The sequence below is a fragment of the Typopeltis vanoorti genome, chromosome 7, assembly GCF_054136105.1.
Source record: "Typopeltis vanoorti isolate ZY-2024b chromosome 7, IOZ_Tvanoo_1.0, whole genome shotgun sequence".
Classification (NCBI taxonomy): domain Eukaryota; kingdom Metazoa; phylum Arthropoda; class Arachnida; order Uropygi; family Thelyphonidae; genus Typopeltis; species Typopeltis vanoorti.
The window spans coordinates 43747043-43868938 of record NC_143555.1 but is presented as its reverse complement, the minus strand read 5'-3'; the positions used below and the strand labels follow the sequence as shown (position 1 = coordinate 43868938).

Genomic DNA, 121896 nt, shown 5'->3' with positions numbered 1-121896 from the left:
TCAAATATCTTTTACATTACTAAGGGCAAACAACAGCATAGACCAAGTGGACATTTGCCACAGGTGACAAATTTTAAATAGCACAGATCTGTTAAAATTTAACTATATGAAACAATAACTACTATTTTTTTAAATGAAAAATGACGCTAATTTAATTTAATTTAAAAAGCACTGAATTTATTTTTTGTTTTAGACGAAGAATGAATAGTACCGATCTCGGTTCCCAGCCGGTGATATGCGTGCCCCAAGGGGTACGTGCTGGGCCGTTCAGGGGTACACGTCAAATAATCAGTAATGGCGGAAAACAAGTAAAGTATGCTATTTTACATTAAGATAGGCACTGAACAAAAGTGTCAGCATTTAAAAGCAGCTATTTTAAAAACAAGGGGTACAAATTTATAGAAATGGGTTTAAAAGGAGTATGCAAGTGGAAAAAGGTTGGGAACTAAGAGTGCTCGCTTATTATTTGGGAGAGTTGATGGATAAAAATATGACCACAAGTAGTCGTTGTCATACAGTTAAATTTGTTATTGTATCACCACTACAGTTAAATTTAAAAGTAGTTTAATTTGAAATTTGTAATTTGAAATTAATGATTAAATGGGTAGTGTAATTCTTAGTTATCTACGCGTATATTATTTAGCTTGCAGATATTCTAAATAACATCAGGTGCACTTTTACCAGGACCCAAAAACAATTTTGATAAATTCTAGGATTTTTATCAGTACACAATCGGACAACATATGTCCATAAACTTCATTTCCCAGATGAATGATAACGACTTTCTGATTAATTCGTTACAGCCTTCTCTTGTTGCCGAAGAAATAAAGATTCGTTTAATCTTATCCACCACTGACTTCCACCTACATTTATACCATCTTTAAAAAAAAAGGTAAAATTTCTCTTACTTTTTATTATAATTAATATATATTTATATTTTAAACAATGTATAAAATCAAAAAGGCACTAATTTGCAATGCTAGCTGGGCCGAAACAAAAATCATGAAGAATTAACATTCGCTTAAAGCAAAGCCTATCCTTTAGTTAATATTGCATTTTTAATTCGAAAGAAAGGAAGGAAGATATGGAAATATCATTCTCTTTACACAGCATTTTCTGTAGCTAAATAATTTTCAAAATTTTGTAAAGTTTTATATGTAAAAGTAAATTTATTGCGCCTTGGACTACTTGCACAATGCGGACAAAGATTAGTCTGTTCACAGTTAAATTATTAAGTGTAGCTCATCCATAAGTTTAAATAGTTACTAATTAAGACTTGAAAAAAACGTATATTATGATAATCGTTTCGGTTCTCTTCATTCTTTCAAATATTTGAAGACTGTTTCTGTTTTTTTTATTTTTATTAAGGTTTAATTTCAATTGATGACCTATCTAACTAACAGCAACCTTCTACTACAAGGAGCAATATTCCCTATTCAAACCAACTTTAGCTTATATCGATCCAAAACAAAGAAAATCTACTCTTTTTTTGGGGGGGGGGGGTATCGTTAGATAGGGTTTAAGATGTTATCGTTGTAAATTTAAAATATATTTATCTAAATTTAATTCTTTTCAACATTACTGTATTTACATTAGTGTAAATACAGAAGTGATATTATCGGACAGAATGCACTGTAATTCTACAGTTGCTCACTGGTGATGTATACATAATAATTTTAAAACAATTAAATCATGAATCAGTTTGAATCATTCATCATTTCACTGCCTTTACATTTTAATTAAATTATGGAATTAAAATAAGCGAAGTAGTTATTTGAAACTGTTAAAATTGACAATTACAAGCGCTCTCTCTCACACACACACACACAAAACCCAGGCTCATAACCCCTACAACTAGTTTCCTCGGTACATATTAAATTCGAAATCACACAGGGGACAAAGAAACTACTGTCGGCACAAGCTGGGATAGGGTTAGGGACGTAGTAATTGATGATTATTTAAATCACAGTACTGTTGTTCAGTTTCTCGTGAATACTGATTATTTTAGGGTATCCTACTGTCTTAGCGTTAACATTTAAATTATTGCAATATCAAATAAAAAGTAGTATCAGTTCACGCACACAAAACAGATTTACTACATTACGTTGAATTCTGTACAAATTATTATTATTATTTGTTTTGTTTCATATAGAACATATGAGAAGATGGCGGAAATGATGCTATATATTCTTCCGCTTATACTGGGGAGAACATTTGACCTCGCAACACAAAAAGTTGGAGTGGATATTTTTCCTCAAACAGTATTAAATTCTTTTCAAGTTAGTGTTTCTTTACTTTTTGATTTAAATCTATAATATAGTATTAATTCACAGTTAAAATGTATTTTATGAGTTCATATATATCATTTATTTAGGGGAAAGAATTTTTCAGTTAAACCCAAACATTTGTGGCCGAGTACCCGTTATTGAACTATAGTGCAACGCTGTTACTATTGAATGAAACACAAGAGCAATAATGATTAAAAAATTATGAATGTATCTCAAAATTAGCTCATCGCCATATAAAAATCGATAATAAAGATCGATTTGCTGAATGAAACGAGGGAGGGAAATGTTTCTTGATATCGCCACCCGACATGTCATAATGTCGGTTGCGATATTATTCCCGAAAACAGGATTTTTTTTCCCCTAAACACTGGAATTAAACCCTATGGTTTTTCGACCACAGGGTTCAATCTTTCAATTGCTAATAATGCATAAGTTCGTCTGCTGGTTTTTCTCTGAAATATCTGCTGAGAAAGAGTTTATTTACACCAGGGATAGCCAACTTTAGGTAATCCGAGGGCCGCATCGAAAAAAACATTATTCGAGGGCCGCATCACAATGCGTACCAAGTAATTTGGTGAGCAGCAGCGATACAACCTCAAAAGCTGAACAAACAAACAACACTAATTGCGCACTAATCGCGTGCTCACGTTCCTCGTGAGCCCCCGGAGCATGCGTGTTGGAACAAAACAGTGTAAGAAGGCTTCTTTGACACATCTAATATTTGAAAAACACGTGAGTATATAGTGATGTAAAAACACCAAATAAAATTATCAATTAGTGATAGAATTAAAATATCTAATACGCATTCGATTCAAATTGTTATTTTATTTTTTCGCTCGTGAAAATCAAAATCCACAGGCGGGCCACACAAAATCGCACAGCGGGCAGTGCTTTGGACATCCCTGATTTACACTTACATTCTGTTTGATCATAGTATAGAAATTGTAAGGAGGTATTTATCATAACAGTTTTATGTATACAAGTGACAGTTCATCATCAGTCATGACCACTGGGTTAATTCGTTACATGCTTTTCTTATGACTGGTTCTCTAGATTGGTTAAATATATATTTTCCATTTATGAAATATATTTTTATTATAGGTATTATTTCTAGGAAAATTATTTTTATTATTTTATTTTACAAGTTAAATTTAAGCTCACAATATACGTGCTTATTCATTAAAACGCTCGAGAGATTTCTAAAATATCAGCTAAAGAAGCGCATGAAATTGATAGCCAAAACCATATCATATGCTAAGTTTAGAAAAAGAAAGAGCAGAATGGGGTGTGGGGAGGATGAAGTGCAGGGGCGAATGCTTGTCTTGAAATTCATGCTTGCTCTTGTTATCATTCAGGGAATGAGAGGTATGATTGAAGTTTGGTTAGCAGAATAATGAATTACTGACCCTTTAAAACTAAGTACTGTATTTAGAAATTTATGTACATTTACTCATACAAATGCAACATTTATTTTACAAATGATATTCTATATTTTTCAATTTAGCTACTTGAATACAAATTCTACCCTACAGTTCTTTATGAACTGGTCAATAACATCGTCATAAAAAGTTGGTTGTAACTTAATTTTCCCAAGCAACATGCACACTTGTAAAGGCTGGCTGAAGCTCACTGGCTAGAGCTACGTTGACTGCGTATGGCCCGTGTTTAAGCAACAGGGTGAGATGACGTGGAGGGAGCGGAAATGGCTATGCGCGGGCATGAAATTACAGTGCTGAAGCGAGGACCTGGATGCTTCCACACCGAGCAAGCCAAGGTAGCTTGACTAGCGTCGGCCTTCGATACACAACGCAAAGCTCAATTATTACCGCGCAAGCTTAAAACGTCCTCTGTCTACAAAAATAAAAGCCTAAATATCATTATTAACAAATAAATATTACCTCTTTCTCAATTAATGAGCTTGCGCAGCAAGCATAGCAAGCATGGAGAATTCGCCACTGATGAAGTGAATCTCGTGCTTTGTCTTCTGCTGTTCCACACAGAAAGGTATAATAGTAAATGATCACACAAAAAAAAATAAATAAAAATAAATGAAATAAATCCTCTATACTTTTTCATTCCTCCACAGAGTAGAGCGGCACTTCGCACTTAAACTTTCGGAAATTGGTTGTAAGCTGATCTCCATTGTCGACATCTCTAGAAGATTAGTGTTTAAAAAGAATATGCAGGAATACAGCAGGAGAAAATGTCAATTTCGCATTCCTAAACCTAGCTAATATTATTCTGTAGATATTGTATAAGTTCTATCGATTTTTAAAGTTGCTGAAAGTTTCTCGACAAATATCATTTAACTCCGAAATTGACTGAAGAAAAGCTGCCATTTGTCAGTAACTAGAAGTGAGCATATAAGCTCTTCCTTCCTTCTATGGAAAAGCTTTCCAAAGCTACATGGCCCATACCAAAGCCTTGAGTATGATGTTTAGACACAGTTTTGCGTGTGTAATGTTTAGACACTATGACCATACATCACACTCAAAAGTATTCAAGTTTATATTTTATTAAATAATTAATAATTCATTACTAACTTCCCACAGAAATAGTTTTCGTAATAACAATGTGTAACTAAAATCTTCATGTTTTAAGCAAGTTTTTTTTTTACGTTTGATTATATCGAATTTGATACTGATGACAACTTAACTGTACTTCAAAGCAATGCTGTTTAAAGGTTTTTTTTATAAGAACTGATAATGTTCTGCAGGTTATTGAAAAAAGAGTCAGTGAAACTCATTATCGAGTAATAAGTAGGACTCAAGAAGCCCGAGATTTTCTTGATGTCGGAGGATCCTTTTCACTTCAAGTAAAGGGTGGAATGTTTAAAGGTGGAGCATCTGGCGCATATCTTTCTGATACGTTTAATAGGGAGAATACTGTCGAAGTGCTCATAAAAGCTCAGTACGAAACGGTAGGAATTATTTAAAATTTTTTTTTACATTTTTGTACTCGAATGTGACTATCGAAAAATCTAGTGAAAAATAAGCGATATGACAATATTGCTATCTTCGAGTAATCATTATATAATGTGAATCTAAGCAAAGTTTTGTAATTTAACATTGCCAACATATTTCCCAACAGGTAACAGAGACTCTACCACAGACGGTAACTCCTTTGCCATTCTGGTACAATCGAAAGCCCCTGGGAAGTCACTATGTGAGAAGTATTACCTATGGAGGAGAATTGATAGTTTCTATGCGAATGAGTTGTAAAGGAACGAAAGAGAAAGAACAAGTGAAAGCTGCTCTAGAGTTGGGAGGGTCAATCAGTGGCATTAATTTAGAGGTTGAAGGTATGTACATTAGAACTGAGTAAGTATATCATAGAAACCCAGTTGTAAATTTGCCGTTTGTAAAAAAAAGACTTCGTTTCGAATTCGTCCAGGATTCGAGTAACCTTCGTAAATACTTTCAAATATACCGACCTAGTTGAGCTAAGACAGGTGAGCTAATACTTAGCTCTTTTTAATCAGAGGACACCATTACTACAAATTATACGAGTTACAGTCTGCGGTCACTTGCTTCTAATTTATATCAAGTAGTAGGGAAAGAGCATAGTAAACCACACTCAAAATATAGGTACACCTCGATTAACGAAGATGATGCTTTCCACGAAATTACTTTGTTAAGCGAAACTTCGTTCAAAGAGGTAAAAATACTATGGCCATAATAGGGATACGTTCATACGTAAAGAAAATGAAAGGCTTTTTTTTTTTTAAAAAAAGAAAAGCTTTGTTAAATAAAAAGTCAATATTACATTCCAAACAAACATGAAATCACGACATTTTAAAATGCGAATCTAAAGTTGATTGTTTATGCTGTTTTTCTCCTTCATTTAACAATTGCCTGTACAGATTTATTGCATTTAACACTGATCATTTAACAATAACACTTCTTCTAAATCAGGATCATTTTCACCGAAAAAAATTAAAACGTTTTCGATGGTTCAAGCACCTTTTTAAATCTTTGGTTGCTAACAGTTTTTCAGTAGGAACTTCTTTAATTTCGTCTTCATTTTTTTTTTTTTTTTGGATTCATTGCTAACAAGTTTTTCGAAATCTTCCACTGAAAAACCATCATCTTCCGCATTTAATAAATTTCTTACATTCTCTTCGTCGACATTTTTGAAATCTATTGATTGAGCCATCTGGATAACTTCATTTCTAATCTCTTGAATGTTACTTTTTTCTTCTAGTACAATTTCTGGCCATAATTTTCGCCAAACTCCATTTAAGCATTTCTGAGTGACTTCTTTCCAAGAAAACTATTAATATTTTCATTCGCGTCTTTAATGGTGTAGTTTTTCCAAAAAAAAAAAAAAAAACGTTTTAATTGACATTTGCTCTTTATCTTCTAGTTCAATTAAATTGCTTAATGTACTACGAAGATAATAAGCTTTAAATGTTGCTATTACTCCCTGATCTATCGGAAGAAAGACTACTTGGACAGGAAATGAATATATCTAACGTAATAAGATCAGTAGGATGTCCCGGAGCTTTGTCCAACAACAACAAAGGAGCTTTTTCTTCAAAATTATTTCTTCGGCAATACCGTTTCACTTCTGGACAGAAAGCTAACATACCAATCAGCAAATAACTCCTTGGTAATTTACGCTTTTCTATTAGCTTTTCATATTACAGGTAAATTCATTTTTATGTTACCTTTTAACGCCCTCGGATTTTCCAAATCTTAAGCTGATAACAATTTTAATTTAAAATCGCCAGAGGCATTTGATCCAAAGAATAATGTTAAGCGGTCTTTGGCTGCTTTGAACCCAGCTGCTGATTTTTCTTCAATAGAAATGAAGCTTTTTGATGGTAGCCTTTCCAGAACAAACTGCTTTCGTCAACATTGAACACCAAATTTGGTGAACATTTTTCATGTTCAATTATTTCCTTTAGCTTTTCTGGAAACTCATTCGCAGCTTCAACATCGGTACTTGCAGCTTCTCCTGATAATTTTACACTATGATTTTTGGCCCGTTTTTTTAAATATCTCAAACCAACCACGAGAAGCCACAAAATGTTCCGCAATATCTTCAGTTTGTTTAGATTCAGGTGATTAAACAAAAATAATGCTTTTTCTTGACTCACCATTTGAGTTAAAGGCATATGACGTTGTGACATATCATCTATCCACAAACTTAATATTTTCTCTATTTTTTTCTAAAATTGGACTCCTTAAGCGAGTTAATTTTGCTGCTGTAACATCTGTACAATTCTGAGCAGACTGTTTTATTTTTTCTAATTGACTAAGTATGGTTGTTAAAGTTGACTGGGCTAATCCTAAAGAATGTGCCAAATCGGATTTTCTTTCACCCCTTTCAACACATTGTGCGATATTTAATTTAGTTTCTAAAGAAATCGCTTTTCTTTTCCTTGATCTGACATTTTAACTAAATATTAATATTTACAAAATCTACAATAATGCTATCAGAGAACATACGTCATTGATTGCAAAGCACCACACTGAAACACACCCTATGAAGTGTAAGCAACGATTAAATTAACGCGGATGACACACCCACAGCTTTGGAGTACGTGACGAGTCGCCGTCGTTCGCCAATCCGGACGTTGACTTTAAAATTTTAATATTTTTACGTAAAATGGGGCTTGAAATTGCGGACTTCGTTATAGTGAGGCTTCGTTACCAGAGCTAACCGAGCTAACGTTAACCGAGGTATACCTGTGTTGCTTTTTTGTTTATTTATCTCATTATTTATCTAAATATTTAGAATTATATGTGAGTTAAATATTCAACATGTGTACTCAGACCAAGCAACCGCAAGTATTTGCAAAAATAAAAAAGAAGAGTAAAAACAAAGAAAAACTACCCATAAAGTAAGCCTCTTTGGAATATGAATAGAATACATAATTCCAAATTCTCAATGCGTACTTTCGCAAAAGTAACGAGTTTTATAAATTCGAATTTTAATTTAAATAAAATTACAATTCATGTATAATTCTGTGATAACTGATAAAATAAATACCTAAATATTATCAACAAGTTATGAATTTAAATTTTATACTTAGATATATTTTGGAACAATCTGTAATAACATTTTAACCTTTTTCGTATCTCCAAATGAATTAAATTAGTTTAAAATAAAATAAATCCTCTAACTCCTTTTGTTCTCAAAAGGAAGCAGAAGAAACTATTTCAGACCAAACTTTCCAAATCGGTACGCAATCGGCGTCCATCCTGAGTCATCACCAATAGTCAAGTTCATAGCTATCGATGATTTTGAAGACCTCTGGGAGAGTGAGGTTGTGGCAGACAGCTGCTACGGCTTTCACTATCTGGAGTTGGTATTATGGTCTGAAATAGTGTGAGTTCTACTGATGTTGAGTTTTTCTTGTTTATGGGGATTATAAACACGTGATTTCGAGAGAAAGATTTCCCATATCACATTCGGAATAAGAATCGAAATATTAAAATGTACCAATTAAAAAAAAAAGAAAAGAAGGAACACGATTTCAAAGAAACTTTTATGATAGTGAAAGGTTTTATTACATGAACTGTTACTGCAGGTTATTAACAAAAGCCAGAGAAGTTCATTCTTCTTCTTCTTCTAAAGTATTCTGCAAATGAGCAGGTTCTTCTCTTAGTATCAAAACAAAAACTTTCCTTCCACTCTCTTCTGCTCTGAGCCTTCTTTTTCAAGGTTGTGTACCTGGCTCCATTCAGCATGTTATCTAACATTGTTTTCCTTACTCTTCCTCTGGGTCTTTTTCCTTCGATGGCATCTCTGATGATTCCATTTCTTCTCAGAATATGTCTGATCCAGTTTCCCTTTCTTCTTTTTATCCCCTTTAACAGACTTCTTTCTTCTTCTACTCTTTATCGAGTTAATTAAATTGAATCATAATATGCATAGGTAATCTATCTTCCACAAAAAAGATATGGAAATATGTTTTTCAGAGTAAAATATTCTAATTAGCATTTCAGAATGCACATTTATTAAATTAGCTGAATTAGTTAATTTACTAGCAGCTTCATTTCTGAATCTAGAATGGTGGGAAATCGTAATTCGATATATACGAGTATATGTTTACCTTTTATAGCTGAAGGAGAATATATGAAGGACGTTGCCAAAAATGTAGATTCCACTGAGATCAAAGTGTTTAGTTCTGTGCCTGTAAGCTTCGTTCCCAATTCTCAGAAAGACTTAGTCAGGTTGTTGGAGCAATATATTAGTGACGTAGAGAAATACAATGATGGAAAAGGGGTGCCTCTGAAAGTGGAATTGTGGCCGCTTAGTTTTTTAAACGCTACATTAAATGTTCAGCCTCGCAATAGGTAAGTCTTCATTACATGCATGTATTTATTAATATTTAATGCATTCAGTTACTTTTGTGAGTAAGTATTATTATTATTATTATTATTATTATTACTGGCAGCTTCCAAGGAGTCCTTAGACTCATCGAGTGAGGCCCAACATCATGTCAAGAACAACTATTCAACATTCACACAGTATCTATCATACTTCTCCTTGAACTTATTTACAGTCATGGCACCCACAACAGACTCTGGCAGCTTATTCCACTCATTTACCACTCTCCAAGTAAAAAACCCAGCTCTAACACCCTTGCTAACCATACTCTTACCAAGCTTCCATGGATGGCCCCTAGTCTTCCCACTACCAGTCCTATTCTCAAAAATATCTTCTGAATTAATCTTATAGAAACCCTTCAGTAATTTGATTGTCTCAATCATATCACCCCTTTTCCGCCTATCAACCAATTTCTGCAGCCCACAAATCTTCAACCTGTTCTCATAAGATTTGCTCCATAGTCCTGCTATTATCTTGGTCACGCGTCTCTGGATCCTCTCCACCTCCTCACCATCGAGAAGAAACCCTGGAGCCCATATCTGGGCCCAGTAGCCTAGATATGGGATCTTATCAAGGCTCGATACAGAGGAACAATAACCTGTTTGTCTCTGCTCGTTAAAGTGTTTTTCAGCAACCAAGTGATTTGATGAGCTGATTTTGCCACTTTTGCGATGTGTCCCCAAAACTTCAACTCACTATCCACTAACACTCCCAAATCCATGGCCTCGTCAATCTCCTGGAGTACAGTTCCATCAATGTGATATACTGCTGCTAATCTTTTCAACCCAAAATGCAAAACCTTACATTTTTCCACATTAAATTGACATCCATTCTCCTTAGCAGTCCTCCAAAGTATACAAATCATCCTGCGAAATTTTGACATCCTGAGCATTCGCTCTACCTAACTTTGCATCATCCGCAAACAGATGCACCGTTCCTCTCAGATCCTTTCCTATATCATTAATGAACAAATTAAACACTAGCGGTCCAAGAACAGAACTCTGTGGCACACCGCTAGTCACAGGCCGTCTTTTGGACTCTACTCCTGAATAAACCACTCTCTGATATCTCTCCATCAACCACCCTCCTATCCATCTCACCAACCCTATATCCATCCCCATATGCTGCAGTATACTGATTAGAATTCCGTGTTGTATCCTGTCAAAGGCCTTAGCAAGATCCACTAGTATCACTGTAAACCCGTTCGTTACCCTTATCCAGTTCAGCCGTCACTGTGTTATAGAACGTGAGTAAGTTACTGAGGCATGATCTACCCTTCACCAAACCATGCTGTCCCTATAAAGTATCCCATTTTCATCTATCCAATCATGTATTTTCCTCTTGACTATTTTCTCCAAGACCTTGACAACAATTCCTGATATGCTGCTTGGCCGGTAATCTTCAACAGCAGTCTTGGAGCTTCCTTTATGTAGTGGAACTATTTTACCCTCTTTCCACCCCTTGGGACTAACACAGACCCGAGACTCAAATTAAACAAAATGGTCAAAGGCACTGACAATGCTTTAGCCGCTTCTTGTACGACACGAGTTGGTATACCATCCAATCCCGCAGATGAGTTGACATTGAGGTTTTGTAATAGACTATTCACCTTCACTTCATTCACCACAATTCCGGTATAAGCTGTTTGTTCTTCCATTTCTGCAATGTCACCACATGGATGATATACTCTTGCAAAGTGCTCACTCAGTAATTCTACTGTATCAACTGATTCGGTTACCACCCTACCATCGGCATTCTTTAAAATCAATCTGCCGTATACATTTTTTCTTTTATTAGCAACATATCGAAAAAACACTTGGGATTCTCTTTAGCATGCATGGCTAATGTTCTTTCATAATCCGCTTTTGCTTTTCTTACCACACTTGTTACCCTTCTGGCCTGGGCTTTATACCATTCATGTGCCTGCAGGTCACCTTTCTCCTTAAATTCCCTCCATAGTTGTTTCTTTTTTTTTTTTTCAGCTGAAGCTTTTATTCATCCATTTATTCCCTACTTGATTTATTATTCGGACTCTAGGAATAGAGTCAGCCATTGCCTCCTGCAAAAACTTCTTAACCGCCTCACATGCACTCTCAACATCCAGCCCTTGCAGTTTTACATACCATGGCACTGAACCAATCAAACTCCTAAGCTTGTCATACTTACCAGCCCGATAATTCCACATGTACCCTTTCTTAATTGTAAATTCCACACCTTTGATCACTGTCACCAATTGGTGGCAATGTGGTCATATTCGTTAGCCAAATCCTCAGATGCAATTACTAGGTCAAGCACACTCTGACCCCTAGTATTTTCCATTACATGCTGTCGCAGATAGTTATCCCTTAATAACCGCATAAAACCTAATTCCTTCCCCCCGCGTATCCCTCCCTCCCTCCAATCAGTGCTATCATAGTTGAAATCTCTCATAATAATTTCCCTCCTTCCACTCATTTCTTCTATTTGCTTATGCATACTATTTCCACCATCTTTTCCATCACCTGGTCTATAGCAGCACCCAATTGTATATTTTGTTTTGCTAGCCTCAATCTCACACCAAATGGCCTCAAATGAGCTCTTTTCTCTATCCTGCAATTCAACTTCTATTCTCTTTGGCTTCAGCTTATCAGCTATCATCAATAATAGTCTTCCCCCCATTTTATTCTACCTGTCATTCCTGAACACACTATACCCCTGACATTCAAACCCACTAGCTATATCATCTTTAGTCAGCCATGTTTCACTAATGCCAATAACCTGTGGTCTGGAAGTGCCAACCAAGGCCAAAAATTCTTCCTTCTTGTTCCTAATACTCCTAGCATTAGTATACATGAATTTCAGATCCCCGTTTGCCCCATCTCCCTTGATGCCTTATACTAACTATCCCATTCTGATTTGTTGTCCTTATTTGCTCGAGCATATTATACTCATTCATACACTCAACTGCCTCCCTAAGGTCTGCATATCTACTCCCCCCTCTTAATAAATCTAGTTTCCCTGATTCTGCACATCCACTTCATTCAACAACACTTTTTCAAGTCTCCTTACACCGAATCTATTCAAATGCAAACCATCCATCTTATATAGATCCTTTCGTCCATATAAGAATAATTACCACACATTCCCCGTGGGGAAAAGGTTACTTCTGAAATTCATGAATTCGTTCTGTAATGGCATCTCTAGTGTTATTAACAACTAGTTGTATTTTCTGGGATCTGAATAAATCCTCCATTTTCACAAATTTCATTTTACTGCGATGATTCTTCTTCACCCAGTTTTCTATATTGTCCATGTTCACTGCATTAGGGAAGTTGGTTTTAATACTACATAATAAGAAATGAGAATTTAACAAAGCAGATCATGAAGATATTACATTTTACGAGATATTACTTAGAAGCTATTATTAATAATAACCGCTTTGGTAATTATAACATCGAATGAGTGGAGAAGTTTACCTGTATTTCTGTTCATTTCTGACTGATTGCGCAGTGCAAATATTTCACGGATTGTCAATCTTCCACAGTTTTATCACTAAGTACGTAGTTCAACTAGTGACTTCTTGTTTCAAGTGCTGAAGGACCTCCGAGGCGTTGGTCAATTTTTAACATAGCGGAATAACTCACGAATTTCATGCAGTGCTCTGCATGAAAGTTCATTGTTCTGATTTTTGCAAAATTCGTCGCAGTCATTGTTCCTGAGTCTCGGACATAATGAAATGCGAGGCGTGGTAAAAATAAACACACTTGTCTGTTTGCTTACTTGGGAAATAGGATTAAAAAAAAAAAAGTTTATATATATATATAATTACTTGGTTTATATAAAATCTTGAATACATATATATAAATCCAAGTGGTTAACAATAATATAAAATCTGATTATTCATAACAAGACAATGTACATTTAAATGGAAACATATTTCTGGAAATATGTTTCTTTTTAAATACGGATAATAATTAATAATTCTTGTTTAAGTACAATTCTTCATATGAAGCTTTCCAGCTGTGCTAGGAGAGAGAAGGACCATTTTCAGGATTTACGTTGTGAAGTGTGGATTGGACTGTGAGCTATATATATATATATATATATATATATATATATATATATATATATATATATCGGCGTCGTGTGCCCATTTCGGTTGGGTGTGCTGTTGTGTGGGTTATGCAACCCGCGCTACAAATTTCACGTAAATTTGGCCATGTGCATGCGCATCCACAGAAAATTTGGAGACAAATAATTACATCAATCAATTTTTATAATTATTGATGTAATTAAATAATTACATCAATAAACGTCTTTTAGAATTTTTTTGATGTAATTATTTGTCGATGTAAACTATGAATACGTTATTTTCATTTTACATCGATTTTAATGATCTTTAATTCTTGGAAAAAAAAGAATTCGGAATTAATACAATTTTTAGCACAATTTCATATATAAAAAAATGACCGGCATATTTTATTAAAAATCAACTAATTAATTCCCAAATCCTAAATGAAATTATTTCAGTTTAAAAGCAAAAAAATCATAAAACTAACAAGTAAAATAATATTAATTACATAAACTTAACTTTAAAAATGTATTTTTCTGTTAAAATTTGTTTCACTATAAATTTACAATTCACACTTCACTCAGTGATTCACTAGACACAGAGGACAAACGAAAACTGGTCGCTGTTCACAACAGTTCACTTTTTTACCAAATCAGAAAAAGATGAACCAAAAACAGGAACACGTTCTTTATTGCTGCAATAAAACGTGTTCTATGGCTACCTGCCCGTGGGCCAAAACAGGACAACCTATAATAAAATTTTAAGACAGAAAAAAAGCGTCCCATGGTCGAGGGTGTAAGGTTATATATCTCAATCACTTTTACGATTATAATTTGTGGAATTTTTACTCGATCCCGGGGGAGTTCCCCGTTGTCATTCCCCCCTCTGCGGACCGACGCACATGACCGTATGATTGCACATCTATCGATGTATGAAAGTTTTAAGAGTTTATAGCACATCAGCGCTCATCTTAATTGATCCATTGCAATTAATTGAAGGATAACTTTGAATACTTCTGCATTGGGGGTACAATCGGTTTGTTTTAGGATTTATTAGAAAACAACAATAAAGGAGAATGCTATGTTTGGTTGGTATATTTGAAATACTCAAAGATGAAAATATGTGAATCATCATTTGTAAGACATGTGAGAATAGGAAATGAAAGAAAAGAATAAGTGTGAGTAGAAATACTTTCATTAATGGCAAACGAATGATTAATGATGAACATTATGCTATGTGTGTCCTATAAGTTTCTGGGTAGAGCGATTAGCACGATTCTATAAAGTATAGACATAAATAAGTGAATTTATGCAGGCATAATTTAAAAAAAAAATTACGAGGAGACAGAGAGAACAGCAGGAATAAATATGGTTTGATGGAGCAGCAAATCATCTCGTCAATTTGTTGCACATGTTATGTCTATTACTCTGGTTTGTGTATATTTCGCTCAGTTTTCCAAGAATTTAATTTTGTTTAATTTATTTTCCAAGAATTTAATTTAGTTATGTTACTCAGAGTACATAACATTTGATCATTATCAGAATTATCCACACTTTCGGGAATCCTACATTCATTAGTTTTTTTGTTTTTTTTTAGTATCAGCGGTTTGTCTGTCTTATCATTCTCACATCTGCTGGTATTTGTTTGTAGATCAACCTCTTATAATACACAGAATATTCATTTTTATTCAGGAAGAGATATTTTTTACTGTCTGTTGTTCCCGAAGACTACAATAAAAATGCCTGTATGCCGTTAAAAAACTTTGCAACCTCAACAGATGCTATACTGTATAGCAAGAGAAACATTTAGGTTTTTTCCCCTAACATTCACTTTCAAAGTTTCAGTTCCAGAAAACATGTGTAACAGCTGTTTGTAATACAGCCATCAATCATACAGAAAGCGCTCAACTCATGACAGGTGACAACGTTCAATTGGATTGGTTGACACAATAACCAATCACAGACGCTAGGTGCTGGGTGAACTCAAAATGTTAGCGCACCTAGCGCCGTCTTCTCAGCGGTTTAAAAATACTACCACGCTAAGAATTTGACCCACTGTGCCCTCTTTACATATTTTCAAAGGGCACAAAGGTGTATGCATTTTGAAAGCACACCTGGGCTATTAACCGGAATGCGAACCAATGTTTACGCGTCGAAAAGGGCCCTCTTCATGAAGCACTAATGCTTTATTATCTTCGTGAAGAGGGCAATGAAGCATTAGTATATTGTGTTTAATTTAAGTAAGCAAACAGACATGTTTGCTTACTTGGAAAATGGAGAGTGAAGAGGGCCACTACCCAAACCTGTTTCGACCTCTATTGAGGTCTCGTCAGTGGGAGCCAGGCTAAGAAGTACTAAGTTTTAAGTAATACATAGCTTATAAATATTTTACCAACACAAGTTACCATAAGGTGCTTTGATCTTATTAAATAAAAATCTCAGGATGAGAGATAGATGTAGAAAGTTTTTTACCTTGGGTATACTATATGTTAAAGATATCAAGTTATTTTAAATATAAACCTGGTTTTTTTTAGTCCATTTCCTAAGTAAGCAAATAGACAAGTCAGTCAAGTTTGCGCCTGCAAGTTTTGCAAGTCTAGCTGACCCTGCACGTAGTGCAAGACCAGGGCAACTCGTGGTAAAGGTAGTATAAGCTCTGATCACTATTCTTAATATTTACCCTTAATGCAAAGCACATCTCCGGAGGAGATGTATGATGCTATGTATTAAAGGCAAGGGGCCACTACCCAGACCGGTTTCGACCTTTTTTGAGGTCTCGTCAGTGGTAGCAGGCTAGAGCCTTCCTTGTCCTCTGTGGTAGTGATACTCGAAGAATAGTGTGCTGTGTAGGATTTTTTATAGGCCCCCACCTGAAATTTTCCTGCACTAAGGGAGTGATAGACGATTATATTATTTCTTAAATTTTTTTAGATGGAAACTGTAAATGATGGCTTTTACAGCAATGAACAGGGAGATCTACTGAAGTAGTAGTAGTTGCGGTAATGAAGAGTTAGTTTCTTGAGAACCGTGTGGAGTAGACAGTTGTTAAATTCTAAACGAATAAAGCTCGGGGGCCCTTCAAATAAGGATCATAAATGTGAGGCTATTGCTAGATTGTCGCAACATTTTATTTTATTTTATTTGTTTATTTATTTATTTATTCTGGTGGAATTCAAGCCATCAGGCCTTCTCTTCAATACCACCATAAACATTAAATACAGACACAGATCTTTCCTTTTGTTCAAAGTATTAATATTATCACATTGCAGCTGATGGGAATCCTGAGTTTCTGTGGATTCGTTACAGACTTCTTTCTCTTCAGAAACTACACACAAACTGTCATTACGAACTTGTTTCGTATTATCACTGTCATCCGAGCTATTTTTCTGTTTAAAGAAGGTATCAATATACTTATCCATAGTTGAAATAGTAGACCTACATAAACACAAAAATATTGCACGATTTTATTTGTGCTTCTCACAGTCACGAGCTCTGATTAACAACTGCTAATCTGCTGTTCTATTATTCGTTACTGACTGTGCTGACCGTGTTGCCAACCAAAAAAGACAAAATATCGCTATGAGTCTGTCAAAATTCCGCTACACCACGCTGCAATGATGTTTGATTGTCAATCGTTGCAAGATAACGCATTACAGGCCGATCCCTGGAGGGCTCCGCAGAATTTAACCACTGGGAGTAGAGTAGTACTCTTCCAAGCTGTGTGACTAATTGCAGATACTAGAAGCATTGTCTAGGGCATATGTACGGTAATAATCGACGTATTTACAAGACAAGTCATGCAAATGTAATAATAATAATAATAATAATAATAATGATATTTTCCCCCAAATAGTTAGTTGCTGTTATCTTAAATCAGTATCTAAAAGCAGCATTTGTGTCCAGTTTGGTTTTATCTGAAAGAATGAAATATTTTTTTGTGAAGTACAGTACTGTACTTCAATTTTCAATGTTTAAACAATGTTTAATAGATGTCTTGCAATTTCAAGGGTCTTAAACATGTACTTGGATTCCTTAGAAGAACAATTTGATGACCTTTTAAATACAATTAAAGGTATTGAAAATTGGATGAAATATATCGAGGGATCATTAGGTAAAGAAGCGGAAGAAAAGGTATGTCCAGTAAATTTTTCGGCAATTGGATTTAAAGATATACTCATAGCATAAATTAATTAAAGCTTCCTTCCAGTCGAATGGTGATGTTTAATGTTGAGGAGTGTTTTCTCCTCCTTCTGCTCCCAACAAGGTTTTACGGCTCCGGTTTTGAAATGTATCCAAGTGGTTCAGACGTAGGGATGTTTAATTTTTCAGGTTAAGAAAAATTCCTCCAGATAACTTGAATAACAATCCATGATATTTACTTGAATACTCCATTAATTATGACAATCTGTCTGAAAGTTGAACCCAATCTTCACTCTTACCCACCCTTCTAATTAAGTATCACGTGTACAGTTTGAGGGTTTTGGAAGTTTTTTCACTTGGTTAGACTATAAATTATATTTAGTTTAATCCTTTATCCAAGTATAAGCATGGGGAAGTTAGGAGGTATCCCTCAAACTAACAGTCACTTCTTTTCGTCATTCTAGACTTAATTCTGTTGATTTTTAGATTAAGCCCTGTTTTTGCAAGCTCTCTGAGGTCTGAGAAGTTGGGGATTACGTCATCCATTTTCTCGCAGAATCGTCTTGTTAATTCAGTTCAGTTTATTCTAAATCAGTATAAGAGTGCCGTGGGAATTTTCATAGCATTGCAGTGGCAGGGATTCTGATTGGTAGTAATCGTGAAATAAGACCGCTCTATGATGGCTCAGGAACGACTCACTGGTCTAGCAATAATATCTATAGAGCATGAAATTGCATCTACAATCAATATAGATGAATTAATTCAAAACTTTGCCAAAGCAAAAGCCCGAAAGATTATTGTTCATAATTTTTGTATTTAAGATGTAATAATTTTCTTGCTATACAGATATTAGGAGTAATCATATATGTATACAAATGTGTTGGTTTTGATTAATAATTTTTTTAATGTTCATAATGATATTATTTTTATAAATATCCACGTGTATAGATGTACGTGTGCTTGTGTGAGTATGGCAAAATATATATATACAGAGACAATGTATAGGGACGCCTAAAGTTTCTTTGCCTAGGGGTATCAGATACTCTCGGAACGGCCCTGCATATACTGCATTTTTTGGCTTTTGCAAAGGCATTTGAAAGGTACCACATGATAAGCTGATACTTAGTTGCAGCACTTCGGTTTAGATGTTGGATTAGTCAACTGGATTCAGGATTGGCTATCTGATAGGTATCAGAGAGGTGTATGGTGGGGCAATATCAAGGAGGCAGACGGTTACAAGTGGGGTTCCACAGGGCTCAACTGGGACCTGTATTGTTTAACCTTTATATCAGTGGTGTTCAACCCGTCAATCACGGAACGATTTTTGGTCATTCTCTTGTGTATTCCTGCTTACTTACAAATTTAATTAAAACCGAAAACGTAATATTTTATTTATCATTATTTTGTATTATTTTTAAATTCTCTTTGAGTGTATTGCTATTGTTTATTTATTTTTCGTTTAAAATTGTCAAATCAGTAATTTTCTTATAAGTCCGGGTAAATGAATTAATTTGGATCAGTGGAAGTCAAACAGCGAGCCGAGTGAATACGATTATAAGCAAAGCACATCGTATGCGTTTCGTTTATAATCGTGTTTACTCGTAACTACATCACACTTCCCACTACCCACTGTTAGAATTTCAGCTGAGTTTCGGTTGCTCTAAATTTATCGTTGGATTTACCATTATTTTGTCCGCTAATTGATAAGTTATAAACAATTTTTTATTTTATTATTATTTATGTATATATAAAAGTTTTTTTTTTAATTTGAGGATAATCATGAGTGTATCAAAGAAATCGGAGACGTATCATTTTCACAAGAAATAGGAAATGGATTATTTCTATACAATGGTAAATGGAAAGTGTTGTTGTTTGATTTGTAATTGATCTGTAGCAATTCCAAAAAAAGGTAATATTGAGAGACATTTTCGATCGCCACATGCATAATATGATGAAGATTTTCCCAAAAATTCCGAAATACGTGAATCAAAAATTATAAATTTAAAGGAAGGACTTTCTGGACAACACAATATGATTTCGGAAGTAATAAATAAACCAATATCAGTCACTATTGCATGTTTGAAAGTGTGTCATTTATTAGCAAAAGCAAAAAAGCCTTTTACTGATGGAGAGTTAATAAAAGAATCGTTTCTTGCAGCAGCAGAATCTTTATTTTCTGATTTTAAAAATAAAAATGAAATCATTTCGAATATCAAAGATTTACAACTTTCCAGAACAACGGTTATGAGAAGAGTTGAAATTTTAAGTGTCGATCTGAATTCTCAGTCAGACATTCACCAGTGTGTTGCGTTTTCATTACAATTGGATGAATCAAACGACTTCACTGATATTGCTCCGTTAATGGTATTTCAAGATTATTCAAGTAAAGAACTTTTAAAAATTGTACCATTATTGGGAAGGACTAGGGATGAAGACGTTTTTTCGGCATTTGATGAATTTGTGAAACAACACAAACTTCCACTTTTTAAACTTGTGTCTATTACTATTGATGGTTCTCCTGCAATGATAGGTAATAAATCAGGCTTCATTTCATTATGTAAAAACGATGACAAACATCCAGATATTTTAACGTACCACTGTATTATTCACCAACAAGTACTGTGTAGTAAAAGATTAAACACAAAAGATGTTTTGGATATTACATTTAAAATTGTAAATTCTGTTCAAGGAAAAGCCCTGCAACGGCAGTTATTTAAATTACAGGCAGATGATGATGATGATAGGGAACTTCTGTTGTACAATAATGTTCTCTGGCTCAGCAGAAGTAAATTTTTAGAAAGATTTCTTGTATTAATTAACGATATAAACATTTTTTTTCTTGGTGAAAAAGGAGATATTTATCCACAATTGAGTGATAAAAGATGGTTGTTACACTTATCATTTTTAGTAGATTTCTGTACAAAATTAAGCAATTTAAATTTAGAGTTACAAGGTAAAGATAAAAATTTAATTGACATGTTAAGTTCAATAAAAAGTTTCCAACAAATGACCACGAATTTAGACATCTCCCATATTTATTAAAATTTTTTGAACAAAATCAACGAAATGCTTCGCTGTAATTTAAAAGAATTTATTCGTGAAATAGAATTAGTTAAGGAAGAAATAAATTCAAGATTTAAAGATTTTAATAAAACTGAAATGATTGTATCTTTTATCAATAATCCATTTCAAGAAAAATTGAACATCACAGAAATTTCAAATAAAATTAGTGGCTGTTTGATATAAACCAAGCTGAAGTAGAACTTGAGATAATAAACATTCAGAATAGTTTACATTTAAAATCAATAAACAATGAAGTCATTTGGAAATATACACATGAAAAATTTCCAATATTAACTGATATTGCGCGAAAAATTCTGTCGTGTTTCGGATCGACATACTTGTCAACATCTGCTTTTTCAAATATGTACGTCATAAAAAATAAATTAAGAAACCAAATTACAAATGATCATTTGGATGATTGTCTGCGATTGGCCACTTCTTCATATCAACTTGACTATGAAAATATTGCGAGGTCCAAACAATGCTAAATTTCACATTAACTTTTTTTTTAATTAACCAGCATTTCCTGTAACTTGTGAGTTTCTAATCAATCTGTTGTTTTTTCTAACTTTGGTTTTTCAAAATAGAGAAATAAATATTTTATTCCAATATATATATATATTTTTTTTTGTATTAAAATAATTAAAAGTTATAAATAAATTTTTAAATACACAAATAAAGTTTTTTGTTTCTTTAAAGTTTTTAGTGCTGGGAGAATGGGTCCTCTGAAGTGAGTGAGCGCATTTAACTGCATAGTTATGTGTAATTAGGTTGGGGGAACGTGATCTATATAAGAGAGTAGATCGCCGAATAACTTAGTATATAAAAGTAACTTGCATAGTAAAAAAGGTTGAACACCACTGCTTTATATCAATGATATCGTCAATGAATTGCAAGGGAATATCCAGTTGTTTGCAGATGATGTGAAGCTGGGCAGGGTTAGTACATGTAATAGTGCAGATGTAGCAGCCTTTCAAGAGGATTCGAATAAACTGGACAAATGAATGGGGATATCGGTTTAATGCAGCAAAATGTAAAGTTTTGAAGTTTAGGATACACCGATGGGAGGCTGCATAATAAATTGGAGGATATGTACTGGAGGAACTAGGGGAGACAAGAGATCTGGGGGTGATGATTGATAGAAAACTGAAATTCAGGCAGCATATTGCAAAGGTGGTGAAGGTAACCTAGAGGATTGCTGCAATACTGAGAAGGACGCTGACCTGCAGGGATAAAAGAGTTATAATTCCATTGTATAAGACTCAAGTCAGAGTCTTATACAATGAGACTTAGACTATCGTTCTCAAATTTGGTCCCCAGGATTTGAAGTGGATAAATTAACTGTGGAAAGGGTACAGAGGCGGATAACGAAAATGGTTTCAGCACTGCATAATGTTAGTTATGAGGATCAGCTGAGGGAATGTGGACAGCAGCAGAGTTTGGTGGATAGAAGGAGAGGTGATATGATCGAGACTTTTGAACTGTTGAGAGGCAGTTACAGGGTTGACACTGTGGAGGTCTATCACTTGGCGGGAAGGAACGATAACAAGGGGGCCATCCATGGAAGTTACGAAAGGAAGCTGTGAACAAGAGGGTGAGGAGTGGTTTCTTTGCGTGGTGGGTAGTTGAACCGTGGAATGCATTACCTGATAGAGTGGTGAGAGCAAGAACGGACAATGAGTTCAAGGAGTGGTATGATAGACTTTGTGTTTCCTGGGAAAGTCCTCCCACGATGACTCCATGGAGGCCTGAATAATAATAATAACTTTTTGCATTGACTTTTCTATCTACAACAATTTCTTTTCCATGAAATACTTCCATGATAACACACACACACACACACACACACACACTCTGTAATCTCTTCAATCCAAAATGCATAACTATATCCACCATTAGATTACCATCCATTATCTTATATGGAGTTCCTGCTGGAGGATTTCAATAGGGTAGTGGTGTGATCATCATCATCGTTTATTTATAATATTACAATTATAAATGGGAAAAACCAAACCAAACAAATAAGTAGTCTCTGTATACTAGGATAGAACTTGGAGGTTCTTATGACTTGAAAGAAAACCAGGCTTCTTTGTCATATGTTAATTGATGGATCTCTGATGCGGAGAGTTTGGAGGAAACGGGGGGAATATTGCTGATGTATTTCCAATATTGAGTTCAGGGTCTGCCTCTTTTTCTTTTTCCATCTGTAGGGGCTTAAAGGACCAGAGCATCAAAAGGTGCAAAGGGTGGATGTATTAGTTGGTGGCCGAACCATTTTATTTGGTTTCTTTGAACAGTGCTGACTAGAGGATCTTGCTGTGATTCATCTAATCTAATATAGTAGAGTTGGGAATGTGATCTTCCCAGGAGTAATCCAGGATATTTCTTCAACAAGTAGTTCCAAAGCAATTTATAATATTGGTTGCTGCTTTTGTTGAGATGTTCCAGGTCTGGGAGCCATACAGAAAGATAGACTGGCTGGTACATTTGTAATGACGAATTTTCGTCTCCTTTGAGATGGGCTCGACTTCCATTCTTTATTAAGACTTCTGTGGAACTGGAATGCTTTCTATTTTCTTATCTTAATGTCTGTTAAGGAATTTGAGATGTGCGATCCTATACCTAGGATCGCACATATCAGAGGACTTGAAGAAGTCCTCTGCTTCATCAAGGTAATTGTTTGGATTTATATAGATGTATTCATCTATCTGATTTTTTAATATCTTTGTTTTTTGGAAGTTTATTTTTAGTTCAAATATTTCTGTGTTCTCCTAAGGGTGTTTAAATGGGTTTGGGCATCGGTAATGCTGGAGTGAGTGAGGACTATATCATTTGCAAAGCTCAGGTCTTCAAGGTGATCTGTATAGTGGTGTGATCACTGTTCTTTATTACCCTTTCAAACTCAGCCTTTATGCATTTAGTTATCACCTTCCACTCATTTGCCAATATTATTAATACAGGGTGTTTCAAAAAGAATGACCCGATGTATATAAATATATCCATGCTATCCCATTTTTCACCTTTATTCTTTTCAGCTCCTCACCTCTGTACACTGCTTTTGATAGGTTTTAAGACAACTATCTTCTGATCCATGTCACTAACTTATTTATCCATTTCCATCTGCTGCAGTTTTTGCAGTAACCTTTCATGGCAACTTACACCTTTTTCATGAAGTGCTTATTTTGTTGCTGGAAAAAAAGATAAAAAAGTCACAGGACACTGATAAGACTATATACATGATGTTTGAAGACTTCTCACTTGACTTTTCACAGTTCGCGCGCGTGTGTGTGTGTGTGTGTGTGTGTGTGTGTGTGTGTGTGTGTGTGTGTGTGTGTGTGTGTGTGTGTGTGTGTGTGTGTGCGCGCGCGTGTGTGTGTGCGTGCGTGCGTGCGTGCGCGCGCGCGCGCACGCACACACACACACACACACACACACACACACACACACACACACACACACACACACACACACACACACACACACACACACACACAGGATCATTTGATTCTGAATGGATTTGGTGTTCAGAATCTGGAAAAAGTGTTGCCAAATGAAGTGACAGAGAATGTGGTGAAAAATCAGGTGAAGTAGAGTATACCATTTTTTTTTGTGGGGGGAGGGGAGCTGTTGACTGAGTACACAGATATCAGTGAGGCAGTTGAGTATAAGAATGTGCATAAAATGTCTAAGGTTAGTACCACTAGTAACAAAAAAGAGTGAGATACTTAGTATAAAGTGTCAGAACAGCGGTGGACCTAAGGAGCGATTGCATTTTATGTATGCTAATGCTAGGAGCATTCGAAGAAGTTTTTGGCATTTGTGAAGACGATGTCTTTGGCATTGGTTAGTTCATTCTGGCCAAAAATTATTAGCATTAGTGAGATATGGCTGATTGAAAATTATATAGTTAGTGGAATAGAATGTGAAGAGTATAGTGTTATCGGTGAGGATAACACTATACAATAGAGAAAAAGAATAGTGGGGCGTTAGGAGTATTATTGAAGATAGTCAATTAACTGCAATCAAAGACAATAGGAGTTCAGCTGTAGGCCAGTGAAATAGAACATTTGAGGCTAGCAGAACAAAATATATATAGTTCGTTGCTTCTATAGAAAAGGGAATGTAAAGGATGATGGGGGATAATATGCATCAGCAAATAAACTCAATGAGTGGAGAGTGGGTAATTATTATGGAGGACTTCAACTATGGGAACAAAGATGGGAAAGAGGAAAGGACATGTGGAAGGCAGGAAATGGAATTTATGCAGTTACTAAGGAATAATTACTGAGGCAGCATGCGATGGAATGTACTGATGATTTGAGAGCATTAGATCTATAAGTGCATCAGAGAATTTGTTTGTAACCAATATGACTACATTGCTACCATTAGGTGGGAGTGGTCACATGGTCTTGACCTAGGAGGTGGCAATATATGTGAAATTTTCAATTCAGAGGGGGGTATATGTGGAATTACAGGGCTGGTAAGTATAACAAACTTAGGACATTGCTTGGATTAGTGCCATGGCTTGTGAAACTGCAATGGGCTGAGTGTTGATAGTTCATGGGAAGTGGTAAAGTAGTGTTAGAGGGAAGTAATGGCTGACTGCATGCCTACAGTCTGGAGAGTAAATCAAGTGGGAGTTAAATGGATTAATACAATCATTAAGCTGGGGTTACAAAAAAAGAGAAAAATTTGTGGAGAAAATTTAATTAGAGCAGCGACCAGCAGGTGCATTTGCAGGCCAAAAGGATTAACCAGTGTGGTAAGCAATGCAAAAGTAGAGTATGAAAGGAAATTAGCAGTGCAGTCCAAATATATTCTTACTAAATAGCTTAAGGAAATTACAACGTACAATACAATACACATTAAAATAAATTTTAATACACTTCCAATATTTCGGCAACGTCACGAACGGACGGTTTCGGACGTTGCCGAAATATTTGAAGTGTACTAAAATTTATTTTAAAGTATATTCTATTGTACACTATAATTTCCTTAAGCTATTTTGTAAGAATATGTAACCAACGTCTAAGCCTTTCCACGAGAAGTCCAAATATAATCCCAAATAGTTCTTTCCGTATGTTGCAAGTAAAAGAAAGAATGATTTTAATGAATGCTGATGGCAGCGGGTAATTGAATCAGTCAAAATAGTAGAATTACTAAGTTAACACTTTGCAAGATATTATCCAGGTATTGCAGTAATGAGAGAGACAAAGGGTTATATGGAAACTGAGATAAATGAACTGGAGGTGCATAACATATTACCGAACTTGATGTGAAGTCAGATGTGGGAGTAGATTAGCTGTGGTATACCATCTCGAGTTTTAGAAGAAGGTGCTAGGGAATTGGCAGTGCCTTTGACCACATTATTTAAGCTTAATCTCAATTCTGGGTTAGTTTCAAGGAGGTAAATAGAGGGGTAAATAGTTTTCATTGCATAAAGGAGGCTCCAATAATTATTTAGAAAATTTCTGACTTCAGCAGACTACAGGAATGGATAGACCAAAATGGGGTGTTATATGGGGATAACACTGGTTTTGTAAAGTATTTGTCGTGCCTCAGTAACTAGCTCATGATTTACAAGCTGAGTTGGATAGAGATAATGAGTATACAGATACTGTTAGACTTTGCAAAAGCTTTTGACAAGATGCTGCATGGGATTCTAATCAATAAATTGCAGCACATGGGGATGGATATAAAACTGGTGCAGCGATACGAGGATGGTTGATGGAGAAATATCAGAGGGTAGTTTATTCTGGAGTAGAGTCCGGCAGAAAGCCTATAACTATTGGCATGCTGTAGTGTGGCTCTGTTCTTGGGATGCCACTATTTAATTTGTACATTAAGAATATAGGAAAGTATCTGAGAGGAACTATTCAGTTGTTTATCATTGATGCAGAATTAGGTAGAGCCATATTAATACGGATAATGTTGAAATTTTGCAGGGTGATTTGGATAGACTGGTAGTCTATCCAAAGAGGAATTGATATCACTTTGCAGCAAAGTATAAAGCTATGGATTTTGGAGCAAAAAGATTACCAGCTGTCCGCATTAGCGCACACAGGATTTAATCTTCGGGGGGGGGGGGTGATTAGACTATTTGAAACATACTACGCATACGACCCATGACTGAGCATCTGCAATGATCGCTAATTCATAAGTAGTATAGAAATAGAAGACACAACATAACATAAATAAAAAAATGAATTTTAATTAGGAAAAGATTTTTGGAAATTTTTCAAGTGTTTTTTTTCCTTTTTCTTTGGGAGGGCTAGGGCCCCTTGGCCCCCTCTGGGTGTGCCACTGGCTGTGCACCACATTGATGGAACTATACTCCAGGAAATTGACGAAGCCAGGAATTTGGATGTATTAGTGGATAGGGAGTTAAACTATAAGAGCGCATATTGCATACGACTCATCTGATTACTTGCTTTTGAAGAATACTTTGACATGCAGGTTATTATTCTTCTTTACTGAGTCTTGGTAAGACCCCCCCCCACATCTTGACTACTGTACACAGTAGGCTGCAGTAGTGAAGACATGCATAGTGGTCATGTGGGTTTCTTGGTGGTGAGGAAGAGGTAGAGAGGATGCAGAGGCATGGGACTAAGATGGTAGCAGGTCTGTGGAATGAACCTTATGAGCACAGCTTGAAGATTTGTGGGTTACAGAAATTGGCTATCAGTGAGAAAAGGAGTGATGACTGAGATGCATACTGAAGGGTTTTACAAGATTAATACAAAGAAAAATTTTCAGTACAAGTCTGGTGGTGGGATAACTAGTAGCCATTGTTGGAAACTGAGGAAGAGTGTAGTTAGCAGAGGTAAGGACTAGATTTTTTGCTTGGAAAGTAGTAAATGAGTGGAATAGGTTGCCAGAGTCTGTTGTGGGTGCCATGATTGTGAATGAGTTCAAAGAAAACATAAATGCTGGATAGTGCTTGGCATGATGTTCAGGGCTTCCCTCGTTGAGTCTAAGGACTCCATGGAATAGCCAACAACAACAACAACAATAATAATAATAATAATAATAATAATAATAATAATAATAATAATAATCTGTGCAGATCAGTGTGTTCTTTGGTACACATCTGGTTCTTGAGCGTTTCCTTAGTTTCAGATGTCGGATAATTTCACTGCCCGCTATGACACTACCACCCTGCTTATTTGGAGACCTGGAGTAGCCTAAACAAGGACCTTGAAAAAAGGTCCTTGTTTAGGTCTTTAAAGCAGGGTTTGTTTCTGGATTATTAATGCGTAGCCCATTATACTACTAACTAATACTAATGTATTATTCATTTACCTTAGTAAATGAATAATACATTAGTATTAGTTAGTAGTTTTGATAAATTATTATCAAAAATCTTTCATGGCCATAAATCATAGGTTCCCAAACTTTTTCGGGCCACCGCCCACTTTGCAAGACATAAATTTTGTAACGTCCCCCCCATTTCCGCGTTCAAGCCTTTTGATATTTTTGACGTAGATAGCAACTAATGATACATTACTGCTTACGCCGTTAAATTTTTAAAAAGAAGTGACCAATATGTGCTTCATATTGAACACAGTTATTGCTATACCGATTTTGGTGAAACGTAGCCCATATGTAAAGATTGTAAAATGTATGCTCGAATAACATTATGCACAGTTTCATACAATGGTTTAAATATGAAAATGTGAAATATAATTAAGAGATTGCATTGCATTAGTAAGAATCTTATTGTAATAATTAAAACACCATTAAATATATTACAAAATTGTTTATTTCTAACTTATAAATTAAAAATACAAAGCAAAAATTACAAATTAATGTAAAGTTTCATACAATGGTTTAAATATGAAAATTCGGAATACATATTAAGAGACTGCACTACATTAGTTAGAATCTTATTGTAATAATTAAAACACCATCAAATATATTAGATGGTTTATTTCGAACTTAAAAAGTAAAAATACAAAGAAAAAATAACAAATTAATGTGAAGGATGAGCCTGGTGCATTTTTAAAAGTTTGTTAATATTGGGTTCAACTTTCGTTAAAAACAGTCGTAAATCGCCACGCTCAGTTATATGCAATCGGTTCATTTTCTTAGATAGTAAATTCACTACAGCACTAAACCCACGCTCAGCCAAATAAGAAGATGGAAATGCAATTAAAAATTTCTGCACTATTTCCCATAATCCAGGGTACAGTGTCGGTATTGATTTTTGAAGCCAGAACTCTTGGTATCCAGTTTTGAATTTTATTTTTAGTTCTTCATTTGTTGTGGATTCTATGAGTTCCACTTCTAAATTTGATGATCCTGCTGTGCTTACATGTGAGAAAGGATCTAGAACCCAATTTGGTATATTCATGTTTAGAATATCCTTGAATCGCTCATTGAAATCAGCATGGAGAACCTCCAAGTGTTGGCTGTATGTAAGTAAATCTTCCTTTTTGAGAGACGATGCTGATAAATTAGAAAAGTGGCTATATTCCCCTCGGCCCATATTCCGCTTGAACAGAAGAAGTTTCCCTACAAAAGCGTCAATAACGTTTTTTGTTTTAATTCAATTCAATTCATCACCTTGTAGTTGTAGATTGACTTCATTAAATATTTTATAGAGGTCTGTCAAATAAGCGATGTCATTTTTGGATGTAATCAGGTTGGCCGCAATCCGTGTCTGTTTTCTCGGAACTCTAGTACTGAATCAAACAAATTGCAAAATCGATTCAGACAAATACCTTTTGAAAGCCAGCGAACTTCTGTGTGAAGCAGCAAACGATTGAAATCTTCATCGTTTTCACTACAAAGTTGGCTAAACAATCTGTCACTCAATGAATTGCTTCTAATCTTGTTGACTACTCTAATAACGTAATGGAGCGACGTGTGCGGGCGTTCACTTAAATTTTTCTCAACCAAATGTTGACGATGAAGAACACAATGTATAGCGAGTACATTTGGTACTGCTTGTTTCAAATGCGCTATGAAACCCTTGTGGCGCCCTGTCATTGCTGGAGCACCATCAGTAGCAGCAGACAAAATATTACGAATAGGAATATCTTTCTCTTGAAAAAACGTATTCATGATATTAAACATAGATTTTCCCTTTGTATCCGCTTCCAAGTTTTTAGCAAATAATAATTCTTGAAAAACTTTTTCTTCTTTTATGAATCGTACGTATGATAAGAGTAGTGGTTCATTATTTGGGAGAGTTGATTCATCGAGTTGAATGGAAAATTGGCATGTCTTCAAATAATTGCACTATGATTTTTCAACGTCTTCAGCCATTTCATCGATTCTTCTTTGCACTGAATTATTGCTCAAAGGAATTTTCCTGATGATATCTGACGCTGGCTTATGAAGCACAGTGTTTATTACTTCTTTTACTGCCGGCAAGATTAATTGCTCACCGATTATGTGTGGTTTTCCCGCTTTTGCGATTAATAATGAAATATTATAAGAAGCTTGTAATCCGTCGTTATCTTGTTTAGTGGACGACGTAAAAAGTTTTGATATAGTTAGACGTTTAAAATATTTTTCTTCTAGTACTTGAAAATAGGACAAGTCTTTATCCTTTTTGTCAGCATGCATTTTAGTCAAATGCTCTTGTAGCCTAGAAGGCTTCATTACTTCATTTGAAAACACTTTTTGGCAAATCAAGCACATGGGTAATAATTGGTTCGTAGGAGACTGAATAAAACCATATTTCAAATACTCAGTACTGTACTGTACTGTTGACATTTCTTCTTATATTCAGACATAATGAAGTAATAAAATTTGAAGGAATAAAAATATTCACAAAATAAAAGATTTAATTTACACTTTGTATGACTCCACTTATCTATCACACTTGCGACTGATGATTGTTGGCAAAGCACACAAAAAATAATGAAACTTATTCCTAAACCACTGGTATTTATAGATTTGAAATCTAGCCTGAATGGACTTGCATGCATTGACTTGTTTGCGATATTATCGTACTCGTGCTTTGAACAAATCACTGCAAGCACCCATATTCCTGTCAAAGCATGCTGAATTGAGTGAATTACCTACGTAATAGTTGACCGACATATTACTAGTTAAGACTCGTCGGCTGCGTGGATAGACTAAAGCCTGTATGGCACGATCAATTTTTACAATAGCAAAAAATTAATAATTTTTTTAAGTATATAAAAAATAGAAGTTAAAATATCCTGTATGACACGTTCAATTTTTTATTTTGTACGCAAGCGCATTTTGTTCGTCCGGCCACGACATTGTACGAATAATTATAAATAATAATTAATAAATAAAATAATTACACAAGATATAAACAACAAACCTACAAAACATAACCACAGAAAACAGTATAATAAGTTTCGAATAATATTTGCTTTGTTTTTTCCCTCTAGTTAGCAATATAAGTTAGTACTAACTAGGCTAACTAAAATTTACGATTTTATTTCTTTCTTGCCATAATTATTTTTACTCGTAATATTAAATTATATAAAATAGGGTTTATTTTTGTACAAATCAATTAGAAAAGTGGTTTTATATATTTTATATATATTTTGAAATGAAATATAACGAATATATTTGCTACTGTAAACATAACTCTATTTTCATATTGACATAGAAAATTGACATCTATTTCTATCTGACATGGTAAATTTTCAAATGATTAAATAATTGAAATAGAAAATTGATAAAAAAATTGATCGTGTAAGACGGGCATAAGATTAATTAAAATGCAATATTTAAATTTTAAATGATTATCTAATCGCAAAATCACGAAAATAATTAATTTTTAAATATATATTATTAATTTCTTCTATAAAGAGCCATCGACCGCCTGAACGCCCCCAAATGCTTCTGATCCCACTAATGCCCCCCTAGAAGGCTTCAGCGCCCACTTTGGGAACCTATGCTATAAACAGTAAATCGTGATTTCTCAACATCCTATTTCAGTATCATAAGGATATTTTAGGAAGTCTTCCCAACATGCTAAGTATTCCCAAAATTGCATGCACTTTATGTATAATGTTTTCCCAAACTCTTGCTTAATCAAGTATGGGTTTATCAATATAGTAAATTGCGTTCCATTTCTTCTAGTTAAACTTCAGAACTTTACACTTGGCAATGTTGAGCTGATATCTTCATGTCTTTCTATTCAGTTCATGAAATAACTTCAAATTAATATTTTTTTACGCTCACCTAGTCTTACATCACTGCAAACAACTGAATATCCGCTTTCAAACCTCAGACTGTGTTACATAAATTCATTGCAATAGTGGATCAAGAAGATAATCATCATCATCGTCTTCTGGTGTATACTATCAAATGATGCATCAAACATTATGACAGTCTAACACAATTAAGATTTCATAACTAGTTTAATCTGTAATTTTCTTCAAAATTGATTTACTGTTTTTCAAGTCTCCAATTTGATCAGCTCTGTGGGTAATGTAGAGCTTGCATATTGTGGTCCTACCGTGGAAACTCAAGTGATGAGTATGGGTCCAGAATGTATTTGTGCAGATTCAAGTTCCAGTTGATGCTTGAAACTCTGCATACAATGTGTCCACCAACGAATAACAGCTTTTTCATATTATCCTTCATATCACCCTATGGTCACGTTCGATGAGTGTAGTGAGTCGTTCACTACAGGTAGCCCTTCCACCTCAGTATTGTATCACTGATTGTTGACTTGGGATGGCCCAATTTTTCAACAACATACTGAAAAGACGTTGAAAAGATAGACTTGCTGAAAAGATAGACTTGGAACATGGCATCCTATCACAATGCCTCTTTCAAATTCCATCAGTTCCCTTCACGCAGCCATATCAACTGGACACAGTTGCACTGACTTGGGAGCAGCATATTCTTCCAATTTATACCAGTAAAAACACCTCACTTGTTACATGGCACGAGTCACCTTGTGCATGGGGAGGTGTACATTGACTTCTTTCCAACCAGTGCTAGACTTCATAAAAAAAAGGATAACATGTGACTCCAAATTTCCATCTTGTTTTATCCACTCTAAAAGTGTGCTACAAATGCAATAAAAATAAATAAAAAGAAAACTGTGAGGCATGCTGAAAAGTAATATCCCTTTTTTTTTCAGTAATGAAGTAAATGTCAAAATTGCTGTAGAATCCTAACACTATATATATTTATTGGCAGCAGAGTTCCAGTTCATGTTGTGGGTTCTAGGCAGTGGCATAGCTAGAGCTTTCGCCGCCCGGGCGGTCCCTGAATTTGCCACCCTCAATACACATTAAAAATATACAAAAAGTCAAAATGACGTATAGGAAAATAAATGAAAACACTGTGTTTATTTTTGAAGTAAAACTTTATTTCCAACATTTTAAAATGTCATTTTTCTTGCTTTTCTGTTAGCAAAATCGTCGATTCCATTGGCGAAGTCCATTTCATAGTAATGTAGGTAATTCTTAATCAATTTTAGTTAGAAAAACTCCTCTCACAACTAGCAACACTTACAGCAATTATGAAGAAAATTCGCAGTATTATTACAATATTTGGAAATGAGTTCTCGAGACCATTTTTGAATTAACTGCAAAAGTTCAAAAAGGTTCAAAGTGTCGCGGGGAGGATCTCCCACCCCCCACACACACACCTCCGCCCTCCCCTAACTACGCCGCTGACAAAAGTGACATCTCGCGAAAAGAGTTCGTAGGCTTTCAGATCTAAATTTCATGTAGGATTAACAACTCCAAACTTAGTTGGTTACGAAGTCTATTGTTAGGCCATTCTAGCCATCGATTGTCTAGAATGACTAAATCCAAGACAAACAATAATTTAAGTACTTGTTAGTCGATTCATACTCCACAAAATATCCTTATATTGCACTACACTAAAAAAAAAACAAAAGGATATTCATAGTTGTATAACCAACTTATGAAATAAGAGGAGAAGATACAAACTTTCGCTTTGAAAATGAAAAACTTTTGTTAACCTTTAGTTCCTTAGTTGGATGAATTGGATTAGTTACTTAGTTGGATAAGGCAATAGCGTGTAACCTTTCAAGCCCACAGGATATGGGTTAGAATGGATGTTTATTAATGTTTTTACACGGCGGTTAATTTTCGTTGCCCAATGTAAGTTTTTAAGACTTGTATTTAACATCTTTGGTAAAAGTAAACGAAAACCTGATTTTTGGTTGTTTGGATCGTTTCAGGTAGGAGATTTTTATTCCAATGTGTTCTCAGTCCTGGAAACCTTCTATGAAGTTGTCTACAGTCTAAACTTGGAGAAGGATAGCAAGCAACTTTCTCCTGCATTCAATGCATATCGACAAGGTTTGCCATCAGCTAGTATTTCTTATTATAACGCATTTATAAGGATGAAAAATGAAGTGGTGAGTTATTTTATTTATGTTGTAAAATGAATTTATTATTTTTCAGAGAATTACCATTGCACCAACAGTGTTTTTTGACAAACGGTAATGCTAAGTATCGGTGTCTTACATACTTCTTTGTAGGTACTAATGCACAAATTATATTAGCATTTTATATTACCTACGGGCAAAGAAATGTTGTTTTTTTTTCTGAAAGAAAAAAAAAAGAAACTGAAAACGAAATAGTGGATAGCATGCGAAAAAAAGAAAATATTCAATTTTTCTTCTCCGTGTAGTTTTCATATAACATTCTCAGAGATGTTTTATTTTAATTTGTTTTATATTCTTTATTTAGGATGCTCTCTCGCAAAGAATACTCCCATCTGGCAGCCTAGATCAGTTGCACTAGTCCAATATAAAAGGTGCTAAACATCGCGAATAATAGGTTCTCACTTACAGTAGCGCACTCAGGATTTAATCTTGGAGGGGGCCGAGGACTCAAGATTTAATCTTTTTTTTGGGGGGGGGGAGCACTCATGAATTAATCTTGTGGAAGGGGCGAGTTGAGTAGACGATTTGAGAATGGACACTAATGAGAATGCATATGACCTATGACTGAGCATCTGCAGTGATTGCCAATACATGATACCCGTGATATCCTCTGGCACGGCTCGGGCAACGAAGTAGCGCTCAGTCCGCAAGAGCACTACTTCGTTCGCCTTGCTTTCACAGCAGCCGAGATTCCAGGGAGTTATAGGTATTCCCACCTTATGTGGCTGCTAATTCATAAGTGGTATAGAAATAGAAGACACGACACAACATAAATAAAAAAATGAATTTTAATTAGGAAAAGATTTTTGGAAATTTTTCTAGTGTTTTTTCCTTTTTCTTTTTTTTGGGGGGTGGGTGGGAGGGCAGGTCCCCTTGGCCCTCTCCCTGGGTGCGCCACTGCTCACTTAAATGCTAGACTTATTTCGCAACTGAGTAGATTTTATAACATTTCGATGAAAAGATGGTTTTTTAAATACAGAATGAGCTTTCCATGGAATAAACACTGTCTCATCGTATGAACGAACTTTGTTATGGAAGAATTTGAATCCAAATCCATAGTTTACTATATAAACCTGTACTTTGGATCCGCTATGTCGATATCACCCTAATAATTTGGGAATATAGTAGATAGGCATTTTTAGATTTTTACATTTTCTTAACTACTACTATTACCCACCTTTCTACAGAGTTTGATAGAAAAAAGAAGTACGTTTTCCTTCCTGAACGTCCTGGAAGCAATCTAATTCCAGGACTGCATTTCGTGAAGTAAGTTAACATAACGAAATACTCGACTTCTATTTCAAAGCATCCCTGGAGTAAAATGGCACTCACAGGGCCATAAGTGAAGATTATGATACTAAACATAATACTTGAATACAAATTCTACTCTACGGTTCTTCTTTATGAACTGGTCAATAACATCGTCATAAAAAGTTAGTTGCAACTTAAATTTCCCAAGCAACACGCACACTTGTAAGGGTTGCTAAACTGACTGGTTAGAGCTACGTTTAGTGCGTATGGCCTGTGTTTAAGACGACGTGAAGGGAGCGGAAATGGCTATGCGCGCGCATGAAATCACAGTGGTGATGCGAGGACCTGGAAACTCTTACAACCGAGCAAGCCAAGGTAGCTTTGATTAGACGAGCAAGCATCGCCTTCGATACACGACGCAAAGCTCAATTATTGCCGCGTAAGCTTAAGACGTCTTCTGTCTACAAAAAGCTTAAATGGAATGCTTATGAATGCATGCATTTATTAACAAATAAATATTACTTCTTTCTCAATTAATGAGAAAGAATTAATATTTGGTGAAGCACAACAGTGATGGAGAAGACAGGAGCAGATCTGAAGGGAGGACGATCATACTATTCTTTAAGAAATCACGCAATATAATATTGAGAACTTTAATTGCTGTAATCAAAAAGAAGAAGAAAGAAAGAAAGAAAGAAACATTCTGTTAAACATTTTCAAGTTATAATATTAACATGATGATATCAGTAATGTTCCCTCTAATCTTTGCCAGCCCCTGTGCGCGATATATAATAATAATAACAATACTTTTTTTCTTTTTTTTATTAGAGTCCGAATTGTTTACAAATAGAATTTTGAATAATAATAATAATGATAATGATTACAAAAGAATACTCATAATAATAGCAAGGAACAAATAAAAATAAATAAATGATTATAATAACAACAAAAACTGAAAAATAAAAATTAAATAATAATAATAATAAATAAAACAAATAGCGCTAAAATAACTTATATGTAACATTAATTTAGAAAAAAAAATAACCCAATAGACGAATTAAATCAGTGCGATTAAAATAAGAAGAACCAAAAAATTTTCAAAAGGCAAAACATAATAAAGAAAGCAAAAAATGAAGGAGAAAAGGAAATACAGGAATAACAATATGATTAATATAGAAATCAGGAGAAGGATAGGTTCATTAAAAAGTTCTATATTTGAACCATCCATATGCAGTTTACCATTCATTATTTTCCGATCATCAAGATCAACTTCTTTTCCATCCTCATCAGGAAGTTCTACGCCAGGGATATTAATATCACTCAATTCCAGCAAATCGCAGCCATCACATTCTATTTCTGGTATAAAAGCATCAATAGAAAGTCCCAAATTGTCTTCTTCACATGACTCCTTGCGACATGAGTCGCCAGTAGTTGATTCCATCTCATCGCCGCCTTGACCTTTGCTTGCTAGCAAAGGAGCATCAGGAAAATGTCCCAAATTGTCTTCTATACATGACTCCTCGCGACGTGAGTCGCCAGTAGTCAATTCCATCTCATCGCTGCCTTGATCTTTGCTTGCTCGCAAAGGAGCATCAGGAAAATGTCCCAAATTGTCTTCTTTACATAACTCCTTGCGAAGTGAGTCGCCAGTAGTCAATTCCATCTCATCGCCGCCTTGATCTTTGCTTGCTCGCAAAGGAGCATCAGGAAAATGTCCCAAATTGTCTTCTATACATGACTCCTTGCGACGTGAGTCGCCAGTAGTCAATTCCATCTCATCGCCGCCTTGATCTTTGCTTGCTCGCAAAGGAGCATCAGGAAAATGTCCCAAATTGTCTTCTTTACATAACTCCTTGCGAAGTGAGTCGCCAGTAGTCAATTCCATCTCATCGCCGCCTTGATCTTTGCTTGCTCGCAAAGGAGCATCAGGAAAATGTCCCAAATTGTCTTCTTTACATAACTCCTTGCGAAGTGAGTCGCCAGTAGTCAATTCCATCTCATCGCCGCCTTGATCTTTGCTTGCTCGCAAAGGAGCATCAGGAAAATGTCCCAAATTGTCTTCTTCATATGACTCCTTGCGAAGTGAGTCGCCAGAAGTCGATTCCATCTCATCGCCACCTTGATCTATGCTTGCTCGCAAAGGAGCATCAGGAAAATATTCCAATTTGTCTAATTCATATGACTCCTTGCGACGTGAGTCGCCAGTAGGTGATTCCATCTCATCGTCGCCTTGACCTTTGCTTGCTAACAAAAGAGCATCAGGAAAATATTCGAATTTATCTAATTCATATGACTCCTTGCGACGTGAGTCGTCAGTAGTCGATTCCATCTCATCGCCGCATTGATCTTTGCTTGCTAACAAAAGTGCATCAGGAAAATATTCCAACTTGTCTAATTCATATGACTCCTTGCGACGTGAGTCGCCAGTAGTTGATTCCATCTCATCGCTGCCTTGACCTTTGCTTGCTAGCAAAGGAGCATCAGGAAAATGTCCCAAATTGTCTTCTTCATATGACTCCTTGCGAAGTGAGTCGCCAGAAGTCGATTCCATCTCATCGCCACCTTGATCTTTGCTTGCTCGCAAAGGAGCATCAGGAAAATATTCCAATTTGTCTAATTCATATGACTCCTTGCGACGTGAGTCGTCAGTAGTCGATTACATCTCATCGCCGCATTGATCTTTGCTTGCTAAAAAAAGTGCATCAGGAAAATATTCCAACTTGTCTAATTCATATGACTCCTTGCGACATGAGTCGCCAGTAGTTGATTCCATCTCATCGCCGCCTTGACCTTTGCTTGCTAGCAAAGGAGCATCAGGAAAATGTCCCAAATTGTCTTCTTTATATGACTCCTTGCGAAGTGAGTCGCCAGTTGTCGATTCCATCTCATCGCCACCTTGACCTTTGCTTGCTAACAAAAGAGCATCAGGAAAATGTCCCAAATTGTCTTCTTCATATGACTCCTTGCGAAGTGAGTCGCCAGAAGTCGATTCCATCTCATCGCCACCTTGATCTTTGCTTGCTCGCAAAGGAGCATCAGGAAAATATTCCAATTTGTCTAATTCATATGACTCCTTGCGACGTGAGTCGCCAGTAGGTGATTCCATCTCATCGTCGCCTTGACCTTTGCTTGCTAACAAAAGAGCATCAGGAAAATATTCGAATTTATCTAATTCATATGACTCCTTGCGACGTGAGTCGCCAGTAGTTGATTCCATCTCATCGCCGCCTTGACCTTTGCTTGCTAGCAAAGGAGCATCAGGAAAATGTCCCAAATTGTCTTCTTTATATGACTCCTTGCGAAGTGAGTCGCCAGAAGTCGATTCCATCTCATCGCCACCTTGATCTTTGCTTGCTCGCAAAGGAGCATCAGGAAAATATTCCAATTTGTCTAATTCATATGACTCCTTGCGACGTGAGTCGCCAGTAGGTGATTCCATCTCATCGTCGCCTTGACCTTTGCTTGCTAACAAAAGAGCATCAGGAAAATATTCCAATTTGTCTAATTCATATGACTCCTTTCGACGTGAGACGTCAGTAGTCGATTCCATCTCATTGCCGCATTGATCTTTGCTTGCTAACAAAAGTGCATCAGGAAAATATTCCAACTTGTCTAATTCATATGACTCCTTGCGACGTGAGTCGCCAGTAGTTGATTCCATCTCATCGCCGCCTTGATCTTTGCTTGCTAGCAAAGGAGCATCAGGAAAATATCCGAAATTGTCTTCTTCATATGACTCCTTGCAACGTGAGTCGCCAGTAGTTGATTCCATCTCATCGTCGCCTTGACCTTTGCTTGCTAACAAAAGAGCATCAGGAAAATATTCCAATTTGTCTAATTCATATGACTCCTTGCGACGTGAGTCGTCAGTAGTCGATTCCATCTCATCGCCGCATTGATCTTTGCTTGCTAACAAAAGTGCATCAGGAAAATATTCCAACTTGTCTAATTCATATGACTCCTTGCGACGTGAGTCGCCAGTAGTTGATTCCATCTCATCGCCGCCTTGACCTTTGCTTGCTAGCAAAGGAGCATCAGGAAAATATCCGAAATTGTCTTCTTCATATGACTCCTTGCGACGTGAGTCGCCAGTAGGTGATTCCATCTCATCGCCGCCTTGATCTTTGCTTGCTCGCAAAGGAGCATCAGGAAAATATCCGAAATTGTCTTCTTCATATGACTCCTTGCGACGTGAGTCGCCAGTAGGTGATTCCATCTCATCGCCGCCTTGACCTTTGCTTGCTAGCAAAGGAGCATCAGTAAAACATCCGAAATTGTCTTCTTCATATGACTCCTTGCGACGTGAGTCGCCAGTAGTTGATTCCATCTCATCGCCGCCTTGATCTTTGCTTGCTCGCAAAGGAGCATCAGGAAAATATCCGAAATTGTCTTCTTCATATGACTCCTTGCGACGTGAGTCGACAGTAGTCGATTCCATCTCATCGCTGCCTTGACCTTTGCTTGCTAGCAAAGGAGCATCAGGAAAATGTCCCAAATTGTCTTCTTTATATGACTCCTTGCGAAGTGAGTCGCCAGAAGTCGATTCCATCTCATCGCCACCTTGATCTTTGCTTGCTCGCAAAGGAGCATCAGGAAAATATTCCAATTTGTCTAATTCATATGACTCCTTGCGACGTGAGTCGCCAGTAGGTGATTCCATCTCATCGTCGCCTTGACCTTTGCTTGCTAGCAAAGGAGCATCAGGAAAATATCCGAAATTGTCTTCTTCATATGACTCCTTGCGACGTGAGTCGCCAGTAGGTGATTCCATCTCATCGCCGCCTTGATCTTTGCTTGCTCGCAAAGGAGCATCAGGAAAATATCCGAAATTGTCTTCTTCATATGACTCCTTGCGACGTGAGTCGCCAGTAGGTGATTCCATCTCATCGCCGCCTTGACCTTTGCTTGCTAGCAAAGGAGCATCAGGAAAACATCCGAAATTGTCTTCTTCATATGACTCCTTGCGACGTGAGTCGCCAGTAGTTGATTCCATCTCATCGCCGCCTTGATCTTTGCTTGCTCGCAAAGGAGCATCAGGAAAATATCCGAAATTGTCTTCTTCATATGACTCCTTGCGACGTGAGTCGACAGTAGTCGATTCCATCTCATCGCTGCCTTGACCTTTGCTTGCTAGCAAAGGAGCATCAGGAAAATGTCCCAAATTGTCTTCTTTATATGACTCCTTGCGAAGTGAGTCGCCAGAAGTCGATTCCATCTCATCGCCACCTTGATCTTTGCTTGCTCGCAAAGGAGCATCAGGAAAATATTCCAATTTGTCTAATTCATATGACTCCTTGCGACGTGAGTCGCCAGTAGGTGATTCCATCTCATCGTCGCCTTGACCTTTGCTTGCTAACAAAAGAGCATCAGGAAAATATTCCAATTTGTCTAATTCATATGACTCCTTTCGACGTGAGTCGTCAGTAGTCGATTCCATCTCATTGCCGCATTGATCTTTGCTTGCTAACAAAAGTGCATCAGGAAAATATTCCAACTTGTCTAATTCATATGACTCCTTGCGACGTGAGTCGCCAGTAGTTGATTCCATCTCATCGCCGCCTTGACCTTTGCTTGCTAGCAAAGGAGCATCAGGAAAATATCCGAAATTGTCTTCTTCATATGACTCCTTGCAACGTGAGTCGCCAGTAGTTGATTCCATCTCATCGTCGCCTTGACCTTTGCTTGCTAACAAAAGAGCATCAGGAAAATATTCCAATTTGTCTAATTCATATGACTCCTTGCGACGTGAGTCGTCAGTAGTCGATTCCATCTCATCGCCGCATTGATCTTTGCTTGCTAACAAAAGTGCATCAGGAAAATATTCCAACTTGTCTAATTCATATGACTCCTTGCGACGTGAGTCGCCAGTAGTTGATTCCATCTCATCGCCGCCTTGACCTTTGCTTGCTAGCAAAGGAGCATCAGGAAAATATCCGAAATTGTCTTCTTCATATGACTCCTTGCGACGTGAGTCGTCAGTAGTCGATTCCATCTCATCGCCGCATTGATCTTTGCTTGCTAACAAAAGTGCATCAGGAAAATATTCCAACTTGTCTAATTCATATGACTCCTTGCGACGTGAGTCGCCAGTAGTTGATTCCATCTCATCGCCGCCTTGACCTTTGCTTGCTAGCAAAGGAGCATCAGGAAAATATCCGAAATTGTCTTCTTCATATGACTCCTTGCGACGTGAGTCGCCAGTAGGTGATTCCATCTCATCGCCGCCTTGATCTTTGCTTGCTCGCAAAGGAGCATCAGGAAAATATCCGAAATTGTCTTCTTCATATGACTCCTTGCGACGTGAGTCGCCAGTAGGTGATTCCATCTCATCGCCGCCTTGACCTTTGCTTGCTAGCAAAGGAGCATCAGGAAAACATCCGAAATTGTCTTCTTCATATGACTCCTTGCGACGTGAGTCGCCAGTAGTTGATTCCATCTCATCGCCGCCTTGATCTTTGCTTGCTCGCAAAGGAGCATCAGGAAAATATCCGAAATTGTCTTCTTCATATGACTCCTTGCGACGTGAGTCGACAGTAGTCGATTCCATCTCATCGCTGCCTTGACCTTTGCTTGCTAGCAAAGGAGCATCAATAAAATGTCCCAAATTGTCTTTTTCATATGACTCCTTGCGACGTGAGTCGACAGTAGTCGATTCCATCTCATCGCTGCCTTGACCTATGCTTTCTATCAAAAAAACATAAGGAAAGTATCCCAAATTGTCTTCTTCTTCTTCACATGAATCCTTGTCACCTGACTCGAGTTTAGTCGATTCCATGAAATCCTGCACTTCCGATTCGTCTTTAAAGGGGTCCCCATTTTGTACTTTCAAGGTGTGAGAAGAATGTTCCTTTGTACTTTCGTCCGAGTTTTCAATTTCTGATGGTGACTCACATCTTGAGCAAATGCCTGCATGAAAAATGAAAAGCCTTTATATTATCTCCGTGTAATAACATCAGTCGCATTTTTTACAAGTAATTTTTTCAGAATGAGAGATTATTACACTGAGCTAAAGAGTAGAAAGTGATTAAGAGATGCTGCGTGTATTTTGAAACTTGATATGAAATGATGGAGAAATCCGGAGATGGTAATTTGTCTGCAATATGTAAACGATTAAACAGAAAGGAGAAGTTTTTATGTGGAAATGACGAATGTGAGTCATTGTAAGAAAAAGTCCTGCGAGGAATGCAAAATGAGAGCCATTTTAGTGTGCATCATATTGTAAATTTTAAATATCGTATAATGTGACCTCTTTACTTTCCAGTTTGTGTGTGTGTGTGTGTGTGTGTGTGTGTGTGTGTGTGTGTGTGTGTGTGTGTGTGTGATGAGGGGCGAGGGTAATTTGCAGTTATCCAATGCACAGTCAACTGTGCCATTGGAGGAAACAAAAGAAGTGGAGGAAGCAATGCGGAACTGCTCATTTGCATAGCCGATAACGCATTTATATTAATCAAACAGTTAACTTTAGTTGGTTCTCTCAGAGGTAAAACAAATCAAAGTTTAACCTTGATTTGTTAAGTTTAAAGGTTTGTTAGGGTAGATCAATAAAGAATAATTTTCAGGCGTGGGTTAAATAAATTCACACAATACTCTTGAACCATGTTTCATGGCTAAGATTGCACATGAGAAAAAAATAAATATTTCGTTACTAAATACAGCACTTAAAATCCATCAAGTAGTCTGTCAAATACTTACGTCTTAAAAATGTCAACACGGCCCCCATATTACATGATTCTGGGAGCAAATGGCACTGTCTTCATATAAAGTCTTCGAAATAATCTCTTGAAATCGTACGCTTTAGTATAGCTGAAAAAAACACTTCTGTTGCGCATAGAAGTAGTCAAGGAAATGACACTGTGGCATTGTTACAAATGATAAAGTAAACTACAGACTGACAATAAACATTTGTTTAAACAAACATCGCAACCATTCATTCATTCTATTGTTGCCCCACTGGATTCGAAATCTGTTTGAATATCTTTGTTAGAATAAATTCAGAAATTTGTGTTTTTATCTGAAAAGTATACAGAAATTAATATGGACCTGATAGCAATCTAATGATATTTTGATGTTGCTTTTTATTTATGGAAAAAACATAGAGATTTTGATTTGAATTTGTCCATGAAGTTTCAGTCATATTTTAACGAAATAAAATATAATTAATTATACCTGTATAAAATTGAATTTTAAATCCTATTTCCGTTTGGCTTGTATCCATTGTGCATCGTTGTGTGTGTGTGTGTGTGTGTGTGTGTGTGTGTGTGTGTGTGTGTGTGTGTGTGTGTCAGCATCTCACCGCACATTGCAGGACATCCCACGGCAGCGAATAGGTTGATATCCGCCGAATTCACCTGCCATTCAAGTTCGGTGATATCCTACCGAAGTGTCTCCTTCATTTTCCTCAATTTTCACATCAGAAGGCTGTTCGTGCGTGTGTCTATGTGCAGGTATCTACTTTGAGCTGCGTACTACTACTCTGTACGGAAAACAGCAATACCTTGCATCGTGGTTTTGAACAACGCAGGTTTCGCTATAGCACGATTTATAACTTTTAACCATTTGAAAATTGATTTTGATTTTTTTTTATAATTAAAAAATTTGGAGAGTAGTTCGGTACTGTACTGAATTAACATTCCGACTCCACGAACACAACACCGTAGTGATTAAACACCGCACGGTTAGCCTAGTGGCTGTGCACTTCGCAACCATATGACTTTGGAAGGAGTGTCCCAGGTTCGATTCCCGTCGAAGACGTGAGGAATTTGAGGATCTTCCTCAGCCATAGCCAAGTTACTGGTCTTGGGAGAGTGCAGTAGGGTTTTTTCCGCCAGTTTATCTGGCGTTTTTCTTCCCGCAAGCAGGCAAACCGGCCCCATGAACATACACGGATCTACAGCCATAAATATTTAGCCCCCCCCATGAGTGGGGGCTCAACGCGCCCCATTAGGGACGGGGGAGGAAAAGGGAGGAAACTCCATACGAATAAATAAAGTGATTTAACATATCGCAGTAACGCCCTTAGCATTATTTCAGCTTTGTTGCAGCAAAATGGCGGTCGCTCGAAGAAATATTTATTTTTTATTCCATACTTTCTTGACGCACTTATGAGGGAAGAGGAATTGGAACTAACAAATGTAAATGGCTGACACTAGAACTAAATATGAAGTAGGTGAAGATAAATTAGACGAAGCTTTCGCTGAAGCGTCCCAAAAGAATTCTCAATGAGCTTTTTGACACGAGCAAATAAAAGCTCGTGTTCAGCTGACAATAAAAAAATCTTTGCTATTTCATCGTTTCATTTTAACTCTTTTTAAATTTTCTGTGCACGTTAATTAATATTTCTAATGAGCTTGCAGTAAACAAATGATGCTAATTATTATCCTCTCCCACCACCAATTGTAATTGCACAGAAAGTATCACACTAATATATTATAATATATTATAATAAAATATATAATATAATATATTATAATTATGTTTTAAACAGTGCAGTTTTTAACACCGAACGTTTTCGTCACCTATTAACCGCCCTCCAATACCTATTACTGTAAGAGGTATTGCAAACATATTACTGTAAAACGAATAATAATTATGGAACGAGATGTTTTCCAGGTCTTTCTTGCAATAGTAAATAATTATGTCTATAGATATATGTCTATGTGTTCACGAGGCTGGTTTGTCTATTTGCATGATGAAAAATCCTTCCACGTCTCATCATGCTCGCTTTCAAATGAAGAGCCCGGATAAAAGTTGATCGCTTCCTAGACAAGAACAACCGGTTGAAAGGTAGGGTCAGTTTTTTTTTCTTTCTGACCTCACCTTTCATCTCATAAAACACCGCCGTTTCAGGGTTAAACTTCACCTTGACGAATTTCAAGATACGTTCATAAAAATAACGTGCGTGTTCCAAAAAAAAATTCATTTTAATTCTTTTTTTAAACCCAACTCAGTGTAAAATTATATTTTTAGTGGTTAAATTGATTAGTTCTGTGCCTGAATGAGTATGCTAAATTTAAGTAAGGGAAATCTATTTTGTTGGACCTTCAATACTGATCCTCTTCAATTCCCTGCGCATAATTTGGTGAGATATGGGTCGGGAACAGCCTTCTTTAAATACTTCGGTCAAGTGCTGCGCGCAGAAAATTCTGTTAGTCCGTAAACGAGTATTCAGAAGCCGGCGATCTCGCTCTTGAAGACTGTCTTAGGACCACAGTTAGGCAAGCAAAGTGGGTTATTTTTCCACTGATTAAACCTTTTGAGAAACCAGCAGGGGCAAATGCTGGTCATGAAATGCACGCTTGCTCTTGTTATCATTCAGGGAATGAGTGATTTAAGTCTGATTAGCGGAATAATGAATTACTGATCATTATTGACCACTGATGTTATTGACCAGTTCATAAAGAAGAACTCTTCGGTTCTTCTTTATGAACTGGTCAATAACATCGTCATAAAAAGTAACTTAATTTTCCCAAGCAACACGCACACTTGTAAAGGCTGGCTGAAGCTCATTGGCTAGAGCTACATTGACTGCGTATGGCCTGTGTTTAAGCAACAGAGTGAGACGACGTGAAATGGCTATGCGCGCGCATGAAATCACAGTGCTGCTGCGAGGACTTGGAAGCTCCAACAACAGAGCAAGCCAAGGTAGCTTTGACTAGGCGAGCAGGATCGGCCTTCGATACACAACGCAAAGCACAATTATTACCGCGCAAGCTTAAGACGTCTTCTGTCTACAAAAATAAAAGTCTAAATGGAATGCTTATAAATGCACGCATTTATTACATATTACTTCTTTCTCAATTAATGAGCTTGCAAAGCAAGCATAGCAAGCATGGAGAATTCGCCCCTGCTGTGTGTGTGTGTGTGTGTGTGTGTGTGTGTGTGGTGTTCTACTGTTCCACTAATTTCATTCGGAGTACAAACGTAAAGCGGAATAATTTACATAATTACACAGAATAGTTATTAGCCGTCTGACCTCTGTTTCGAGATTTCATAAAGAGTGTTTCACTTGGCATTCTCGGTATGCAACGAATAGATCAGATTGGCTTTATGTGGTGCATAAAAATATTTGTTACAATGTGATGGCTAATATGACACTACTTTATTACCTTGTTACTATGGCTGCTCTCTATTGTTTAAATATATTTTTATATGGATAAACCAATAATCATATTTTGCAATGCCAGCTAATTTAGTTAAAATTAAGTTGTATTACTAAGTTGGTTTACGTATCATGCATATCCTTCTAGTACCGAAATGTACATTTGAGTACCATAATGATACCTATATTGGCTATCAGTTATATCACGGCTGCTTTATGAGGTATGTGAGAACGAATAAGATGGCTGTGTGCTCATTTGGAATTCTCCTCAGCAATAATTGGAAAAACCTATAATGATAACCTATTACGAACTCATGATAATGACCTACGAAAAATCTGTGATGATGATTATAAAGATGATAATCCTGTCTTTTTTTTGATAATTCTGCTCCCTTCTCGCATACATTATAAATCAGCTTTTATACGACTATTAAAGAATCGTCTGTAGCGGTTAAAACTATTTGAATACTTGGTTTAGACATACAAGTCTGTTCATATCTAGATTTAGCGACTGTTAGAAGCTGAAAGCACACACACACACACACACACAAAGTGACACAAAAGCCAGCCTAATTTACCAGGGAGATGCAAATTGCATAACTTTTTTTTCTGCTTGATGTAAAAATGTAAACTATTACGTTAATTATTTTTGTCTGCGTCTCAAACTATTGTTATTAATTAGGATTTCTTATACATTTTTAGAATCAAAGCACATCATGACTATCCTTTCTACAAACCGTATTAAGGGTTGTTAATCTATATTTGAAGTCGTTTTTCAACGAATCTGCACAACACGTTTGAAGCCTAATTATCTTCATTCATATGAACAAATTTGCGCATCTGCACTTAAATTATTTGCCGTTTTCATCGCTTTTGTTTTAATGGATTGATATTGAAGTTTCACATCAGTAATTTCAAATGACATTTAAATAACGTGTGTATTATAATGAATTGTTATTCAAAGCTTATTATAATATACAGTACATTATTGCCATGTACTTAATTAATAATTTTCCCTTTCAATCATACTGTTGATAACATATTTGTCTTTATGCGATATTTTGAATCAATTGTATAAATCGTTGTCATTACATGTCGTGTAATATGAAATCTATTCTATAAAACTATTCTTTAGCTGAGGATTAAAACTGAGATTTGTTTTTATTTATATAACACAGGTCTCCAAATTGTTCTGATATTCTGTATTTTCTAATTAAATTTAAGAGAATAAAGATTGAGTACAAAATTGGTCACTTTTGATCTAATCTGATCACTTTATATCTCTTTTACGCCTTCCAGTAGTTTGAAAAATTGCACCCATCCAGTGCTGTTCCCATGGTGATGAAACACGTTCAACATACTTGAAGTATGATGTACGTGTTGCGATGGTACTCATGTACTCTGTGTGTGGAGGAGGTGGGGGGGGGGGGGGGCAAACGGAATCTATCGTGTTGTTGCAAACTGTTATGAACCTTTCTGAATTTCTGCTCCTGATGCGCATTCCACATTGTTCTCATCAGATTCCTGAGTCACTTCGTTTCAGTTCCTTTCCTAATTCTGCACCAGAAGTTCCTCATTAAACTCACTGAAATAAAACGAACTGTCACAAAAAATTCTAACGAAGCTTCGTCACGTTTCCTTTTGTCGAATGCATGCCGACTGTTTCTTTGCTTTGAATGATGTTTTAAAGTACAAAGTGCCTGCCAAGGAAGTAATTGTGCAAATATATAAAGTGTGTTTGTTCTTATCTAATGTCTTGTTATGATTTAAGAAATAATAATCATTCGTAAGTTTGATTGTTTCATGCCTTGCTTGCCCACTACTCAATCAATTAACAGTTTCCCTAAGTTCAGAGTTAAACTGTTGGACAAGAACCGGATTAATAGGCTTCGGTTCTGATTTGGGAACGGGGAGGACGAAATTGGTCCTTTTTTAAATTATTATTTTTAATAGCCGAAGCTCGAAGAAGGAAGCGCCCATAGTGGCAACACTTGACTGTGGGAACATCCCTTATTAAAATAATAATAATAATAATAATAATAATAATAATAATAATAATAATAATAATAATAATAAACATCTTGGGCTTTAATTGTATATTACGCAATGTTGTTAAACAAGAACAAAAAGAGACTTTTTTGGTAATAATTTGGAACCTATTATGTGAATTATATTTCCATAGTTTATACAAATATAAACAGCCGAAAGTATACAAAAATTCAACGAACAGCATCATGTAATATACTCGCGAATTCCTTCAGTTAAAGACAAGTAACAATATACTCATGAATATGATCAAGAATATTTTCTGTCCATATTAATTAAACAGTAAATAGATAGCTAAAATTCTGGCAACCATATCAATAACGATTTAAAATACAGTTTCCATATTTTATAGAACAAGAATTCATTTCAGGGATCGTTAACATGTATTAAACTGGTTCTTGTTTCAATTAGTTCAACTATCACAGAAGAATTGAAAAACATTCTATCGGTATTATTAAAGAAGAAAAGAAAATACACAGAACCACTGCCACAGAAACAATAAAACACAGCTTTGCCTGCTACCTAAATCCCTCAAACAGTTGGCAAACAACTTTAATCAGCACTTCGTGAACTCTGTCCAAAAGCTACAAGAAATAACCTTTCCTCACACAAACGAACATTCTCCACTAGGTCCACGAGCAACCCAGTTGATGTGGTTCCCCACAGTAACAAAAGAAGAACTATCACTGGCAATTCAACAAATTAATCCTAACAAAGGACCGGGGATAGACGGAATCAGACCAAAAGACATCAAGAAACACTCAACCGACCTACTTCCAGTTATACAAAAACTGTTAAATAAAATCTTCGAAACGGGACACATACCTGAAACACTGAAGACTGCCTTAATCACACCCATACACAAACAGGGAAAAAGAAACATAATAAGTAATTACAGACCTATCGCCACGCTGCCTGTAATCAACCAAATCATGGAGCGCATTGTACATCAGAAACTCTCCACATACGTTGAAAAATTTCAAATCATACCCAAAACACAATATGGCTTTCAAAAAAATAAAGGAACAGCAACACTCCTGGAAGATTTCACAGATCTAATAAACGCTGCATTGGATAAAAACAGAATAACATTAGTGGTATTCATTGACCTAACAAAAGCATTTGACACACTAACACATAAAACCTTGTTAACGAAACTTACCCATATCGGAATTGGAGGTCGCCTACTCCAGTGGTTTAAAGCATACACGAAAAACAGAAAGCATATCACACGTATAGGATCAGCACACAGCAAAGAGGTACATGTAACCTGCGGAGTACCGCAAGGAGCTGTCCTATCTCCCATTCTATTTAACATATACACACACGACATAAGCCAACTCCCCCTAAAAAGTAAAATCTTCCAGTATGCAGACGACACTGCCATAGTATCCATTCACAACACTGCAAAAATCGCTTACGAAAATATGCAACACGACATCAATCAAATCACTAACTGGTTAACCGAAAACGGAATATATATAAACCCTGGAAAAACAAAGCTAATGATATTCAAAAACCCCAAACCGTGCCCATAGAAACTAAATATCTCACTATCAAACATTCATCCTCCTATACACAAAGTGCAGAACCTAAAATCACAACCATCACACAGGTGAAAACAACACACTACCTTGGACTTCACTTTGATGCAGATCAAAGTTGGAATAGCCATACAAACTACCTACATACCAAGCTTAGGATAATAGCAAGCAAACTATACAGATTAAAAGACATTGCCCCAACCCACATAAAAATACTAATCTATAAAGCATTATGTGAAAACATTTTAAGATATGCAATCACATCATACGCATTCTGCGCAGACTACAGACTTAACAGGCTACAATGGTTGCAAGATAAAATGATAAAACTGATATTCTGGGAACAACCCACTCTTATGCAGGAAGCATGGACAAAACACAAAATATTTAAGGTGAAACACTTACGCCACTACACAGTCATGTTAAAACACTACTACAGCCCAACATATAGAGTAACCAGAACAACATATCAAATAACAAGACCACAGTCAACAAACTACATAACATATAAGTACAACAATCATTACGGCAAAGCCACCCGAAACTTCTACGTACCTGACATGATAAACAAACTGCCGTTCGACAACAGAAACCTAGGAACATACAGAGAGATGAAACAGGCACTATATAAATATTATAGCGAGAATGAAAATTAGAGCAATTCCTGTTTCTCTCTCCCCCACCACACATACACACACACACAAACCTACGACAACCCCCCTCTCAAAAAATTATCACTACAAGAACACAAAGAAACAAACACACCATGTCTAAATCCAACCCTATTTGCACAAAAAAAAAAAAAAAAGTTAAACTGTAATAGCAGTCGAAGTCTTTCAAGCACGTACCAACAAACAGTAAAATCAACACCTGGCTTGTGACCACTATAGGAACACAACCATGAAACCATCACCCTCTGTCATCTATTATCTTCCTCAGATAAGCTCTGCTAAGCTTCGAGGAAGAAAATTACTAACTTGCAAGTATCTGTTATACACACCTGTAATGCGTTATAAATATTATATACATATAATTACTACAGCAACTATGTATGCAATTCATCTGAGACATTAAAAAAAAAAAAAAAAAAAAAAATTCTGTACAATCCTTATTGTAATTCTGTAAATATTATTATTGTATGTAACTTATACTGAGACATAATAAAATGTAAAAAAAAAAAAATAATAATAATAATAAATTATTATTATTATTATTGAATTGTGTGTGTATGTTGCATTACTGCATTGTATCGTAAATTGTGTGCACATTGGTGCCAATCCAAATTTAGCTAGTTTAAAAATTGTAGGGAGCCTGTGTAGCTCAGTAGAAGCGGCGTTTGCATTCTACAGCGCTTGACCGCACGAAGAAAGGGTTTGGTGGTTCAAATCTAGTCGCCGACTAGAGAAAATTTTTCTAAGCCTTTTTTCGACCGGTTCCCGAGTTAGTCGATCTCTGGCACGGGCAAGCGGGTTTTTCCTCCCGGAAACTCGGGTTTTTCGTCCCGTAAACTCAAGAAAATGGACCGTAGAACCCACATTATTTTCAGACATTAAATATATTGTGTTAGGGTTAGGGACCACGAGATGGCGGCACATTTGAGCCATCTCTCTTCACTGTGTACCGCTTAATTAGTGATAGCCTTGGGCCATCTTTCTCCGATTGGTACCAGTGGAGATTGAACTGCCCACTCAGCCTCCAAAAGTTAGATAGGGCTAAATGGCCTCGCCTACTCCCGTATACGGGAATAAAAAGGCGTTACTGATTTTTTTTTTTTTTTAAATGTATATTCATATTTATAAAATGTACTCTGCATTTTGTATATCGAATTTTCGTACTGTACAGAAAAGAGAATATGTTTTTCATTGTGTGTGTGCAGATACTCTGTGTGATAGTAAACCTTATCATTTTCATTGTAAAAATAAATAAGTCGTTTATATAAAATAAACCTTATTGTAAATATTGTAAATATTATTACTGTATGTAATTTATACTGAGACATAATAAAATGTTTAAAAAAAAAATTATTATTATTATTAGAACGGGCAACTCCAAGTAGTCCATAGACTCATCGAGGGAGGCCCTAACATCATGTCAAGAACAACTATCCGACATTCACACAGTATCTATCATACCTCGCCTTGAACTCATTTACAGTCATGGCACCAACAACAGACTCTGACAGCTTATTCCACTCATTCACCACTCTCCAAGTAAATAACCTAACTCTAACACCCTTGCTAACCTCACACTTACCCAGTTTCCATGGATGGTCCCTAGTCCTCCCACCACCAGTCCCATTCTCAAAAATATCTTCTGAATTAATCTTATAGAAACCCTTCAATAATTTGAATGTCTCAATCATATCGCCCCTTTTCTGCCTATCAGCCAATTTCTGCAACCCACAAATCTTCAACCTGTTCTCATAAGGTTCATTTAATAAATCTGCTATCATCTTGGTCACTCTTCTCTGGATCCTCGTCCCCATCAAGAAGAAACCCTGGCGCCCATATCTGGGCAGAGAAATCTAGATGAGATCTTATCAAGGCTTGATACAGAGGAATAATAACCTGTTTGTCTCTACTTGTTAAAGTATTGTTCTGCAACTAAGTGCTTTGATGAGCTGATTTAGCCACGTTTGCGATGTGCCCCCTAAACTTCAACTCCTTATCCACCAATACTCCCAAATCCCTGCCCTCGTCAATCTCCTGGAGTACAGTTCCACCAATGTGGTATACTGTTACTAATCTTTTCACCACAAATTGCATAACTTTGCATTTTGCCACATTAAATTGACATCCATTCTCCTTAGCCCAGCCCTCCAAACTATCCAAATCATACTGCAAAAGTTTGACATCCTATGCATTCACTATTGCTTTACCCAACTTTGCATCATCAACAAAAAAATGAACAGTTCCTCTCAGATCCTTTCCTATGTCGTTAATGAACAAGTTAAACAGTAGTGGTCCAAGAACAGACCCCTGAGGCATACTACAAGTCACAGGCCGTTTTTTGGACTCTACTCCTGATTAAACCACTCTCTGATATCTCTCCATCGACCACCCTCCTATCCATCTCACCAACCCTATATTCATCCCCATATGCTGCAGTTTACTAATCAGAATTCCACGTGGTATCCTGTCAAAGGCCTTAACATGGTCCAGGAGGATCTCTGTAAACCCATTACCCTTATCCATTTCAGCCGTCATTGTGTTATAAAGCGTGACGAAGAGGTAGCAGTGAGTTCAATGCAAAGATCTAGTGAAGAGGTAGCAGTGCGTTCAATGTTGCGTACACCAGGTTGATAGCTTTTAACAAAATGGGCACTCAGTAACTGAACAACCCCCTTCTTCAACTGTAACCCTCAGGCCATCAGGATTTAGAACAGTTATTCTTTCATATTCATTCTTTTTTTCACTTGCAGCATATCGATAGAATACTTGTGGATTGTCTTTAGCATGCAGAGCCAGTTTCTTTTGATACTCAGACTTTGCTTTCTGTACAGCAGTTGTGACTATTCTAGCCTGCTGCTTATAACGTTCATAACGGACGTCATCTTTATGCACACGGTGTTCCTTCCATCGTCCTTTTCTTACAAATATCTTGCTTAATAAGATTACACATCCATTTGACTCCTACTCTATTTATTCTTCGAACTCTCGGGACACACTCCGATATCGCATCATTCATGTGTTGTTTAAATGCTTCCCATGCATACTCTTGATATTCTTTCCATCCAGCAACCGATCCCATTCCACTGAACTCAGATACTTCTCAGTCGGTCACAATTTCCTGCTTTTTAGTTCGGCATTTAACCTTTTCTGAATGGAACATTCATAAACTTAATCACTTCCAAATTGATTACCGCATGATAACCAACCGGAGACAGAATAGTTATGTCTGTAACTGAAATTCCCTATGACAATATAATGAAATCTATCACTCTTTTCCCCCGAGGTTCCTCCTGTCACATGCTGCTTGAGGAAATTGTCCCGCAATAGGTCAATAAATGCACCATTCTTCTCATGAGATTCTACTGCTATCCAATAAATATTTGGGCAAAGTCTCCAATTATAATTACTCTTTTCGTGCTCCTCTTTTTTTATTTGGTGATGCATTTCTTCATCACTAGCAACGGATCCACCAGGTCTGTAACAACACCCCACTATGTAAGTAGTCTTGTTAGATTCCGCCTCCAACCAGATGGCTTCAAACTCATTGCCACATTACATGAAATATTGTTAGTAGTGGTATTACTACAGTCATAAGTCTCAACTCTAACTGGATTCAAGTCATCCAATATCATTAGCAGCAGGCCCTCTCCTGTCCTCTCTATCTTTTCTAAAAATACTGTAGCTTGACTCTCGATACTAGTTAGTAGGTCTGATTCTGATAGTCCTCACTAATACGTACAATCTGAGGTCGCAGCATATTGACTAAGGCAACAAACTCTATCCCTTTGTTTCCGATACTCCTAGCATTCGTCTACAGGAGTATCAGAACTGAATCATCACCAACATTTACCGCCTACTAATTGTATTTTTTTTCTGTACATTATGGATATTCTCCGGTCGATTTGCTTGTATGCGAAATTAAAAACCGAATTTTTTCCTGGATAGAACCCTACTGCCTGAAGAGATCGGCTAACTCATCTTCAATTAAAAACTATAAAGAATCTTCTGATCGTCATCATCATCATCATCTCAAGAATCGAGGACACAATGTCCCGTCATCCTTCTGTTTGCGCTACGGCACTACCGAATAAGAACTCTTCTTCGATCCATACACTTACCACATGTACTTCGTATAAATATTAGGTATATATGAAATAAATCTATAATAATCCAGGATCCAGATTTGAGGTGAGGAAAAATACAGCAGTAGTTGAACAAAAAAGAAAGAAAACAAAAATATAGCGATGTTGCGCATATCCCTCGTGAGCCCGTGACTCCTTGGAAGTCATTCTTAATAATAATAATAAAAGGCAAGATAAAGCATCTTTCAATTAATTAATGTTTTTTTTTCTTTTTTTTTTCGAAATAAAAATAAAATGAAATAAAAAATATTGAAAAAAATTATTATTTTAATTCCTTTCGATGGACTACCAAAACCAGATTATTTTCTTTAGAGAATTACTTAAGAACTGAGGATATTAGTTAAAAATTAGCAACAACAGATGAATAAACAAGTAGATTTCTTAACCCAACAGACGTATACAGATATCACAAACATTCAATATTTTTAATTGAAATTTTATTTTCAATGAATTGTGACATCTAATTCATTGTTCGCGTTTCTTTACCGCTCATTACACATCTGTACTTTTATCTGATCATATTCATGCATTGTGATGACAAACCAAACTCTTTAATCACCAAGAGCTGATTTATAGATCAAACACTGCTCAGCGTAATATCATCGTTTCGATTAATCGTCCAGTACATTTTTTTTACATGAAACAAAAAAAAACCACTTGTATAGTCTTTCGAGTGGGTACTACACATTTGCTGAACCGAAATGTCAAGGGCATTGAAAAATCGCACCATGAGTGCGAATTTTCAATGGCAAACTCGCAAACAAAACCAAAACACGCACTAATAGCGTGTTTTGGTTTCATATCGCAGCACATAAATATAATTAACTTCAAGTTAAGCACAGATGCATGATGTGCCTTATGCAAAAGAAAACTATGAATTAGTTATCGTGACTTGAAACATACTGATATATATATATATATATATATATATATATATATATATATATATATATATATATATATATATATATATACAGTATAACTTCCCTGGATGCTAATTAAAATCACTGATAGTCCTGGACCAAGTATCGGTAATTGACTAGGGGTGGAGTTGGCTTCCTGCTCCTATTTCCCAAAAGTTAGGTCTAAATGACGTCGCCGGCTCCTTTGGGGATAAAAGACATTAGCAGATTTTTTTATTTTTCTTGTATACAATTCTTTTTTTATTTTCTGGAGTTTGTTCTTAACTCCATGCATTAACTTTGCTTCGAAACTGATCATGTAGTAGCTTTGAATGTCTACAATATGCTGAATGACCAGTTTCATAATTCTTATCTTTCTGAAATCTGAAGAGAAAATTTCTGATGAACATTTCAATTAAATATATTTTAATATTTTCATCTAGACTGAATAACTTCTTAACTACAAAAATAAATTGTCAACTTCTTAAAGGTCGAAATTACTTATAGGTAAAATTTTATTTTAAATTTAAAAAAAAATTGTTACAATGAAGAATTATTTTATGACTGATATTCTCTAAGATATAATATTCTTTCTTTTTTTCTTTTAGGAATCCATCCCAAATAGTAAGTATACTTTTCTAAAACTTTTCTGAGAATGAACAACTAGGTGTTCAATACTTCCTAAATTCTCCAAGCTATTAATCTCTGCCATTATTTTATTATTATTAAGAATAAGTTCAAGACTGGTAAAGTTTAATTTCTGCTTTAATGTCCCTAATCAGGAGACTCAACCTGTCTTGGACGAATGAGAAATGGATGGATGGGAATCTATTGGTTAATCTTTCAAACAATATGTCAGTAATAACCTATGTGCCTGACTGGCCGAGTGGTAACAGATCCACTTCCAGCCAAAGGGCTGAGGTTTCAAATCTCGCCATAGGCATTGATGTCTGTGATTGTCTGGAAATGGTGGTGGTGGTCGGAGGTTGATAGCGTTGGTGTTGTTGCGGTCAGTTGGTGGATTGAGTGGTGGAAACAGAGTTGTAGAGCAAGCGCCCTCCCTCGATGAGTCTTTGGACTCCCTAGAGGCGTCAAATAATAATAATAATAATAATAATAATAATAATAATAATAATAATAATAATAATACATCACATCACGCAAAACAGACCTGTATCCTACATACAAATGCACACAATGAGTATGAGTCTTTAGTACTGTCCTATTCAGAAAAAAAGTTGTTGTGTTTACTGATGTCATTGTTCTATTGTTACCTTTAAAAAATAATAGAAATTCCCTGAGAACCTTAAGAAGATACGTCTTCTGTTCTTTTCCCAGCAATGGCAAATGTCAGCTTTACTGGAGAAGCGAACTGACATATTTTAGAGCCGATCGAAATTTTTTCCTTCGGACTTCAGACACTTGGGGGCAGATGGGATTAAAAATTACTTTAAGTATGTTAAGCGACTTACTGGTATGGCCTACTCCTCCAGTTTTTCAGTAATATTTGAAACCTTTTAATTTGTACCTTTCATTAAAAATTCCTTAAAAAACTGAAATTGTTTTCTAGGCACAAAATTTTGTTATAAAATTATGTGCCTAGAAGGCTGGCTGATATTCTCTATCGGAAAATAGCGGCAAAGCCTGATTCTGATTTTTAAACGAAATATTTTAAGGAACCTGCTTGATATTGAGGTAAAGTTTTGAGGGAAACTTGTGCCATGGATTTATCATGAATTATTTACATGTAAATACAAGAAGTACTATTTATTTAATATACTGCGAAATATTTCAGTCTGAAACTAACAAACTATCATCAGATAAGTCTGGATTGGTGCAACATGGAATTGAGGCAGACCACGACATTCTCTGATCTGATCTAAAACTTGCCTTCTACACAGATGTCGGTATAAATTCAAACGCCTATTCGAAGGGTACCGAGGCCTTACTTCACCAACCTAACTTGAATCGGAATGACTGCTCATCCGTGTCAAAAATATGGGAAAGTTTAATCCAGATGACACTTTTTTTAATTAAGGCCAATAGTGATATTTGCAAAGATTGATCCTAAGAAACCTCTGGATACTACATCTATCTAATGATCTGTTCGGTATTGTATTATATTATATTATACCTAGCTCAGCGGATGTGATGTTTGCATGCCACAGCGCTTGACCGCACGAAGGAAGACATCTTAGTTTCGAATCTAGTTGGCGACTAGAAGAAATTTTTCTAAGCCTTTTCTAGACCGGTTCACGAGTTAGACGATCTCTGGTACGGGCAAGCGGGGGTTTTTCGTCCCGTATACTCAAGAAAATCGATCGTAGAACTTACATTATTTCAGAAATTAAATACGAGTGTTAGGTGGCACTTGTTGAGCCGTCTGTCTTCACTGTGTGCTGCTTAATTAGTGATAGCCTTGGACCAGCTATCTCTGATTTGGTATCAGTGGAGACTGAACTGCCCACTCAGTCTCCAAATTAGATAGGGCTAAAACGGCCTCGCCTACTGGCTATATCAGCTAACGCATTTTTATTCTCGTATACGGGGAGTAGGCGAGGCCATTTAGCCCTATCTAACTTTTGGAGACTGAGTGGGCAGTTCAATCTCCACTGGTACCAATCAGAGATAGATGGCCCAAGCCTATCACTAATTAAGCGTTACACAGTGAAGAGAGACGGCGCAAATGTGCCACCATCTCGTGGTCCCTAACCCTTACACAATATATTTAATATCTGAAATAATGTCGGTTCTACGGTCGATTTTCTTGAGTTTACAGGACGAAAAACCCGAGTTTCCTGGAGGAAAAACCCGCTTGCCCGTGCCAGAGATCGACTAACTCGGGAACCGGTCGAAAAAAGGCTTAGAAAAATTTCCTCTAGTTGCCGATTAGACTCGAAACCAAGTCTTCCTTCGTGCGGCCAAGCGCCGTGTTTGGCAAACGCCACATCCACTGAGCTACACAGGCTCCCCTACTGACTATATACCTGAATAAAAAGGCTTTAGCTGATTTTTTTTTCTGGTCTGTTCGATATCATATTATATCATAAACTGATTTTTTTTTTGGATGATAACATAAATTATGTAATATTTTATAATCGCTTTTATGATTAACCTTTTCTTCAGTGAAGCATAACACTATTAGCGATATAACATCACACGGCTCATACTATTTTGAATAATTCAATTGTTTGCATTCTACCTTGTAAAAAATGTTGTTCAGACAAATGATAATTTGTTAGTTTCAAACTGAAATATTTGGCAGTATATTTAATTTAATAAATATTACTTCTTGAGGTAAATGTTAATTCATGGTGGAAGAAGTAATACCTATATTTTTCCTTCCTGAAAAATCTTTCTTCTGATGATCATGTTCAACCAGCCAGCATCCCATACTAAGAGAAAATTACATTTGTGGGATGGTCAGTAATACACTCTAAATTTCATACCTAAATAATTTTTTAAAACAATACTACAAAATTAATATCCCTTGCAGTAATTTTTGCCGGATTTTTAAGATGAAAATAAATAAATCATCTAATGATTTTATATTCCCAAATGGAGGCTTTTTTAGTCCTGACCTATATTTGGAAATTGGAGGACAACTTGGAATTTCTAACCTTAGCCCTCATCAGTAACGGAGCTTTTTGTCTGCAGGAAAATTTACAAGGCACTAGGGAGAGATTATGACAGATAGCTGCCTCATTTTGTAATCTTTATCCCTAAATATCATAGTCATATGAAATTGTGCAAGTTGTTAGGTCAATTTATATATAATATATACACATACACACAATGGACAACACATTAGAGATAGGAGTGATGGGAAGTTGACACTGGCATCCTTCACGCAGAGTAAAATGTACCTAAACTGAATACAGACAGTAAAAAGGCAGCCATCAGCACTTTCCAATAGTGTATCGTAATCGACGAACATGGGTAAATGTAGCGATCTTAGCGTTGATCGTGGACATATTATCTGTGCAACACAGATGGGTCGTTCTATTGCCCAAATGGTAAGAACCCTAGGGTGTTCGAGGGCAATCGTATCAAGGATCTACCCCAGAGTATACTCGTACAATCAACGGACGTACCAGGGAGCAAGTGGTGGCCGAGCACACACCATTGATGATCGGGGTCAAACGTAGGCAGTGGCACAATATTTCTACGATATCAACATCCAGTTTCACTGTCGAAGGTCCAAGCAGTGTCAGCGAGAGAACGGTACAGCGTACCCTGCATACCACAGGCAATGAGCGCCAACGCCCTAGTTGTATACCACTGTTGACAGCTCATCATCAGGCAATGGACATCGCCTGGTGTCAGGACCATCAAATCTGGACCAGTTGCATGGTCTAATGAATCCCGTTATCAGTTGCAGTGAGCTGGCGGAAGGATGCGGGTGTGGCTTTGACAACTTGAGCATAATTGTTTGCGGAGCCTTTTCATGTAACACATTAGGTTCCACATTCACCTTTTCCTGACATCACACTTCCATTAATTCAAGTGAACTAGTAAAATCCACAGTATATCAAAATATGTTGTATGCCAAATTATAGGTAATATGACAATGAAAGATGGTCTTTCATGTTTAAAATACTGAACTTTTTTTTTATTGATGAGAAATTTATTATTTTTTAAGAGATGCAGGTTGTAGGCTCAAAATACTTCCAGTGACAGGATGCTGGGCAGCTGCTACTCTTGTGCTAACAGGTACAATAGAAAGCAAAGGAATTATGTTGCCAGTTCAGTGAAACAATGACAAAGTACTGTACCTGCAAAATAGACATGGTGCTGATACATTGTATCTGTGAGATCGAGGTTTAATTGAATCTGTAAGTGGAATCATCCGAGTAAAACTGCTTCCTTCTGGACAGTGTCAAGAATGTTTAGGGAAGTATTAGGTGCAACCCAAAATGTTATGGGTAAATTTCAGATTAGCACAATGTTAAGCTCACTACAATTGCTTGGGTGTAAAATAGCATTTTGAATGAAAGAGGATACCCAGTCTCTAGATGCTGAGGGAGCCATTGATGTGATATATCTCTCTCAAGAAAGAGTGATAGAGGTAAGGGTATGGAAAGAGACCTGATCATATCTGGTGAGTTATTACTAAGGGTAAGTGAAATGAATATATCTTTTGTGAAAATAGAGGCAAGACTGTTCTGGTGACATTGTAGGTGACCAGGTTATTTATGTTTAGGGCGCTGGATTGTAGATTATCTCAATTTCTATGGAGTGCATAAGTAGGATGAATGGAGAGTACTATCATCTACAAAACTGTGGGTAGGATTAGGTTATTTTTGTACATGAAAAAGAGTAGGTGATAAGGCCAAGCTCTCAGGTACTCCTGTATTGGTGATGAGACCCAAAGAAAAGGAACCATGACATATTCATAGTTAGTCATGGAAACTCATTTCATGCTTTCACATATAGCAAAACCAGATCTTTGGCATTCCTTTTCATAAAACGAAACCAATTTATTACTGAGGGAACTACATTTTGAAATCTTATTTTAGAAAAGATTTTAAAATATGACTCATGAGCCATTCAATATTCAGCCCTTTCTTTTCTCTCATCATCATCATTATCATCAAATTCCTGCCATGTACCCTCAAGGGGTGTACAGGATATAATAGTACTACATGAAAAAAAGTACATCATTATTAATTTCCTATCTACAATTTTCCTCCAAATCAGTCTGTTACTTGTCAGCACTCCAGTATTATCAGATTTTATATTTCTATCGTCTAAAGCACTTTGTACCATATAAATCCACCTATATCTTGGTCTTCCTCTCGGTCGTTTTCCTGCCAACCTGGCAGAGAACACTTGTTTTGCTAATCTTTCCTCGCCCATTCTGTTTAAGTGACCATACCACCTGAGATTAGCTCTGCTAACGCATTCCTGGATGCTGACAATGTCAAGTTCTTTCCTAATATCCTCGTTTTTAATATGATACTGCCATTGATGCCATCTGTTCACGCCTATAATCTTTCTCAGGACTCTCATATCTGAAGTCTCTAGTCTTTGGTCAAGTGTTTTACTTCTGACCCAGCTCACAGATCCATAAGTTAAAACTGGTTTGAACACTGTCTTGTATACAGCTAATTTAATGTTCCAACTAATTTCTCTCTTATTCCATATGAATTTATTCAATTGACTTCCCACCATACCAGCTTTGCTGATTCTGTTGTCTATTTCTATATTTAATTTACCATCTTCAGTAAAAATCGTGCCTAAATAGCTGAAATGTTTTACTTGTTCCACAGGTTCTCCATTCACAACACAGTTGACATTTTCAATGATTCTGCCTATTTTCATTGTCTTTGTCTTTTTATTGCTGACCTTCATACCATATCTATTACAACAGCTATTCAATTTAGTCAGAGAATCTTACAGACTTGTAGCGGATTTATTTAGAAGTATAACATCATCCACATAAAGCAAAGAGCTGATATTAACATCTCCAATTTTGATATCATGTTTATTACCACTTTCCTTCATAATGTGATCCATATAGATAATGAATAACAGAGGGGATAATGTACATCCTTGTCTCACACCAGATATAACATTAAACCATCTTCCTGTACTTCCTTCAATTCGAACTGCTGACTTACAACTCAAATAAAGACTAAGTATTTGCTTGATATAATGTCCCATTGACACCATATAACTGCAGCGTATGGAATAGCTTCTCTCTTGGCACCTTGTCATATGCCTTTTCCAGATCGACAAAACTTAAATACAGATCTTTGTTATATTCCCATGCTTTCTCGACTATTTGTCGTAAAGTGAAGATCTGATCCTGACAGCCTCTATTTGGCCTGAATCCAGCTTGTTCTTCACCAAGCTTTTCTTCCACAATTCTTCTCAACCGTTTCTCAAGTATACTTGCATAGATCTTGCCAGGAACACTCAGTAGGGAAATACCTCTGTAATTCTCACATGCAGTTTTATTTCCCTTTTTATATATGGGTACTATGAGAGCTCTACTCCAATCATCGGGAATTCGTCCCTCTGTCCAGGCTTTCTGAACTATGCAGTGCAGCCACTGTAAGACTCTTATACCACCATACTTCAGCATTTCTGGTCGAATATCATCTACTCCTGCTGCCTCTCCACATTTCAAGCCTTTGATGGCTTTTTCTACTTCAAGTATAGATATGTATTCCTGACTGCATGCCTGGTCAATGTTTTTTACCACTGTGCTGTCATCATCACTGCTTGTTTCATTTAGCAGTTTTTCATAGTAATTACTCCATACTTCAAGGATATCTTTTTCTCCCGTTTTCATGTCACCTTTGTCATCTCTAATTCCTTTTATAGCACTCTTTCCTCCATTCTTAAGCTTCTTCAACAACCTCCAGAATATTTTGCCACCTTCTTGCTATTTATTTTCTATATTCTTGCCAAAGTCCTCCCATGACTTTTGTTTAGCTAGTTTTACACAGTGTTTAGCATTCTTGCATTTGTCTCTGTATTCTCTAAGAGCACAAGTTGACTTATTTAACAGGAACTTTTGGTATGCTTTCTTCTTTTCCTTCACTGCCTCTTTAACCTCCTCTGTCCACCAGGGAGTTCTGATTTTTTTATCCTTACAAACAACCTCACCACATGCCTCTCTGGCAGAATCAATCAATGTTTTCTTCAGTTTGCCACTGAATCTGCAAGGTTTGATTCCTGTTCTCAAACTCTTTCATTTTTCCTTCAATAATCTTTGTGTATTTTAGTCTACAGCTCACATCTGAGAGCTGCTCAACTTTTATTCGCTTTAAAACTTTCTTACATGTTATTCTTTTCAATATGAAATTCAATTTTATCCTGCTCAAGACTAAATAGTGATCACTTCCAATTTCAAATCCTCTGTACACTCTGGTGTCCTGCACCAGGGAGAAAACATCACTATCAACAATAACATAGTCAATGAGACTTTTCTTATTCCTAGCCTCTTCTCTCCATGTGAATTTGGCACATTTTTATGTTGGAACATGGTGTTAGTAATAACCAGTCCATGTCCTGAGCAGAAATCCAACAGATATTTGCCATTATTATTAGCTTTGCTCTTTTCTCCAAATTTTCCCAAAATATTTTTGTATGTCTCACAATCATTTCCTACTCTGCTATTTAGATCCCCAACAAGGACCAACTTTTCATTTTTCATTGTGTCAGTTGCTTTTTCTAAAGCCTCAAAAAATTCCTCCACTTCTACCTTAGTAGAACCTTCTGTGGGGCCATAGGCACAAATAAGTCTCATTGTCCAGTTCCCCATTCTCATATTTGCCCACATTATTCTACTTGAGACTGACTGCCATTCAAGAAGATTAGCCTCGTATTTTCTGTTGAATACTATGGCTACTCCTTCTTTTCCTTGATTGTCATTGCCTGAATATAACATTTTGTATTTATTGCTCAGAAAGATCTCACCAGTTTTGGTCTTTTTTGTTTCAGTCATCCCTATTATGTCGATCTGGTACTTATCTAATTCCTCAGCTAGCTCCATTTCTTTGCCATTCAGGCTTCTTACATTGAGAGTACCGATCTTTAACTCTGGTGATGTTGAGTTGGGGTTTATTTTCAGATTTGTTCCAGTAGCTGACTTTTCGCTGTTCGCCCTGGTTCCCTGGCGAAAACAACGGGGGCCTTGTTTAACCGGGAAAAGCCCCAGCCGGCATGAAATTTTGTCATGTTGTACCATCATTCTATGTTTTGGTTTAACCAATAAGAATACAATTTGGTTGGCTAAATCCCAAATTGCCAGCCCATCCTCGTCCGTTCAGTATCCAAGTAGATACCCAACAGGGTGCACCACGAGAAGGTGAGGATTGGACATTAGGTCAGAAGCCCTGGTCGGTTCTCCTAATTCCTTTAAAGGCTATGTGGAGGTCTCCTCTCAGTTATACAGCTTTGACCCTTAAGCACCCCTTTTCTCTGAGTAATAAAAATAAATCTTTGCTAATCTCTTGGTAAGTCACCTTAAAATATAAATTTATTTAAAAAGATTTTAAAAAAATTCATCATCTTAGCATTTATAAACAAGTTATTAATGTTAATGTGCATATTTAGTTACCATTACAAGTAAAAAATATCCATTACAAGTCACTAACAAGCTGCCGCTGTTAGACATCCTATCACAACACACTAATCACATGACCATTTCTTATTGATTTAAGACATGAAAATTGGCTAGAATCACGTCTTGTAAAGTGTTGAGAAGAATGTTCACTCATAATAGTTTAGCAATCAGAAAACTTTAGAAAATATTAGTATTTTTTGCTTGCACTAACTCAAAGACTGAATAATTGTGAATGGATTCTAGCTACAAAAATTTCAGGATTAAAACTACCAGGCTTACAATTATATGACATAGAGCATGAAATATGGAAGGAAAATCTAATCCTAAGGTTATATATGAAACCAAAGTTCTAAGTTCTTAAAAATCAGTGACATTATACAAAAATGAGAGAAGCTGAAATTCTACCAAACTGCCCTTCCCACATATCATTAATCATTAATCGGTGCTTGTTTTTCACAAGACAATGAACTTTTATAAAATTCCTTGATAAGGTGGAATGACATCTTAGTTTCAAACTATTCAAAATTTTTCCTATCAGAGGGATTTGATCGCGTTTTCAAACTCTTATACCACTAGGTATAAGAAATACAAATTTTGAATATTAAAGCTCGGTAAAATTAGGCTGATTATTAAATTATTTATGTGGTTTAAGTGTGTAAAAATGATCACTGTCCTTTCAAGATAAAAATATCTACAAATTAAAAACTATACAAGTAATATGCTAAAATCATCAATAATAATGATAGCAATCATTTCATTAAGGGTATAGCATAATTATTATTTTTTTTTTAGTTTTAATGTAATTTTTAGTCTCTAAACCAATAACTTGTATTTTCAAACTATCAGCAGTGGAAGAAGAAGCACGAGGCGCATCCTACATCCTCTGGGGAAACTCAACTTGTAAGTCCAACAATTCTGAACTACTTTATAGTGGATATGGTGGTGTTGGCCCAAATGGAGCAGGAATGAATTACCAGTGTCTTCCGCAAGATCCTAATTTAGTTTCTTCAAAAGGAGCAGATATTCGCTCTTCACTTGCTGGAATATGGTATGTCACCTATGGCAGATCACTGATGACAAGTGTAATATGTGCTGTATGCAAAATAACCAAAAAACAAACTATCCAAATGTTCCCTGGAAAAAGATACTGTCCAGAAAACTGGGCTGAAGTCTATGAAGGTGTTTTAGCTGTGGGAGCTAACAAAGATACGCCAAATGAGTTCATTTGTTTGCAAACGCAAGACGGAACAGACCAGATTCGATTTATGGCTTACGATAGTAGATTGGAAATGCCATATGTAACAGCAGATTCAACTTCATCTCAACCAATACGATGCATTGTTTGTTCATTCTGATTTTTTAAGTTTTGTAAACATTATGCCTCATCTAGAATACAATAAATATATGCATATGCATAAAGCTTGAAAATTAAATACTTTAGCACTGACAGTACTATGCTAAAATTCCTAACATGCACTCTCAAGAAGAATGAAAGACATGACAATACATTATATATCTAAATAAAATGCAAATGAAATAATGCTTTACTTGATCCCCACCTCCACTGAAGTAAACTTAAACCCATCTGTTATCCATTAACCAACATCATGAAATCATTTCCATATGAACAAAAAATAATCCTCCAGCTCTTTTGGAGGGGAATCAGATTAGATGGAACCAACTTGAGTAGGATCATGACAAAGTAATTTCATCAACATAGTTATGTGACTAATGTTGTGACTAGATCATCCACAAAGGATGATCCAGTCACAAGAGGTGCAATGACCTCAAGTATTTTACATATCACCACAATGATCCCAAATACTTTATTTGGAGGGGAATCATATTAGATGGAACCAACTTGAGTAGGATCATGACAAAGTAATTTCATCAACATATAGTTATGTGACTAATGTTGTGACTAGATCATCCACAAAGGATGACCCAGTCACTAGAGGTGCAATGACCTCAAGTATTTTACATATCACCACAATGATCCCAAATACTTTATATATCACTGCACTTTTCAGTTCTGATAATATGCACTCACCTTATGAACTTAACTACCTAACTGGTAGTTAAGTTCATAAGGTGAGTGCATTATGGCTGTTAATTAAACATGTACTACATGGTTTATCTACTGTATAACACTAGTGAGAAGCCAGTTTTTTAGACAAATATCTTTCATAGAAGTAATCTTTAATGAAGCTCTTATTCAGTGACCAAACTTACAAACAGCAATAACTGCATCTATAAGATTTTAAATATAAGATTTTCTAGTTTTGCAAGTGATTAATACCTTCAACCCCCTATCAGGTTATTAATCTTTCTTAGCTTCAGTCTAATGAACTAATGGTAGTTCAAAGAAAACATCTGTAATTGCAAATACAATACATCATTGTTGTATAAGTGGAACATTTTATTCTTACTTCTTAACCTTATGTTCAATGAAGATGAACATAAAACTTGGCCAAAAATTATGCTATAAAGAAAATCCTTGTCAGTTTAATTCAACCAGTATAGTTACAACTTGGGTTTCAATTCAGTTCTGTAAACAATATCATGAAGTATTCTCATATTTAAATTTAATATATAACTTCAAACTTTCATCTTAATTATCAAATTACTGATATACACTGCTTGGAAAGAAGTAAATGGACAGCCCCGTGAGTAAAGTGAATCATGCCATGTAACGAGTTACGTGTTTGTAGCTGGTATAAATTGGAGGAATATGATGCTCCCAAGTCAGTGCAACTGTGTACAGGTGAAATGGTTACAAGAATGGAACTGATGGAGTTTGAAAGAGGCAAATTGATAGGATACCATGTTGCAGGCCTCTCTGTTCAGCAAATTGGGCCATCCCAAGTCAATAATCAGTAATACCATACTGAGATGGAAGTGCAGGGTTAACTGCAAGTGCTACCTACAGTGAAGGACCTGCCACTCAATGAATGCCACCATAGGGTGCTATGAAGGACAATATGTAAAAAGTACCATTCGTGAGCTGACACTTTGAGTTCTGTTCAACTGGAACACTAATCTGCACAAAGCATTCAGAACTGAAGCTTAAACATGGGTTTCAATGGTAGGACTGCAATATGCAAACCTCATATTACCTGAACATGCAGCATCGTCTTCAGTGGTGCAAGGAGCGTGTACAGTGGGACGTTGAAGCTTGAAATGCTCTGTTATGGAGTGACAAATCACGCTAAACCCTCTATAAACCAGATGGACCAGTGTGGGTATGACCATGCCTGGTGAATGTCTCTTAACAGAGTGCAAAACGCTAACCATGAAATTTGGAGGTAGCATTGTGATGGTATGGTCCTGCTTTGGCCTCAGATCTCTTGGAATTCATTCTTCTTGGCACTACAAAACAGATTTGTAATGTCAATCATAATGAACTTTGAGAGGTATCTGAACATTCTTGACAAGGCAATGCTTCCTCCTTTGTGGCATTTCTACAGACCTGACCATTGTCTCTTTCAGCAAGACAATGCACCATCTCATTAGGTTGCTGCTATAACTGCATGGTTTGTGAACATGAATATCACCACATCTGAATGGCCTTCAGAGCCCTGATCTCAACCCTATTAAACTTCTGTGGGATGAACTGGAGTGTTGGGTGAAGTAAAGGGATCTACCCCACAACATTCCAGGACCTCATTACATGCCTACAGGAAGAATGGGCCAAAATTCCCATTTATCACTACTGTATGTTTGTCCTGTAGGATTGCTGCAGGAGTATACTTTCCACAAACATGAATTCAAAGTCTTTGCATTTTACATTATAGATCTTAGCAGTAAAATTGTTGATCAAAGACTTGGGACTACTTCCCTAATTTTTCTTCAGAACTATCATCTGTGGTCCCAAGTCTTTGATCAACAATTTTACTGCTAAGATCTATAATGTAAAATGCAAAGACTTTGAATGCACTTTTGTATACAGCTAGTTTAGTGATTTGACTAATTTCTCTTATTTTGTGTAAAGCTACTTATTCCTCACAAAAAAAAAAATCAATTAGCTTTACCTCTTCTGTTATCTATTTTATATTTAACTTACAATGTTCACTAAAAATTGTTCCTAAATAGTTAATGTTATGTTTGTTCAATAGCTTCCCCAATCAAGGTGCAGCTGATGTTTTCAAGTTCTTGCCTATTTTCAAATTTGATTACAAAAGTTCCTAACTCAATAGTTGTCTTTAAAGTGCCAATTTTTCAAGTTAATTTGTTACAGCTATTATTCACTTTTAGTGTGCTGGATTTACATCTGCATAAAGTAAAGAGCAGAGATTAATGCCTCCAATTTTGATATGAAGTTAATACCACTTTCCTTTTTAATATGATCCATACAGATGATGAATAACAGTGGATACAACGTGCACTTGTCTTACACCTGATTTCACATCAAACCTTCCCTCCTGTACTTCCTTCAATTCTAAGCTGACTTACAATTTAAATATATAAACTGCATTTTGCTTGATAACCTCATATACTTGTTTTGAACAGCTTTGCACCTTGTCATATGCCTTACAGGTCTGTTATGTGACCTGAACCTTGCATGTATCTTAGCTGTAAATTGCTCTAATTCTCAACATTATTTTATTTCTATTTTTTTACAGATGAGTACTATATGAGCTATGCTGCAATCATCTAGAATTCAATCTTTTGAATTATGCAGTGCAGCCAATGTAGAAGTTTTATAATACCATATGTGAGCATTTCTAGTCAGATAGCTGGAGTATATGATATCTACTCCAACATAATATTCTCCAGCTGCCGTTCTGCACTTCAGATATTATGATGGCTTTTCCTACCTTAATGATATATATACGTCTGACTGCATTCCTCTTTCATAAATTTTTTTTTTGTTACTTCTTATCATTTAACAATCTTTCAAAGTAATTACTCCAAACAACTAGGATATCTTTAATGTTCATTTTAATGTCATCTTTATCATCTGATTTCTTTTACAGAGCTTTATCTTCCATTCTAAGTTTTCTCAACAGCCTTCACAACACTATCATTTAGATTCCCCTGATTTTTTTGTAGCCACTTTTACGTCCTGCTTGCTTTCTTACATTTCTATCTTTATTCTATGAGAGCACATGCTGACTGACTTACTTGCTAAGAGCCATCAATATGCTCTCTTATTTTCTAGGATTGGCTTTAACTTCCTGAGTCCATGGCACAGAGTTCTGATTTTTTAACCTTGCAGTCAGCTCCACTACATGTTTCTCTGGACGAATCAATCAGTGTTTCCTTCAAAGACTGTCCAATGGATCTCTAGGTTTGATTATTATTTTCAAACTATTTTTTTTCTTTGATAATATTTATATGTTTGACTCTGCAGCTGACTAGCTCATTACAAAAGTTCCTAACTGATTGGCAAAAGTATTAATAATCAAATTTCCACGGAAAATATATTTAATAAATATGAAAGACATCATACAAGACACTTTATAATGAAAATCTTACATGAGGAAAAGGATTCATATACATAATATTGACTAGTTATTGTTTTTAATTTATATTATTTGATCAGATAATCCATGACATTATTTTGTGACTATGTAAAACTAAACATTTCAGGAAAATAATATCCTCAGAAAACATGTTTAAAAACATGCATTTTATTATACACTGTTCATTCCAAAGTAAATATTCTAGCTGCTATGTCATCTAATATCCAATCCACTCCAATTAGTAAATTTTCTCCTGTCATAGCACTACATGGAATTATACGCCAGTGATGGGATTTGATTTCTTCTAGTTCTAATACCTGTAAGAGACAGTTTATTTCTGAAATGATAATATTCTTTACTGGATATAAATATTTTTCTAACTTATTATAGATATTATTAGATAATAAAAAAAAGGATGCAAACTGAAAACTTTTGAATGGCTAATTATAGTGGGTATTTACATACTGTAATTAATTGGGACTGGAAAAACACTACAGTAAGCAAGCAGTACAAACCAAGTAAATTGTATCTAACAAGAAATTATATTATTTTTAATCCTTTATACAAGTGTAAGATGTGCACGAAGTCCTTTCATGAATAGGCTAGTTGTAAACAGCGACCACTGCCTTAGCATCTCATAATGCAAAAAACACTTTTTTTCAGAAGTATATATATATTGCTATGCATTATGGGAAGAGTCACTATCCAGACTGATTTTAACTTCTGAGATTTCTTCAGTGGAAGCAATACACAGGAAGATATCAATGTTGAATAAATGCAGGTCATAATTCATAGCAAATATACACTTCTGGAAGGAAGTGTGCTTTGCATTATGAGAAAAAGCAATTGATGTGAAGTCAACATCTTATATATTCAACCTTGGCATCTCAGGGTCTGGTTCCCATGTCAGTGGGAGCTAAGGGAAGGGTCACTACCCAGACCTTTATTGACATACTAGGTTTCGACCTTTATTGCCATACTGGGGGGGCTTCATCCCCCCCCCCCAAGTATGTCAATCTGTCCATAAAACATTACTGCTGAACCTAAAACCTTACCAATTTTTGAACTTATTTTATCATGTATGGGGTGTGTATTCAAGATACTATCGATTAAGGATCAAAACTAACTGAAAGGAGACTTTCACATAGCCTTTAAGGAATCCAAAGAACTGATCAGGACTTCTGACCTGATGCTACCACATTGGCATGTACTGAACAAACAAGGGAGTGCAATTTGGTACTTAGCTGACCAAAGTGCACTTTGTATTGGCTTAAACCAATGACTAAATAACTGAACTTATTGTAAATAGTTAAAATATTGTTATAATATCAGGAACAGGTTTCCGATTTTAAATTTCAGTTTTAGTTGCTGTATTAACTATTCTTAACCTAATTTGGTAATAATATCGAATTTATTTTGAAGAAAGAAAACCAACATTCTGAGGAGTATTAGTTAAACATTTCTAACAGTTAAAGATTATCTTTCAAGCAAATTTTTAAATTATACTGAGGATTAAATTATAATGAGGATTAAATTAAATTATAATGCAATTATACATGCTGATAATTGCATTATTTTCTCATAAATTATCTTGACAGCTATAACAAATTAATGTAATTTAATTTGTTAAATTGTGAAGAGCATATCAAAAGTTATATCATGGTGTACAAGCCAATGAGTATAATGCAATTACTTCATCAGAAGATTATGACAAAAATTGGCTGTCATCTTGGGATCACTGCTCCCTGTACATGTCCTAAACATTTTATTTTAATCTGCACAATATGAAAGAAGTTACAGATGAAAAATTATAACCACCATCACTTTTTGATTCCCCATTTCTCCCCCTATCCCCAATAAAAAGATTTTCAACCTGTTTTGACCTGCTTCAGGGTTCAAAATGTTTCTACAGTAAGAAACTACCACTCTGTTTTGTAAGCCAGAGATGGCTTGAAAAAAAGTGGATCTTAGAGTTTCGAGATTATTTAACACTTAGCCACTCATGGTACTAGTGTGTAATACAGGTTCACAACCTTTTGAATAAAGGTTAAAATAACTAATGATGTTAATAGGCAGAATTACTCCAAAACATTTGTTCTTTCATAAACATATGGCTTTGAAAAAATTTTATATCAGGTTGAGACACATTAAAAAAAACTTGGTTAAAAGTAGTTGACAAAAAACAGGACCAGCATTCAGCCTGACTGACTGCAAGATTTATGAAAATTTCAGAAGCCAATACAGGTTTTTTTGGACAACGGTAAAGCTGAAAATTATGAAGAACTAATTAATAAACTTATAGCCAAGTAATGAAAAGTAAACTAAATACTTAGTTTACTCTTAAATGCGTCTATTTTGACTGATAGTCTTGTGACAACATTTCTTATCCAATTCAAGTTGCCAACCTAGATATTTTTGTAGGACTTCTTTTTTTTTTTTTAAATTAACTGATGTGTTAGCTCATCTTTGTGATTAGGGTTTTCTCTTTGAAACTTGAAGAGAAAAGCTCTGTAATTCAGAAAAATGGAGCTAACACTTTAGACAGTGTTAGAGCACTATCTAAATATGTTTCATTTCTCTGAGTTGCATGGGTAAAAACTAAATTTCAAAAAGGGAAAAACCCAACTACTAATTAAGGAATTAACTGAAAAAAAAAAAAAAACATCTAGATGGCAAACCAGAATCAAACTTATCTGGTATGCATGAATGAATAATGAGCAGCACTCATTATACTAAATTTATAGACGAAACTATTGTTTTGAGTTAAATAATTTATTTAAAATTAAAGTATATGTTTCATTCTTCATATCAAAGATCACTTTCAGAAGAATATGCATCAATGCACTACAAAAAGCAAAAAGAGGTCAATGATGCTAGGGAAGTTAATTGAAACAATTAACTTCCCAAGCATAATTGACCTCTTGTGGTGAAAAATATAAAATTTAACTGTTAGGGAATGTATTAATTTTACTGGAGTCCTTTTATTATTAATTTGCCATGAGTTCTATATTATTGTAACCATTCACAATGGCCTAAAATCCTGTTCCACAAGCCTACAAATGATCTCTCGCCTGAAATACCCCTAGAATAACGTATCAATATAGGGGTGGGACTAAGGGATCACTGCATTTCATGTATACTAATGCCAGGAGTATTAGGAACAAGAAGGAAGAATTTTTGGCCTTGATTGGCTCTTCCTGGCCACAGGTTATTGGCATTAGTGAAACATGGCTGACGGAAGAAGATATAGTTAGTGGGATAGAATGTGTAGGTTATAGTGTGTTTAGGAGGGACAGAGAGAATAAAATGGGGGGAGGGGTATTATTGATGATAGCTGATGAACTGCAGCCAAGGAGAATTGAAGTTGTATCGCAGGATAGTGAAAGGAGCTCATTTGAGGCTATTTGGTGTGAGATTGAGACTGGCAGAATAAAATATACAGTTGGGTGCTGCTATAGACAAGGTGATGGAATAGATGGTGGAGATAGAATGCATAGGGAAATTGATGAAATGAGTGGAAGGAGGGTAATTATTATGGGGGATTTCAACTATGGTAACATTGATTGGAAGGAGGAGAGGACACATGTGAGAAAGGAAAAGGATTTTATTCAATTATTAAGGGATAACTATCTGAGACAGCATGTAAATGAAAATACTAGGGGTGTGAGAGTGCTTGACCTGGTAATAGCATCTGAGAATTTGACTGTAATGAATATGACCATGTTGCCACCTATTGGTGAGAGTGATCATAAGGTCTTGACCTGGGAGGTGGCTAAAGGTGTGGAATTTTCGATTAAGACAGGGTATATGTGAAATTACCGTGCTGGCAAGTATGACAAGCTTAGGAGATTGCTTGGATCAGTGCCATGGCATGTACAACTGCAAGGGCTGGACGTCGATAGAGCATGGGACGTGGTCAAGGAGCATTTACAGGAGGTAATGGCTGATTGTATACCTAGGGTCCGAATAGTAAAACAAGTAGGAGTTAAATGGATGAATAACACCATTAAGCTTGAGCTGCAAAAAAAGAAACAACTGTGGAGGGAATTTAAAGAAAGGGGTGACCTGCAGGCACACGAACGGTATAAAGTGCAGGCCAGAAAGGTAACGAGTGTGGTAAAAAAAGCAAAAGCGGATTATGAAAGGAAACTAGCTTTGCAAGCAAAAGAGAATCCAAAACAGTTCTTTCAATATGCTGCAAGCAAGAAAAAAACTGTACATGGCAAAATGATTTTAAGGAATGACGATGGTAAGGAGGTCACTAAATCAGTCGATATAGTGGAGTTACTGAGCGCGCACTTTGCAAAAGCATATCATCCAGGTGGTGACATTGAAAAAGTGAAGGAACCATTAGTTTATTCGGGAATAGTGATGAGTGAAGTGGAGGTGACTAGTTTATTACAGAACCTTAATGTGAACACATCTGTGGGATTGGATGGTATACCAGCACGGGTCTTGCGTGAAGCGGCTAAAGAATTATCAATGCCCTTTACCAGGTTGTTTAATCTGAACCTCAGGTCTAGCTTAGTCCCGAAGGTGTGGGAAGAGGGGAAAATAGTTTCACCGCATAAAGGAGGATCCAAGACTACGGTTGCAAATTACCGACCGATCAGCATATCAGGAGTCGTTGTCAAGGTCTTAGAGAAAGTGGTCAAGGGAAAAATACAGGAATGGATTGATGAAAACGAGATAATGTACAGCATGGCTTTGTGAAGGGTAGATCATGCTTCAGTAACTTGCTCAAGTTTTATAACAAGGTGACGGCTGAACTGGATAAGGGAAATGGATTTACAGTGATACTGCTGGACCTGGCAAAGGCGTTTGACAGGATACCACATGGAATACTAATCCGTAAACTACAACATATGGGAATGGATACAGGGTTGGTGAGATGGATAGGTGGTTGGTTGATGGAGAGATATCAAAGAGTAGTTTATTCAGGAGTAGAGTCCAAGGGAAGACGGCCTGTGACTAGTGGTGTGACCGGCAGGCGTTCTGTTCTTGGATACCACATGCTGTTTAATCTGTTCATTAACGATATAGGGAATGGATCTACAGTGGAACAATTCATTTGTTCGCTGATGATGCAAAGTTGGGTAGGTTGGTAGTGAATGGAGAAGATGTCAAAGAGTAGTTTATTCAGGAGAGTCCAAAAGACGGCCTGTGACTAGTGGTGTGCCGCAGGGTTCTGTTCTTGGACCACTGCTGTTTAATCTGTTCATTAACGATATAGGGAAGGATCTAAGTGGAACAATTCATTTGTTCGCTGATGATGCAAAGTTGGGTAGGGCAATAGTGAATGCAGAAGATGTCAAAGTCTTGCAGGATGACTTAGATAGATTGGAGTTCTGGGCTAAGGAGAATGGATGTCAAGTTTTGTCACTATGTTAATTTCAATTAATCAGTGTTTTAATGATATTTCTTTTCAATTCATAACTATATGAATGTAATCGCGCCGCAAATTGTGAATTTGCACTAGTGATCAATTAAATAATTATTATTTTTTTAAAATACTGAAATATCTTTTCAAGGATTGGATTTTTTTTTTTTTTTACTGTCTTCTGATAAACTGCTTCTCAGTTAATTGCAGTTTGATGAATTCTTTTTCAGCAACTTGCTTTTTTCTTTTTTTTTTTTTTTTTGATCAACTGTTCTACATAATCACTTCAATGAACCATCTGAAAGATAGTTCACTGTTTGCAGAATTTTTTTTTTTTTTTATGAATGAATTTTCTGCACACCAACATCAATTATATAATCAGTGAAATCATAGTCATAAAACCTTCAAATTTTATATCTGCTTACTGAATTCAGTTTGTAAACAACCCTCCCTCAAATAGTTTATTTTATAGCATAACTCACAAAAATCTTTCACAAGTGAAGGAAGAATGAACTGGCAAGATAAAGTTGAATTACAAACTAATGTTAAAAGTTCTCATTAACAAAGGAATTCAACATCAATGATTAATAAAATTCATCTACAAATTTCAACATCGTTTTCAGATTTGTATAAAATTTTTTCTTGAAAAAAATCAAATTCTACTGAAATCCATTTATGCACAAAAATAAAAAGTAAATTTATACACTGATATATTACTTAAAACTTACATCTTTTATTTCCTCAGAAGGTAGTGCACCAGGAAGATCTTGTTTGTTTGCAAAAACAAGCAAGGTTGCTCCAGCAAGCCTCTATAATAACAGAGGAATTTTTTAGATTTCCTTCGCATTTAAGAAAAAATTCTACTGTAAAGAAAATTAGATTAATTTAAAGAACATCAATCTTTTTTCAGATTAAAGGCTGAACAGTTACATTATTTTTAAAAGTCAGTGTAAAAGAAAGTTACTCTGTATAAGGAAAGCATGATGGAAAGCTACGGTCTGATACAACTTTTATAATTGGCTTAAATAATTCAAATTAATCTTCAAATTTTTTAATGATTTGCAAGGATATCTATTAAGTCAAAAAACAGACTGATGTTAGGAACTGCAGCCTTGTGAAGGACTTGATAGACAAAAACGAAACAATCTGAACACACAATGCCAATATGAGAGATCATTCTAGCAGGTACTGAGATACCAAGGCTTTCCCTTTTTACTACATTTGTTTCCTTGGATTTAACCATGAATGACTGTTAATTTAAATAATTTAATATATTCAAATGAATCTGTATAAGTAAAAGATTAGAGCAACAAAGAAAAGAGAAAAATCAAGAATGTACATATCAACATACAAAATCAGCAATTATAAAGAGCCTTCAGATCACAAATGATGTGAGAAAACACTCCTCTAAACAGATGAGATGTGATTTTGATAATACAATGAAAACAAGCTTTAAAATTAAGTAAAATGATTCTAATATTTCTCTAAATTTATGCAGCAATAGTAACTACAATATAGGTGACATTTTCCTGAGATTACATAATAACTGATAAATACAGAAATCTAGCTCAACAATTAAGATATATGTGTTCAATCATCTAGTTGAAGAGTATAACCAGACATGATTCTGAGAAACACTATCACTGAGGTTAGTTTTCTAGCCACACTTCATTGATATCTTAAATGCAACTGAAGAATTAATATGATATAACCTATTACTATCAACATTTCGCTCACTCTCTCACACAGCTTGACACAAGATGTCCCTCTGGCCACAGATCACTCACGTGGAAGATGCAACTGAAGCTAAACTTAAAAACTTCGCAGAACCGTGTGTGATTCAAAACAAGCAAATAAGGTGTTACTGTTAAATTTTGAATGAAAGGAATTATGTTATAATAGTGTTTCATTCAGGATTTAACATAGTCTGCCATTCTCTGAGCCAAATTTGCACATCAGATAAATATCAAATTATTACTTACTGTTGTATATTCCATAATTATAAAATAATTATATATTCTAATAGTTGTTAGTTATTTATCTTGTGCTAATTCTTTGTAGAGTGTATATATCCTATGTAAACTGTGCACGGAAACTCGGAACTTAATCCGTTTGTGTAAACCATTGCCAAGAACTTAGCCAGTATAACAGAAATTAAATGCTGTGAGAAATTATGAAGTTATCCGCCAGAGTACATTTTGGCGCTAGTTATTATGCTGTGTTAACGGAGAAACCACAAGGCGGATTTTGGCGCGAAAATGGGAGAGAAGAGACATGCACTGTTGATATAGAAAGAAGAACAAAGCGGGAACTGGTGGAACCGAGTGAAAGAAACAAGGGGAACTCTCTGTCGTTTGACTTACCTTTTCTTGGGCTCTTGTTCGTATCTGGAATTCTGTTTCCTCATCCAGTAATAGTGAAGGACAAGAGGCATGACAAGGATTGCCAAGGAAACCTGAAGGATAGCCAATTTAGAGCAAGGAGGCATGTGTTTCCGAGCCAACCAAACCGGTACTAAAAACCAAGGTTCTTTTGTACTAATGTGAGCTGAGAGAGAAAGCTATTAAGAAGCAAAGAAGTATTTTCGAGAACCAGTGATAATAGGCAAAGTATACCAATTGTTTCGGTAAGGAAATCCTTTCTATGTTTTTGTGAATATACTAAAAGGGAAGCGTATTGCCATAATAACAATTCATTTCTGAACGTATGATTCCGTGAAGCTTGTTCCAAGAGAGCGTCATATAAGTTAGTGACTGATTTACTAATTACAGTAAATGATTGATAGGACTTTAGAAATTCCATAGTGTGTGCATGTGTGTATTTAGCGAAGTGTGCTTTATATATCCTGAACAGCTAAACAGAGTCAACATTTGAAGCACATAGAATAGATAACCTTGTCTAAAAAGAAATTTGTGCTTAGAAGCTTTTAACGATAAGAAGGGTAGAAATCTATATGTAAAAGAATCTAACCGTGCTCAGTGTACTCTACAGTGAAGTTATTATTGTCTCAATAAGAACTTGTTTATTTCATGATCATATTATTTACATTTAGAACTTCTTGGATTAATGTACTTTCATGAGTTAATGTATTAAATGTTTCTATTTGTTTTGAATCTTGTGCTTGCCTGATTTCATTTCATTGCACCGCTCATTTAATAGTTCTAAGCAGGAACCCTATTTAATGAGAAAGTAATAAGACTAGAGAACCACAACTGCTATATAATTTAAGGATAAACGTCTAAAGAGAGTTTCGATCTGAATTAGATTATGTAATATTATATTTGCTGCTGATCGATTCAACAACATTGTTCATACAAATGCGAACGCAGAGTGGCGCAGTTAAAAATAAATTTTCTTTGTGTTCAAAAGTGGAGTCAGTCAACAGTCAGAACACACAACGGAGAAGAAAGACATCACATTACTGCTTTTTCCTCATTTTTCTTTTTGTAAACAAAGCAGACTTAATTATCTTGTTTTATAATAAATATAAGTAGAAATAAGTAAGACACTGACTTACACGAATTTACCCAATTCAGAATAAACTGAATTGGGTAAATTCAGTTTATGCATATCCTGAAAGGGCGTGAAAAATTAATTATAAAAATTTTACTTTACTCACATGTTATTCACACATCATCTAATGGCTGCCTTCCACAAGGCAGACAGCCTATATGCTCAGGTGTACACTTTCTTCAGTTTCATTTAAAATCAACAATAATAACAAACAATATTCTGGTGCAATTTATGATATAAAAACATTCGATGATGAAAGAGTGATGATCATGTTCTGTGAGATTTCGGCAACAACTACATGATTGAAAAATGTGGATCCTAATGCCTCACAGTTCTTAAAAGTCCAAAGAGAAATAGATCAACCATTAAGCTGTTATCGAGAGATTTATGAAGAGAAGAAACATACCAATGTTCAATCATCTCTTGAAAATTTCATAAGGAAAATCGAACAGTAAAATTAAACTTTTTTTTTAAATTTTCTATTTTCTCATTCAATTTATACTTTACTATATTACTATGCATTAAATTATATTACTTGTGCATGAATTCTGTGAATGAAGCTAAAAGAAATAATGTTTAAAACATGTTTATGCACTACCACGTATAGGACATAAACAGCAGGTGAGAAGTTAAATCTGGCTTATATAGTATTCAAGGTCAGTAAATTTTACTTAAGTCAGGGACTGTACGTACATTTCAAAATTTAATTTATTACCTTTTTTTCACGTTGATATCTTTGTTTTATATTATTTAATTAGTATATTTTAGTATTTAGTGTGGATGGTGTGACTAGCTCTGTTTACAAGAAATTACTTTATTTATCTATGTTTACACACTATCACCTTCAAAATAATCCCCTTGCATATCAATATAGTGCTTCTAGCGTAATTGCCACTTCTGGAATGTGTCCTGGAAGTCTTCTTTTCGAAGCATTTCAAGCATCGTCTGTGATTCGCGCTGGACCGCCACAATAGTGTTAAAACAGTGACCTTTGAGCTGGATCTTCATCTTCGGGAAGAGAGCGAAGTCTGCAGGAGCCAAATTTGGCGAGTAGGGTGGGTGCGGAAGTGAGATCGTGTTGTTTCTGGCAAGAAACTCATGTGCGAGGAGAGCTCGGTGACAGGGTGCATTGTCATTGTGGAGCATCCAGTTTTTCGTGTGCCACAGATCTGGTCGCTTTCGTCAAATGTCTTCCATCAGACACCTTAAAACCTGGTAGTAGAACTCACTATTGATGGTCTGGCCCCTGAGGACGAAATCTCGATGCACAATGCTGCGAATGTTGAAAAAGACGATCAGCATGCACTTGGTCGAGCTGCGGAACTGCCTTGCCTTTTTCGGTCATGAAGATGATGGGTTCTTCCGCTTCGAGGATCATTACCGGTGTTTCATCACTGGTAATGATCCTCGAATTTTACGTTTTTTTCAAATGTGAATTTCATGTTTGCTCCTTGTTCTAACTTGCTGTTCATGATGAAATTGCAGATGTGGTAACGCAGGTGGTCAGAATAGCATCAGTTACACAGCTCCCGATGTACACATGATGATGTCTTTTGGCACACTGACTTATGAAGGTAGGTGCTCCCTGTGACTGTGCATGCAGCCTTGTGCTGCCATCTGTTGGCATGTTACAAACCTAGTCTCGAAACGTTTTGATACCACCTCGTATACCTCGCTCATTTATAACTGTTAAAAATGAAACATATCTTAATAGACTGGAGTCCAAAAGCTAAGGATGAACTGCATTTTTACCTGTATATGAAAAAAATTTTCATGACTACTGTCAAATGTAGACAAATTTATTGCCAGCATACTAATAAAAATATATTACATAAAAAATGTGTAATCAATTTCATACAATTTAAATTGCAATACTTTTTTGGTAAAACTACTTCTAAGGATGTAGTTAAGGAATTAATGTACAGTGCTTGCAGAAAAATATGCTGAGAGACATTTCAGTATGGCCAATATGCCTTTTTTGCAAGATGAGAAAGTCACCCTATCTCCTCTGTATAAGACAGCTAACTCAACCTTCAACTGAAAGTCTTCAAAGTTTTTTTTCACCTTAGAATCTAAGTATTTCTAACCAACAGCATTCTTGATACCGAATTAGCTATGGTGTTTTAACTCCTCTCCAGTCAAAAAGATAAACATTAAAAGAAATATCAATCAGGGCAAGTGAGCAGATAGTATCTTCACCCTAACCAACAGGCTTTTCATTCAAACCTCAATATGGGCATGAATTTTGTATTTATTAAAAGCTTGAAATGACTTAAAAGAGCATTTCTGCATTATGCAACACTCTGCCCACCCACCATAACGTAACATAGGTTTACAACTTTTCATTGGCAATATTTGCAGAAAAAAGAATGGGAGAGAGAATTATTTGAATTAATTTCTTAGTGTATATGAAGAACTGCATGTTCTAGTCCTTTGAGGAAAGAGATGAAAATCTTGTCCAGTAAACAGAATGAGGAATAATGATGTTCAGGATCATGATGCAATAACTAAGGCTATGAATAAGTACATTAATATCTTGATTGGTGCGTCATTTTTTTTTTGATACCCAAATTCGATTAGTGCAGCTATATACATCTTAAAATTAATGTTACAGATTTTAAAAATTTTTTATGGCTAACTATTTTAAAAAAATCATTCACCAGAATGAAATAATTTAGTTGCTGATTTAAAACATTTTACAAAGTTATTTTTAATGGCATACTACACTATTTCCATGTATGCTATGTATATTATGTTCCAAATTTTTACCACCAAAATTTATGTCGTCTACTAATTACATAGCATTTTCCTGATCATATCTCGTACCTCCTTTGCAATTATTACTTGAAATAATAAAATGTAGGCGGCGAGTCCAGAGCCAAGATAAGACAAGAACACAAAAATGGGTGAATCAACTATAAGAGCAATTTTAAGCAATGCTGCTGAATACAAAGTATTATAATGATTGAATTAGAGAGACTTCTTTGTACACGGATCGAAGATTGCAACCAAAAATGGATCATGCTAAGAACTGACCTTATTAAATCAAAAACATTAAGTCTCTTTGCAACCTTGAAAGAAAGGGTTATCAATGATGGAAAAGAAGAATTCCACGTCAGTGCTGGGTGGTTTGAGAGATAGCCTACATAATGTTCTAATCACAGGCGAAGCTGCAAGTGCCGATAAGGAGCTGGCAGCAAATTATCCAGAGATTTGAAGAAAATTGTACAAGAATGGGGCTATTGTGACAAACAAATATTTAATGTCGATGAAACTGGCTTTTTTTTGGAAGCCAATGCGTTCCAAGACTTTTCTGGCTAAATCAGAGAAATCTCAGCCTGGTTATAAAGTTGCAAAGTTGAATGAAATTACTGCTAGCAATATGTGATCCATTTGGAAGCACATTCTTCCACATTGTACAAATGATTTTAGAGGCTTTTCAAATGAATCTAAGTTAATTAAATCTCATTCTGAGAAACTGAGTGATTCCGACCTGCTAAATTTAGATGCACAAGATCTTGAAGAATATGAAGAAAATTTAATCACTGACAAGCCCACAGAGATTTCACAGAAACAAATTTAAAATATTTTTCATGCAATCGAAACTTTTAAGTAGCAATGCTTAGAGACTGGCCCTTGTGAAGAGAGAAGCAGGAAAATTTGTAGAAGAGGCAGTTGTATGAAAAAAAGAAACAATGCCTGCCAGAATAATAGATTTATATTTTGAATATGTTTTATTGTCTTTCAAAATATAAATCTATTATTCTGGCTGGCATTCTGTTTCTTTTTTTCATACAACTGCCTCTTCTACAAATTCTTTTATAAAAAAAAAAAAAAAAAAAAAAAAACTCAAGGGTAAAAAAAAAAGAAATTTGAGGTACGAATTATACTTTTTTCCATAGGTTATTATATTCGATTAGTGCATCTGTTTTAAAGAACGCAGGTCGGAATCACTCAATTTCTCAGTGTGTTTACCCATTTTGCAAAATAAAAATCCTGCTACCTCTTTATGAGACAGGCTAACCTCCCTAAGGATAAAAAGCTCTTAAAGCCTATGGTTAAAAAAATTAAAAAGAGAACTGGTGGACATGGAGAGGTGCAGCTAGTGATATATATATTTGAACAAAAAGCAAAAAAAGAATACCAAGCAACCATACCAAGTAAGGATACCTAGGAAAATTATAAAGAAATTATAAAATTACAAGTATGTAGGGGCTGCCTGCGTGATCAAGACTAAGTAAGTTGGTAAGATAAGGACAATTCCTGTATCACATGGGCTACAGTCTTTTGAATAGAATAAAGCCTTTTTAAGGAGATTTTGGTATTCAATTCAAAATGCAAAAACACTAAAGTTCTAATATAAAAAATAAAACAAACTGTGAGATTAAAAAAAGTAGAGCAAAACTGTACATTAACCACAACAATTGTACTAATAGTTTTACTTCAGTGATGGTGATTAGAATTTTTATTATCATCATTATTGGTCACCTCCATGGAGTCCAAAGACTCATCGAGGGAGGGCATCTACTCTACAACTCAGGTTCCAACACTCACAATCCATCAACTGATTGTAACTACACCAACACCATCTACTGCTGACCACTATCACTAGTATTTCCACAGACAATCACAAACATCCATGCCAATAGCGGGATTTGAACCCGCAGCCTTTTTGTTGGAGAGCGGATACGCTAACCACTTGGCCAGCCAGGCTAGCCAAGTGAATACGTTATTTTAAGATGGAGATCTACATTCACAACCCTGATATATATATATATACACACACACATCATAAAGTTCTGCTTGTCTGAGTAGTGAACAGTTTGTCAAATGAGGAGGAAGAAGAACAGTAAGAAGATTATAAGAAAATTAGAAGTCTGAAGAAAGAAAGCTAACCATAGTGGCATGAGTAGCTGGAATAGAATCTGCCCAACCATGTACAAAAAGGAGAAAGACCCGATAAATAAATATGCATATAAACATTGTAATAAAACCAATTACAGGTAATCCACGTATAACACGGTCGTTAGGTTCCTAAAAAATGCCGTGTTATGCAAATTAGTGTTATACAAAACAAAGAACTAGTACAAAAAACAGGGTTAGGTTCCAAAAGTTCAAAAAACTATAATATTTTCTTTTTATAGCTAAGAACTAATAAATAAATGTATGTTTATTAAAACAATAATTGATCAAAAGTATTACATATTAATATTATTACATAATGTTTACATAATATTATTGGGTTGGCAAATAAGTTCGTTCAGTTTTTCAGAGTGGAATGAAACACATTTCATTTAATATATATAATACATTCTAGTGAGATATATTGACCCTTTTTATCAATGACCTCTTGCCATCTGTCCACCAACTTCATTATGCCACGTTCATAAAACTCCTGAGGTTTACTGGCGAAAAACTGATCCAGGTGTCTTTTGACAGCCTCCTCATTAGTGATGGTTTTCCCATTCAGAGAATTCTGCAACGATCGGATAAACCGAATGAACTTATTTGCCACCCCAATACATAATTACATAATGTTTTCGTCATCACTATTAAGCACCAATAAACAAGGGCATTTTCTTTCTGGCAAAATATCCTCATTGAGCTTTCTTCAGCAGCATCTGAAGTTCTTTATAAATTTCGTTATGGAGTTAAGCACTTGTGAAGTTCTCTCTTAAATTTTGTGCTTCTATAGGTGGAATGATCTTCATTTAGAAAATATAACTCCAATTGTTCAGCTAAGTCTAGGCCTTTCTTTATGCTTTTTAGGGTAAAATGTCTAACTTCAACATTTCCATCTGTGCTATTGTCCTCTGAATTAATCTGGTTTATCCCAGATGCCATTTCCACCAAATTTGCTTCATCAGTCTCTTCTTCCACCAGTACCTTCTCCTCCTAGAGACTTGGCAAGTTCTATTATTGCATCCATTCTGTTTTCTTCTGGCTTGATTAGATTTTCACTTTGAACTGACTCTGGCCAACTTTTTCCAACAGGCATTTAACGTTGTTAGTTTTCTTTCTTTGATCGATGAAGTTATGAGATAAATACAGTCCAAAATTGTAAAAAGTTTCCATGCCTGCATGACTTCGATAGATTTGTCATTGACTTTATTCAAAGCCCATTGCAACAATTTCCTGATTAGTTTAAAATGTAGCTATAATTCCCTGATCTAATGGTTGAAGTAATGAACTTGTATTTGGTGGTAAGAATATTATTTTGACATTTGCGTGATTTAAATCTTTCGGATGGCTGGGTGCATCATCCAATATCAGTAGAACTTTAAAATCTAGATTTTTCTACTTTAAGTAGTTTTCCACACTTGGTACAAAACAGTTTAGTTTAGAAACCATTTTTTAAATAAATCAGTAGTTACCCAAGCTTTCTTATTTGTTGTCCAATATACCAGTAAAGCACTCTTATTTAGGTTTTTCATTGCACGAGGATCAAAGGAATCATAAACAAGCATGGGTTTTACCATGTGATCGCCTGAAGCATTACTGCACATAAGTAATGTTACATGGTCTTTTGATGCTTTAAAACCAGGTGCAACTTTTTCATTTTTTGAAATAAATGTTCTCCTGGGCATTTTTTTCTACCAATGGCCTATCTAATCAGCATTAAAAACCTGATGTGTTGTATATCCACCCTGTTCAATAATTTTTTGCAATTCCTTTGGATAAGTTTTGGCAGCTTCATTATCAGCTGATGTGCTTTCCCCTTGTATTTTTGTGTTTTGTAATGAAATGTGTTTTCTAAAAAGGCTGAACCAACCTTTGCTAGCAACAAAGTCAGGGTTAATAGCAGATTCTCCATTTTCTTTTTAAGTAGTTATAAATTTTTAAAGCTTTATGTTTAATAACATTGGTGTCCAGTGGGATCCATTTTTATGAGCAGTCATCAATCAAAATACTAAGAGCTTTTTCCATTTTTTCCAAGTATTGGTGCTCTGGGACAAGCTGTCATATTTGCGGAGATAGAACAACCTGCAGCAATGGAGGCTCGAGTTTTCTGTTAATTTTTCTGTATGGTTTGGATTGTTGCTTCATTTAAATCCAAGGTTTTGCAACATATACTTTTCCCCCTTTTTAAGATGATCCAAAATCTGTATTTTTAATTCTAGCAAGAAGAAATGTCTTTTAAGAGGTACTTTTTTTTTCACTTCCAGCAGACATTGTTCAGGCTATAAATTAATTCACAAAAAAAGAAATATTTAACACTTCTTTAAAAAAAAGTTCAATACATACATATATACAAAAAAGGTTCAATAATACATACAAAGAACAGTACAAAGAAGAAAACAGTGAAAGTTTTAAAATATGTTTAATACTCCATGAACAAAATGAATTTAAAATTCTAATAAATTCTAAAATTCTGTATGCAAATCTGACACGACATATACGCTTGAATGAGATGGTGCTTGCCCTTAAAAGCTCTCATCATGTCCCATATTGTATGGGGATTTCCCCAAAATTCTAATAAATTCTAAAATTCTGTATGCAAATCTGACACGACATACACGCTTGAATGAAAAATATCAAATGAGATCGTGCTTGCTCTTAAAAGCTCTCATGACGCCCTGTATTGTATGGGGATTTCCCCAATTCTCGAACCATGTTAGAGCGAGAACGTGTTGTAGGAATGCCGTGTTATATGGGGGTTACCTGTATTAATAAAAAATCTGTCACTTGGAACAGTACTAACCTCTTCCTCTAGTAATGCTTGAAGTTCATTTTTACAATCTTGCAGCCTACGACGATCAGCACTATCTACTACCCATATTAGACCATCAGTGCTTTCAAAGTAATTTCTCCAATATGATCGTAGTGATTTTTGACCTCCAACATCCCACATATTTAACTTAAACCTGAAATGAAGTAATTTTATAAATATGTCAAGAACTACCAACAGGATCTGGGCTATTTCTATAGCTATTAAGAAATGAAAGTTACTAGCATATAAATTGCATAAAAAATATAAACAAGGTGCTGATAAATAAACATGGAGCTGAATTTTTAAAAATTCATTCATGTGTGTATTAATAAATAAATATATTTGTAATGCACAATTGGAATACATCTCACAATTGATAAATGTAATAATAAATAATGAGTAGGAAATGTTTCAGCAAATTAGTTTGGTATCATTATGGGGAACTTCAGCTACAGCAATATAAACTAGGCAGGAGAGGCAGCATGCAGTAATAAGGGAAATGAATTTTGGATTTCTTCAGGGACAATTGTCTTAGGCAGCATGTGATGGAGAGAACAAAAGGATCAAGAGTTTTGGATTTGGTCACAGCATCAGAGGATCAGATTATGACTGAAATATCATACTTGTCCCCAACTGGCAAGAGTAATCATGTAGTCCTGATGTGGAATGTAAAGGTATCAAGGCAGAAGGAATTTATGTGGAATTATATGGTAGGCAACTATCATAGACTTAGAAACCAGCTTGCAGCAGTACAATAGATGAAAAAATTTGAAGTGGGAGAGGTCATTAGCACATGGGAGATACTTAAGAAAAAATTGTTGACAGCAATGCCAATTGTATATCTCAAAGGAAAGAGAAAAAAAAAAAAAGGAGCAATTTGGAGTCATATGGATGACAAGAATTTGAAGAGAGATTGTAGATGACAAAAAGATTATGGAAGACATATAAAGAGAGAGAGGGAGAACAGCTGCATGAGGAATATATGGCTCAGGTCAGGAAAGTAATTAATATTTTAAGGAGAGAAGAGCAGACTAGTACTGCAATCCAAGAAGAATCCTAAGAAGTTTTATTGCCATTCTGCAAGTAGAATGAAAAATGATCATGGATGGAGATGGAACTCATATCAATGCAGATGACAGCTGAGTTATGTAATGATCACTTTATTAGTGTGCTCCATCCTGGTTCAGCAGGCTTTACTCCTAGAAGGATGAAGAGTGGTCAAGTGTTAGAAGTGAATGAAGAGTGTGTATTCTGAATACGCTAAATGTCAGCAAGACAGGGAGACTTGATGGAATTTCACTATATTTTAAGGGAATGTGCTGTGGAATTGACCATGCCATTAACTTAGCTGTTTAATGAGTCTTGCAGCAAAGGGAAAGGTTTCTGGAGAGTGGAAGAAGGGTATGTATGAGATTTATGAAAAGGACTGCAAAACACACATTATTAGATTAAAAAAGGAACGAAGACATTTTAAAAGAACTAAAAACAAAATCGATAGAAGAAAAACTAAACAAATATAAACAAAAATGGATTGAACATGTAAACCAAATGTAGGCCATGTAGGCCAACACCTCACATCCTAAACAAATACTAAAATATAACCCAATTGGAAAGAGAAGGCAGGGTAGACCTAAAAAAAGGATATTGGATGGATAATGAGACCGGAACAGACCAATATGGTCTATACCTATAATTAGTGTTATGATGATGATGATGGAAGAAGGGTAAGATAGTGTTTGTGTATAAAGGTGGTGGTAGAATGGAGGTAGCAAACTACAGACCTGTTTGTATTTCTGTAGTTAAAATTTTGGAGAAATTGGTAGGAACTCATATACAGAACTGGGCAGATGAGGGCAATATTATTTATTAAAGTGTTAAAAGGAGAACACAAGTGGAAATAGGTTAGGAACCACTGGTCTAAACTTACAGGAAACATACAGCTGAACAAGAACAGTTTATTATTTTATAATAATAAAATAATAAAAAATTCATTTGTGAAATGTTGTGAAGATACTTCAAGAGCAAACTTTTGTTTGTTCTTTAAGTATCTTCACAACTAATCTACTTGCACAGAGAGAGAGAAGCTGACTTCACATTGCCTAAATATCCCTTAATGATAAAATGCTTTCTCAGTCATGCATGATACTATGCATTATTGGAAGAGTCACTGCTTAACTGATTTCAATCTTCACTGAATTCTCATCAGTGAGAGTTAAGCTGCACATGTTCACTTTACTTCCCAACAAAAAAATGTTCTGCAAACATGTCTAAATACACAGGAGGAGAAATAACAAAGCACAGTGTTTTCAGCAAAACTATGGATACAGTCAATGAGAGCAAGTTTGCTGATATGTAGGAATATAAATAGCCTTAAGGCATGTTAGAAGTCTGAAGAAAGAATGCTATTTGTAATTCAGCCATACTGATTTGTAAAACAATATAACTGAAAAGAACCTGTCCCCCCCCATAAGTACTGACCAATTTGATGATAATGTAAATTAACTGTTACTTCTGATGTATATTACAGTTTCTTCAACAATTTGATTTATCATAAATGTTCATAGCATCATCTCGAAAATAATTGCAGCATGACTTGATTACATAATCATTTTTTTGTTTTTTTTAATATCAATCCACACACCTACCCATAGTTATCAGATATTTCATAACTTATAGCATATCAATGCCTTTATACGAGGGTTGTTTGAAAAGTTTGGTAAAAATAATAAGTTAAATACACTGTTTTTGGAAAAAATCACCTTTATTTCTCAACACAGTCTCCATCGAGGTCTACACATTTGGTCCAGCGAGTTTCCAATTTTTTCATCCCATCTAAACAGTAGGATTGTTAAATTGTGCAAAATAGTCATTAACAGTCTTGATGACATCCATTCTAAGAAAATTTTTTCCCGCTGAGCAAATTTTTAAGTTTGGGAACAAGAAGTCACATGGGGCCAAGTCTGGAGAATATGGTGGATGTGGAACCAATTCGAACCTCATTTCGTGCAATTTTGCCATTGCGACAGCTGATGTGTAGGACGGTGCATTGTCTTGAAGAAAAGGTACTTTTTTGTGCACCAATCTCGACCATTTTTGATTCAGTTCTTCTTTTAAACGGTCCAATAATGATGAATAATAGACTCCTGTTACTGTCTTACCCTTTCCCAAATAATCTAGCATGATAATTCCTTGGGAATCCCGAAAAACAGTGGCCATAACCTTCCCAGCTGACTGTTTCTTGGACTCAGGTGTGTAGTGGTAGTGGATCCAAGTTTTGTCTACAGTCATGAATCGACGCAAAAAATTCTGCGAATTGTGATTAAATATTGCCAAACTGTGTTGAAATATCTTTCGCATGCATTTTTGATCAACAGTCAACAATTGTGGCATCCATCACGCACACAACTTTTTCATATGTAATTTTTTGTTCATGATATTATACACCCTTTCAGTTGAGATGCCTACAATCTCAGCAATCTCACGCACTTTCACTCGGCAGTCTTCTATAACAATACCATGGATTTTGTCAATCATTTCCTTCATAGTGACCTCAGTCAGGCATCCAGAGTGCGCTTCATCTTCGATGGCCTAAGACCATGTTTAAACTCATTTATCCAAAAATAAATAGTCTTTAATGCTGGTGCAGAGTCTCCATGAACTGCATCTAACTTGGCTTTGATTTGCACGGCCATTCACTTCTTCAAATATAAGTGTTTTATCACTGCACGAAACTCGTTTTTCTCCATTTTTATGAAAATGTGTACACTGTCATTTTAAATGTTTGCCAAATGAGAACTATGCGTTGCACGTGGCTAAAATTTTGCCAGGGGTTATGAAAAAATGATGCATGCCAACAATGGTATGAATAAATGAATTGTGTCACTGTCTATTGGAAATTTACCAAACTTTTCAAACAACCCTTATAATATTAGAAGTTTATTTTTCACCTGGTTAGACAATAATAAATTTAGTTTAATCCTTTATCCAAGTGTGAGCAAACAAAGTTTGCGCCTGAAAGTATCTTCAGGACTGGGGTAAAGTGGTACAACACCGGGCAACTCCTTGCAAAGGTGGAGCAAGTCACCAACACTCCTATCTCAGTATCTCCCATAATGCAAAACATATCTCCTTGCAGATATGTATAATGTTATGCATTAAGGGAAGGGTCACTACCCAGACTAGTTTCGACCTTTATTGAGGTCTCTTCAGTCGGAGCCAGACCCAAGTGGAGATACCAAGGCAGAAGCATTAGCAAGGTCATCTCCTCCTATAGGAGCTGCCAAACGGTGTACCACCTTTTTTATTAAATTATTCTGGATTTAGAGATGTTTTTGCACCCATCTATCAAATACTTGGGATCCTTTCTTTATTTCATGTACCCAACTTCCTCACAGCTACAGATTTTATGAGGGTGCACTGATCAAATACATGAGTTTCTTCTATTTCTCTGCATGTGATGAGTTGCTCATTCATGCAGTCCTGTAATTCCATTCAGGCGTCTTCTTTGGTAGCACCCACTTGAACTTCTCAGTGTTTCCTGAAACAAGTAATTCCATAACTCTGTAGTTTATTAAAAATAAAAAATTAAAAAATTTAAAAAAATTCAGAACTAAAGACAAGGAACACTGTTTGTTGTCAATGATTGTCCTTTATACTGAATACTAAATAATACTGAAGTAGTATTATTTAGTATTCAATCTGAAAATGTCCTAAACAATTCAATAAAAGGCTTGCAAGAATGGGCAAAGGAACTTAAATTACAGATAAATCCAGAATCAAAATATATAATACTAAAATAGAAAAAACAGTCTCCAAAATACTTAGGCCTAACCCTAGATACTGAACTGAGATTTACAATTCATATTACAAAATATCCAATAAAGCTCTTAAAAAGCTTAATATCATCAAAAGGCTTTGTGGAACAAAGTGGGGTGCAAAACCAAAAGACACTAAAAACTACATATGTGGCACTCGTATGACCCACTATGGAACATGCCTCAATCTGGGCTCCAGCTTCTACTAGCTCAAAAGAAAAACTTGACAGAGTACAATCCAGAGCAGCAAAAATTATCATAGGTGCAGTCTCATCCACAAATAATTTAAAAGCTCAATAAGAGGGTGAGCTTCATATACTAAAAGACAGAAGAAAACTCTCCACAGTTAAATTCACTAACAGAATCAGGTGCCACCAACAGGAATCACATCTCACTCAGGACTTTCAATGTCTGGACAAGAAAATCTAGATTAAAGAGATCATTTACATTACAATATGATCACGAAAGTAGAAAACAGATTGACTTAGAGCAGGGATCAGCAACCTTTTCAGGCTCGCAGGCCACATTCACCTTTTATTTTTAATAATCGGGCCGCAAACATTTAATTAAGAGAAAATAGTGAGTGAAAAAAATACTTATCAATTTTTATTATATCAATCTTAAAAAACACAGAAATTTTTAAAGTACGAGATATGAAAATCAATGAAAAATTATTACCACGTAAAAACAAAGTAATATAATTTATGCATCACAATATGGGTGTCTCCCTACTTAATTTGACTTTTGTGATTGTTTTCCCTTAGCCAAATTATCTATTATCCACTTTATAACCTGAGGTGCAAATTCGAATTGAAGCATGCAAATATTCATCAGTCAGTCGAGAAAAAAGTTTATTTTTTCTAAAACTCATGGCAGAAAATGCTTGTTCGCAAATGTATGTGCTTCCAAATGCAACTATCATCTTTGCGAAATTGATTAATCCTTCAAATTGTTTTGGTAAGCATTGATATTTTTTGGATATTTTCTAACGAATTATGTTTCATTGTGTTGTAATTCCAAAACTTCCATCTGTAGTTGGTTTGGTACTTCGTCGATGTCGACATTAAAAGGATTCAAAAATAATCACATTTCGATGCTATTTTTATGAAAATCGACAAATCTTGTTGAAAATTCCCTTTGTAAATCTTCAATAATACTGACAAAAGTTTCCTTTTGTGTTTGCCAACTGTAGAGATTCAGATTTGCAATATGTATAATGATGTAGATTTTGTTCCATCATATGTTTCTTCAACAGACATAGTTTGCCTTCAAAAACTTTTATATCAGAAAACAGTTCTACTATTAATTTACCTTGGCCCTGCAGGTTTAAATTAAGTTCACAAAGGTATGTTGTAATATCTACCATAAATGCAAGAGACATAATTCATTTTTTATCTGATAGTGTGGGACAGTATTTGTGTTCCGTCATGAAAATATCTATTTCATGTAAATTAAAAAAATCTTTTTAGCACAGCACCTCTGCTTAACCATCTGACAGCAGAGTAGTAGATAACGTCCTTATACTCCGATTCTATTTCAATTAAGAATTCTTGAAATTGGCGGTGTTTCAAACCGTTGCATCAGATGTAATTTACAGTTGACATCACGATGTCCATAACGTCTTTCATTGATGATAAAATTTTGCAACAGATTGCTTCCTGATGAAGGATGCAATGGAACACCATTGGATTATCATAACCTAAATTCTGTAATTATGCACAAATTCGACCTACTACACCTGTGTTAGAGCCACACATATTTCTTCCATCATCAGTTGGCACACTTTTTAATTTTTTCCAGTCCAATTCTAAAGAATCAATAGTTACTTTTATGAATAAATCATTGCCGGTTGTAGCACCTTTTAAACTACACAAACTGGCCAATTCTTCATGAACATTAAAGTCACTATTGATGCCCAAATAAATATCATTAACTGTGCAATGTCTGTTACGTCAGTACTTTCATCCATTGCCAGAGCATAACAATCTAATGATTTTGCTTTAAATTTATGCTGCTCAAATAAATTGGCACAACCTTGTACAAGTCCCGGCAGATAAACTGATATATCTTCAAATAATGTACTATTTTCTGGGCATATTTGTTCAATAACAGCTAATAAACATCATTTAATAAATTCTCAATCTGTATAAGGCCTTCCTTCTTTCACAACCAATTCTGCTATGACATAACTAGCACGAACAACCGATTCATTATGAATAGATGTTGAGAGTTTATTTTTCACTTGGTTAGATCATTATAAGTTTAGTTTAATCCTTTATCCATGGATAAAAGGATTAAACTAAACTTATTATAGTCTAACCAAGTGAAAAATAAACTCTCAAAATCTTTCTCTGAATCCGGAGTAATTTAATAACAAGGATGCACACCCTTTGGCAACTCCTATAGGTTAGGATGACCTCTCATTGCTTCTGCCTTTGTATCTCCACTACTGGGCCTGGCTCCCACTGACGAGACCTCAATAAAGGTCGAAACTGGTATGGGTAGTAGCCCTTGCCTTAATGCATAGCATTACACATATCCGCAAGGAGATGTGCTTTGCATTATGGGAGATACTGAGATAGGAGTGATGAGAGCTTTCTCCACCTTTGCAACGAGTTGCCTGGTGTTGCACTACCTTTCCCCAGTCCTGAAGATACTTTCAGGCGCAAACTTTGTTTGCTCACACTTGGATAAAGGATTAAACTAAACTCATTATGAATACTTTGCTTCTTAAATATGTTTTGCTGAGCAGTCAAAGAAGCTTGTAATTGATTAATTTGATTTCTTCTAAGTTCACAGTTCAAATCCTTGTATTGGCTTTCATGTTCATTCTTATAATAACGTCTGATATTATATTCTTTCATAACAGCAACAATTTTATGACAAATAAGACAAAGGAGCTTACCACCATTTTCAATAAAGAAGTACTTGCTGTTCCATTCATCATTAAACTTTCTTCCTTCATCTGCAATTTTATGTTTTCTTGAACCCATTTTTGAAATTATTTTTAACAAATATATATCCTCTGAAAATATGTTTTCATAGGATATATATTTCTGAGGATATATAAAAAATATATTTATTTTCAGTTGATGTTATTGAGTTACTGAATTATATTAAAAGACAGACCAGGGAACGCAACTGCAAAAGTGTGGCAAAATATCGGTTGTCGGTTATATAAAATTATTTTAAATTTATTATTCATATTATAAAATGTATTATTTACGGGCCACATATAAAAAATATATTTATTTTCAGTTGATGTTATTGAATTATATTAAAAGACAGACCAGGGAACGCAACTGCAAAAGTGCGGCAAAATATCGGTTGTCGGTTATATAAAATTATTTTAAATTTATTATTCATATTATAAAATGTATTATTTACAGGCCACGTGCCATGTAAGTATGGTCAACCTTTTATGGGTTGCCAAAAATGTATGTTTGGGCTGCATGCGGTTTGTGGGCCACCAGTTGCCGACCCCTGCCTTAGAGCACCAATCCATTGAAATAAGCAAACAGCCATTCTTTTCCCTATTCTACCAAAAAACACAATGATAAACTTAAATTTCCTCAAACCTTGTTCAAAAAAGGATTCACAGCAAAAAAATAAAAGGACTTGACACTATACATCACTTAAACAATCCAAACCATGTCATTGCCTACACTGAAGGATCATCAGATGAAGCACACAACCAAGGAGGTTCAGATGTTTTTCTAACTCTACCTGGAGGCAAGGAAATTCAAATCAAAACCACAGCTGGTAAAATAACTTCAAACTTCACTTGTGAATTAACAGCCATACAAAGAGCTCTCAAGTTCTATCTCTAAAATCCAGTAATAAACATTACAGAAGGCATAATCATCTACAGCAACTCAAAATCTGCACTAGAGGCATTAAAAAATGGAAAAACAAAACTCAACACAGGAAATTCATGAACTACCAATGACTTTAAATTTGAAATATAAGAACTGTACATTGCAATGGATACCAGTCCATGTAAATATTGAAGGCAGTGAAAGAGCAGACAGACTAGCCAAAGAAGCAAGATACTTACCTCAAAAATTACATCCACTATCACTAACTGATGCTAACTCTGTTGCAAAAATAAGATGGGTAAAACAAACTATCAAGAAGGAGAATGAAATCGGTGAAATTAATGAAAATAGAGAAATAACCATAATCATCACAGGACTAAGTATGAAACATTTTAAAGGCATGAAAATGCAGCCCGACGGTAGTAGGGGCTATGAAACATGCAAGAACTGTCCAGGAGTTGAACTAACACCTGCACATATATATTCTTGTCCAGCAATTGCTGCTGCTCTACAGAAAATTCACAATAACCTCTAGAGAAAAGTTCTACTCCATCAAAATTCAACAGATTACTAAAGCAGTTCTACAGATCCACGGTCATATCTAGAAACTCTTCAATGGACTCGCAACAACGACTGCTCAAATTTATTTTTAACACTCCCATATACAAGAGGTTGCAAGGCTTGCAAGCAAATAAATAACACATGTGGGCTGAGATCAAGAGCAAAGTAATTTGTTGATATTCCTTGAAAACCCAGAGGTTGCAGTATTGGAGAATTCTTCATGGGAGAAAGCTATTCCACAAAACTGAGATAGCTGGAATGAAAGGCAAATGTGCTCAGTAGGATCAGTGCATCAGGAGTGTTGCTTGTGTTGCTGCAGATTAAAGAAGAACTGGGAGAGGGGTATAATGGATGCTAGTTCTGCTGAACATTGTAAATGGAAATATATGTAGAAGAGACAATACAGAAACCAACCATCTATAACAATGGCTGAAGAATGTGGGTGAGGGGAGGTTAGCAGCAGCACCAACTCTAAATGTGAAGAATGTGCCAAGGTTTGGTGAACTGGAGAGTCACACATAGTAATTGCACAAATTCTTAGATGAACAGGAAACAATGTGAAAGTCATAAAAGTATTATATATTACAAGTGAACAGAGTGAAGAAACATTTAATAAATTGTAACTGATGATACAGATATTTCAGTTTAAGTATCTTAAACCATCACCAGTAGTGCAACAGAATAGATAATAAGAAATTCAAAAACAGTACATCTGCATGGAGAATGGTATCTTTTTCATGTGCAGTAGTGAAAGCCAGGTGAAAATACTAATACTAAGATCTAATACAGGCCATTCTCTTTTTTTTTTTTTTTTTTAGACCATCTTAGCACACTGTTTGAAGAACCATGGATTATGTGTGTATGTTAGTAACTATATTTAAAACCCTGAGAAATACAATTATTGATGATGATTTCTCAAAATTTTGAGCATACACAGCCCATCAACGAGGTTAAAATTTGGGAACAGTGAAGGATCTCAAGCATTTTCTTTGAAAAGATGTTCAAATTTGTGGAATCATCTGTCCAATAAGTTAACATCATTCCAGAAAATCCTGTGGCAAATATTGATCATTCCATGTTCAGTTAGGCCAGATTTGCGACAGGCTTCAGATTCAATATAGGACTAGTGTTCAGAAATATGTTTTGTGGCAGATTGGCCCATTTGAGGATAGCAAGATAACTTGCAATTATATAGAAATGAATAGATCTTGAGTTATAATGAATAACTTGTTTGATGGTGAAAATTTTTGTAAGGGGTGGTTACCAATGTTTGATGCACTATTATGGAGAAAAACAGCTGGCAGTAGACTGAAGTGGACAGAGACCCATCTAATTTTATTTCTATGATAAATTTGATTCTGGGATGGGGTTATTTATGTTTTGTAAGACATTAATTCTTGATGTGACTTATTCCAGATTGCAAAAATGCTATCTTATGTAACGAAACCAGAGGGAAGATTTGGAATCAATGATAGAGATTTTTTCTTCTATATGTTCTAAGTTCTGTCTTCTAAATTTCCATCAGACACTGTAGACTTCAAGTTTGTCATGAGCTCAGGATATTTCAGTCAGAATGGAAAGCTTCACAGATAGATCGAAGGAACTGGAATGGACTCCTCAACTCTTGCCATAATTTACTAAGTACATCTGGAAGAAAAATCCAAAACTTTTCTTAGGCTTAATTATATGGACAACATTTTTATAATCTGGAATAAGTCACAGTACCAATCTATGAAAAGGGAAATAACATTTAATGCAAGAATTATAGACGAATTTCAATACTGAGTATTATAGGCATATTTGAGATGGGACTAAGAAAAATTGTGGAATGAAAAGTTATAAGCTGTATTCATGTCAAACAAGGGGTTGTCAGAATCAGATTTTCACTTTAAAACAAATAATTGAGAAATCATGGGAATATAAGATAGATCTGTATTTAAGTTTTGTAGACTAGTAAAGGCATATGACAAGGTGCCAAAGAAAAGATGTTCAAATCCCAACAATTATATAGCCTAGATGGGACATTACTATCAGCAATCACAGTCTCTATTTGAGTTAAAAACCAGCAGTTAACACTGAAGGCCACACAGGAAGATGGCGTTATATTAAATCAGGTGTGAGACGAGGGTGCACATTATCTCCACTGCTATTTATTCATCTATATGGATCACATTTTGAAGGAAAGTGGCATTAAATCTGATATCAAAATTAGATATGTTAACCTCAGCTTCTTACTTTATGCGGACAATGTTGTCTAAATAAATCCAGTACAATATTGTACATTCCCTATATAACTGAACTGTTGCAATAAAGCTGGTGTGAAAATTAGGTGAATTAGGATTGAAAAGACAAAGAAAGTAAAAACAGCAGAAACAGTGAAAATGTCACTTGCATCCTGAAGAACCTACAGTAGTAGTAAAATATTTGATCTATTTGATATATATAATAAGCAAAGGTGGTATGGTAAGGAAGCAGCTGAATAAATTTATATGGAAATAGAGAAATTACCCAAAACACTAAACTAGCAAGTATACTGTTAGTATTCAGTAATATATGTGCAGAGCTAATATCAGGTGGTATGGCCAGTTAAAGCAAATGGTAGGGAAAAATAGACCAGAGGAAGACCAAAATCTATCTAAGAGTGATACAGTAAGAAGGATCTCAGAAGAAAGGATTAAAAGTTCTGATAATACTGGAGTCTTGACAGATAAAGATTAATTTGGAAGAAAATTGCTGATAGGAAGTTAATAATGATGAAACTTTCATGTAGTACTATCATAACATCCTTACAGCCATGAAGGTACATAAGAAATCTGATGGTGAGAAAAATACAGTAATACCCCACATTATGATGCTTCACTTTACGACATGACCAATTATAACCAATACCAATTTATATGATGCTGCATTTGCTCATATGACTAGTTTCAATTATTATAAAGTTAATTTGAAGAGGTTTGAGGTTATATTATGAGTGGGTGGTGTAATTTAGCGCTCATATAAAATTGGTAATTTTTACCTGTTTTATTGTGTTTTTTTCATTAGAAAATTAGTTTTACAGTATATTAGCGTAGACTGTGTTTTTAGAGTATTTAGGGTCTTTATAACAAATTTTCGTTGTAATATTTTAATAATAAATACAGGTGTAAAATGATGCCAAAAACACAGAAGAAACAAAATGCTAATAAGAACAGCGAAGTAGTGAACAAGAAGGTATTCTCCGCTAAAGACGATATCGAAGAGGATATTGAAAATTATTTAACCTCTGCGATCACTAGGGCTAAAGTATATTATTAGACAGACGATGAGGGAACTACAGAAAGTTGAGTGCCATTTAGGGAACACAGGGAGAATAAAAAACCAGCAAAATGGAAAACAAAGCATGGAATCAGGTAAATGAGTGTGTAAAATCTGGTAAGTAAAGTTGATTCTAAAAAGAAGGATGTTATTTGGTATGGTGGCTATTATAAAACATACCATTGATGAGTGGGTTATAATGTCAAGTTTTCCTGTTACAAAAATTAAAAATATAATGCAAACATTCAAAAACAGAATGCTGTCATAACTGTAGTAGGCACTAACAACTTAACTAGCGATAAGTTCAGTATGAGAGAGTACATGAAAGGGTTATTAGAAGAGGTGAGAGTGAAGAGTGCGAAAGTGAAAATAGCAAGTATATTACCTCGATAAATTAAGATAAATGAAGAAGAAGGACTATGATTGAAAATTATTCAATGCATAGAATTTGATCCAAAAACTCATATCCATTCCATTTTGGATGCATGGAGTGAGTTTGAGAGAAGATTGGATTTGCATAAGAGGGATGGCCTACACGTGAATGAGTTTGGCATCAGGAGTCTTAAAAAATTATTAATTAAAAAGTACTACCCTAACACAGTCAGGGAAACAATTCTGATAGGAGGAATCATGACAATCTGTGTGTGTGTGTGTGTGTGTGTGTGTGTGTAAGAACGACGTTAGGTAATGGTGTTAATGATGGGAATGGTTATTATTATTATTATGGAAATGATTATGAAGAGAGGACAATTCTATTTTCGTCTGGTTCGGACCATCAAGCATGTGTAACAATGTATGCATAAGTGAGAAACTAGATAAGAACAGAGATCTGCAAGGTTGTTGAACTGTGTCATGTAGACCACACACAAGTGTATGCAAAAGTGCATGCAAGTAATATTATTACATGACACCTCCAAGGAGTCCAAAGACTTATCGAGAGAGGGCACCCATTCTACAACTCTCGTTTCCACCACTCAATCCACATCTACAACTACCATCATCACTACTAATACCATCTATTGTCCACCACCATTAGTTTAACATCCATGCCCACGGCAGGATTCAAACCTACAGCCTTCTGGCTAAAGAGTGGATCCAATAACCACTTGGCCAACAAGGCCGGCATAATATATTATGTCTGTACATGAATGCTAGGAGTATCAGAAACAAAGTAGTAGAGTTTGTCACCTTGGTTAATACTGGGACCTCACGCTGTAGGCATTGGACTCAGCTATCAGAAGCAGATGTACTAACTAGTGTAAGTGCTAAGAGTAGAGTATTTTTAGGAAGGATAGACAGGTTAGGAGAGGAGAGGGAATGCTACTAATGATATCAAATGTCATGAATCCAATTAGAGCAATACTATGACTACAATACTAGTAACAATTTTTCATGTGGCAGTGAGTTTGAAGCCATCTGGTGTGAGGTGGAGTCTACAAAGATTAAATACATAGTGAGGTGTTGTTACAGACCTAGTGGATCAGTTGCTAGTGATGAAGAAATGCATCAACAAATAAATACAATAGATAATGGGGGACTTGAATTATCCAAACATTGCTTGGGTAGCTATGAAATTGCATGAGAAGAATGAAAACGAATTTATTGAGCTGTTGTGAGACAACTTCCTCATGCAGCATGTGACCGAAGAAACTCAAGGTCAAAGAGTGTTAGATCTGATTATGGTGTCAGAGAGGGGAAGGATTAAGTTAAAGATGTAACTATTCTGCCTCCAGCTGGTGACGGTAATCATGCATTGCTCACTTGGGAAGTGGCTAAGTTCAAGATTGTCCCATTCAGAAAAGGTTACATGCTGAACTACAAAGCAGGAAATTATGACCAACTGAGGGGTATTCTGGGTTCTGTGTCATAGTATTAGTTATTGGATGGGAAGGATATTGACAGTGCATGGGAAGTGTTTAAAAATACTTTAATTATATGATATCAGAATGCGTACCTAGAGTTTAAAGAATACACAGAGTGGGAGTGAAGTGGATGTGTAATCTAATTAAGCATGAGATTCATCAGAAAGAGATGACGTGGAAGGAATATTAGGTGCATAAGGATGATGTTAGTCATGATAATTATAAGAAGCAGGCAGAAGAGTCTTAAGTGTTGTATGGAAAGCTAAGTCCAAGTATGAAAAGAAACTGGCTCTGCAAGTTAAAGATAACTCAAAAGAATTCTATCATTATGCTGCAAGTAAAAGAAAGAATGAACTTGTAAGGATAACTCTAACGAATGCACATGCTCATACATTAGTTGCATGACACTCATGCAAATCAACCGATGCACAGTTTGATGAACTGTTTGTTTATGATGTTGTTGCTCACTACATCTCTTTGTGTTTCGCTGTAAACTGCAAATCATTTATAACTATTGACAGTGTAAAAAAAAATAAAGTCAGAGTGTTGTTGCTCCAGTGAAAAGAAGCTCCATAAACTATTACATTACATGCTAAGATTAAAATGCTTAAATTTAGTGACAATGGCATATCGAACACTAAGATAGGCTGCAGGCTATACTTACCTCACACTTCTATTGTTATAGTTGTTTACAACAAAGATAAAGTTCTTGGTGAAGTGAAAAGTGTTATACTAGAATTATCCAAAAAATTTGACAATCTGGTTGAAATGGAAAAATTTTTAATGGTGTAGATTGATGACCAAATTGGTTGACATGTTCTCTTAAGCCAAGCTATTTGAATAACTTTTCATGTGCAAAAATTATTCTAAGTTTTTCATTCACATATCGTTTACGCATATATATATAAAACCACTTAAAAGTTATTAAACCATTCTATGTATCTATCCTAATTTATGCTCATGCATAGACCTACACTTTTTACCATGTAGGCATTCGAAACCAAAATCCAATGTAACAGGTTGGTTACTCATTCCTGGAGGTATCCTATGACTGTAGCTTGTGTGTTCGCTGGGCCGGTTTGCCTGCTTTTGGGATGAAAAACCCCAGATAAATGGGGGGGGGGACCCTTGCTGTCCACGCCAAAGACAGATAACTTGGCTATGGCTGAGAAAGATCCCTGAGCTCCACACATCGCTGACAGAAATCGAACCAAGGACACTCCTTCCCCAGGCACATGGCTGCGAAACGCATAGCCACTAGGCTAACCACACAGACAAGTATCTACAAGCAAAAAAAAAAGCGCATAGTCATTAGGCTAACCATGCAGACAAGCCAAAAAAAAAAGCCAGTAATTTGCTATACAATGGTCTGGAATCTAACATATCATATAAATGGAGTATGTTTATACAAATAATCAGATAAAAATGCCCCCCTCCTCATTCCCCACTAATCTTGTGCTGAGCGTTTCATTTTCAAAATGAATGCTATTTGGTCCCATTAGATTAATTTTTAGTCAATCTCTTAAAATTCATTTCAGAAAAGAAAAAAAAGAGAATCAAATAACTATCTGCCCTTATTAGAGATTAATCACACCTTATAGATGATACAGATGAATACTAATAAAGATAAAATCAAATTAGCAACTCTTATTTTCTTCCTGAAGGACAACTCCATCTAACACATGCAGGAATGTATAAAGTGCCCTGTACTGACTAGTTAGCCTACTAGTCAGTACAGGGCTAACTGAGTTTTGTCCAGTTGTGAAGTTACTTCACACAAACTTTGTTTGCTTACACTTGGATAAAGGATTAAACCAAGAATATAATTTCTTGGCATCTTTAATTTATAGTATAAACAAGTGAAACTTTTACCATCTCTAACCCAGTGTATTTCAGTAATAAAGTGTGGCACCTTTTGACTACTTGTATATGGAAATATGACCTCTGCATTACTTCAACCTTGGCATAACTTCTGTGTCTGGCACCCACTGAAGTGTTGAAATGGTTGCCACAGTGAAATATGAGAGGCTCTGCTCAGAGATGGGTTTTTCTGCCTGTCTCTAAATGGGGGCCACTACTGAGTTTATGGCTCTGGTCAGAGAAATGCTGAGGGTTCCTCTTCATGGCAGGGCGGGCCTGTCATGGAGATGAACCACCGCTGAGTAAAATGATGCTTTGGATTGCTCGCACTTGCTGAGTTTAGAGTGGGGTGATTGTCTGAGTTTTTGGAGACCTTCCTTCATTTATATAGTGAAATCAATCTGGGTAGTGACCCTTCCCATAATGCATAGCATTATACATATCTGTTTATGTGTTTTGCATTATGCAATACTAAGGCAAGTGATGCAAAGTCATTAGCCTCTATATATATGAGTTGCCCAGTCGTGAAGTTGCTTCACACATAGACTTTGTTTGCTTATGATTGGATATAGGATTAAACCAATAATATAATTTCTTGGCATCTTTAATTTATAGACATACAAATCTGTGAATGTGTTTTGAAGTCTTGAAGAAAAAAAAAAAACAAATTTGCTACCATTGCTATAACAATAATGGAATGGCAGAGAACATGTTGGACATCACTAAATTCATGGGCTCAACATCAGTAGGTATGTTGCAATAATTTACAAAATTTGGGAGAGTCATTTTAAGATTACCTTCAATCTAACATCTGCAAACCAAGCAGTAAAGCTGTAAACTATGTAGGTATGATTAACTGCTCTATCAGAGCATTATTAGGTTTCTATAAAGTTACTTAGCATAATAAGTCACTGAGTCTTACATGGGAAGATAAATCATGAATAACATGATAACTTCTATTGAGGCTAACTTAAAATAAATGTTTCAGTCTTCTCAGATATACATGTCATAGAAGATCAATTTATAAAGATGACATGCAAGTTGATTCTTGCTTATTATATGCCATATTTCAACTCAGAAAAGATTCTGCACAAATTGCTTGTTGTTTTAATGACCCTTATTTACCACAACAGTACAATATAGATTTAACAGAAAGCAACATTACCAGAGTACTAATATGCTATATTTTTTTCACAATTTCAGAATGTACATTTAGCAAATTTTCAGTTTTGCTTTTAAAGAAAATAGTATTTCTTATTATACAAATGCAACTAAGTTATTATTATTATTAGTAGTAGTAGTATATAGGCATCTATATACTACTACTAACATGGAGTCAGAAGCCTCATCATGGTAGATCTATTATTCACATAATACCTATCATACCTCTCAAATTCATTCACTGATAAAGCACTCACAATCAACTCTGGCAACCCATTCACACCCTCCAAAGCAAAAAAATCTACTCCTAACACCCTTGATAACTAAATACATACACAATTTCCGCTGGTGACCCCTTGTTCTCTCTCTCTTCCTGTCATGTACTGAAAAGTCTTCAATGACAAGCCTCTAAAACTCTTCAATAACTTATATGCTTCTATCATGTCTCCTCTTTTTTTCACCTATCAGCTAGTTTTTGAAGCCCAAAGATCATTGATCTATTCTCATATTCGCATTCTATAGACCTGTCACAATCTTTGTCAATCACCTCTGGATACTCTCCACCATTTCTTCATCCTCACAGAATCTGGGGATGCAGTTAGATAAAGAATTACTGAAACTGTTTCAACTGTGATTCAATAGTGGTTCAGCTGCGCATAATAAAGAAGCACTTTGTTGTCCAAATACTCTAATAATAAGATATCCTTACAAGAAGTTCACTTTAATCAAAATATTTTTGCAAACTTATATCCAGTTCAAAGAATTTCTGACAATACATTACTCTTCATTCAAGCTTTATGAACTAAATAAGAGCCTTCATAGCAATGAGTTATACTGACCCAAAATAATGCTACATAAGAACAAAATAAATAAAAATAGGGAATTACTTCTAAACACAAGGTAGTAAAAAGATCCAATGGTTATTTTATGACTTCCAACATAATTACCCTCTGTGTTCCAGTGTTTTGATGTTGAAACCAAGTGTCGGAGATATTGTGTTAATATCCTCTCCATTGAACTTCTTCAGAATAGTTGTTTTACCAGCATTATCTAATCCACTGGGAAACAATAAGGAAAACTTCAAATTGTTATTACTAGTTCCTGAATAATAAATGACATTCACACTGATAAACACCATAAAATCATATATATATATATATATATATATATATGTGTGTGTGTGTGTGTGTGTGTGTGTGTCCACACAGACAATGCAAATTAAATCCCAATGTTACTCAGTTTTTGAAATACTTAATGAAAAAATTTCATCAATTATAAAAATTTCAATTAATACAATGCAGAATTATATAATAAGCAAATTAAATCTTAAAATACACCTATTTTTCAGTAATTAGAATACTGAAAAACAGATGTTGTATTTTAAGATGCGGGTTCGAATCCCGCCGTTGGCATGGATATTTGTGATTGTCTGTAGCAATACCAGTGGTGGTCGGTAGTAGATGGCATTGGTGTAGCTGTGGTCAGTTGGTGCTTGAATGATATTGATTAGAACAATATATTGATTTAAAGTACTAAATGCTACCGTCTAGCTATGTTGATATGCTTTACCTCTCCAATAAATAAGTCACAGGCTTGAATCCCACTGCAGGCATAATAGATATCTATGAAAGCCTTCAGATGGGAGATGAATTTCATTCAATGGGAGACCACCACATTGCTGAAATGGCTTAAAAATTTCCATTTCTGGCCTCTGGAGTAGGATGATTTAATCTAACTTCTAAGGCATAGTGCTAATATAGATTAAGTATACACCTAAATGGGCTGGCACACACATGTATATATATGTGTGTCAGCATTGTTGGCCGAGTGGATAGCATATCCGCTCTCCAGTCAAAAGGCTGCGGTTCAAATCCTGCCGTTGGCATGGATATTTGTGACTGTCTGGAGAAATACCAGTGGTGGTCAGCATCGGTGAAGTTGCTGTCATTTGATGATTGAATGGTGGACACTGAGTTGTAGAGCAAGTGCTCTCCCTCGATGAGTCCTTGGACCCCATGGAGGTGTCAAATATGAATAATAATAATATATATAAGACACGTGTGTGTGAGTATGTATACACACACATATATACATATATTAACAAACTATAAGTATTAATTAGAAGTAGTGGCTGGTTGCTACTTGATTGGTTCCAATGATAGTGAAGTATATCTTTAGTGCTCCAAAACTGACATATTCAACCACATACCAGGGTGGTCTGAAAAGTTCTGGGCCTAACAATGAAAAAACAAATTTATAATTTCAAAATTGTTTTTATTTTTCAACATAATCTCCCCTAAGACTAATACATTTATTCCAGTGCCATTTTCCCATCCCTGTAGTGGCTCTCAGTAAGATCTGCAAAATACCCCTCTACAGCTGCAATCACCTCTTGATTCAAAGAAAAACGCCAACTAGCGAGGAAGAGTTTAGTTTTGGGAAGAGACGGAAGTCAGAGGGAGCCAATCTGGGGAATAGGGTGGATGTTCTAACAATTCATAGTGCAGATCCTTTAATTTTCCCATTGCCAAAACAGCTTTGTGAGCAGGTGCAGTGTCCTGCTGAAAGATGATTTTTTTCTTCTGCAAACTGGGTCTTTTCTCACGAATTTTTTGTCTAGTCTGGTTAAAAGATTGGAATAATATTCCCCGGTTATTGTTTTACCCTTTTCAAGATAATTAATAAACAAAATGTCTTCAGCATCCCAAAACATCGATGCCATGACCTTTAATGCTGATGGAACTGACTTTGTCCTGTTTGGCACTGAACAACTGGCCACTGTTTTGACTGCTGTTTGGATTCTGGTGTGTAATGGTGAATCCAGGTCTCATCCATAGTAATAAATCAATGCACAAATTCAGTTTTATTCTTATTAAAACGCAGCAAGCACTGTTCAGAGATTTTCATGAGAGTGCATTTTTGATCTGCTGTGAGCAAGCATAGCCAGGATCAGCCATCTCAGGGGTGCAGTGGATGCAATGCACCCGGGCCCCACGATCGAGTGAGAACAGTCAGTACTCATTTGCAGAAACGTATTATATTTCAAATGTGTTTTTTTTTGTTTTCCTGTGCCAAAATTATTTGCAGGTAAGAGGTTTTACAATACGTTTATTTTGAATCCTTTAATTTTTACCTTTGAAAAATATTTTTGGGTCCCAAAAGGTTTCTTGCACCTGGGCCCCTTTATAGAGAAGGCCGGCCCTGAGCATAGCACCCATCTTACACAAAACTTTTTCATCTGCAATTCTGCATGCAAAATATATCCTACGTGTGCTTTTGAAATGCCTATAGTCTCAGCAATTTCATGAACTTTGACTCGCCGGTCATCCAATACTATATGGTGCACTTGATCAACGATTTCTGGTGTTGTTACAGTTTTTGGATGTCCTTCACGTGGATTATCTTCAAGGCTGTACGGCCACGTTTAAACTCGGCAGCCCATTTCTTAATTGTCGAATACTAAGGAGAAGAGTGCCCATAAACTTTGAACTTCAAATTAATTTCTTTTGCCGTTAAACCTTCTTTTACAAAGAATTTTATAACCGCACGATACTCAATTTTATCCATTTCAAGGGATACAGACAACACTTTTGCTTCAGACAGCTGTATTTAAACAAGCTACTTGACAGAATGACATGCAATTTCACATAGATGGTTATGACAGATGTACCAACTTAAAAAAAAAATCTTGCCAATAGTGTTGCCATCTATGGTAGAGGCTGAGAACTTTTCAGACCACTCTCGTAAGTTAAATGGAAAATTGCTTTCAAATACTTGCATGTTGTAATTTTTTTCACCCTTCACATGCAGGGAATCTTTTTCAAGAAACAGCATCAACAGAGATGGATGAAAAGGAGAAAGTTCTAGTATGAATTTATAAGTCAAACTTTACAAACAGTGATTGGCTGATTTATATGTCCTAATTGGTTCCAATGAAAGCAGATGCACATGTCTGTGGCCCAAAACCAAAAACATCACATATACAACTGCCTCAATTCCAACACAGATACATACATACACTATAATTATTAATTAGAGGTAACGGCTGGTTGCTGCTTATATCTTAATTCGTTCCAATGACAATGGAAGTATATAATGAAAATGGAAGGAATTATACAGAATTTGGATAGTTAAGATAAACTGTGATTATTGTGGCTACATTTTAGGATTCAATTAAAAAATAGGCCCTCAGATCTAGATGCCAGCATCTGATGCTGTATATTATTATTTATGTATTCATTTATGCTGTAGATGTGAAACGAGTCTGTCTGGTAGGTTTCTTGTGTTTTTGAATTTATGTTTTATAATTTTGTTGAAGTCAGGTTTTTTTTTTTTTTTTGTAGTGACACTATAATAATTTGTATTTTTCATAGTTCGTATTTGTTGACAGTTCAATAGAAAGTAAGGACATACAGTGAGTGCAGATACTCTTGAAAATGTCACTTACACAAAGGGCATCCAGTCTCTATGCCACAGTATAAACTTGGCAATACCCTTCCACATATTCACTACTTAGCTTCCACCTCCAAACATGATTTGGCAGAATATGCTGCAACAAGATTCTAAATATATATAATCCTAAACCTAATGTTAACAGGTTTCCTCTTTCTTCCCAATTTTCTGTTCAGCTTCAGTATTTACAATGAGCTGAATGACCTCTCTTGTATGGGATTACCATTAAGTTTGTTGGGTGTTGCAAGCAGAACTCAACAAACTTAATGTATGCACAAATATATACCTTAATGAATGTTTCTTTTTCTTTTCTTTTTTTTTCAAATATGAAGGCCACCCACAGAAGGCTATAAACCTATATAATGCATCCCCACAAAAGCATATGTAACCTGCTCACAAATCACCATAAATCCAGATAGTTCATGAGTTGCATGAACTTTCCTTTCCTTTAGCCTCCCCTACTCCCCATAGGGGAATAAAAGGTGTTAGTGGATTATTTATTTTGGTAATATGTATGTGACTGTTGTTAACTCTTTCAATGAACTTAAGTTTCACGATTCAAGACACATAACACGATGTTTTTAGCAGACTATTCTGCAGTAGATTATCAGAATCCTTTGGCAGTCCTTGAAGTGACACTCCAATGAAATAATTCAACAAAAACACATCTGAGAGAGTGGGAGTAAATTATGAAGTGGGTCATTCTGACACACTGTCATAATTTACTCATACATAATATGAAAAACCAATGATTAACCATCGGTAAATACGCATTAATCAAATTAAAGTATACCGTGTATGTGCCAAGTTTTTTGTTTTAACTTTTTTGGGGAAGAGAAAGCCAAGATTCCCCCCCCCCCCCATATTTCACCTCTCTTAATGATGCAACAAAAAAGTTCATATATTCAAGTTTATATTAAGTAGTGGAGATGCGAGTTCTTCATAGTAGGGCAGAATACCTTCCCTTGATGATTGCTTGGAGGTACGATGTAATAGTAATATCTTGTGAAAACCTACGTTATAACCATATCAAATGTTTGGAGTAGATGAGAAAATAAATAACTGACCATACATTTCAAATAATATTAATGAAGGATACAGCATGAGTAATCTCACTTCCTTTTCTTTCTGTTTTAATTTCTTCAATATTTTTAAAAGTACCATTTTGTTATTTAAAGCCGACACTTACTCCTGAAATAATTACGCCTAATTTAATTCCCCTACCTCCACATCGCGTAACTACATAAATGACAGGAGTAAACCGACGGTAGCGTTAAACTAGTTTACTTCTTGTTTGTAACTCTAGTGGGAAATGTGTTTACTTGGAATGGAGCAAATAGAAATCAGCCCAATGTTAGCCCGCAGTGTACCGCACATCACGTTTTTAGTCGATGACTGTTATCGCGAAACACCTTGTGATGGCGATCATGTATTTACTCTTTATCGCTAGCTTCAACTTAACATGTAACATCTTACTGTATTATGCATCTTTATCATCGGGTACTTTTCCTGATAACATCCAAGAATCTGTCCTTGAAAATCCCAGATGTGTATGTGTTTGAAGCAATTTTACTTGCTGAAAGTTGAAACACATTTCCCACTAGAGTTACAAACAAAAAGGTATTCTCTGACTTGTATTCTTGATCATATTTTGCCATCGGTGGAGGCGCACTTCAGCAGGTTCTCATATTCCACTGTTCATCTTAAAGAATAAAATTTTTATGGAAACAGTAAATATATATGAGTGTTTGTGCGCATATGTGAGCAATGTAAATTCATATATACAGTGCACTGATATAGATATTGAGAGAGAGAGAGAGAGAGAGAGAGAGAGAGAACTATCACTTTAGAGAAACTTAATTTGAAATCTCCTCGTACATAATATATGTACGAGGCTTTTTTGGTCCTGATCAATATCCACTCTCCTAAAAATCAGTCAGTCAGCAGCCTACATGCCATTGTTGAATTCATTAGTCTGGCTTGCATCCAACATTCCAGTTTGTTCAAAAGATGTTCTCATTGGCTTGAGATCGAAATATATGCAGGTAAATCAACTTTTATATCTCACTTTCTTCACCATTTCAGACACTACAGTCATAGGTTCTTATATCAACAGAAGCAGAATACCTCCGCCACCAATCTTCCCATTTTATATTGATATATGTACTTACTGACACGTGCTGATTCTCATTACATATTAAGAAATTCTAATGCTGTACAGTGAACATTGATTGCAGCTGTTCATGTTTGCTTTACATATAATGATCTTGTATAGAAATCAAAATGTGGACTGTTTACGTAGTGTACTATTATTTACTTTAATCTCTAGGATAATTCCTAGTTGATCATGTTGGCACTGTCGTACCACTTTTCTGACTGTTTATTCCATGCCTGTTAGGTGTCTGTGATGCAACCATTTCATTTCCATCAGTTAATGTTATTTACAGCGGATTTCACCTCTTGATCGTCTTCCTCCAATGGTTCCAATCAAGACTATATTTAGTAATCTTTGAAATGACATTCTCTGGAGGTGTCTAAACAATTTTAAGCGCTGCTTAAGAATTATAGCTATGATATCTCTACTATATATTAATTTATATTTGACTTGCTCATTTGTTTTGTGTTCTAACCAATGAGTCTTATTTATTTTTCTTAAGCATTTCATTTCAAATATATTGATTTTCTGTATTTCTTTCTGCTTGAATGTCCAAGTCTAGGCTCCATACGTTGCTGTAGGTATAATGATGGTTTTGTAGAGTTTTAATTTGGCGCCTTTTAAATTGCTGTTATCTTTCCATATTTTAATTTATTCATATTCATTTATTCATATAGATAAACCGGTCTTTAGAGCACATGCAATTTACACTAGTGGTGGTGGTGGTGGTGATGGTGGGCAGTAGATCGCGTTGGTGTAGATGATGATGGTAGCAGCAGTACTACTACTACAAGTGGTAGTAGCATTAAGTGCTGGAGACAGAAATTTGTATAGTAGGTTTTTTAATCTTTGGACTCTTTGGAGGTGTCACGGAATAATAATAATAATAATAATAATAGACCATCCTTTGTTAAGTCTGTATTATCCTGTTTCTGTGTTGTCGAGGTTGTGAGTAATCAGACTGCCAAGATATGTAAATTGCTTTACTTGTTCAAATATGTGATTTTCTATATTTATTCATTTTTCCCCTCATTCCCCATTTCTTCCTATTTTTATTTTCCTATTTTTATCTAACAAATATGCCACCGATATAGCATCCTATGATAAAGTCCTATTCGATTTTCTTGTTTTCCACGTACATAGACTGCATGGAAGTATCTCTTTGCCTCCATGACGGGAAAAAACAGTCAACTAATTACATTTAATGAAAACCCCAAATACCTTGGAGTTACTCTGGATCCATCGCTAAGCTTCAATAAACATATCAAAAATGTTGCAGTCAGAGCAAAAAGAAGACTAAATATCATGAAAAGTATCTCAGGTAAAGAGTAGGGAGCCGATGATAAAACCCTAAACGTCACATATACCTCTATTATCCGTCCCATAATGGAATATGGTTTGCCAATCTGGATGCAAACATCACAAACCAGTTTAGACAAACTTATAAAAATTCAGAAAAATGCAGCTAAATTAGGTGGCAAGAAAATCTTACCAAATTTGTAGTAGAAAAAAAAAGCCAACCTTGCACATCATAGAACAAGTGAACTTTTTAAAAACTGGAAACCAACAAAAACAGAATAAATAAAAAATTAACAATGCATGAAATCATAGAAAATAAAATTCCCTTGGATTGTCCAAATAAAATAGCCAACTTCCCATTTCCTCCAAACCAAGACAGGAAAATTATAGTTATCAACTCTCAAATAGGGAAACATGAGAAAAAAGCCTAGAAAACCCTGAAATCTTGAGATCATTAGCCCTTTCAAAAAATTGGAATATGGACCTGACTCAATAACGATCTACACAGATGGCTCCAAAAATCCAAATGACAATTCTAGGAGTGGCATACTGATCTATGGCTCTCATAATATAGAACTAAAAACAACTAACAGTAGTGGATGCAACTCATACCATTTAGAATTAATAACCATTAACACAGCACTGCAATATTTGGACAAACAAAACCCGAAGGAGTTTATATTTTTCACAGATTCCTTAGCAGCCCTTCAAGATATTAAGAACTGCTACACTAGCCATCAAGAAATACTTAGAGAGACATAGCAAAAAACATAAACAAACTGCATAAGGATTCCGAAATAATCTTCCAATGGATCCCATCCCATGTGGGATTAAAGGGAAGCGAAACTGCAGATGAAGTAGAAAACGGCCGCAATATCAAGTGATACCACAGATTTCGATCGTTTTAAAACCACCCAAAAAGAAAACATAAAAAGAGCAATTCTAGAGGACATGACTCACCACTGGTACTCAGCAGAAAATCTAGGAACTACCATCAACTCCAAGTTTAATCGCAGTGCCACTACCATGATCTCTCTCCTCAAGACCAGCCACACAAGACCAATCAAGTTTAGCAATGGCATAAAAGTCTTCCCACCTGCAAAATCTGTGACATCGATGCATTTATACATAATAAATAACGGAAAAATTCACGTAGAAATATTATTTAATAGTATAATTTTCGCCTGTGTGTCACAGGCATCTTCAGTACAATTAAGCACAAAATTAAACACTAACTGACAATTCCAAAAAGCGCCACCTAAGTAGCTGGTGTAAGATAACTAAAAAGGTCAATAACTTTCCTAAAAAAAAAAAAAAAAAATTTAATACAATAAAAAGTTAGGAAAGATTAGCTGATTTGTAAAGTACTATCTCCCATAAAGGGGATAGACGTAAGCCGTCGGATCTGTTTAAGTTAGGAGAATGAAGTAGAGTTTCACATGCTTCTTTATAAAGGCGTTCCATGAGAAACTGACTTTTGTGAAGAACTCTTGTTTTTCTCCAATGAACTCTGTGTCTAGTGAAGATGGCATGTTCTGCAAGTCCAGACTTTTCAGGTTTAAAGTATTCAATATAAGATTGGTGTTCTTCTATCCGAATGGAGGCAGATCTTCCCGTTTGTCCGAAATAACATAATCCACAAGAGCACGGAATCTGGTAGACACCTGTATGATTAAGATGTGGAAGCTTGTCCTTTGGAGAAGCGAGAAAGGTGGAGATTTTTCTAAACGGTCGAAAGGCAACAAAAATATTCAGTGGTTTTAAAATTTTTGCTATACGTTCACTGATGCCTTGTATATAAGGGATGGTAATGCGCGTTATTTCCTCTGTGTTTGAAGAGGGAGACATATTAAAGCTACTCAAAGTTCTTTTAATGAAGCAATTCTTATAGCCATTAGATAGAAAGGAAGAAGTTATATATCATATTTCTTTCTGTAATGGGCCCGATGAACCAGTGTTTTAATAGTTCCTGCCTTTTGACTGGGATGGTGATGAGATTCCGCATGGATATAATGGCCTGTATGAGTCTTCTTTCTATAAACTGAGAAATGTAGGTTACCATCTGGTTGGCGAAGAATTAGAAGATCTAAAAAGGCTAACTGCTTATTTGATTCTACTTCTAGGGTAAACTTGATCCTAGGATGAAATGCGTTTAACTTATTGAGAAATTGTTGAAGTTCATCAGAAGAGCCATTCCATACAGCAAAAATGTCATCGACATATCTGAACCAATGAGTAGGTCTAGGAGAAATATTGTCAAAGATACGTTGTTCAAAATGTTCCATAAAGAAATTGGAGATAGCAGGAGAGAGAGAATTACCCATTTATAAAGAAGCATGTGAAACTCTACTTCATTCTCCTAACTTAAAGATTCGACGGCTTGCGTCTATCCCCTTTATGGGAGATAGTACTTTACAAATCAGCTAATCTTTCCTAACTTTTTATTGTATTAAATTTTTTTTTTTTTAGGAAAGTTATTGACCTTTTTAGTTATCTTACACCAGCTACTTAGGTGGCGCTTTTTGGAATTGTCAGTTAGTGTTTAATTTTGTGCTTAATTGTACTGAAGATGCCTGTGACACACAGGCGAAAATTATACTATTAAATAATATTTCTACGTGAGTTTTCCCGTTATTTATTATGCATAGTTATGTCTACTCACGGTTTACCTCTTTTAAAACTTATCGATGCATTTGCTAAACGGTATGAATATTTCCACATGTGAACGCTATAACAACCCAGAAAAGGTGCTGTATAAAATACACGAACTTGACCTCTATGATCTGGTGTAATAATTCCATGGGATAATAAAAAAAGTAATAAAAAAATCTCTTTGCCTAACACTACTTTTTTCTAGGCATATTTTTCAGTCATATTTTGTCAGCCGGTTTCCAAGTTATTTAATTTTGGCAGAAGAGAAATAAGATTTTGTCTTTCAAACTCGAATTTTTAATCTTGCATCTCAAACTGCCATACTACCTGAAACAATGACATACTTGTTAGGGTTAAGTACTATAAGCTTCCTCTCAACAGATTCATATGAAATCTTCTGTTAGTTTTGGGGGTCAGCTGTTCAATGACACATAAGAGCAGACCCTCTACCCACCAATCTTTCCAAATCAGTTAGATGGAGTTAAAGGAGCTCTGTCCATTTTTGAAATAAAGACATCAGACAATTTATTTAGTATTGTTTAAAAAAATTCTCCATTGCCTTTTTTATCCCATAAAAGGGAGTTGAAAGAATTGTTGTTAGCCCTAAGTAACTTTTAGAAATCAGTAGGCAATTGTTGTTCAGTTTTAGTCAATGGGATTCGAATCTGTGGCCTATCATGGATCTAATCTTAACTAGTACATTGTCTGAAATACCATCAGTCTGCAGTCGATTTTCTGAGTTTTGTGATTAAAAGCCAGAATTCCAGGAAGATATTCACCTTAAATTCACCATGCTGGCAAACTGCGGGTTAGTAAATGACAATATTTTCAAATGGGTTTGCCAGTCCCAAAACCACTGATGCACGGCTCTTTATTCAATATATTCAGAGTTGCCCTAATATCCAATAGGTAGGGGTTTCTTCCCCTCATCCATTACCTAGGGGACGCGCTCGGTAGCCCGTGGAAGTCCGATATATATATATATATATATATATATGAAAAATAAATTAGTTTGAATGAATGACTATAATACCGAGAATAAAAAAATCAATTTCTTCAGGTATCAAAGACAAAGAATTATATAAAAAATAACAGAGTTATTATAAAATTACACCAACAGATCTAATACAAAAGACCGTAGTACAATTTAAATGGGAATGTGTGCTGGAGTTCCAATTGAAGTTGGCTAGGTGCTTGAGTTATCACGAGAGCGCCAATACTGGATAGTGGTAATGTGTGCATCAGAAAGATTGTAGCTATGGCTGTTGTTCATATGGGATGAATCGAGGGATATTTCTTTAGATTTGATTATCTTTCTTTCGAGCTCATCATAACAAGTATGTATATTAGAAGTTTGCGGCCAGTCTACTAGGTGTTGATGGCCTTCATCCGAGTTAATAGAGAAGAGAATGTGGTTTGAGAGAGCGCTGGCTCTCGTCTATTGTAGGAAATGTCTCTTTTGTGTTCCTCAATATGTAAAAGGATAGATTTAGCCGTCTGACCATAATATGGTTTGCTACATTCACACATGATCTTGTAGACTCCTGGATACTGAAGAGGGAGATGTTTTACTTTAGGTCTACTTAGTATGGAGCGAAGTTTTGGGAACGTAGTGAAACAAGTTCTAATGTTGAACTTCTTAAGAATTTTTGCCAGTTTTGGAGAGAGAGAGCTGATGTATGGCAAAAGATGTAAAGATATAGAAACAGAGATTAAAAATGAACTCAATTTATTAAAAAGGACTTTTGTCAACAAAGGTTTCTCTCTTAAGAAGATTGATAAATTTATCTCCCACCGTCGTTCACCTACTATTGAAGATTCTTCTTCCCCAAGAGCATTTATAACTTTGCCATACATCAACTTTCTCTCTCCCCAAAACTGGCAAAAATTCTTAAGAAGTTCACCATTAGAACTTGTTTCACTACGTTTCCAAAACTTCGCTCCATACTAAGTAGACCTGAAGTAAAACATCTCCCTCTTCATTATCTAGGAGTCTCCAAGATCATGTGTGAATGTGGCAAACTATACTACGGTCAGACGGCTGAATCTATCCTTTTACATATTGAGGAACACAAAAAAAACATTTCCTACAATAGGACCAGAGCCAGCGCCCTCTCAACCGCGTTCTCTTCTCTATTAACTCGGATGAAGGCCGCCAACACCTTTGTAGACTGGCCGAAAACTTCTAATATACATACTTGTTATGATGAGCTCGAAAGAAAGATAATCGAATCTAAAGAAATGTCCCTCGATTCATCCCATATAAACAACAGCAATAGCTAAAATCTTTCTGACTCACACATTGACACTGTCCAGAATTGGTGCTCTCGTGATAACTCACGCACATAGGCAACTTCAATTGGAACTCCAGCACGCATTCCCGTTTAAACTGTACTACGTTCTTTTATATTCGATCTGTTGATGTAATTTTATAATCTCTCTGTTATTTTTTATATAATTCTTTGTCTTTGATACCTGAAGAAGTTGATTTTATCAACGAAACTAGTAGTATCTCAGCATCAAATTTTATTCTTTTTATTCTCGGTATTATATTCATTCAAACTGATTTTTTATTTTTCATCATAACATTAACTACCGAGTAAATATGAACGCATATATATATAAAGAAAATAACTCCTTTACCCTGAACTCTCATAAAGGTAAAGACTGGTAGTGAGTGTCAATCAGTTTGAAATACGAGATATTGAGGGGCTTAATATAGAGATTTCCAGATGCCATTTAATATAAGACTTAATTTCTGTTCAAAAATTCGTGTAAAAGGATAACTGTAACTGGTCCTTTTAGAAGTGTTGAATAAATGTTTTCTTCTAAAGACAACATAATGGAAATATCTCCGTTTATTGTATGGTTGCCCAGACCAGATGTTTCTTTTTCACTTTCGTAGAGTATAAATATTCGATCTCCCCTATATTTGCAATGTATTCATTAGTATTGCTTCTCTCAGTCTGTGTGTGTGTGTGTGTGTGTGTGTGTGTGTGTGTGTGTGTGTGTGTGTGTGTGTGTGTGTGTGTGTGTGTGTGTGTGTGTGTGTGTGTGTGTGTGTGTGTGTGTGTGTGTGTGTGTGTGTGTGTGTGTGTGTGTGTGTGTGTGTGTGTGTGTGTGTGTGTGTGTGTGTGTGTGTGTGTGTGTGTGTGTGTGTGGAAAACCAAGTTTTCCGAAAGAAAAACTTTCCCATCTTACTTTGCGACTGACTACTCTTAATAGAGACCAAGGCAAACTGGCTTGAAACACTAAAAATAATTCCTCTTAAGTTCTGAAATATGCAGATTCAACTCATGCGAACTTCGAGTGCATTAAAAAGTGTCCATATGATTAACTTTTAACAATGGCAAATGGAAACGTGATAATTTGAAGTAAAACAATTATTGTATGAAATTTTATTGAGCAGTAATTGATTGAGTATAGGCAGAAGGTTGAGTAGAGATAGAGGGCTATCGTCCAGTTCTGCTTATTGAAAGCCTGAAGGGAGAATGAGTAGAACTAAATTTCTGAACTATGCAAAAATAAATAAATGTTAAAAGAGATAATGAATAAAAATAAAAGTCCTTAGCCCACCTACAAAAAAATCTTAATTATAAAAATAAAAAATAACTAGATTATTTATTTATTTATTTATTTTTATCATATGTTTTGAAAAACATTATCAATTTGTTGCATAAAATCTATATCCTCTTTTCCAAGTTTTCCTAATTTATTTTTCCTGATTTCCTCTTAAACCTATCTAGCTTTTGGAGACTGAGGGACAGTTCAATCTCTACCAGTAGCCAGTCAGATATATATGGCCCAGGACAATTACTAATTATAAGTGGCAAATGATGGGGGGACGGGAAAAGAAGTGCCGCCATTTCTTGGTACCTAACCCTAACAGAATATTTTTGTCTGAAATAATGTGGGCTCCACAGTCGATTTTCTTGAGTTTTACGGAACAAAAAATCTGAGTTTCCGGAAAAAAATCCCACTTGCCTGTGTCAGAGATAGACTAACTCGAGAACAGTCGAAGAGGCTTAGAATAAGTTCCTCCACTTATCGACTAGACTTAAAGTCTCAAAAAAAAAGACAATCATAGGATCGATTTTAGTTGTAGTCTAGAGGAATTTTTCTTATGCCTCTTTTCAACAGTCCTAGAGTTAGTCAATATTTGGCACAGGCAAGTTTTTTTTTTTTTCTGAGTGATTGAAATCCATAAACTCGGAATTTTAATCTCTCAGCTCAAAAAATCGATATTAGGATTGACATATTATTTCAGACATACGCATGCACTTGTTAGGATTTTGGTCTATGAAAAGGGCGGCACTTATCTGCCTTAATCCTACAAGTTTTGATTCATTTCTAGTTTGAGCTCACTTTCGGTAATGGCTGAAACCAAGCTGCCAACTGATCTTCAAAGCGTTAAGACTAATTTACCTCTGCCTACTTTGGGAATTGAAGGTGAAAATAATTTATTTATTTTAATTTGTTATTATCCTTATAAAAAGATTTTTCACTGTAGAAAACATGTTTTTTTCCATCCCTGGTTGCATATTTTGAATTAGATAAATGTCTTGCTTCTTAGTGCTGCGAGTTAGTATCATTTCCCCTAATGCCAAGATCAAACAGAGTGATTGTCAGAATGATTATCAATTTCGGTATCTGCTTATTTTTAAAACCATTTTGGGGATATTTTCGCGTTTTCAAAGGCTAAGAAGCTTTATCCCATTAGTCATTTGCTAACAGTATTACACATTAATTAGACATACTATTGATAATCATTTAGTTACAAGATTCAGTTTCCTTAATACTATATACCATGAAAGCTGGTGTTAGACTTTATACTGAAATCGGAGAGAGAGAGAGAGAGAGAGAGAGAGAGAGAGACCCTGTAATAGTAGAATATACAAAATAGTGAAGTGTCATCTCGTTGAAAACACAAGGACTGTTCTGGATTGAAGCGTTGGGCGTTAGTCTAATCGCTCATGCATGAGTACAATTTTTTTCCCTGTTGTTTCTTTTAACGTGCATGCAAGCAATATACGCACACAAAAAGGAACCATAAACAGGGAAAAAAATCTTTCACATCTTATCGTTACAAACTTCCTATAGATGGCGTAGCAGTAAAAATACTTGCATTGTGGTTTTGTAAATGAAAGCGCTTGTTTACAAAAATAAATAAATAAATTGTATTATTATTATTATTATTATTATTATTATTATTATTATTATTATTATTATTATTATATTTGACATCTCCAAGGAGTCTAAAGACTCATCGAGGGAGGACAACTATTCTACAACTCTGGGCGACATATATCAGTGCTGTGTTGATATCTAGAAGAGAGCACCGATCCAAGGGTAATACAGTGATCTGCTACTCTGTTATTAGAATTACTTCGAATCAATTAAAAAACTGTATTACAGTGGGACCTCGGTTGTCGAACATAATTCGTTCCTAAAGGCTGTTCGGAAACCGATTCGTTCGAAAACCAAAACCATTTTCACATAAGAATTAATTTAAAATGGATTAATCGGTTCCCGAACCCCAAGTGATTGTTTATTTAAACAATAGTACTTCATGCATAAGATAGTATACAAACATAATGAAAATGCATAAAATCTTACATAAAAAGAATAAACACAATAAATAGATAAAATATAGACGAAAATTTAACTTCGTCTATATCTTACTCACTGGAAGGAGGTGAGTAAGGGAAGTCTCCTTCCATAAAAAGCATCAGGTTACTGTCCTTCTGAGGTTTTTTCTCTTTCTCTTTTCTGTCTCTTGGCAACACTCGACTCTGCTTGAGACATACCGGGCCTCTGTCTCACTAAAAACCTGTCCAATGAGATTTGATTTTGCCTGCTTTTTAAAATGTTTCTGAAATGAGACATGGCACTGTCATTGAAATGGTTTATGATGCGATTTGCTACAGCTTTGTGGGGGTGATATCTTTCCACAAAATTTTGCACCTCGCCCCATTTCGCACACATTTCTTTGATCAAAGAACTAGGAACATCCTCAATCCCTTCCTCTGTGTCTGAAGACATTTCCTCCACTTCCATCTCTTGCTGCTCCTTCTGAAGGTGTTCCAGTTCTTCCGTGGTGAGCTCGTTTCTATAAGCATTGTCAACTTCCAAGCCCATGCTTCTGCCCAGAGACACAATATCATCGACAAGAGCAACATGCTCAGCCTCAATGTGTGTGTGTGTGTGTGTGTGTGTGTGTGTGTGTGTGTGTGTGTGTGTGTGTGTGTGTGTGTGTGTGTGTGTGTGTGTGTGTGTGTGTGTGTGTGTGTGTGTGTGTGTGTGTGTGTGTGTGTGTGTGTGTGTGTGTGTGTGTGTGTGAGGATTTTTGTCACAAAGACTTGCGAATTCTTTTAAACTGTGTACTAGTGAGTGGCGAGTAGGCGCTGCAGTCGTGACAGAAGCAGACGACGCTTAGGACTTCATTAGAAAAGTTTCCGCTATGTGTGGTATCCATTTTTTTTAAATGTGCCCGCAGTGAAAGAATAAGTACAACATTAGTGTTTGAAAGCAAATTATAATGTTTTTGTAGTTTCAAGAATCTTGTAAAGCAAGTTTGTGTCAAGTTTTTCAGAAATAAATAACATCACTAGAGTTACATCAGTGAAATGCGTATGAATGCGTTGTAAAAGTATACTTATAAGCGAGCATTCATTCTGCGTAATGATCAAGACTTTCACCAGCTTTACCACTCATCACAAGTCCGAGTTTTACTGGCGCATTCGATAGGACCTACAAGGTGAGAGCAATTCGTTATGTAAATGCATGCTCCCATGTTTTAGAGTTCTATTTTGATTATTTGGGCGAAAGTCTGTTTTAATACAAAAAAAAATAGTGTTCGGAGTTTGTTCCATCCTGGAACAGTAGTACAACATTTTGGATAAATGAAAAACA

General features: G+C 35.6%; 2 protein-coding genes across 3 annotated transcripts; one reads left to right on the top strand and one right to left on the bottom strand.

Annotated features, from left to right (window-relative positions):
* Positions 1-829: 829 nt before the first annotated feature.
* Positions 830-66369, top strand: LOC150104636 (uncharacterized). 2 transcript variants are annotated; one of them, XM_090395834.1, is made up of 9 exons: positions 830-892; positions 2153-2279; positions 5005-5208; positions 5379-5589; positions 9361-9595; positions 17687-17810; positions 34042-34221; positions 56514-56529; positions 65834-66369. In XM_090395834.1, the coding sequence occupies exons 2-9, from the start codon at positions 2166-2168 to the stop codon at positions 66337-66339; spliced, it is 1590 nt and encodes a 529-aa protein (XP_090251960.1). In that variant the 5' UTR covers positions 830-892; positions 2153-2165; the 3' UTR covers positions 66340-66369. The 2 variants fall into 2 exon arrangements, with proteins under 2 accessions (XP_090251960.1, XP_090251959.1); XM_090395833.1 differs by having other exon boundaries at positions 65831-66369.
* A 4228-nt stretch (positions 66370-70597) lies between these two features.
* On the bottom strand, positions 70598-110139 carry Arl2 (ADP ribosylation factor-like 2). Its single transcript, XM_090395832.1, has 5 exons — positions 109978-110139; positions 105374-105484; positions 87045-87207; positions 76558-76638; positions 70598-70766 (listed from the first exon to the last, which is right to left on the bottom strand). The coding sequence occupies exons 1-5, from the start codon at positions 110040-110042 to the stop codon at positions 70632-70634; spliced, it is 555 nt and encodes a 184-aa protein (XP_090251958.1). The 5' UTR covers positions 110043-110139; the 3' UTR covers positions 70598-70631.
* Between the last annotated feature and the right edge of the window lie 11757 nt (positions 110140-121896).

What these genes read in the sequence shown, in the direction of transcription:
- LOC150104636 (XM_090395833.1), top strand. Translation starts at nt 2,166, where the DNA reads ATGGCGGAAATGATGCTATATATTCTTCCGCTTATACTGGGGAGAACA. An exon ending in TAAAAGCTCAGTACGAAACG is followed by an intron (nt 5,209 to 5,378) that starts GTAGGAATTATT and finishes ATTTCCCAACAG; the next exon opens with GTAACAGAGACTCTACCACA. An exon ending in GTAAAGAAGCGGAAGAAAAG is followed by an intron (nt 17,811 to 34,041) that starts GTATGTCCAGTA and finishes GGATCGTTTCAG; the next exon opens with GTAGGAGATTTTTATTCCAA.
- Arl2 (XM_090395832.1), bottom strand. Translation starts at nt 110,042, where the DNA reads ATGGTACTTTTAAAAATATTGAAGAAATTAAAACAGAAAGAAAAGGAA. An exon ending in AAGCATTACTAGAGGAAGAG is followed by an intron (nt 76,639 to 87,044) that starts GTTAGTACTGTT and finishes CTGTTATTATAG; the next exon opens with AGGCTTGCTGGAGCAACCTT. An exon ending in CTTCTGAGGAAATAAAAGAT is followed by an intron (nt 70,767 to 76,557) that starts GTAAGTTTTAAG and finishes TGTCTCTTACAG; the next exon opens with GTATTAGAACTAGAAGAAAT.